Source organism: Pinus tabuliformis, chromosome 1_1 (genome assembly GCF_031772625.1).
Source record: "Pinus tabuliformis cultivar Carrire ecotype Pingquan chromosome 1_1, CPIR1, whole genome shotgun sequence".
In the NCBI taxonomy this organism is placed as follows: Eukaryota; Viridiplantae; Streptophyta; class Pinopsida; order Pinales; family Pinaceae; genus Pinus; species Pinus tabuliformis.
In genome coordinates, this window is record NC_142297.1 from 574,189,954 (window position 1) to 574,334,132 (window position 144,179).

General features: G+C 36.2%; 1 protein-coding gene and 2 pseudogenes across 1 annotated transcript; all 3 read right to left on the reverse strand.

Moving 5' to 3' along the window:
- Positions 1-17,498: 17,498 nt before the first annotated feature.
- On the reverse strand, positions 17,499-93,825 carry LOC149214499 (cytochrome P450 71A1-like). The gene is made up of 6 exons (XM_089389411.1): positions 93,767-93,825; positions 93,419-93,632; positions 26,188-26,579; positions 25,957-26,045; positions 25,739-25,863; positions 17,499-17,930 (listed from the first exon to the last, which is right to left on the reverse strand). The coding sequence occupies exons 1-6, from the start codon at positions 93,823-93,825 to the stop codon at positions 17,499-17,501; spliced, it is 1,311 nt and encodes a 436-aa protein (XP_089245537.1).
- A 37,107-nt stretch (positions 93,826-130,932) lies between these two features.
- On the reverse strand, positions 130,933-133,189 carry LOC149214500 (cytochrome P450 71AU50 pseudogene; annotated as a pseudogene).
- A 163-nt stretch (positions 133,190-133,352) lies between these two features.
- LOC149214501 (cytochrome P450 71A6 pseudogene) lies at positions 133,353-133,853 on the reverse strand (annotated as a pseudogene).
- Between the last annotated feature and the right edge of the window lie 10,326 nt (positions 133,854-144,179).

Here is a 144,179-nt window from a genome sequence, read left to right on the forward strand (position 1 = left end):
GCTATAAAATATTACAATGAAATATCATTAAAATGTCACATAACTAGCTAAGAGCTATTACATTTTCCATGAAATCCTTTCCCTACATATCACCACTCTCTACATCCTTGTGGCATGATTGTTCTATCAATGTACGATCCCACAACTCTTACTCATGAGCATGGACCATTAGTTCTTTACCTATCACATTGTTAAACATCATTTTTCTTTGGCACAAACTACCATCGTTTCCTGTCATTGTTGTCGTCAGCAAGCTTTGGAAACAAGATTAGATATAATATTAATCAATCAATAATCAGTCTTTAAAAGTGATCTTTTAACATCTACTCATGTGCATGAGTTGTAAATATAATATCACAACATGCTTCTTCTAACAACATTGTGCACAATAATTATCAAGCATGTCATAATAATTAACTAGTACATATATTCAAGTAAATACTTGTTTTACTTTCCACAATTCTTATCCACACTAATGCATATTTCTCTTTAAAAGATCTAACCCAATAATTCTACAAATCCTTGTTTCTCTTTAAAATATATAACATGGTAGTTATATCTTCATACATGTAATAAACTATTGTTTCTATGCTTTTGCATATGTGTTCTTTTATTTTACAAGAACCCAACATAGTTATCTATCATTTATGTACAAAGTTAGTATGCATTTGTTTCCATGAAATTATCATAAAAAGGTTCTCGTGCATTTGTTTTCAAGAAAGTATCATATTCAACCTTTTCCTAGGGCATAAGAACTAACATAACAGCAATGGTAACACTTTATGCATTAACCATGCAATTAAATCAAACTATCCAATATGCCACACACAAATCCTTTACCTTTTTACTCACCAAACCATGTAACTTTTGCAAACTCTTGCAAAGGGATTAACACCATTAACTTATCTTTCATGCACAAAAAGATATATTCTTTCCAAAGAAGTTTCCTATGACTTATCTCTGTGCATTTTATCTATGCATAGGTTATTATATTTTCTCATAGCTAAGTATTTTTTTCTCAAAAGAACTCTCTACCCATGAGAATATTTCACAAATTACCCTCTTTAATCTATATTCATTTCTAGGAAAAAGATTACGAAATCCCTTTTTAAGAAAAGAGAATTCATCCTATCTTTTCTTACATAAACACATATGCATGTTATATAAAGACAATAAATGTTACTTATTTTTTAATGTTGCAAATATATATAATAACCATATTTTCCTATATATAGTAATAACAATCTTTAACTACATGTAATATATTTTCTCTACCAATATATATATATATATATATATATATATATATCTATATATATATATATATATATATATATATATATATATATATATATATATATAATCAGTATTTATCTACATGCAGTAATATATTTTCTTTACAAGAGGAATATATAACCTTAATCTACATGTAGTAATATATTAAGTTACCCATACTATGGTTATTTAAGTAAAAACCGTCTTTTCTTTACCAAGAGGAATATATGATCTTTATTTACATGTACTAATATATTTTCTTTGGCAAGAAAATATAAAACAACATTCTCCTCAAGAACTTTAGATGTCTCATACATCTCTTCCCAAGAGGATATCTTGGGTACTTAGCAAAAATCTTGTGTAATTTATCCCAAAGAAATAATAAAGCCACTTAGCTTTTAATACTTTCAAGAATATCACAAAAACTACTTAGCTTTTACTGTGCATAAACTAAGCAACAAATATTTTAAAGAGGACTTATATCTCTGCTATATTTTAAGAGGACTTATATCTCTGCTATATTTTAATGCATAAGAACGTTGCAATACCTTGCAATACTTTGTGCAGAAAAATAAGGAATTTACTTTAAGGAACATGAACACTATTGGCCATATCTTTCTATGCAAAAGATTAACTTATCTTTTTCAGTTGTACCAACAACAAGCTATCCAAAATGTGGACAAACCAACGAGAAATCCAAAGGCATTATGAATGGAAACACTATGAAGAATACCTGGTATCTTTGCTATCAAAACAAAAATGGTGCTTCTCTGGGTCGCTCCTTCTTGAACCTATTTCCCGTTCATTTGGAACCCTTGTTCTTGGTAGCATTACTTAAAAAAGAGCCACCGACACTATCTGCATCAACACCCTTGATCTTCGTCATGTTATCATCATTACTCTTTGCCCTTGAAGACGTTGAGAGTCCCTCGCACATAATCGATCCCTCAACCTCTAAACTAGCAGAGCACGGGGATAAGCAGCATGCACTCAGAAGGTTGAGTCGGCCACATAGGCATGCAAAAATATGACAGAGAAATAATAACCGGTTAACGCTTCATAATTAAAACCACTGTAACGAGAAGACATGCATAAGATGACCCCCAAGCGCCCTTAGATTGCCTTCCTTTCTTGATTTCATCCTCATTAAGTTTTCACGAATATCAAGAATTAGTTGTTGTAACTGATTCATAACTTTTAAAATTACTATTTCATAACTATTCAATTTTAAATCGAGTATTTACGATAGGGATATTACAATGGAGTCACTAGACAAAATAATTTTTGGTAAAAGTGATTTGGGTCCATTTAATTTATCTAGATCAACACATTAATATTTTTTTTACCCATGATAACGTTTTTATTTTCATATTTTCTATATACAAAAAGACATATATCTATATATATATATATATATATTTAATGTTATGAAACCAGCTCACAAAAAGATAGAAAAGAGAGATCCACGCCTTAGAATTCAGCCTCTTCGAGGGGGCAACCTCCTTTACATTACATAAATGAACAATTCTTGGATGATACAAATGACAAAACCTCCTTTCTATATATAGGAGTCTAAGGAGTCACAATATAATCCAGCCGACCTAACAATAATAATATAAAGCCACAAAAATAACAATAGAGGGATTCTATGGGGCACAGAAATAACAATATGGGGGTAATAGGGGCACAACAATATAAATAAGGGGTATAACTACAATAGTAATGGGGTAATCACTAGTATTATAGGGACCCAACATGCCCCTCTCCTTCAAAAAAGTGTTGTCCTCAACGCTTGAGTAGTTCTGGATACTTCTGCATAAAATTCTCATCCTCCCATGTGGAATCTTCAGCGGATAAGTTCTTCCACTTGATAAGATACTCTGAAATTGATCGATTTCGTAGCTGTCGAGTTCTTGTTTCTGTGACTGCTTTCGGTTCCAATATAATTTTTCCTTCCTCGTCAAGTTCTGGCAATATTGTTTGAATTGGGAGCTTGTCACCTATAACCTTCTTTAAACATGAAACATGGAAAACTGGGTGCAATCGAGAAGCTGCAGGAAGCTCCAATTTGTATGCCATAGTACCAATCTTTTGCAACACCTTGTACGGACCATAATACTTTGGTGATAATTTATTATCCTTCTTAGCTTGCTTTAGGGACATTTGCTTATATGGTTGTAGCCGTAGGAATACCCAATCACCTACATCAAAACTTCTTTCACTGCGATGTTGATCTGCCTGTTGTTTCATTCTATTTTGTGCCAACACGAGGTTATCCTTTAAGAGTTGGAGGACTTGTTGTTGATGTTCGATGTGATGTTCCACTGCCTGAACCTTAGAATTTTCTCTTAAATATGATGTGATGGATGGTGGTTGATACCCATAAAGTGCCATAAATGGGGTCATTTTTGTTGCTGTATGGAAGGAAGTGTTATACCACCATTCAGCCAGAGGCAACCATTTGACCCATTGTGTCTGTTTATCAGATACAAAGCAACGAAGATATCCTTCCAAACATTTGTTTACTATCTCAGTTTGCCCATCAGATTGAGGATGATAAGATGAGCTATGAGCTAACTGAGTACCAAGACAAGAAAATAATTCTGTCCAAAAATTTCCAGTGAAAATGGGATCTCTGTCACTTACAATAATCTTTGGGTTTCCATGTAGCTTTTGAACTGTTTCCATAAATGCAGTAGAAACTGTACTGGCTTTAAATGGATGTGATAATGCACAAAAGTGTGCATACTTGGTAAGTCTGTCAACTACCACCATGATGACACTCTTTCCCTCAGACTTGGGTAAACCTGTGATAAAATCCATTGAAACCTCCTCCCAACGTTGGCTTGGAATGGATAAAGGTTGTAATAGACCCGGTGTCTTAATTGTTTCAACTTTATTTTGTTGGCAAACCAAACATTCCGCCACAAACTTTTGAATATCTGATTTAAGGCCATCCCAAAAAAATTCCTTCTTAACCCTGTGGTAAGTTTTTAAAAATCCTGAGTGCCCTCCTAAGGGAGAAGTGTGCAATTCCATAAGAATCTTTTGTTTTAGCTGGGAATTCTTACAGAGGTATAAGCGATCTTTGTACCATAACGAATCATTTTGCCAGCTAAATGTATCAGAAGTACTGGAATCTTGTTGTAGCTTTCGAATAAGTGCCCACACTTCTTCGTCATTCTTCCATTCCTCCCTTGCTTCGTTTATCCAATCTGGTTGGATAATAGAAATGGCACACAACAATGCTTCCACATCCTCATCCTTTCTTGAGAGTGCATCTGCCACCACATTTTGCTTCCCTTTTTTGTAGATGATTTCAAAGTCATAACCCAACATCTTTGTGACCCACTTTTGTTGCTCTTCAGAGGATAATCTTTGTTCTAAAAAGTATTTAAGGCTATCATGATCCGTTTTTACCTTGAAGTGTCTTCCCATTAGGTAGGGTCGCCATTTCTTAAGTGCATGGAGTATTGCCAACATTTCCTTCTCATAAATAGCTTTGCTTAAAAACTTTCCCTTGATTGGACGACTTTCAAAAGCAATGGGTCTTTCATCTTGCATTAGAACAGCACCAATTCCATTTCCTGAAGCATCACATTCCACAATAAAGGTTTTTGTGAAGTCCGGTGTAGCTAAGACCGGTGCTTGGCACATTGCCTCTTTAAGATGTTCAAAGGCCTTTGTTGCTTCCGGAGTCCATGAAAATGAATCTTTCTTCAATAATGTTGTTAGAGGTGCTGCTATTCTCCCATAATTCTTAACAAACTTGCGATAATACCCTGTCAACCCAAGAAATCCTCGCAGATGCTTTATGGATGTGGGGATTTTCCATTCCTTAATGGCTTTAATTTTGCTAGGGTCTACCTTAACTCCTTCATGAGATACAATATGACCCAAATATTCCACCTCCTGGACTCCAAAGAAACATTTGGATCTTTTTGCATATAATTGTTTCTCCTCCAATAGTTGTAGCACCCTGTCAACATGTTCAACATGATCCTTCCAAGACTTGCTGTAGATTAGTATATCATCAAAAAATACTAACACAAATTTTCTAAGGAATGGTTTGAAAATTGAATTCATCAAACCTTGAAATGTTGAAGGTGCATTGGTAAGGCCAAAAGGCATGACCAAAAATTCATAATGACCCTCATGAGTTCTAAATGCCGTTTTCGGAATGTCTTCAATCTTCATTCTGATTTGATGATATCCCGAACGAAGATCCAACTTGGTGAAGTAAATTGATCCATGCAATTCATCCAGTAATTCATCAATGACAGGAATGGGGAACTTATCTTTAATAGTGAGCTTGTTGAGCTCCCTATAATCTGGACACATGCGCCATGATCCATCCTTCTTGTGCACCAATACTACTGGAGCTGAGAAAGAACTTTGACTCGGTTGAATTATACCAGCCTCTAGCATTTCTGCAACCATACGTTCAATTTCACTTTTTTGGACATAGGGATATCTGTACGGCCTGATGTTTGGAGGAACACTTCCTGGAATCAGATGAATAGCATGATCATGATCACGCATAGGTGGGAGACCTTTGGGAGTCTCAAATACCTTGGAATGATTGTCCAAGACTTTTTGGAGATCTGGAGAAATAGATGATTCCAATGTGGAAACATCTAGCGAACATAATTGTGCAATTACACCTCTTTGCTCCTTTTTTAGAAGCTTTGTCATACCATTAGAGCTGATTATCTTTCCTGGTTTCCCTGCAATACCCCTTAATTCAACTTCCTTTCCTTCCAAGAAAATTTGATGAAAAGTTCTTGAAAATTAAAAGCTATTGTACCCAAGGATTGTAGCCATTGGACTCCTAGTACAACATCAGCACCTCCCATTGGAATGGAAAGCATTGGGCTAGTCAATACATATTCTCCCATGGATAGCTTGATATTATGGCACTTTCCAGAGCAATTTATTGTTCCTCCATTTGCAATCATCACTTGACACTCTGGTGCTGGATATAGGAAGCAATTCAATTCTTTTGCTACCCTACAATGAATAAAATTGTGGGTGCTTCCTGAATCAATCAACACTATTACCTTTTTCTTCTTGATTTGTCCTTCTATCTTGATGGTTTGAGGAGTGGTAATTCCCGCCAATGCATTACAAGATATGGTCGGATTTATTTGTTCTTCATCTAGGCTTTGTTCCTGGAGTATATCTTCTTCTTTTGACCTTTCTTGCTCCTTTTCTTCTTCCTCTTCACAATCTATGTAGAATAATTTCTTCTCAGCACACTTATGACCTTTAGTGTATTTGCTATCACAACTGTAACAAAGCCCTTTTGCTCTTTTTTCTTCCAATTGTTGTGGTGTCAACCTTATAGGTTGTGGAAGACTAGGGCAACAACACTTCCGTCTTTATAGTTGTGAGTGGTATGCTTCCTGGTTGCCATAATTTTGCTTTCCATTTTTCTTGCTAACCTGAATGCCTTCTCTAATGAATCAGGTTCCCAAAGGCGAACATCATGTTGGATATTATCCTTTAAAGACCCTATGAACACATCAATCCTATGCTCCTCTGGAATATCTTTTACCCTTATGTTCAATTTTTGGAACTCCTCAATGTGCTCCATTACTGAACCCTTTTGTTTGAGACTTATCAATTGGCTAAAAAAAGTGTTGCTTTTTGTATCTTCATAATGTGCTATCAATTCTTCCGTAAAAATTGCCCAAGTGATAAATTGTTTACGAGAGCAAAGCCATTGATACCATACAAACTGATTTGGTTCCAAATATACAGTTGCCATACGTACCTTTTGTGTGTTTTGCACATTATTGAGATCGAAGAATTGCTCCATCTGTAATATCCATGTGGCGGGATCCTTGCCATCAAACTTCCTCATATCGATTTTTGGAATATGGTGATTCTTCGATCCAACATTAGCGTCTATGGTATCATGATTAACATTTCTTTTGTTCTCATCATGAGTTTCCTTTACTACCTTTTCACCATTAGTGACCCTTTCTTGTAGCAACTTCTTCAATTCTTCCATATCTGTCTTCAAATCTGCCATGTCTCTCTTCAAATCTGTCTTCGAATCATCCATCTTAGCTTCCATGCCCTTTATCTTAGATTCCACGCCACTTATCTTAGCTTCTGTTAGCTTTTGTGAGCGTGACATTTGTTGCACTTGTTCTTGTAATTTTGATATATCATGTAGCATTTCTTCCTCTTCTTCATGAGTCATGCTAGAGCTTTCAGGTTCCTTACTAGGTGTTTGCATTTTCTTTCCTCGGGGCATCAGTTACCGATAATAATGCTTTACTATGCCCTTTGAATTCCGTTAAACCAAGCTTACACAAAAATTTAAAAAAAACTACACACCTTTTTTCACTTTATAGAAGCCTGATATTGAATCTGATGTATCTCTGTAATTTCGGATCATCCAGTTCTGAAATTGCTACCTGTAGTAGCCTTCTGTGTCCTCTTTCCAATGCCACAAGTCTGAGCCAAATTGGATTCTCCAAGGAAGAGTTATGTGAAATCTCCCACAGTGACTTGCTTTAGACTGTTCAGTAGAGCGAAATTGTACGACGTGCCACGAGTCACTGTTTCAACCTTTGAATCTGAAACACACACACAAGAAACTACAGTCCGTCCTCTTTCTGTACCTTTTTACGAAATTTCAATCCGATCCTCAGAGAGAGAGTTATGACGATTTTCCCCAGGTCACCTGTTTTGAATGTAATTCAGGAGTCTGCAAAAAGACCAACTTCCTCAGATCATATCTCCGAAAATATTGCGCGAAAAGCTCTGAAATTCGGACCCAAGGTTCAGCGCCAATTCTTCTCAAATGGGTTTTTTTTGCGACTTCTGAAACGTCACAGAAAAAAAGTTATAGCGAAAATGCCACGATGACCTGTTTGGAGCAGCGAAACCCTAGAATCCAAAGCTCTGATACCAAATGTTATGAAACCAGCTCACAAAAAGATAGAAAAGAGAGATCAACGCCTTAGAATTCAGCCTCTTCGAGGGGGCAACCTCCTTTACATTACATAAATGAACAATTCTTGGATGATACAAATGACAAAACCTCCTTTCTATATATAGGAGTCTAAGGAGTCACAATATAATCCAGCCGACCTAACAATAATAATATAAAGCCACAAAAATAACAATAGAGGGATTCTATGGGGCACATAAATAACAATATGGGGGTAATAGGGGCACAAAAATATAAATAAGGGGTATAACTACAATAGTAATGGGGTAATCACTAGTATTATAGGGACCCAACATAGTTGTTGTAACTGATTCAGAACTTTTAAAATTACTATTTCATAACTATTCGATTTTAAATCGAGTATTTACGATAGGGATATTACAATGGAGTCACTAGACGAAATAATTTTTGGTAAAAGTGATTTGGGTCCATTTAATTTATCCAGATCAACACATTAATAATTTTTTTACCCATGATAACGTTTTTATTTTCATATTTTCTATATACAAAAAGACACACACACACACACAGATATATATATATATATATATATATATATATATATATTTTTAATGTTGAGCAAGATATTAATTAAATATTTTAATCATCAGTATAACCAATTATGGGCCCAAGAAGAACTTCGAGGGATCAAATCTTTTGAGGTGCAAATTATATATCTAGGAACTTGATAGATGGGGTTAAGATGAATGCCTCTCTTTATTGATATATATTACATTTTTGAATGCATAATTTCTTTGAATAGATGGAATAAAATAGCTTAAGCATTCAATTCTAACCAATATTTACTCTATTCAAAATTAACTTTTAATAAAAAGGCCAAAATGTAAAGTAATGATACTTGAAATGCTATAACAATAATAATTAATTTTTTTCAATTACTTTATATATTATTATTATTATTGTCATAAATCATATTTGATATGTAAATTGTTGACATTGAAAATAATTTAGTTAATATGAGTATTGAGATATTTTATTTAGGAATTATATTGTCCATATTAAAGCTACGTTGTTCTTTTTATTTTTAATGTATTTCACTATTACTTCAAATTTAATTACTTTTAATAACTTTTTCTCTTTGCACATTGAAATATTTTATTGATTTTTTTATTATTATAAAGATAAATTGGCTAACATGGATATTAAATAGTTTATTTAAGTATCCAATTGAAATATGAAAATATATATGATATCAATTTTATTTGTTTTTTATTTTCAGTGCTTTAAAATAATTCTAAAAGTGGATATAAATTTGTCTTACAGGAAATATTTTATTTAGATCTAAGAGTGAGAGTGAAATATTTTTACCATATCTTCTTTGTATTGAGTTGTAATTATAGCTCATATTGTTTTTCAATTTTAAAAAAATGTTTTATTTTCATTTTAAAAGAGACACGTGTCAACTCCACATTCAATAGGGATGAAATTACACATCACCCTCATACCCATCTATAGAAAGATCCTCTCAGCTACATAATATTTCATTATTATTATGTTTATTTGTTTTATATAATATATACATAGTATCTCTCCAGATAAATATTTATATTGAGTTTATTATTATTATTATTATTATTATTATTATTAAATATGTTATAGGTCAACTTCGTATTGAACATGGAAGGAATTACAAATTTCCCCCTATCATCTAATAAAACTCTCTCTAATGTTTTTTAATTTTAATTACTTTATATCACTACATGTAAAATCGTTGATATCAATAATGTTACTTAATATATAATAATGTTATTTAATACAAAAATAAAATATTTTATTTATAACCATACTTATATATATATATATATATATATATATATATATATATATATATATATATATATATATATATATATATATATAATGAATTATACTTATTATTAGTTTTATTAATATTTTGCCTCCTGATGCATTGTAATATTAATATTATTTTTAGATGCTTAGTTAATAATCAAAGAATTGCACATCACTTTTGTCTTGAAAAGTAGAAAGTAGTTATAGAGCTAAATTAGAAAATTTGGGCCTAGAGGCTCATACTACAATTTAGTATAAATGTGATGTATAATTTTATTAGTGTTGACCTTTTAAAATAAAAATAAAATATTATTTTAATTAAAAAATATGTGAACTATAATCAAAATAGAAAACAAAAATAAATATTTAATTTCTTTTAAGTAAAAAAGTATTATAAAACCCCTAGATGCGGGTGACAGCTTGGATGGGACGCGCGTTTAATTGCGGCCACATGCCAGCCATGCGCCGTTGCAAGAGAAACAAATGGGCGCAGGCCTGTCTTTGGCCACGCGGGAATGAAATGTTTGTTATTCTCCAGAAACTCTTAAATGCTTTGTCCAGCACTTCAGCGCGCATGGAGGTCGCAGTAATGGCGGACGGGTTTCGAGGTGGAGGCAGCTATGTCAAAAGCAATGGGGGGTTGGATCTCACTGCGCTGGTTCAGGGTATGTTCATGGTTCTTCCCCAGTGTATGTTTATGCAACCCCTGGAGCTGCGAGCAGCTCCAAGAGGCTATCTTTCCGTCTGGGTCAATTCACCGTCGGTTTGTGGTATCCCCTGGTCTAGTTTGTTCCTCAATTACGCGCTGTGTATTTTCCATTCGGACCCTGCAATTATGGTCAGGCCTAGACAACGTATGCTCAGCCGTCGCGGCACCTCCCGTGGGGGGTCTTCTCGCCCTCCTGCAGAAGCTTCCTATCCCCATTGCTGCCGTTGCAATTGTCATCGTTCCCTTGATGCCAACCCCCTTCAGTCCAGTCAATTCCTGGACTCAAGTGCTCCTGATTCTGCTTCCACGCCCGCCTTCGGCTCTGCCATTTTCAACTTCAATAGTTCTATGAACTGCCCCCGGATCAGTGCCCATGTCTCGGTTCTCTTCATCGAAGCCTCCCAGGATGGCAGCGACTCTCAAGATGATCGCGGGAAGCAGCCTGCTGATGGTTCAGAGACAGTCATGGAAACGCCTGCGGCTACACCAGAGGATGTCTCAAATCACCCTCTGGCTCAGAAGGAGATGATCAGCAAAGGCGAAGACGTCAACATGGAAACTGCTCCCACTGCAGCGGAGGTGGAGGAATACGGGTGGTGCCGGGTGGTTGAGGAGGAACCGGATGAATAGCGGCGCCATCGTTCCAGGTCTCTGCGGCACTTCTGTTTAGCCTTTCGGCCTCTCCAGCTGCTCTGATTATTTTTTTGGTCTCAAGTTTTTGTTATGTCGGCAAACTGTCTTTGTGTGGGTCTTGGGTACCGGGTTCTTGTTCTATGGTTGGGATGTGTCTGTTTTCCCCTGCGCGGGATTATCCTGATATTTTGCTGGCGCCCCTGCGAGGGCTGGTTTATTTTTGGTCTGGTTAAGTCCTCGGACACTGCAGTCTCAGTTGTTCCAAGCTGCCATTACAGGCAACTGGTTCTTTCTGTCTTGAAATGATGTAACTGAATTCTGTTTATGTATATAATAGATTAGTTTTAACTAGAAAAAAAAAAAGTATTATAAAACGTAGTCCAACTATAATTGTGCTTGATTGATTTAAAATAGAAAACAAAAATACATATTTAATTACTTTTAAGTAAAAAAGTATTATAAAACTTAGTCCCACTATAATTGTGCTTGCTTTATTTATTGTTGGTAGTACAATCCAATACAAAGGAGATATGGTAAAAGTATTTCACTCTAAGTTATAAATAAAATATTTCCATATCCATCTAAAATAACATAATTTTATATCTTTTATTTTTTTCTAAATTAATTAAAACAAAAAATAAACAAAGTTGATACTATTTATGTTTTCATATTTCAGTTGGATTAGTAAATATTTTAATATTTATATTAATTAATTAATTTTAATATCAATTTTACGAAAAATCATAAATATATATGAACCCCAATAAAATATTTTAATGTACAAATAGAAATAATTGAAAGAAAAAAATTGAAAGTAATATTGAAACATAAAATATGGAAATAAAATATCTCAATAGTAGTGTTGAGTAAATTATTTCAATATCAACAGTTTACATATAAGGTTTATAATAATAATAATAATAATAATAATAATATCTATATATTATAAGTTAATTTTATTATTATTATTATAGTTATAACATTTCAGGTAATCAATGAAAATTGAGAAGGTTGAATCTATTTATGCATTCTTAAATATAATTTAAATATATATATATAGATATATATATATATATATATATATATATATATATATATATATATATATATATATCTATATATATATATATATATATATATATATATATATATATATATATATATATATATATATATATATATTCCCATAGGAAAATTCGTAATTTTATTAAAAATAACAAAATTACATTTGTAGATGCTGAAGTGCATATCCAGAAAGCAAGTCAGGGACTGCTGTTCACAAGACACAAAAAAACAAAAAGAAGATATTGTACAATTGGGGAGAAATTAAACTTTTCTCCCCTTTTTCTTCTCGACTTTTCGCCACTCCCCTTGAGTTGGCAAGGACGAAACAAGTGCTAGAGAAGAGTCCTCCACAGGGTGAGGATTTTCCTTATCTGAATCTGAGTGTTCTGAGGTATGATGTCTTTGGGCACCGCTAGTATCTATTGTATCTGGGATCTTCCCCCGCAAAGAGTCCATCAGATCTTGTAATACTGATTCTTCTATTTCTGGTTCCTTGAATGTCGGATTGTTCTCATTGGGAATGGGGTATTCCTTTTCCTCTTCTTCCTCCACATCAGGGTCCTCAGGGTCTGGTGGGGGGAATTGCCATCCCTTGGGCTGTTTGCTTGCTTTCTTCTTTCTGTGCATATCTTTTTTTGCTTCTAGGCACATGTTTTGTAGATGTCCTGTTTGGCAGAAAATCCTGCATCTGAATGCAGTATTTTTGTAATTTAGTATTTGAGTCCAACACCCCTGTTTATACTTGAGTTGTATTTGGTCTGACAATCCTTTGCTGAGATCTACTTCCACATAAATGCGTGCAAATGTGTAAATTTTTTCCTCCGTTCTTTTTGTGTCCATTTTAATGAAACGTCCAATGGTGTTTCCTATACCAGCTAGGGCTTGATGGCTCTAGAAATGTAGAGGTAGGTTGTGTAGGCGAACCCAAACTGACATCTGGATACAATCATTGTATTTGGATCAAAATCTGGAAACCATGGAGTAATGAAGAGACCAGTGGATCCCATGAACCATGGTCCTTCCCTCATGATGATGTCCCTTTCCTCTGATGTACGAAATTTAACATTGAAGAAACCTTTGGAACAAAGATAAATTTCACATGTATTAGTCCAGGTTTTGAAGACCCAATGGAAAAGGTCCATAGGTTTAGGCCAAAAATAGTTGAATCTACATATTATCGCTTGTTTTTCCATTGTAGAACAATACTCATATGTTTCTGGAGTATCCATATTCAATTCTACGGTGTAACTTAGTTGATCCACAATGTATGGAGCAGGTTCTGTGCCAGCTTGCTTTGCTAATGTTGTTGTTGTTTTCTTTCCTTCAAGAATGATCTTGAAAGATAAACCTTCACTTTTTTGCTGTTGATGCATTTTTGGGGTTTTTGTTGTGTTGCATCCCATGCCACTACTTGGAGGGTTTGTTTTGCGGTGGTCTACCGTGCCTCCCCTCAACCTCAGATTGAGAGTAATGGTAGACTCAGATAAAATTTTGTAGACCATAAGAGGTTTGTGTTCTTGTAGTACCCTGCCTCCAAAGATAAAAACCTGTGATCCGATAGGATAACCAGTATGTTGGAAGATGTTGTGCTTCAGGTTCTGTACAATTTTGGTAACCTGCACCTAAGCCAGATGTGTCCTCCCAGAAGGGGTTTTGATAAAAAATTGAAAGGGAGAAGGGTTTACCAATGATTCAGATTTTTATTTTATTTGAGTGAAAATTTGCCCGTTCCCCTCAGTTTTGCTGCACAACTTTGTATTCTCGGTGCTTACCTTCAGGGACTAGAAGCGCCAAGTATGGGCGAGATCTGGTTCTGTCTGAGTTGCATCGATTGCTTTGTTGGGTCTGTTCAGCTCCTCCAGGTCCACGCGGTGTTGTCAACAGTCCTTCCTCTCCCTTGTCTGAACCACCCCTTACCTTTGTCTCTGTGCTTGATCTGAGCTATCATACCCTCTCCTTCTATCCCCGTAGCCAAAACCCTATCCCTCGCAAAAACCCTCTCGTGCCCCGGATTGTTCAATCCATGATTGGCAATGGGAGGCTATGTTTCAGTTATGGAAATCCAGTGTAATCTGGCCAAACTTATTTGCAGGTCTGAGTCGAGCTTGGCACCATGGAAGAAACGCAAAGGCACGAGCCAACTGGCAGTAAATAGGGTGTCAGATTTGAGAACTTCAATGCGTTCTTTGTCTCTGGGCCTATTCTGTGCCACCGCGTCCTCTTTTGCTTCTGCTGTAGTCGAAACCCTAGCTCTTGCAAAGGCCCTCTCGAGCCCCTGGTCATTCTTTTCATATTTTGCATTGGGAGGCTGCGTTGCGGTCATGTAAACCCAGTGCGGCCTGGCCATAACTATATGCAGGGTCAAGCCTAGCTTGGCACCATTGGAGAGAGGCAAAGACACAGGGCAGGCGGAAATTTCAATGTGCTCAGCAACATAAACATTGGACGCCATTTTTCTTTTCTCTTCCCTATCACCATGCATTGAATTATCTATATATATATATATATAGATATATATATATCGGTAAAAAACTTCTATTAAGTTGTCAAAAAAATACATCTTGCAGTTTAGATTACCCTTGCTCTCTGGCTTCACTTCGACCAAATTTGTTAGCTAAGAGAACAATACAAAAACTAAGAAGATATTGCCATGTTTCATATGAGCTCCACAGGCAAAAGGACCTTGCATTCCAAAAAACTAACAACACCAGAAAAGAACCAACATATGGCTTTCACAAAGGAGGATTTGGTACATGAGAAACACCTTGGCATGGAGGGTGGCCATGACCTTCGTGCACATAGAAGTCAATATGGATAGCCAAGCTTCTATTTCGTCAAGCCTCTTATTGGTTCTATGGTGGTTCTAATGCACTAACATAAAGACATTTCAAATTTTCCTCTTGGCTGAACTGAATATCATTAATGTACACACTGATTTCATTGCAGTCTTCATACCCTTGTTCATGCAATACGTCTAACCTAGCCACCAAGTTCCACAATTTCTCAACAATCGAGGCAAGCGAAAGTGCCTACACCCCTACCCAATGAATAGGCCTGGTTGTGGGAACTCCGCCCTCCTCATCGAATCTTTCCCCGTCCAAGCCCCTGCTGCCACCATCCCACCAGGCATGACCCATCTGGCATTTCATCACTATAATGTGCATGTTGCACGAGATGTACTATGAATCCAAGATGCTTGAGCCGCACCCACTCAGCCAACAAACAGAGTTCCACCACTTGGGATGCTGCTCAGCCACCCGCCTCCCATAATGGCCACAACTATATTCACCCACAAACTGAATACTTGGACAAAAGGGCTGAAAAAACATCCCCAACAACACTATTTCTCCAAGCGAAATACTCAGCAAGCCCAAAGACACCTACTACGGTCTAAATTACTGTCACCCTCTAAAAGGACAATATTGACAAAGTCGTGAATGAAAGAGGTATGCACAGAACAACCTTTCCTAATGCCCACAATGAACCAATGACTATGAAAGTACCGACTCAGAATGAGAAAATGACGAAACAAAAACAAAGCCACTACCATTGAACACTGGACATAAGAAAAGAATGAGAAGTAATTAAGGCTTGGGTGGGAACTTTCACTTACCAAAATTATGACGAGAATTTGAGACTTTCAGCTTTGAATGAGCATTGCAATTCGAATTGGCTCAAAAAGTATTACATTTGACATCACAGGCCTGGTCTACAGGCAACCCTGGCTCCTTTCTACTAGATCCGACACTATCCTGCATGTCACCAACCAATGTGCCCACTGCACACATACCTTGCTTCACTAGCACTGAGTAAACTCAAACCACTCAGGGCAAAAGGCATGCATAGGTAATGGGCATGTGCATACTTAGTCTCATTAAAACCGCTCACCCTTCCTCCCATACCAAGACAACAAAAATGCCGATAATTCATGCATGTTTCCATATATAATAATCCTGCTCCTTCTTGATGGTTCCATCCTTCCCTACCACACATCTTGGCTGCTGCTAGAAATTTGAGCACACGTTTGTTCACCCACCCCATCAGGGTATATATAGAGAGAGTCTTAACCATCATCTATCAAATTCTCCATCGGGGTTTGATGTATATATATAGAGAGAGTCTTAACCATCATCTATCAAATTCTTAGAAAGATGCAATTTTTTAAAATTTTGCACTAAAAAAGATTTGCAGCTCAAGACATTTGATCAAAGCAGCTCAAGAAATTTGATCCCATTTGCTCCCTTTGAGCTTATTAAGATGGATCTATATTGGCTTACTCTCAATTACTTCATCTCTATATAAATAGATCTTTAAATTTTAGATGTAAAATTAAGATGGAAATTGAAATATTTTTTTTGTTATTATTATTTTTTTAATTTGTTATATATATATATGTTTATTATTTTTAAATATAATATTAAATAAAGCATATATATCTATGATATTGCAATGTAACACTTCAACTCAATTATGGAAAATACTTTCCAAAAATGTATTTATCTCAAATATCATGAACTTTTTATGTTTTAATTTTTTTTCCTTATTACGGTCAATAGATAATTTGCAGAAATGCCCACAGCACTAGAGTGGAATTCCATTCAAAGTATTAGATAATTTGCTAAAATGCCCACACCATTAGAGTGGAATTTTTTCGGAAGCCATTCAATCTTTTAAAATTAATGACAATGAGACAAATATATCAATTTGTTCGGAGGCCATTCAATCTTTTAAACTTAAGCAAAGGAATTGAAAAACAATACCCTACCACTCAAGCTACAAGGTCAAGACTTCATGCTTTAAACAAAAAAAGGGCAGGTAAAGATTTACAAGTTGCTATGTAGAGATAAAAGTAACCAATGGAAGGTGAGAAGTTGGGACGGCCAGGAGTTCATCAGCTCTAGGGACAGTGAGTCCAGTAAACTTTTCAGATATATCCAATTCCTCACCAATCTCATCAGGAAGCCTCCAGTTGAAGCGGTGCACTAGCTGTGCCACTACAAACTCTACAAGAAGCGTTCCCAGTAGCTCTCCAGGACATCATCTCCTGCCTGCTCCAAATGGGATCCACTCGAAGTTCTTAATTTTTTCATCCAGGCAGCCATCCTGCATGAATCTCTCCAGCACGAACTGCTCTGGTTCCTCCCATGACTTAGGGTTCCTTCCTATAGCCCACAGGTTCACCAGAACACAAGTGTTTCTGGGGATTTCATAGCCTAACACATTGCAGCCTTCTTCAGAAAAGTGGGGAATGGCAAGCGACACTGGTGGATGGAGTCTAAGCGTTTCTCTCACCACAGCTTGTAAATAAGGGAGGCTAGGAAGATCAGATTCACGCACCATGCGCCCCATTCCAACAACACGTTGCAGCTCGTCCTGAAGCTTCTGGAGCACTGGTGGGTTCCTCAACAATTCATACATTGCCCACTCTATTCCTACAGCCGATGTGTCTGTGCCAGCAGCCAACATGGCCTGCCCTTTCATCATAATCAATATAATTCATATCATTATAATCAGTTTTAGAAATTTGGATTCATTTACCCACAATCAAATTAGCAAAGCCTAATTTCAAAGGTGTCTCTAAGCAGTTACCTCCTAATCATAAAAGTGATCTTTGATTAACGAACTAGAACAACTCCCTTGGTGCTTTAATTTTACAAAACTTTATATAATAAAATATATGAACATTTATCAAGCAATTTCTATGACAAATAATTCATTTGAAAGTAAAAATAAAAATGATACTCCATTTTTTACATACATAGAGGACGGCCTTTATATTGTCTCTGGTAATTTGTAACTCCATTGTTGAAACTGTAATTTCAACTGCGCATTTATTGTAGCGTTGTTTAGCAAAACCACCAGTTTTATATCACACCACCTTTTTCCGATTGTGGTACTTGTCAGGAGGGCTCCGATCACCCCGACTTCCTGCCACATGTCTAGTGTACGATTTCAAAACCGCCCATCCCCGGCATGTAATGTTCGTTTGGTTTGGGAAAGCGATATACGTCCGATTGCGTGGATGACTGTCTACCATCGATCAAGTCAAAGCTGCGTACAGGTCTGCAGGGCATGGAGATTGCGTGGAGTAAAATTTTTCTTTTGACTGCCGACTTTGACAGGGAAACAATTAATGTAATTTATTTTGGTTCGTGGAATATAGGTAAAGGCCTTTAATTTTAATGTTTTTTTTACGGGTGTAATTTTTTTTGGGTATATGTAAAATAAAAATGCGAACCCCTGTTTTGTATTGCATAACAATGAAAAAAAAAATGCATCAGCGTGAAAACAAGGCGAGAAAGAAAATTTACACACAGTAGTGTAAATGTAATTTTTCGTTGGTGAAGATATGCAAGTAATATGAAGCAGAGTGAAGTTTTTGTGTTAAAAGCAAATTGAAAACGTACAGCAGTGCGAAACAGGAACTGTGTATGTAATCTTTTTTTTTTTTTTTTTTTTTTTATGCTGGAGGTTTTTGTAATACGCATGAGCGTATGATGAAATTTTTACAGCAGTAAATCTATGTAAGAATTTATTATTTTATAGGAGTGAATGTAAAAGTTTTTCACATAGCAGTGAATGAGAATTTTACACAGCAGTGTAAAATTATTTGCAAAAGAGGCAGAGTAATTTTTTTAAGTTTTTGGTGAATCCCTCTGAGAGAGAGGAAGAAATATGTAATAGGCAGTATTATCAATGAATATAAAGTTTTTAATGGGTGTGAAAAATCTCTGTTCTCAGAAAACAATTTAGCTTCCCTGTGTAAAAGATCCTGTGGCAAAAACAGAGCATTTTCTCTGTTCTTTTGTGTTTGAAATTACGAGAAAATTTCCAACATGGTATCAAAGCAGATCCAGGCTCTTTGAAGGTGTCAAAGAAGCTGAAGGAAAGATTTTTACTGCAACAGCTTCTCCAGCAAAGTGAAGACAAAGTCAAGAAAGGATTCAGGTATTTCTGAAAGTTTTTGTGTAGCTGTTGAAGATAGTCGGTGTTTTTTTAAATATACAGTCAAGGATTTAGAAGCATAGCTGAGAATGCAAGGAATGGCCAGCACCAGCACAAGCACTAGCATGGGTATTTTTAATACTCAGCTCCCACAGTTTAATGGGAAAAACTATGACTATTGGGCAATAACCATGAGAGCCCTGTTTGCCTCACAAGATTTATGGGAACTTATTGAATATGGGTTTGAAGAACCGGGAGATGAAGATGAGTTTAACAGTTTGACACATGCAGAGAAAGATTTCTTGAATAGTAATAGGAAGAAGGATTCAAAATCCCTTGTATTTTTGTATCAAGCAGTGCATGAGAGTGTGTTTACAAGGATAACAACAGCCAAGACATCCAAAGAAGCATGGAAAACTCTCAAGACAGCCTATCAAGGCATGTAGAAAGTGAAGACAACAAAACTACAATTGCTGAGGAGAGATTTTGAGAATCTGTGCATGAAGGAGTCAGACAATATTGACTCATTCTTCACACATGTGATTGGATTGGTCACACAGATGAGGTCTCATGGAGAAGTTCTTGAAGAAAGGAGGATTGTGGAGAAACTGTTGAGGGTCCTACCCTCAAAGTTTGATGTGATTGTCACCACCATAGAAGAGACAAAGGATCTCTCAAACTTTTCAGTTGATGAACTTCATGCATCACTGATAACACATGAGCAGAGGTTGAGTAGAAATGAAAACTCATCTCTAGAGCAAGCCTTTAAGACCCAGATGTCCTTTGGAAGAGGAAGAGGTCAAGGCAGAGGAAACAAGAGAGGAAGAGGCAAAAGCCAAAACAGAGGTGGAAGAAACAGTCCAGCAAACGCTCAAGGAAGAGGCAGCAATCCAAATCAGAACCAAGGCCAAGGCAGCAGCAAACAAAGTGGACAACATCATGCTCAAGGACAAAGGTATGAAAAATCCAATGTCCAATGTTATTACTGTAAAAAATATGGGCATTATGCCAATGAATGTAGGAAGAAGCAGCATGATATGACTAATAGATCAAGTGCAAATATCACTAGAGAAAATATCAGCCAAGATAATGTGTTGTTAGCTTGTAATATGGCTGAAACAAACAGTGATGATATATGGTTTCTAGACTCCGGTTGCAGCAACCATATGATAGGAAACATAGCCTTGTTTTCTGCTTTAGATCAGAATGTGAAATCACAAGTCACACTTGGGACTGATAGTAAAATTTGTGTTATGGGAAAAGGAGAAGTAAAAATATTTACAAATAAAGGTGAAAAGAAAACCATAGCAGATGACTATTATGTTCCAGGAATGAAGTGTAAACTCTTGAGTATTGGACATCTTGTTCAAAAGAGGTACAATGTTTTCTTTGTGAATGATGTATGCACCATTATGGATAGAGCACCCAGCAAACGATGTACTGCTGAAGTAAAGATGACAAGGAACAGGATGTTCCCTCTCAGAATAAGGGCAGATTTGAAAAACAAAGAAGTAATTGCAGTAGTTACCCAAGAGGCTTTCCAAAGCATACCAAAGGATGAAAATTGTTTGTGGCACTTGAGATTTGGACATCTCAACTTTGGAGGTCTTAATTTGTTGAGTACAAAATGAATGGTAAGAGGATTACCATTGATAGAGAAACCGAACATCCTTTGTGAAGGTTGTATCTTTGGGAAACAACACAGAGAAAGTTTTCCATCAGGGAAAAGCATCAGGGCAAAGGCACCCTTAGAGATTGTCCACTTAGACTTATGTGGACCGATGCAAACTCCATCACTAGCAGGCAGCCAATATTTTCTAACATTCATTGATGATTTTACAAGAAAAACTTGGGTTTATTTCTTGAAGAACAAAAGTGAATTGTTTGAAAAATTTCGAAATTTCAAAGCACTTGTAGAAAATCAAAGCGGGCTGCATATCAAAGTTCTAAGAACTGACATAGGAGGTGAGTATATCTCCAAGGAATTCCTACGGTTTTTTAGAGAAAATGGGATTCATAAGCAATTTACAGCTAGGTACACCCCATAGCAAAATGGAGTTGCCGAAAGGAAGAATAGGACCATCATGGATATGGCGAGGAGTATGTTGAAGGCAAAGCATTTGCCAAATGATTATTGGGCTGAAGCTGTACATTGTGCAGTGTACATTTTGAACAGGTGTCCTACAAAAGTAGTGATGAACATGTCAATGAAATTGACAAGTGGTTGTCAGACTGAAAGTAGCGACAACATCAGCGAAGCAGCCAGTGGGCATCTTCATCAGCCAATGGGCATTTGTCATCAGCAGTGAGCATCAACAAATTCGCCAGTGGGCGATCGACAGCCAAAGCAGCAATGAGCAAGCTTTCATCATAGCAAAAGCAACATTGAGTTATTTTTCGACATCTTCAGCCAATGGGCGATCATCATCAGCAAATACGCCAGTGGGCATTCATCAAATTGTGTCAGTGGACACCGGATGCTGTTTTCAAGCAAAGGACAGTTGGATCCTTTTGTGGCTTGGCACATGATGGAGTTGTCAAGCGTCCTTCTGAGATGAATCAGTCATGCAGCTGACTCAGTCTCTTCATATTGCAGTTTCTTCAGCATCCAGATTTGGTAGTTTTTTCAGGCAATTTGTTCGAAGATCAACATGAGAACTTGGAAGATGGTTCCTCGTTCTTATTTTGGATTTATCATTGAAGGGGGGAATGTTAGCCTCTCTCATAAAACAATAATAAATCCAAAAATAAATAAATAAATTAAATATTCCAAGTTAGGAATTTGTGCCTAACTCTTGGGTTGTTCCTCTAAGATAGGAGTTAGTTTAGGTAACTCCTATATTGGTGTATGTCTGGTGAGAAATTATCTCAACCAAAAGTGTCTAAGATAGCATGCACTATTTTGAGAACACTGTCTCTCATCTATTTATTTGTAACACTATATTCAATTATTTTAATGGAATGAAAATGTGAGACAAAATACCTGAGGCGGAAAAGGCTTCAGCCTCAGGTATTTTGTCTCACATTTTCATTCCATTAAAATAATTGAATATAGTGTTACAAATAAATAGATGAGAGATAGTGTTCTCAAAATAGTGCATGCTATCTTAGACACTTTTGGTTGAGATAATTTCTCTTTTGGTTGAGATAATTTCTCACCAGACATACACCAATATAGGAGTTACCTAAACTAACTCCTATCTTAGAGGAACAACCCAAGAGTTAGGCACAAATTCCTAACTTGGAATATTTAATTTATTTATTTATTTTTGGATTTATTATTGTTTTATGAGAGAGGCTAACAGAACAAAGTACCGGAAGAAGCATGGAGTGGGAGAAAGCAAGGAGTCAACCACATGAAAGTTTTTGGATGTGTGGCTTATGCACACATTCCAGATCAGCTAAGGAAGAAGTTGGATAGCAAAGGGGAGAAATGTATTTTCATTGGATACAGTGAGGAATCCAAAGATTACAGGTTGTATATCCCATCTACCAAGAAGTTTTTTGTGAGTAGAGATGTTCAGTTCATTGAGGAGGAAGCTTGGGACGGAAACATAGAGAAAACAGTGAATGTTAAAAACTGTTTGTCTCATGATGAAGATGATGAGGAGATGGCTGAAACACATCCCCAAACAGCAGCGCCAACACAAGGATAGCAAGGGACACCCTTGAGGAGAACTGAAAGTGCTTCTCCAAGCACACCACAAGGAGGAAATTCAAGTGCGTCTTCAAGCACTTGTACACCAAATGAAAGAGGTAAGAAGTTCAGAAATTTAAGTGACTTTTATGATGAAGGTATGAATTCTCCGTTTACTTTATATTGTCATGTTGATGACCCTATTCATTTCGAAGATGCGATTAAGGATAAGAAATGGATAGAAGCTATGGATGAGGAGATTAATGCCATAGAAATAAACAAGACATGGGATTTGGTTGAACTACTAAAAGGTAAAAAAGTCATTGGAGTTAAATGGGTTTATAAGACCAAAAGTAATGCTGAAGGCAAAATAGAAAGACACAAGGCAAGGCTGGTTGTCAAAGGATACAAGCAGCAGTATGGGAGAGACTATGAGGAAACTTTCGCACCAGTTGCTAGAATGGAAACCGTGAGAGCAATGCTATCCATAGTAGCACAAAACAAGTGGAAAGTTTACCAAATGGACATGAAGTCAGCATTCCTAAATGGAGTGTTAAAGGAAGAGGTTTATATTGAGCAACCTCTAGGCTATGAGAAGAAAGGCCAAGAGCACAAAGTGTGCAGATTGAAGAAAGCTCTTTATGGGCTGAAGCAAGCACCAAGAGCATGGTACAGTAGGATAGATTCCTATCTACTGAAAAATGGATTTGAGAAGTGTGAGGGAGAACCCACCCTCCACATCAAAGAGAAGGATGGTAAATTACTAATTGTTTTGTTGTATGTTGATGATGTTATTTTTACAGGTAATGATGACTACCTCATTGAAAATTTCAAATCAGTCATGAAAGAAGAATTTGAGATGACTGACATGGGTTTGTTGAGATACTTCTTAGGAATAGAAGTAGATCAAAATGAAAATGGGATTTTTATCTCACAGGCAAAATATGTTAATGAAGTGTTGGAAAGATTTAACATGCAAGACAACAATCACTCCCACAGTGATGGGATTAAAACTCAAGAAAGAGGACAGCAGCAAGGATTTTGATCCTAGCTTGTATAAGAGCATAGTTGGCAGCCTTATGTATTTAACTGCAACTAGGCCTGATATAATGTTTGCTGTTAGTTTAATTTCCAGATTCATGGGGAGGCCAAAGGAAGCACATTGGCAGGTAGCAAAAAGGATTCTGAGGTATGTTAAAGGTACTAAAAGGTTTGGCATTTTATATACTGTCTCAGAATGTTCAGATTTAATTAGATACACTGATAGTGATTGGGCTGGAATTGTAGATGATCGGAAAAGCACATCCGGTTATGTCTTTCACATGGGTTCAGGAGCCATTTCATGGGCTTCTAAGAAACAGCCTATTGTGGCGTTGTCCACAGCAGAGGCAGAATATGTGGCAGCTACAGCAGCAGCATGTCAAGCAGTTTGGATGAGCAGAATGTTAAGGAGCTTATGCCAAGAGCAGGTAAATCAATGGTGATTTTTTGTGACAATGGCTCAGCTATTGCATTATCCAAGAATTCAATGTTTCATAAGAGAACGAAACACATCGACACAAGGTTTCACTACATCAGGGAATTGGTGAACAATGGAGAAATTGTTTTACAACATTGCAGGACTCAGGAACATGTTGCAGACATTCTGACCAAACCATTGGACCAAAAACGTTTTGAGTTTCTGAGGAAATGTCTGGGTATGACTGATAACACAGCAGTTGAAATTAAAGGGGAGTGTTGAAACTGTAATTTCAACTGCACATTTATTGCATCGCTGTTTAGCAAAACCACCAGTTTTATATCGCACCACCTTTTGCCAATTGTGGTACTTGTCAGGAGGGCTCTGATCACCTCGACTTGCTGCCACGTGTCCACTGTACGATTTCAAAACCGCCCATCCCCCAGAACGTAATGTTCGTTTGGTTTGGGCAAGCGATATACGTCCGATTGCGTGGAGTAAAAATTTTCTTTTGACCGCCGACTTTGACAGGGAAACAATTAATGTAATTTATTTTGGTTCGTAGAATATAGGTAAAGGCCTTTAATTTTAATGTTTTTTTTTACGGGTGTAATTTTTTTTGGGTAGATGTAAAACAAAAATGTGAACCCCTGTTTTGTATTGCATAACAATGAAAAAAAAAACGCAGCAGCGTGAAAACAAGGGGAGAAACAAAATTTACACACAGTAGTGTAAATGTAATTTTTCGTTGGTGAAGATATGCAAGTAATATGAAGTAGAGTGAAGTTTTTGTGTTAAAAGCAAATTGAAAATGCACAGCAGTGTGAAATAGGAACTGTGTATGTAATCTTTTTTTTTTTTTTTTTTTTTTTTTATGCTGGAGGTTTTTGTAACACGCATGAGCGTATGATGAAATTTTTACAGCAGTAAATCTATGTAAGAATTTTTTATTTTATAGCAGTGAATGTAAAATTTTTTCACATAGCAATGAATGAGAATTTTACAAAGCAGTGTAAAATTATTTGCAAAAGAGACAGAGTAATTTTTTTTTAATTTTTTTGTGAATCTCTCCGAGAGAGAGGAAGAAATATGTAACAGGCAGTATTTATCAATGAATATAAAGTTTTTTATGGGTGTGAAAAATCTTTGTTCTCAGAAAACAATTTAGCTTCCCTGTGTAAAAGATCCTGTGGCAGAAACAGAGCATTTTCTATGTTCTTTTGTGTTTGAAATTACCAGAAAATTTCCAACATCCATGTCTTTATCCGCAGAAGCTGCAAGCAAAACATCTACTAGATCTCGTGTCACATTGGGGTCATTCTGGGCAACGTGTTCGTCTACTATTTTCTCGAGGAACTTGTCTTGTATGCGATGTATTTCCTTGACGCCTCAGTTGATACATTGCAAATCCATCCATGCCAAGTATGGTATATAATCTCCAATATTAAAATCACAAAGCAGCAGAAAATTTTCCTTGATCATTGCTATGACACCTTTATTGCCAATGAAGTCGTGGTCAGAATACTTTCTACCGAAAGTCATCCTGCAGATTATATCTTTAGTAAGGATCGACACAGTTTGGCCAATGTTTATTGGATGGTCTGAATCATAACAGAGACTTCCTCTTTTCTGATAAAGTGGAAGTAATCCAACCATTCGGAGCTGAGCATTTGTAAAACACAGACCTTAGCATTTGCCTCCAATAAGGGCCATATGGAGCAGACGCGACGTCCAAATAATTATACAATATGTAATTACCTACAGTTGTTAGAGGTCTGCTGAAAAAAAGCAGATCACGACTCTTCATAAACTCCCTTGCCATCTCAGGAGAAGAGATGACCAAGACAAGCTTGGAGCCGGAGTAGAGAGACATGAGAGGCCCGGATTTCAGAGACAATGCTGCCAGTGCTTGGTGTGGAAGCCCTCCTAGTATGTAAAGCATATTTCCAACGATGGGCAACGAGAAAGGCCCAGGGGGCAGCTTCCTGTTTCTTATCCTGACGAAGAAGCTCCATCCCACCACCAAAGCAACCAGTGCCGCTGCGAGTTTCAGACAAAACTCAAAGTAGTAGGTAGACTTTCATGCTATCAAACACCTAAGAATGTTGAACCATTAAGATTAATTCTTAATCAAACATTGACAATTCTAAAGTATACTCCAAAACTTAATTTAGTAGTGCGGATAGTTATGATTGACCACTATTAAGAGTGAACACTATTATTTAAGACTAGCCATTTTATCTTGGAATGACTTGTGGTTTGTGGGAGGTAGAATTTCACTCCTATCAAGTATTTAAGAATATTGAACCATTACAATAAATTCTTAATCAAGCTTAAACAATTTTCAATTATACTCCAAAACATAAGTTAGTAGTATGGACAATTATGATTGGCCACTACTAAAAGTCAATATTATTATTTAAGAAAAAATATGTGATCTTGGAATGACTTGTTGGTGGTTTGTAAAGGGTAGACTTTTATTTTTTTGTATGTAAATGGGTTACACTAAAAGTTTGCCACCACTCTGTCCAGAAGTGTGTGTATATATATAGATATATATATATATATATATATATATATATATATATATATATATATATATATATATATATATATGAAAATTTATTATAATTTACTGGAAATTTTGATAGTGTGGATAATTATGATTGAATATCATTAAAATAATATTTTTGTTATTTAAGATTAATCCTTAATCAAACATTGACAAGTTTAAATTATACTCCAGAACTCAATTTAGTAGTGTGGATAGTTATAATTGACCACTATTAAGAGTCAACACTCTTATTTAAGAAAATCCATCTTATCTTGGAATAACTTGTTGGTGGTTTGGAAGGGGTAGAATTTCACTCATACCAAAATACTTAAGAATGTTGAACCATTAAGATAAATTCTTAATCAAGCATAAAAATTTTTAAATTATAGTCCAAAATGTGAATGAGTGGTATGGACAATTATGATTGACTACTAGTAAGAGTCAATACTATTATTTAAGAAAAACCATGTTACCTTGAAATATGGTGACGATTGTACTTATTTTATTTATTCAAAAACAAGGAGAAATTATTTCCACGTGGTTTGAGAAAAGTAGATAGAGAAGTTATATATATATATATATATATATATATAATATTAAGATTTAATATTATGGTTTAATATTAGGTTTAAAATATTAGATTTTATAATATTAGGTTTAAAATATCCTGTTATATAATATTAGGATTTATAATAGTAGGCTTATTAATATTGATATGTGCTTCATATACTTCTATCAACATATTAAATGTGTTTAATAATGTGGTTGTGCTAATTTGATACTTCTCAATTATGGTGATGTGTAAGATTAGAATCAATTTCTCTTTTAAGTGTAAAAATACATCATTATATCGTAAACAATGCAAATAAAGTTGAATTTATTATTATGCCTGTAATCCAATAAGTTTGGAGACTTTTTCATAAGCAATGTGAATAAGTTGAATTTATTATTTTGTTTGTAATTGAATAAGTTTCCAGAATTTTTTTATCATTATTTTGTACAAATAAAAACTATTTTATACAAACAAGAAGTGCTAATATCTGACAAAATTTATTAGGTTTTAAATAACATAAATTCTCATGAGGTGTAGACCAATTGGCTTGCCTGTGGTTTAGTTCCACCTAGGTAACAGGTTAAGTTAAGATGAAAGTAGGATAGAAGAAAAGAGGAACAACTTGTTAGATAAGTTGTAGTTCAACTTGAAAATTATAATGAAGTAAGAAAGTAAGAAGAAAATGAGGAATACCTTGTTAGATAAGTTGTAGTTTAACTTGAAAATGATAATGAAGTAAGAAAATAAGAAGTAGTTTGGATATAAAAGGTTAAGAATTTATACAAATGATTTTCCTTATTCATTATTTTTTTTTAAATTTTTTTTTTTTTTTTTTTTTTGTTAATAAAGGATTATTCCTTAGAGATGAGAGGAGTGGGTGGGTTAATCTTAGGCCTTAAAGGAAAAAATTAAAATTCCTTTGCATGGGCATGATTGATGATTCAAATTGCCATAAAATCATCATCATTAGGGACTCAAAAAGTACAATAAGAGCACGATTAAAAACCAAAGTCATGCGAATAAGGCAAAGAACCAAAAGTGCATCAAAATTCTATAAGAACTTGCCAAATTTAACTAAATTCAAATGGAAGGGAAAAATGTACACCAATGTGTGTTTGAATATAAACATAAACAATCCTTAATTTAGGTCTCATAACCTTGTAATTGTGATTGACGAATTGGACAAGAAACACACAGTGTTAAGTGTTGTGGAGGACAATATATCCACCCTCTTCCATGATTACAATTAAGATGGGTGGGATAATGTAGGGCTCAAGTGGTGTAACAAAATGAATTAGAAAGGAAAAAGGATTTATGGGTTTGAGTTTTAGTTTGAGCTACATAAATTAGAAGGGCCAACACATTAAGCTTAAAATTTGTAATGGAATTGGGAAGGAAGATTAGTTTAGAAGATTAATTGATTCCATTACTCAATTAGATATAAGCTCAATGAGAATGGAAAAGGAAGAAATAACAAGAAGGTAGCGACAAAGAGGGTTTGGATAAATAAGAAGGTAGTGACAAAGCGAGATTGGATAAATTTGAGTGATGTTGTATATGTAGTCATGGTGCATAAGTACTCATGATAATGTGTTTTTTGAAGCTCATAAAAATGAAGAGAAACTATAGTTAGGCTCACTAAAAAAATTATACTCAAAAAACCTTGAGAGTAAAAGATGAGGCTACCAATGCAAATAACAAATACATTATGGAATTAAAAAATAAATGTGCTTCACTTAGAACCATGTTTTTCTCTCTATTTTGCCTTTAGAATTTAGACTCTACTAGGATGCTTCTCTGAGTTGGCTCCGAAGTGTTAAAGAGGAATAACTTGTTGAGCAAAAGCTGCTTGCTCTTCCAAGTTCAAGATATGGAACAAATCAAGATATAGAAAATAACACAATGGTAACTTTGACATTTATAATCATGGAAAAGGAAAGAATTAGAAAACAACTCTTTTGTTGAAAAATTTGATTTTGGCATTTTGATAATATAAACTATTTGTTTTTTTTTTTTTTTAAATAGAGAAATATTTTTACATATTTTTTAAATTGCCAAGAAAGTAAATAAATTAACTAGATAGAATGTTAGAGAAGATTAAGATAAAATTGAAAAGCTTTAGAGAAGAGAGTGTTTTGAAAACCAATGGTGGGAAAGTGTGTTATTGGGAACTAGAGGCTCTAATATTTTAGTAAGACTAGGTTAAGAGGCGTCAGGAGTTACAACATAAAGAATATTAAAAAAAATTAATGTTTTAGGGAATTACATATATTGTCTAGAACAATCTAGATAGTTTACTTCATGGTAATTTCACTTTATAGAAACTCATTCAAGGATAATTTTTAAGGATGATTTTTTTTTTTTTTTTTAATTTTTTTTTTTTTTTTTAATTTTTAATTATTTATTTTTTAAATCTAAAAATATTAGCGAATATTTCTAGTTTGTAATATGCAAACTATAAAACGTGTGGAGATATTTTTGTAAAAATATTTAAATTTATAATAATTTTATATAGTATATATAAAACTTTTGCTTAGGCTAATCATATTTAGAAAAAAAAGAAATTAATTCTTTTTTAGAAAAAACATAAAAAATCAATCAATCTTTAAATATAATACACCATTTTTACAACACTACTTACTCACCCCTTATAATATTGTGAGTTGTGGAAGGCATTACTATCATCTTAAATTCTACTTTTGATTTTTGACATGAAAAATGAATCACAGAGAATGAGAAAATACTAATATGGACATTGTATCCAGATCAATACTAGTTTTCTGACGATGTAATTACTCCAAATTATAGGTTAAGGTTATGTTAATAAAAAAGGTTATCTCATTAATATTGGCCATGTTGACCCCCAACATGGCAAGTGCCAATGGAACTTGAGGTTTTGTAGTTATTCCATATGGCGAAACCACTGGTGATTAGCGATACATAGGTACATGCATGTACATAACTATATATACACGTTCAAAGGACAAAACTGGTTAGAAGGAAAGTTTTTCTATTATATCTATCATTGGTGTATAATTGGTTAGAAATTAGAATATTTAACCTTAGTCGAGATTCTTAATATTATATGTTTGTGTTTGTGAGTATATATTTAAACTAAGATGAAATTTAACAAAAATGCATAACATGAAATAGAATTTTAGTGATGAGAAAAGACAAATTCCAAAGATGGTTGAGATCATTTATGTTTGAGATATTATTTTTGGGATTATTTGGGTAGAGTAAGTTAGTGATCTATGATTCATATCCATGAGCATTAGTTTCTATTGACTATTTTTCTCATGATTTTGAATAGTTCATTTAGCACATTGCACTCAGTGCATCAGGTGATGCTCATAGGTGTGAATAAGTCGGCCGGATTGAAATTAGTAGAAAGAAGCACATAGCCTTAATCATCACCTCCAAACTTTCTCCTGATATCTAAGACTTATAGAAAGTCACCCATATTAAGATTCCTCTAACTCAAATATACTTAACCATAGATTTTTCCACAATCAAACCCACTTAACTTGCAGAGTCCCTATGTGAAACCATTCTCTTGATAAATTTAATGTATATTTAATAAAAAAAAATCCGTTAGATATGAAAATCTATATAAATACTCTTTTTGTATGTTATGTATGTTATGGTGAACACAAGACTAAGAAAACTGTGGCCCGCTTTCCATCCATCGATGGAGATTATTGGCCGGGTGCTGTTGAGGATATTTTAAATGCCGGGTGCTGTTGAGGATATTTTAATGCAATTTAAATAAGAGGAAGAAGATGAAAGAAAACACCACAAAAACAAAAAGGCTAGTACAAAGAGGTCCTCAAAAGCTACTACACACAGAGCTTGCTAGCAACGGCTCGAAGAATGCTATGCTAATGCAGAAAGTAAAATTTTTGTGATTGGCTTTCTCTTTTAATATTTAATTAATGGCTTGGTTAATAGGAATATATTATTCCATTTTCATGTCCTTGTAAGTTGAATCGTGATGTCTTTTTTGCTGCTTATTTTTTGTTTGATGTACATTTTCAGCTTGGGTATATAACTATGAATGAAAGAAAAATTTGTCATGGTTTATTTGCAACATTGCATGCACACATTGTTGTTTATTTGAGTATTTTTGTTTTGATTGTTGTTTCGTTGAATATTTCACAATTAGATTAATATAGGCACAGTCTTTTTAATTATCAAATATTTAATGAATCATCAATTGAGATAAGCTCAAAGTGGTTGTTGCTAAGTTTCCAGCCAATGCAAGAATTTCCAGTTTTTGACATTAGTTTGACTATTATCACACTGTAAAAGTGGTAATTAGGTGGAAGCTATATGTGTTTTCAATCTCGTCAATAAGCAATATTTGTTTTGAAGTCCAACATTCGTGATATGGGTTGAATTTAAGTAAAGTAAGTTGAAGATGGATTTTATTGATTGATTTTAATTTTGATTATAAAATTATTTTGATGTGATTAATTGGAAAGAGAATCTCATAAATAAGTAACAATTTCATCCTACAATATTTTGATTTATTTGTCTATGTCCGCTTAGTTCACGCAAATTATTTAATCTAATTTTCTCTATGAAATTGTGTTATGTCTCCCTCGGTGCTGCTCCTTACACTCTACAATTACACTTGATGATTGTTTGCAGACCATGGACTTTGATCCCTGGCTATGGCCACCATTCAATTAATGAAACTCACGCTCATAGAATTGGTTTTAAGTTTTTCACTGTTATTTGATCAATATGGCTACTAAAACAAATTCATTAAACCTCCTAAATGGAATCGTCGGTTTGTTGTGTTTATTTGACCCACCCGCGATGACAGTGTATGAATTATTCTCTGGGATCTCGACCTTGATATATATATTGGGAAACTTTTTCATGCTTTAAAAACATTTATATAGACACTTTTTTCTGTATATCAAAATTGTTTTTATTTAATTCAATTATATTAAAATAATGTTAGATTATAGCTTTCATTATGATATAAAATGTATTAATTTTTTTTAATTAAAAATTAAATTTTAAACTTATATATAGTAGTGGACAAAGGCCAAAAGCTATGGAGTTTTGGTTTTTGGAATTGATTTACAAGTAATCCCATAAGTATTTTCTCATAGAATTTTTTTCTTTTTCTTTTTATATATAATTATAATTATAATTGGTCAAATACCCACTTTTCATTCTTTAAAAACCCAAGCAAAGATTTCTCAATAAAAAGTAAGAAAGAACCAACCATTACCATTTGACTACGAGAACGCAGAAAGAACAGGCCAACTGAAAATTTAACAGAAAGAGATGACGTTGTAGGTTGACGTGAAATTTGTCTTGATTGTTGGAATTTGGATTTTGTTTCAAAAAATATAAAAGTAAGAGTGTTTTATAGTGGAAATGGATTAGTACCATTTAAAATTTTGAAGCTTGACTTTTGCAATCTAGAATTCCAAAATATTGATAGCTATAATTTAGATTTTCAAAAAATTCCAATTTTCATTATTTTCTAGACAAATCTATAGCCCCGACAGAGGAAAAAGATTTTAGAAAAAATATTTTAATTCAACAACTCTATGCACTATGTTTAGATTAAAATACCAATGGAATATGAGAAATTGGAACAACCAAGAGTTCTTCTGCCCTGGGGATGGTGAGTCTAGTAAACTTTTCAGACATATCCATTTCCTCCCCAATCATCAAGCGTTCCGAGCAGTTCTCTATTTTTACAGACTACGTGTGTATGTTTATCGGCCACCAATTTATCATGTCATCTCATCATAATTAATGTACATTAGCAATTGTCCCAAAAGGTGCAAAGCAAGGTAGATAAGATTGTTAAATTGAAAATATTGTACTTTGGTTTCTATAATGAAGCAAATAATAAGTGAACTTTGGTTTGGAAGACTGAATTTTGGATGATACAATTGTCCTTGAGCTTCACATTGGAGGTTGTGTATCACAGATTTTTTAATAAAATGGGAATCATAAATCTGCGAGGACTGTACTTAATGAAAATGGTGAAGACAACAAAGCATATTTGCAGGTTTTCATAGTACATCATAGATCACTTTACTCAAAATGATAATGCAAAATAACACATAAAACATTCTATCTACGAGTCTGACAATATTTTGTATATATAAACAAGTTTTGCCAACCTAAATTTACTTCTCTTGTTTTTCTCTTTTGGCCGTGTCACACACCCATGTGTCAATGATATTCATAATAAAAAAAATAAATTGAAATTAAACAGAGTAATTACATCAGTAAACATTTACCTTAGTAATGTAAATCTTACCATTCCAACTTTTACATCTCATAATATGTAATATGGAATGGGCGTTGATGTACTATCCAATCGAGTCATATCTATATAATCTTGGCAAACATAATATATACCATGATTCGACATTGGTGTTGTGTTTCAACTAAGTCAACTAGATCATATTTACAAACATTCAGACCATGATTAGTTTATATTGATGGATGTCAAACTGTAACTTAAGCTATTGTATTTTAATCCTATCATATCACTGAACTAGGGCATTAATATTCCATCCGTCATTATTTAACGCTGTATTAACTCTATTGGCTAATGCGTCGGCCCTAGGTTTGGCAGTAATGCACCTCTGGAGTCTTTGACTATTGTACAACTGTGCCATCGACCTCGGGAGCAGCTCCTCATTCCATGGTCTTTATTTGTCAAGTCAGATCCAACGGTGGTGGAGATTCTTGGGGTTCTATGCCACTAGTGTTGTTCCATCGCCCTCGCATTTCATCCTTTCAGGATTAGGCATTTCGCATTCTGTAGAGTGTTTTCCCTATGCACAGGTAGCTATAGATCTAACCTTCGATGTTTGATGGAATTTGCTTCCATTTTGGTTCACCCTTGTCATGCTATATTTTCTAGCTGACAATGGTTAATTTTGATAGGCACATTTGGGTTTTGGTTCAACTCCTTGCTGTGAAGAGGGTTTTTACATGTAGCTCCATTCCAGGATATAATATTTTTGCAGTCATTTTATAGTGTTCATATGTTTCCCTTCTTTTTATTTATATGCACAGTGATTAACTTTGCGTTGCTCCGCCTAGGTGATCTGGAGGGTGTCATAGTTGATCGTGTTTTGGGCAAGGTCCTGGAGCTAAAAACCCCTGCTCGGCTAGCTAGTTACGACAGTGGTTGTTCAAGCCCATCCACCGGGTATTTGATTTTTTCCCACTAATATTTTTTAAGGGTTTTGAATTTGTGGTTTTGGGTTCTATGGAAAGTGATTCCTGTGTAGCATAACTGTTAACTCCGCCTGCATACATCTGTCTATATTTATTTTCATTATCTGCAAAATTCTGTGTTATTAAGAGTTCACCTTTTTTTAAGGGTGACTTAAGTTCTGTAATAACTCTTATTGGCGGCTAAAACAGTGACCTAGTTCTGTTTTCTGCCTTTCTGGTTAATGGTTTTGTACTAGTTATCAACTCTGTTAAGAGGGCTCTTTTTCATTTTATGTGGCTGACTTATTGAACATTAACAGTTCTTATTTGAAATTTTAATGTAATTGTTCAATTTATATCTTCTATGTAATGTATTGGTTGGTAGAAATGTGGTTCAACCACTTCTCAGATATTAAAGTCAAATCTACATTTTTAACTTGCATTGCCTACAAAGCTATGAGTTTGGTCATGCATGAAATAATAAAGGAAATATTTACATGTCGCAAGTCTTGATTTCCATTCCATTTCGTTCTGCTTGTTGTTTATAGTGTTTCTATTTTAAAATGGTTTGAGTTCCTAAATTTCCCTCTTTTACTCAGTTCGAGTGTCAATATGATGTTTCAACCACATTCTATTTTTCCTTCTCGTATTCTGGGTTTTCCTTTATGTTTATAAAAATCTAGGTGCATACTAATTTCCTTTATATTTTGTGGAAAATCTCGACATATCTAGATTTCATATTCTGTTCTGTTGAAAATTGTCAGCATATCTAGACTTTTGTATGACCTGTGGACTTTAATGGAATATTAACTTTGTTTCTTTCTTGGTTTGAGTAATTCTCTTCTTATAAAGTAGTTCTTCTGCTCCCTACCCAAATACTGTTTTGTTCTTATTTTTAACTTAGGTACATAAAATTGCATATTGACTGTTCTACATAGAACACGTAGAACTACCCATTCTATTTCTAGTACATCTGTTAGCAAACAATCATTCATTTAATCTCTAGTTTCATATAACATACCTTTACTTATATAGTATGAGATTTCACTTCTCTAGGTTGCACTAGATTCCAGTTTTGATCTGTAACCAGACCTTGATCTGCTTGCCTCTTTTCCTCCCAACCTTTAGACTATTGTACCAGCTAGTCTCCTCCCATGCTATTCTTGGGTGCCGGAACTATCTTTTAGTTTCAGACCACTGCCTCACTTTTTACAACTATCTGGTCCAAACCAAACTTAGCTGTAGAAAATTGCCTAACATCTCAGTGCATGATTCCTCCATTTATTTTCTCTTGTTTCACTCTTTTTTTTCTCTTGATCTCAAATACCCTATCCTCTTGATTTTTCTTGAAGAAATCTTCAAGAAATTAGTTAGGGATAGGTAACTGTCAGCTTAACTACTTTAACATTTGAAAACAATATTTACATGTAACTGATATTTCATTTTTGCATAATTTAATTCAATAAAATAGTTTTGTAACTTAAAATAATAATCAGTTTGTTTTATTTGCAATAAATTAAATATTTACATTAGCTGGGGATATCACATCTTCCCCACCAATATTAAACATCATCCCGATGTTTTTCCTCTGAAAATAAATTTAGAAAGGTCTCCATCATAACCTGTTCATCTTCCTAGGTAGCATCCTCTGACCCATAGTGCTTCCATTACACTTTAACCTCGGTGATAACTCGTTTCCACAGCGTTACTTCTCTCCAATCGAGTATACCCTAAGGTTCAACCAAGAATTTGCCTTCCGGTTCGACCTATACAGAGAAAGACAAAATTAATTCAGTCATTTTCATTATTAATCATCCTGTTCTAATATGTCCTAATTATTATGTTTTTTTTTTTCTAATTTACCTAAATGTCTTGCCAATTGATTATATGGTTAGGATTATTTCTGTATTTCTTAAGTACAAAAATTTGAAAGATGTGGTATACCTAAGGGGGATAGTATGGGGTATAGAGAGAGGCACCCAAGAGAATAATGTAATAATGTGATGGGTCATAATTAATAAATAATGTGGTTAACCCACATCATGTAAGAGACCACAAGTAGTTAGGAATAATGTGATAAGCCCATTGTATTAGATATATGGTATTAAGAGAATCATGGTAATGACCCATGGTATTGTATGTATGAATCATATATAGAGACTAGAGACTCCCCTTAGAGAGATGTCAAGGAATGTTGTATGGACAAGCATATGACTTGTGGAGTGTTCACCTTCCTTAAGGAGTAAGTGTGTGGTGTTACCCTACCTTAATGGTTTGATCAATAAATAAGAATTTCTATATTTTGTGTTTGTTTACAGTTATTGGGTATATTGGCATCATTTCATATATTTATGGGTCAGATCTATTACAAGTGGTATCAGAGCATTTTCTTGGGCAAAGCAGAGAAATTGTTTTTATTGTTTTTGCAGGAATTTTTTGGGGTGACGATTTTGCAGATCATATCTGTAACTTCTGGTGCAAAATTTGAAGAAAAAAATTACAAATCTCATTTTATTGTGAAATAATACTCAATTAAAAAAAAAAAATCGGCCAAGTCAGAGTCTGGATGAGGGAGACATCACTGATTTAAACATTAGCTGTGTTGCAGAATTGTTTTGACAAAAATTCGTGGACGACAGATATCAAGTTAATTTTTTTTCATTTTTGTGGGGAATTTTGAGAAAATAATTACAGATATGAGATCCTCTTAAAATTTACCCAATTTCAAAAAAAAATTCGGCTGAATCGGAGTCTAGATGAGGGAGATATTGTTGATTTAAAATCAACTATCTTTTCAAAAAAATTTGTGACAACGGGACAGTTGCAGCGCAAATCAGAAATTCCAGTGTCTAGATTGGGATATCTATCACATGTGAAGATGCATAATGATCATTCCATGTCCGAAAACAAGTCATAATAAATATTATGAGCAATATTGCCCGAACTGTGGCAACTTTAAATTTTTGTCAAGTAAGTGATTTTTTTTTCAAAACCCTCTTCGTGGCTTCTAGCAAGATGTTTTTTCAAGAAAATATGATGGCCTTACTATTGAAGAATTCATAAGTAGTGAAAAGTTCTTATATAGTAGAAAGTGGAAAGATTTAGTATGGATTGGTTTGCAGGATGAGGCTACCAAATGGTTTAGATCACTTGATAGCAAGAAGTTGTACAAACTTTCAGATGAAGAGTCTGAAAAAGTATTTTTAGACAAATGATCTCATGCTAAAAAATAGGAGAATGAGACATGTAAGGGGTTATTTTCTAATGGTATCTCCTTATTACAGGTTCATGGATGTATTCAGCAAGATAAGATAATTCTGTATAGCAATCCTAGTTGCAAGTATATTTTTATTAATATTCATTTGGCTAAAAGATTGCAAGTCCCAGCCAAACAAATGGAGTACACACATGTTAATAATGAGCGGGTGCAAGTTTATAAAGATTTGAAGATTTCTATAGATAAATATGTATTAAATTTTTATTTTTTTGCTTCAGATATGGCTAATGTGGATGTTGTTTTTGGATACCCTTGGATGGAATCTATTGGTACTATCAATATTAATGTGCAGAAGAAATTCCTGAAGCTCTGGTATAAAAAGAAGAAAATTACATTGCATTATCTTTCCATTAAAACCGAAGAAGAGATTATGGAGGTAGAAGCACAAAGCTCTAATGACACTGACACATCAGATGATGAGCCTTTGATGGTCGACAACCAAACACAAACATCAAACCAGGTACCAGAAAAACAGGTAAAATCCAAGGAGGCTGAAGCAAAAAATGTTACAGGTACTGATAGATTAGATGAGGAATCTGTGGTTGAAGTAATATTGTAAGATAAGAAACACTAGCAGTTGCCACAACATGTACTAGATACCAATCAGGCTCCATTAGGTGGTGAATTAAAGAAAGATACACTGTTGGTTAAAATGTCAACATATCACCATCCACATCACCCTGCAAGAAAACAACCAAACCGATGGCAACAAATTAGCCACAAGGACAACAACCCCCGCATGATAGATAGATATGGGCGACGATCCACCCACAACACATCAACACAGAAGAGCTGCCAGGTTGAACTTTCATCTCAAGCGAGCGAGGCACTAGCTAGATTGAGGGTTCACCTTTCTCCTGGATGGTTAGATGCACGTGCATGGTACCAGTGGACTACTCTTTTGAATAAATCTTATTATTTGTGTTCTTCTTATGTTTCGGGGATGAAAAATATTTAAGGGGGGTGGAATGTAGTATACCTAGGGGGGATAGTATGGATTACAGAGGGAGGTACCCAAGGGAATAAGGTAATAATGTGATGGGTCATAGTTAATAAATAATGTGGTTAACCCGCATCATGTAAGGGACCAAAAGTAGTTAGGAATAATGTGATAAACTCATTGTATTAGATATATGGTATTGAGAGAATCATGGTAATGACCCATGGTATTGTATGTACGAATCATATATAGAGGCTAAAGACTCCCCATGGAGAGATGTCAAGGAATATTGTATGGACAAGCATATGGCTTGTGGAGTGTTCTCCTTCCTTAAGGAGTAATTTTATGGTGTTAGCCTACCTTAAGGGTTTGATCAATAAAAAAGTATTTCTATATTTTGTGTTTGTTTAGAGTTATTGGGTATATTGGCATCATTTCATATATTTTTGGGTCAGATCTATTAAAAAGACATTATGCACACGAATATGGTTGGGTAGGGCAAGCTGGTAAGCCACTGGCTTGATTCGAGCAAAAATTTGAAAAGGGCCGCAGAATCGGGGTGTTAATTTAGCACATATGGTCCATTGCAATGTACTTTTCTTGGCTTGTACCTGAACATATACATGACCTCCCACTTGATATTCTTGGAAACTTCTCTTCCAATCAACAAAATTCTTTTGCCAGTCGTGAGTGGCTTTTAAATTGGAACATACATTTTTAACCATTTCCTCCATTTCTTTTAATATATCCGATCCTAGCATCAATCTGTCCTCTGGACCACCTTATCTCAAGGGTGTCCTGCACTTACGTCTGTATAATACTTCAAATGGACTCATTTGTAAAGATGTATGGTACCCATTGTTATAAGCAAACTCTACCAAATGCAAGTAGTCCTCCCATTTAGATGGCTGATGCATTACATAAGTCCGCAACATATCTTCTACTATTTGATTTAATTGCCCATTTTGTCCATCCATCTGAGGGTGATAAGCAGTGCTAAAGTGCAATTGTGTGCCTAAACCTTCAAATAAAACTTTCTAGAAAGCTGAGGTAAATTTCGCATCATGGCCGGAAATGATAATCTTGGGTATTCCATGTAATCTAAAAATGTTTTGAATAAAGATGTTAGCAATTTGCACTACCTTGTAGGTTGAATATACCGATATAAAATGAGAAGATTTACTCAACTTGTCCACTACCACCATTATTGAGTCGTTATTCTTTTTAGACTTGGGCAGTCCCGTAATAAAGTCAATGGATATGGTCTCCCATTTCCATTCTAGAATATGCAATGGGTGGAGTAATCCCGTTGCATGACAATGCTCTTCATTCACTTGTTGGAATTCTAGACAATGGGCTAAATATTCTGCTACCTCCTTCTTCATACCGGGCCAAAAAAATTCCTTTCTAAGAGCTGTAATCAACTTCTCTTACCTGGGGTGGCCTTCATACAAAATCTTATGATAGTAATCTAAGATTATATTTTTAAGATTTTTCTGATTCAACACATATACTCTTTTCCAATAAATCAATAAATCTTCTGAATTTACCTCATATCCTAGTTGCTTTTCATGGCTATTCATAATTTTAGCTTGCTACCATAAATTTTTATATTCTGAATCCTGCATTGTTGCTTCTCTAATTTGCTCATAAAAAGTAGTTTGTGACTCGCTGAAATAGACCTCATATAAACAGTTTACCTTTCGACTTAAGGCATCCACGACTCAGTTCTCCTTTCCTTTCATGTGTTTGATTTCAAAATCAAATTCGATTAGGAGGTCAACCCAATGAGCTTGCCTAGCATTCAAGGTGGGCTATTTGAAATAGTTTGTTAGACTATGATGATCAGTCATTAACAAAAATTTCTTACCCATCAAGTAGTGTCCCCACATCTTCAACGCATGGATGACTGTTGTCAGTTCTAAGTCACAAGCTGAATATTTTTTCTCGTACTCCTTAAGCTTCCTAGACTCATAGGCAACAACCTTGCCTTCTTGCATTAATACACCACCTACACCTTCCTTGCTAGCATCTGTACAAATCACATAATCTTTATTGGGATCAACAATGCTCAAAATGGGTGCGGTGGTAAGTAAATGTTTGAGCTAATAAAAAATTCTCTGACAATCCGTGGTCCACCTAAACTTTTTCCCTTTCTTTTGTAGAGAGGTAATGGGGTATGCCACCCTAGAAAAACCTTGAACAAATTGCCTATAGTATCTGGCTAGACCCATGAATGATCTTATATCAGCGACGACTTTTGGTACTGACCACTCCATGATAGTCTTTATTTTCTCTTGGTATACAAAAATTCCATCCTTGGTAATGACATGTCCTAAGTACTGATATTTTTTTCACTTGAGCATTTACCACCACGGTCAGGACGGACGGCTTGCCGCCTCCCCACCCGGGTTCAAATCCCTCGTTGCATGTATCCTGCTGCTTCGACAACTTATATGTTGATCAATGTTGCTCCGCTACTCCTGTAGCATATATATTGTGCAAATCATGCTTCTGTAAATATGTTTTAAGTACTGGATTTGTTATTTAAAGAAATCACAATGACTGTACTTTACGTACTGTTGATGTTCTCTTAAAACTTGCAGAACAATACAAAGATGCTCCTTATGTTCTTCTATGTTCTGAGAGTAAATCAGTATGTCATCGATAAAACTTAACACAAATTTATCAAAATACTAATTAAATACACTGTTCATGAGGGACATGAAGGTTGTGGGAGAATTAGTCAGACCATAGGGAAGGACAACGAACTCATAATGTCCATAACGTGTCCTAAAAGCAATTTTTGTTATATCTTCTTCCTTTATCCTAATCTGATGGTAAGCCGAGCGAAGGTCGATTTTTGAAAGTATAGTCACACCCTTCACTTATGATGGTGTACTTTCATCCTTATTCTCACAATAGGTTTCCCACAATTCATTGAAGTGGGGGATGACTTTGAGAAGTGCAAAAGTAATCTTTTTCTAGCTAGAAAAATCATGAATAGAAAAATATCATTCTAGCAGATTTAACCATTTGTCTATGGTTTCCACGTCTATCTGACCCTCAAATAGGGGTATTTCAAAGTTAACTTGTACCTTAAAGGGTGTGTGTTAGGCCCCTATACTACTAGTGTAACCCCTTATTGTTATTAGTACAACCCACTTATTATATTTATGTACCCATGTAGTGCCCATATTGTTACTCTTGTGCCCCATAGAAGCCCACTATTGTTATTATTGTGCCCTTACATTATTATTGTTATGTCGGCTCTGATTATGTTATGACCCCTTAGACTCCTATATATAGAAAGGAGGTATTTTCCTTTGTATCATCGAAGAATTGTTCATTTATGTAATGTAAAGGAGGTTGCCCCCTCAAAGAGGTTCAATTTTAAGGCGTGGATTTATGTTTTCTATCTTTTCTTGAGCTGGTTTCATAACATTTGGTATTAGAGCTTTGGATTCTAGGGTTTTGCTGCTCCAAATAGGTCATCGTGGCATTTTTGCTATAACTTTTTTTCTGCGACATTTCAAAAGTTGCAAAAAAAACCCATTTGAGAAGAAATCGCGCTAAATCGCGGGTCCAAATTTCAGAGCTTTTCGCACTATATTTGCGGAGATATGATTTGAGGAAGTTGGTCTTTTTATAGACTCCTGAATTACATTCCAAACAGGTGACCTGGGGAAAATCGTCATAACTTTCTCTCTGAGCATCGGATTGAAATTTCGTAAGAAGGTACAGAAAGAGGACAGACTGTAGTTTCTTGTATATATTTTTCAGAGCCAAAGGTCGAAAAATTGACACGTGGCACTTCATACAAGTTCGCTCTTCTAGAAAGGTCTATAATCAGGTCATCTTGGGAGATTGTGCATAACTCTTTCTTGGAGAATCCAATTTGGATCAGACTGGTGGCATTGGAAAGAGGACATAGAGGGCTACTACAGGTAGCAATTTTAGAACTTAAATATCCGAAAGTACAACGTTATAGTGGTTTCAAGATCGAGGTCCTAAAATCAAGAAAAAGCAAGATGAGGAAGTTTGATGGCAAGGATCCGGTAAATTGGATACTTCAGATGGAGCAATATTTTGATCTACATGGTGTACCACTGTTACAAAAGGTATGTATTGCATATTAATATTTAGAACCGAATCATTTTTTATGGTATAAAGGGCTTTGTTCTCGTAAACAACTTGTTACGTGGTCAATTCTCATGGAGGAAATGATAGCACATTATGAGGATACAAAGAGCAACACCTTCTTTACAGCAACACCACAACAATTGGAAAGAGTAAAAGGGCTTTGTGACATATTGGAAAGTAAAATTATGGCAACAAGGAAGTCTACCCCTCACAACTATAAATATGGAAGTGTTATTTCTCCTAGCCTTCCACAACCTACAAAGGTTACACCACAACAAGTGGAAGAAAAAAGAGAAAAAGGGCTTTGTTACAATTGTGATAGCAAATGCACTAAAGGTCATAAGTGTGCTGAGAAGAAATTATTTTACATAGAGTATGAAGAGGAGGAAGAGAAGGATCAAGAAACATCAAAACAAGAGGATATATGCCAGGACCCAACCCCAGAGAAAGAAGAAATGAATCAGACCATATCTTGTAAACTATTGGCAAGAATGACCACTTCTCAAACTCTCAAGATAGAAGGACATATCAAGAAGAAAAAGGTGGAAGAAGTGAAAGATCACATCAAGAAAGAAGAAATGAATCCAACCATATCTTGTAATTCATTGGTCGGAATTACCACTCCTCAAACTATCAAGATAGAAGGACATATCAAGAAGAAAAATGTTCAAGAAGTGAAAGATCACATCGAGCGTCAAGAAATGAATCTGACCATATCTTGTAAAGGATTGGAAGAAATTACCACTCCTCAAAATCTAAAGATAGAAGGACAATTCAAGAAGAAAAAGGTTGAAGCAGTGAAAGATTACATTGAGCATCAACAACAAGTTCTCCAACTTTTAAAGGATAACGCCACTTTGGTGCAAAATCAAATGAAACAACAGGTAGATCAACATCATAGTGAAAAATGTTTTGATGTAGGTGATTGGGTATTTTTACTACTACATCTAAAGCAAGCTATTTATGAGAAGGAAATGTTGGCAATACTACATGCACTTAAAAAATGGCGACCTTACCGAATGGGAAGACTCTTCAAGGATGAGGATGTGGAAGCATTGTTTTGTGCTATTTCTATTATCCAACCAGATTGGATAAACAAAGAAAGGGATGAATGGAAGAAGGACAAAGAAGTATGGCCACTTATTCAAAAGTTGCAAAAGATCCCAATTCAAACAATATTGCCAGAAATTGAAGAGGAAGGAAAAATCATATTGGAACCTGGAGTAGTCACAGAAACAAGAACCCGACAGCTACGAAATCGATCAATTTCAGAGTATCTCATCAAGTGGAAGAACTTACCTACTGAATATTCCACATGGGAGGACAAGAATTTTATACAGAAGCATAAAGAACTACTCAAGCGTTGAGGACAACGCTTTTTGAAGGAGAGGGGCATGTTAGGCCCCTATACTACTAGTGTAACCCCTTATTGTTATTAGTACAACCCACTTATTATATTGATGTACCCATGTAGTGCCCATATTGTTACTCTTGTGCCCCATAGAAGCCCACTATTGTTATTATTGTGCCCTTACATTATTATTGTTATGTTGGCTCTGATTATGTTATGACCCCTTAGACTCCTATATATAGAAAGGAGGTATTTTCATTTGTATCATCGAAGAATTGTTCATTTATGTAATGTAAAGGAGGTTGCCCCCTCGAAGAGGCTGAATTCTAAGGCGTGGATTTATCTTTTCTATCTTTTCTTGAGCTGGTTTCATAACAGTGTGGCACTATCATCACATTCCTATGTTGCTCGAGGGATTCTTCAAGCAAGATTTTGAAAAATCTCCTGCCCCCTCATCTTTCTTCTCTTCCGCCATGAGAGGTTGTCAGGATTTTTGAGACTAGTCTTGGAAAGGTTTGACCAATTCAAGCCCTAACTCCTTATATCTAGACCTCATTAGGGACATGCAAATAAGAACATAGAAAGAACAGACCACTCTGGTACCACTGATATGAACTTAAATAGGAATACAACAAATTACATATATAACCATAAATATAGAGATGTAGTAGAAATAACACTTTATTTGATTAATATCAAATACTGAAATATGCTTACAAATAGAATGGAAATAAGGCTAGCTTGGAGGATGGTATCTTATCTCTGAGAAGAGATGTGGCGGCTACATGTCTCTTAACTATGTTATAATGAAGCACGAAGGATATTTATTATTGAGAAACAATGGAAAACCTCAAAGGTTCAAAAACCTAACCCTAGGAGATGAAGCTCCAAAACTATGGGCCCCGTTTGGGTAAATTGGTACATAAACTTCCTGGGATCGTAACTTTGGCACATGATCTTTGTTTGACGCACACAATACCTTGTTAGAAATATCTATCGAAGGAATACAAATTTCGAGTGGCACACATTAGACTATTCTCAATATTTGCCCTAGTTTTCCTAAAAAATGTTGTTTAGGGCCTCAAAACGGCTTTCGAAGTTGAGGACCCGAAAAAATTCCAAAAATAGTAAATTGTGCTATAATTAAGGAAACTAAAATATTGAAAGAGACAGTAGTGGGGGTCTAAGTGGAATAGGTGTGTGGCTACCAACATCCACTTGGATCATCATCAGAGTTGAAGGTTTTCTCCCCAATGTCAAAAACGGTGGAATTTTTCAGTGATTCCTCTTCTCATGATTTTATAGAAGAAATTTTTTCATCTGAAGGGAAAATCTCTCTAGGGTTTCATAATTATCGGGGGTTTGGAGCAACAACTTTGGGATTATGTGCAACTTATCCTAGATGAGAACACAATACCCTCCTCGATGACACACTGCTTCCTTGAATAATGTTTAAACCCTAGTTTATCGTTTGGACTAGTAGCAAAGGACCCTAAGCATTTTGAAGCAGTGGAGTAACCAAGAATATTTTAGGTCTTGACTTATATACAGATAGAAATTTTCAAGATAGGAGTCATAATTTGAGGTGCGGTGTAGAACAAAATGGTAGAAATCTGGAGGAGTTTGAGAAAACCCATGGGGGTATAGCTTCAGCTCCGCCCTCTAGATTTTTTGTTGGAATCTCTGCAGGTGTTAGTTCGACCTTCTGGGAGGATATTAGGGTTAGTGAATTTGAAGGAAACCCTAACCCTCCCCTAAATTCGGTGGATGAGGGTTTTCATAATAAAAAGGAGAAAAAATGAGAGTATAATAAGGTAAAAGCGTGAGGGTGCCTATTCTTTATTGAAGAATGTATTAAGATGGATGAAGTAATGGATACGACAGATCAAGTATTGGTGGGGACAATCTAGGGGTGGAATTATACATTAGCTCACCTAAAAGGGTGGGTTATGGAAGTCTAGGGCCAGGTTTTAGATGCTCTATCATGTCTGGTTACAATGACCAGGGGTTGGTTTCCCTTCATTTCAACAAGGATGAACGCACATCTTGGATCTTGTCCAAATTCTAGCACATTGAATTGGCACCCATAATGTTGGAAAGATGGTATCCTCTCCTCGATCATGAGAAAGAGAAATTAGGAGCAAGTTTAATATGGGTTAGGCTGCCTGGTTTACCTCTTCATTTTTTGACAGAAGATGTATTCAAAAGGATTGGGGTTGATTTGGGGGTTTTATGGATTATGATGACTTTTCAGGAGACCAGAAAATGGATTTCACCCGAATTCTGGTTCATCTTGACACAAAGGAGGATTTAGTGGAAAGCCTGATGCTTCAATGTCAGGGTCACACCAGATTGTAGAAATTGGATTATGAGGGAGTGTCATTTAGGTGTAGGTGGTGTCATGAAGTGGGATACATTTATAAGGAGTGTCCCATGATTGCCAAAGAAAAACCTGGCAGAGCAGAGCTTGTGGAAGATGATGATGTACAAGGGTTCAAAGAAGATAATGGTGCATCGACACCTACACCTAAAAAAAACTTGGTTTAGAGGAATAAGGTGGTTGGAAGGCTTGATGGACAATGTGGAATTGATCATCATATTTATGCTCCAATGGGCACTTGTGCAAGGGCGTCCCAATCTGTGCCCCTCCCTACTACCGCTATCTCTCTCCCACTACTAATCTAATAAATTTAGTGAATCCTTCTATTTTCTCTATACTATCTGGTCCCACTATTAGTCATGGGGTGGTTCGACCGTCATGCAATTTTAATTTTATTACTTTCCTTATTTCATATTTCCTTGTATGTTTCCTGACACCTTTCCCTATCATACCCTTTATGGCCCCTGATGTGGGTGCTCTTTTATTCGAAGATTCTTCAGAATCCTATGCAAGTCACAAATATATTTTGAGATCATTATCAAAAATATTGTTGTGTTGGGGGGTGTGAGGTGGGGAATGGGTCCTTCATCACCTCCTAGATGTACTAAATTTCCTAGAGGTCAATAATCCTATATCTTGAAAGATATTCATAAAGCGAGTATGAATATCACAGAGGGAAGACAATTATCTATAAATGGGGTTCTTGGAGAAAAATGCGCCCCCGACAGCATCTCTCGATGGAGTGGCTATCTTGTAATTGTAGGGGATGGTTAGCCCCACAAAAAAAATAGCCCTTGGGCATCTTATTGTTTCTGAAAGGTTGGATGTCATATTTTTACAAGAAACATTTGGGAATAATTTGGATGTAGTTTCTCTTTTGGAGTCTATAGTGAAGGGATGGTCCTTTTATGCACTTTACGCTACATGAATATCTAGGGGTATCACCATAAGAATCAAATGTAGAAAAATTAATATCTTAAATGTGTGGGGAAGAGAAGGATTGATTGAGGTTGATATGGTCTCTGAAGAATTAGGTATGGAAGTTAGGTTGGTAAATGTTTATGGACCATGTCAGAATTGAATGACTTTCTGGGAAGAAATCATGAGGCTGTCGGTCATGCCGCCCAATAACATAATATTGGGTGGAGATTTAAAATTTTCTCTAGGTAGTGTAGAGTCTTGGGGGAGTCATGCCGAATTGGACTCGCTCACTAGTTTTTTAGAGCATTTGTTGTAAGCCAATAGATTTATTGATATTGAAGTTGTGTGCCTCAATCCCACCTACAGGAATCAGAGGACTGACGATGCTATGTTAGCCATGATACTTGACATGATTTTAATTAGATAAGAAATGATGGATAAAGTTACATCAATCATTTAATGGGTTGGATTGGGTAGTATATGTTATCATTCACCTATATTCTTAGAAGTAACTGGTATCCGTCTGAAACCTCGAGCACCCTTTAAATTTAATGCTACGTGGATGAAAGATATGGAGTTTTAGGGGATTGTAAAGGAAGTTTGGCAGCCATGCACACTCAATGAGGATTCATTAGCAACAAAAAATTTGGCCATCAATTTATCAAGGTTGAAACATAAGACTATTGAGTGGGTTAAAAATAAAAGAAGAAAGGAGGATGAAGCCCTCTAGAAAATTAAGGAAGAATTGACTTGATTAGAAGATCCCAACAATAGTAGATACATAAATCTAGAATTCAAATTACACATTACACAATCGGAGGTTAAAAAGAGAATATTGATAGAGGAAAGAGAGGAGACATGGCGACTAAGAAGTAGGGCTATATGGTTACAGGTAGGAGCTGATAACACAAAATTTTGCCAACAATTTTCAAGGGGCCGAAAAGAAATTAACACTATTTGGTCTTTCGATGATAAAACAGGTTCACATGTTCACACTTTTAGGGATTTGGAAAATTTGGGACTTAATCATTTTGGTTCTTTGTTTAAATCTCCAAGGGAAGCATCCCTGCTTGAAATCATTATTATTTCCAGTTTATTTCCTTGATTCGTAGAAGATGAAGTAAATGAAGAATTCAATATGTTGGTTACTATGGGTGAGCTGGAGTCTATTCTGAAGTGGTTCCAAAAGGACAAGATCCTAGGTCCAAATGGGTGGCCAGTTCCTCGGCTAGAAAATCCTTAAAATGGTTGAATAATGCATATCAACCAGAAGAATGTATGAAGCTTTCAATGACACCTTTATTGCATTAATCCCAAAATATGATAATCTAAAGAATTTTAATGATTTCTAGCTGTTCCGAATTGGATCCATGAAGATTATTAGAGTTATATGACTGTATCAAATCCATGACTGTTAAAACTTAAGAGTGAATGACAGACTTCAAAAACTTGTGAACAATGAGCTATTAGGAAGACCTCTGGAAAGTGGCAGTTTGTAGCCAGCAAGGAACGACGAGGACCTCGGTCAAAGCACGCTGACCGAGGCCCATGGAGACCGTACAGTGCGCAAACTAGCAATTGGGAAGTCCGGATCGGAAAACAGATGTCGTTTCTGATGCATGCATCGCTGGCCAAAACCCCTCGAGAAGGAATAGCCCCGAGCGCTTGGTCACAAGGGAAGCCGAAAACCATGGGAAAAGCGCTGAGATGAAAGTTGGGTCTCGCGCTCCAAAACCGGTGGAATATCGGAGGCATTTTAGGCAGTAAGCAGATTTGGTAGGGGGACAAGCGATTCCATACGTTGATTGATGTGTGTCCGACGGATGAGAGAGAAAACCGCTCTCATCGCGGGCTAACGTTCGAGTAATTCAACCATGCGATAAGATCGATAACCGTAGGATCTAGAGGCCCCAGATATAACGACAGAGATTGTGCCCGATGGTAAACCAGATTCGGAGGGAGAAATAAACTACGACATATGACGATTTTGAAGTTTGAGTTGACCGCTGAGCTGGAGGATGAATCATTACACAGAGTAACCGAAATACCAAACCGTTTGAGGAAGAGCTAATGCAGTTCATGAGAGGACCAGTGGCCACTTCCTTGTGAGACGTTACGCAGTGGCGATGATGCAGAGGCAGGGAATTCCAAGTGAACAATAGCAAGCGATCCAAGGAGGTGGAAGAGGAAGCAAAGAGTCATGAGATAGACTGGCTTTAAGCAACGAATGGACAAAGACAGAAGACGAGTGAGAAAAGAAGAAGGAGACAGAAGACAAGACAAGAGACAGTGAGATAGTGAAGTAAAGAACAGAGAGCCGAGCTAACCTGCAGAGCTAAGGCAACATCGAGCAGACAGAACCAGGCTTGAGAGGTTCAAGCAATCCCTATGAGGATATCTGTCGGGAACTGAGTACCAAATTGGACTCATCCCATTCAGACCAGTTGAGGTCGAGACTTAGTAAGGGGGAGTTTGTGTACTCTAGTGGCTTGGGGAATCTAAGAACCACCCTACTAAGAATCATTTGTTTCAAGAGACTCAAATTGAGCTCCTCATTGTAAAAACTCTGTTTAAAGACACAATAAAAAGAAGGCCACCACTAAAAGCTAGACCGGAGACGTAGCCCAGAAGGATTGGGTGAACTCCTTATTAAATTTTGTTGTGTTCTGCTTTGCTTTCTATGTTTCTCTTACTGTTTTCCATTTTCCAGTGTTTGTGTATTTTACAATCTAATCGATCCGTTGCCTAAGATAACATAGACACACACTAGCACATGAGTCTGTAATACCTTCATTCATTAATTAATTATCTGAGATCACTCACGAGTGATTTTCAAATCAAGTGGTATCAGAGCTTTAGGCTGTTAAGGTTAGACAAGCTTGTGTTGGATTTAGCTGTTGAATGCTAACTAGATCAAAGCTCAAGTTAGGAGAAGGAGAGTTGGTCAAAACTAATCCTGAAATTGGGAGAGTCTATCCTCAGAAGACAATGTCAGAAGAAGGTTCTATGGGGCTAGACCCTCAATTCATAGATAGTTTCCTAGCCATAAGGTCCATGGTAGAGGAAATGTATAGGGACTTTAGAAAACACAAGGATGAAGATTCATCAGGCTCCAAATGAGACAAAGGGGAAGATGAGTCTCTCCTCCATGACCACTGTTGGATAGGTAAATCCCCTCTGCGGACAGAGGTGATCCCACTAGCCTAAGACAGAACTAGCCACAATCAAATCACGCTGCTACGCAAGTTCCTAGTTGTACACTAAGGGTGAATTAAGAGGACCAACCTGGAGTCCAACGCTAAAGTCGATGCAGAGTTGATATCCTCGCTCCCTCGCTCCAGCAGGTCACAATCCTTGCGATCCTTGCAAACGGACACCTGCACATGCAAAGGAAGAAACAGATACAAGCATAAAATCCACCAATAGTACAACTATATTTCGGTCAGAAAGGAAATAAATCAAACCTCATTATAGTAGACAATGAGATTGGAACCATAACAGCAGTCGTTCATTAATAAATAATAGACGGGAAAAGTTACAACCAAGGTTCTGACGTTGAACCTTTCCTCTGGTTGGGCGAGCAGCTATGTGTGTCTTGCAGTACCCCTCTTCTCCGGTAGCATAACCTCTGTATGCTTCACTATCACTCATGACAAGCGTAACCACAACTAGCAATACTCAAAAAATTAAGAGCTCCCTTGTCAAATGCATGAGGACAAGCTTATATAGATGAAGAAGGGAGGAGGATACAATGAACCAAGAAATGAACCGGGACACCCATTGTGGATTAACATTATCCCCAAAAGCCATTAAGGATGGAGATAGGATAGAACTCGACATAAGACTGATCTTTATCCTCAAAAAGCTCCATGTAATGAAGGAAACAACAGTCGGGCGTGCGTTAAGGCAAAAAGCATGACCAAACTTGGTTGGCGCGACTTTTGCTCTAGGACAGAGCGCCAATGGTCGCGCCCTCTTTTGAGGATCTCCATGATTGGCGCGGGTGAGACACTGTGGACCCACGCCAATGGAGAAAGAGCACTTCTCAGGGATAATTTGCAGAAGGTGTCTTCAAGGAACATGAAATACATACTCAGGGGAACATAATGCAAGTGTTTTTGGATTATGTCACTGCTCACAGGTCCCGGAATGCGTCCTCCAATGTACGGAAATGGGGCGATAGGGACGGTGACCAATGGTGACAAATTACTGTGTAACAACCACTCAAAAGGCAAAGGGAAATAGGAAAGCTTTCTCACACCTCCTAATAGCCTGAACATAAAAAGAAGGCATCTTTGATTAAACTAGATGTTAAATTTGATTTACCTATATATGATGGAGAGTTGAATGCAGAAAAGCTGGACAATTGGATTAGAAAAATTGATGTTTATTGCAGAGTGCAGAGTATTGATTCAGACAAGAGCAAGATTCAGCTGGCAAGCCTACGCCTTGGAGGCACTGCCTTGGTTTGGTGGGAAGGCAAGACCCAAGCTGACATGAAGAGACATGGTAAGACTATCTCTCTCTGGAGTGAATTTGTTTCTGCAATAAAAAAATAGTTCTATCCATTGGCCTACATGCAACAAGCCATGATGAGTTGGCAAAATCTTCGACAGTTTAAAGGGCAAAGTGTACAAGGATACACCCAAGAATTTAGGAAGAGAGATTCTAAGAATCTCATTAGACTCACTTGAGACTCTGCTGAAGTACATCGGTGGTCTACACAACTACATGAGGCACACTATCCTCATGTTTAATCCCACTAGTATAGATGAGGTATTTGTACAAGCTACTCATCTAGAAGTTAGAGGAAAGAATGGAAATCTAGAAGTTTGGGGATCATCCCAACCCACTGCAAGCAAGAATAAGGAGAAAAGAAAGCAGAAATGGAAAGCAAGGAAGGCTAACATTGCACAGAAGAGAAAGTCTTCATGCACTCACTGTAAGAAGGATGGGCATGATGATGAGCACTGTTGGATTCTGCATCTGGAGCTGAGACCTAAGGAGTTCGAGGGCAAGAAGAAGAAGACTGTTGCAGCTATTCAGAAAGATTTGGGGTCAAACTCAGGAGATGAAACAACTATTGCAGCCATAGGTATAAAAGGTAAGAATTCTGAAGCATCTACTAATAATTCTGCACAATCTACTATTGATGAAGAAAATGAGAGAAAAAGACATGAGCCTTTCCATATTCGAGGTATTTACAAACATCAAAAGATTGATACTTTGTTTGATAGTGGCTCACAAGTAAATTTAATTTCTGAAGCAAAGAAGTTGGGATTATTGACTACACCTCACAAGAAACCATACCCATTAGGATGGTTAAATGATAAAGCACAACTACAAGTGACTAGACAATGCAAACTCAAGTTTTCTTTTGGGTCAGCATTTGTAGATGAGGTTGAGTTAGACATAATTCCTTTGGATATATGTGGAATTGTTTTAGGAAGTCCCTACTTGTATGACAGAAAGGTTATTTTCTATAGAGCTGAGAACAAGTATCTACTCGTTAAAGAGGGAATCAAATACTTTGTGTTGGCATTATGACTAAAGTATTGTCCTTGATGGCAACCCATTCAGGTGGTAGTTCACTATTCTCTAAGAAGCTTTGCCATCAAGTCCAAAGGGGGAGATTGTTGGCATTATGACTAAAGTATTGTCCTTGATGGCAACCCATTCAGGTGGTAGTTCACTATTCTTCAAAGTCAGCAGCAGAAGTTGATGATCAGGCTCTCAGTTTGTTGAAAATTAAGAAGGACGCAGGAATCGAGTTTAGAAAGTGCGTCCCCGCAGGTATACCATGCATAACCCGCGTCTAAAGACGCTGGCCAGCCGTTCAGGGGGTGCGTCCACCCAGTGCACACATTTCAAGGCAGAGAAAAGCACGTGGGGGTTTCTTGTGTGGTATCTAGCCGACGGTTTTGTGTTTCTATGGTGTCGGCTCGTGGTATTGTTCCATGTTTTGAGGAGGAGCTTGCCTATATAAAGCAAAGGAGATCATTTGGATTTGGCAAGTCTTGGGTTGAATATCTTATGAGGGCTAGATCTGGTCTAGATCTAAACAAGGCGAATCTACTGATGGACCGAGATCTCTTCGGCGCATGTTCAGATCTGTGGATCTGATTGTCTGGGTTACTTCTAAAGTCTTGAAATCATCCATGCCCGGAGGGACGCAGGTGCAGTAAGGGTTAAGGTGCGTCCGGGACGCAGGAGCTAAGAGTTTCAGGTGCGCCGGACGCAGGCTCAGAAGGGTTCAGGTGCGCCGGGATGCAGGCAGTTCAGTAGACTCAGTGCGAGGGACGCAGGCTAGCAGTTGAGCAGGGTGCGTCCAGGGACTCAGGCTAGCAGTTGAGCAGGGTGCTTCCTTCTCTTAAAATCTTTGTTTATCATTGTTGTGTTCTGGGTTTGGTCCTATTATTGTTGATCTGGTTACTTCAGTTGATTGGGTGTTTCAGAAGATTGTTTGAGCTTCAATGTTGTTGTTGGGTCCAGTATGAAAATTGGATGAAATGTGGCCTTTCAGTTTATGGGTTGTGCTTCAGTGTATCCAGTATGAAAATTGATGAAACGTGGTACTTGAAGGAGAGAAGATTGTAGGCCGGCACCTACGTACTAGTATCTAAGCTAGTACAAGAGCTAAAGGAAATCTTTGGAGCATTGTAGCAGGTAGTAGCCTGCGTACTAGTAAATGGATCGGCTAGTACAAGAGCAAAGGGGGTTGTAGCTCCCGTACTGGTATAAGGCTGCACCAGTACAAATATTGTAAAAGAATTTTCTTATTAAGAAGAAGATTGAGATGACTTGCAGCAGGTGGTTTTTCTCCCGCATTGGGTTTCCACCTTACATCATTGTGTTCATGTGTGTGCCTTATGTGTGATGATCTACTTTATGTTACTGCATCTGTTAACTGATAATATGGTTGATAATGTTCTAATGCACTCATTGAAGATCGATTAACTTAATCATAAGAAGTTGTGGAAGTAGCATATATGAATCTGATTATGGAAATGAAAAAGTTTTATTAATATGATAATACTGATTCACCCCCCCCTCTCAGTATTATTTCCAACAATTGGTATCAGAGCAGGTCCTTTGATAGAAGCTTGATCGCTTGAAGGAGATCCGTGGAACAATGGGAAAGAAGCTTAAGAAGAAAGCTAATAAGAAAAAGAAGTCATCTCAGAAGAACTATGACAGTGGAAGAATCGATTGGGGATTAGGCATAAGAAGCTCTTCAGATTCAGAATCAGATTCAGAGTCATTATCAGGTATGAATGTGTTATCCTCTGATGTTCCAGCTATATTTCCTTGTGAAAGAGATGAAAGTGATAGCGAAACTACTGAATTTGCTCTTATGGGTGAACAAGAAAGATATCAAATAGAGGCAGAATTTAAAAGGCTGACAGACAAAATTAGAGATCAACAAGATCTATTAAACAAAAAGGAATGTGATTTCAAAGAAGAAGCTACCAAACTAAGGGCACAACTAGAAGAAGGAAACAAGGTAAGAAAGCTACTCAAGGACAAGGAAGACCAATGTCAAAAATTGCAGCATGAAGTGACATCATTAAGAAAAGAAGTCAACGAAAGAAGCACAACCATCAAGAAACTCAAAGATAGATCCAGCTACTATGAAAATCTTGAAGCTACAATCCTCTCACTAAAAGGAGATCTTGAAGAATCAAAGAAGCAGAATACAGATCTACTCCAAGCTATTGCAAAACAAGAAAACGAAGTCACCAACTTAAAATCTCAACTGGAATGTGCCTTCCGAGTTCGTCAAATGCAGCAGGATCTGTATGAAGAACAAGAAAAAGAAATTCTCAAACTAAGGGAACAAATGGAAGAAGGAAGGAAAGCTGAAGAAGTTTTGAAAAAGAAATCTCTTGAAAAGGAAGAATAGCTTCAGGTTGAGGTAAATATCTTGAAAGGTAAACTAGAAGAAAAGGATAAGCTTTTACGATTTCAAGATAGCTCTAAAGTATTGGATGATATTCTTAGTAGTCAAAGGTCCCCTGCTATAAAGACTGGTCTTGGTTTCCATGAATCTGTTGAAGGTGAATCTAGTTCACAAGGTGAGGCAAGAAACTCTAAAAGGAAATCTAAAGTGATCAACGAAGAAGTGAAAGATCAATCTCATCATCAACCAAGGAAAGAGATTCCTCAAAGAAAATCCTTTACTCCTCCTATGAATAATGTTGAATGTTATGTATGTCGTAATCTTGGACATGTTGCAGCTAGATGTAGAAGAAGAAGAGTTCAAGACCATTATGCAGAAAGGTCATCTCAATCAAGGTACTTTTATGGATATTGCTTTACTTGTAATATGTTTGGTCACAAAGCTACTGATTGTTACAGGAGGAATATGAAACATGTAAGATGTTATGCATGTAACAAGCTTGGACATATAGCCAAGGAATGCAGGAACAAAGTTTGGGCACCATATCAAAAGGAGAAAATGCCATCATCACGCTTGAAGATATGGAGGAAAAAGGAAGTACAATCAGAAAAGGATGGCACAGTACAATGTACAGACATAACAGAATCAGAGGAAGCTGAAAGTACAGGACGCAGTGCAGTAACAGGAGACCTGCGTGCGGACGCAGGCCAGACCAAGTCCAGGTGCGTCCAGGACGCAGTTCAGTAACTGAAGATCTGCGTGGGGACGCAGAGCGACTGAGGATCAGGTGCGTCCCTGAAGCAAAAGGACGCGGTGAGATAGTAATTTTGGGTGCGTCCCTGAGTAAAAGTACGCGGCGCGATAGTGTTTTTGGGTGCGTCCCTGCAGCAACAGGACGCAGCGCAGCAGAAGATAAAGTGCGTTCCTGTCTCAGAAGCATTTATTGGCTGTTTCTTCTTGATATGCATGATCAGATTTAACAGATGGCACTGGTTCAGGGGGAGCATATGTCCTAAATTCATTGTTGGCATTATGGTCCTTGGTGACAATGCTTATGATTCATCTTGCTATTATGAGTTGGTCACATGATCAGATGTATGGTTGATTCTCTAATGATGCTTGCATGAAGTCTTTATTATCCTTGGCACATATATGGATGAGGTTGGCTGATTTCGTGGATGATTATTCAAAGTCGCATTGTTGGAGACATGATGATGATGAGTTACTCATATGCATTTCATGATGATGTTGACATGGGCAAGATGCATGATTTCTTTCTTGGCACAAATGGATGAGGATTGTTGGCTGGATACAGGGATGATTATTCATACATATGTTGATTGATGCTGATGCTTTCATTTGATGGCTCTTGATTCATGTAGATCTGGATGGTTATGAGTTGATGTTGACAGATACTATGGAGCAGATTATACAGTGTTGTTGTTTGTCATGATCTTTAGATGTTTGGAAGGTCGTAGCAAGACTCATGTTGTAATGATCTATCTATTATAGTCATCTCTTCAGGTCATGTAACGGCCTATGTCCCCCCACTATGCATGGGATGAAGATGTAATGTATCTGGTTCTCATATTTATGATGTATTCCCACTTGGTTGGATGGATGATCCTTATTGTGATAGGTGATGGATGTATGTATTGAGTCTTTTGGTGATAGGAAGGTCATTTATGATATATATAGAGTCATGTTCTTCTTGTAGAACATCTTTTTGCAAACATTGCTTACAGTCAGGGGGAGCTTGAGCATGAACAGCACTATATAGCAGAGCAGACATCTCAGCTTGTTCTCAGAAAGACCATTATCAGATTGGAGCACCATGACATATACAAAGGGGGAGCTCATTCAGAGACTTCAGCAGATCTGGTTCATAGTCAAAGGGAGCATGTTCTTAGGGGGAGCATACCCCTTTTCCCTTGATGTCAAAGGGGGAGAGTGATCTGGTGTTGTTGCCATCAAGTCCAAAGGGGGAGATTGTTGGCATTATGATGCATGTGTTGTACTTGATGGCAACCCCCCTCATAGAAGACCATCTCACTTATATACATTCAGAAGAGATATCAGATGTAACATAATACATAGATGCAGGACAGCTCAAAGGAATCAAATGGCAAGTTCTTAGTAAGCTTTGCCATCAAGTCCAAAGGGGGAGATTGTTGGCATTATGACTAAAGTATTGTCCTTGATGGCAACCCATTCAGGTGGTAGTTCACTATTCTCTAAGAAGCTTTGCCATCAAGTCCAAAGGGGGAGATTGTTGGCATTATGACTAAAGTATTGTCCTTGATGGCAACCCATTCAGGTGGTAGTTCATTATTCTTCAAAGTCAGCAGCAGAAGTTGATGATCAGGCTCTCAGTTTGTTGAAAATTAAGAAGGACGCAGGAATCGAGTTCAGAAAGTGCGTCCCCGCAGGTATACCATGCATAACCCGCGTCTAAAGACGCTGGCCAGCCGTTCAGGGGGTGCGTCCACCCAGTGCACACATTTCAAGGCAGAGAAAAGCACGTGGGGGTTTCTTGTGTGGTATCTAGCCGACGGTTTTGTGTTTCTATGGTGTCGGCTCGTGGTATTGTTCCATGTTTTGAGGAGGAGCTTGCCTATATAAAGCAAAGGAGATCATTTGGATTTGGCAAGTCTTGGGTTGAATATCTTATGAGGGCTAGATCTGGTCTAGATCTAAACAAGGCGAATCTACTGATGGACCGAGATCTCTTCGGCGCATGTTCAGATCTGTGGATCTGATTGTCTGGGTTACTTCTAAAGTCTTGAAATCATCTATGCCCGGAGGGACGCAGGTGCAGTAAGGGTTCAGGTGCGTCCGGGACGCAGGAGCGAAGAGTTTCAGGTGCGCCGGACGCAGGCTCAGAAGGGTTCAGGTGCGCCGGGACGCAGGCAGTTCAGTAGACTCAGTGCGAGGGACGCAGGCTAGCAGTTGAGCAGGGTGCGTCCAGGGACTCAGGCTAGCAGTTGAGCAGGGTGCTTCCTTCTCTTAAAATCTTTGTTTATCATTGTTGTGTTCTGGGTTTGGTCCTATTATTGTTGATCTGGTTACTTCAGTTGATTGGGTGTTTCAGAAGATTGTTTGAGCTTCAATGTTGTTGTTGGGTCCAGTATGAAAATTGGATGAAATGTGGCCTTTCAGTTTATGGGTTGTGCTTCAGTGTATCCAGTATGAAAATTGATGAAACGTGGTACTTGAAGGAGAGAAGATTGTAGGCCGGCACCTACGTACTAGTATCTAAGCTAGTACAAGAGCTAAAGGAAATCTTTGGAGCATTGTAGCAGGTAGTAGCCTGCGTACTAGTAAATGGATCGGCTAGTACAAGAGCAAAGGGGGTTGTAGCTCCCGTACTGGTATAAGGCTGCACCAGTACAAATATTGTAAAAGAATTTTCTTATTAAGAAGAAGATTGAGATGACTTGCAGCAGGTGGTTTTTCTCCCGCATTGGGTTTCCACCTTACATCATTGTGTTCATGTGTGTGCCTTATGTGTGATGATCTACTTTATGTTACTGCATCTGTTAACTGATAATATGGTTGATAATGTTCTAATGCACTCATTGAAGATCGATTAACTTAATCATAAGAAGTTGTGGAAGTAGCATATATGAATCTGATTATGGAAATGAAAAAGTTTTATTAATATGATAATACTGATTCACCCCCCCCTCTCAGTATTATTTCCAACACTTTGTAAGAGCTCATAAGCTCAAAAATAGTTATACTCTCATAAACTCAGGGCAAATGTAACGAATGATAAATTCATGCAAACAATTCTTACTGATGGTTGTAAAGGAAAAGAAACCTGATAAAACCAATGTATTTGAGGGCTGTGATGCTAAACAGCAAGCCGATTTAGAAAGAGTTGTTTCAGAGTATGATATCTTGTTTCAAGAACCTAAAGGTCTGCTGCCCAATCGTTTTGGTGAGAAAGAAACATGGCTCGTGGATAATGTGCATTGATTACCGAGCACTGAATAAGATAACAATAAAAAATCGTTATCCCCTTCCTCGCATAGATGATCTATTAGATCAATTGAAGGAAGCTGTTTATTTTTCCAAGTTAGACTTGCATAGTGGATATCATCAGGTCAGAATTGCAGAACAAGATGCATGGAAGACTGCTTTTAAAAAAAACTAGGGATTGTATGAGTGGTTGGTTATGCCTTTTGGCCTAACTAATGCTCCTGCTACTTTCATGAGATTAATGAATGACGTACTTAGACCTTTTTCCTGATGATTTTGTTATTGTGTATCTGGATGACATTCTGATATTTAGCAAAACATGGGAAGAACATTTGAAGCATGTTAAGCAGACACTAGATGTTTTGAAAAGAAAAAAACTTTATGTTAAAATCTCAAAATGTGAATTTGGAAAAACATATTTGAATTATTTGGGACATATAGTAGGGGGTGGTGAATTGAAGATAGATCCCTCTAAGGTGGCAGTCATTGTAAACTGGCCTAAACCCAAATCTGCTATAGAAGTTAGAAGCTTCTTAGCAGCAGCACAATATTGGAGAAAGTTCATTTCTAACTTTTCCTTAATTGCAGCTCCTTTACATGCTTTAACAGGATTGAACAAGATGTTTTAGTCGGGAGGCAAACAGTAGAAAGCCTTCGATACCTTGAGAGAAAAGATTAGTACAACACCTGTACTAGCACTGCCTGATCTTCAAAGATCATTTGAGATCCAAACGGATGCCAGTGACTATGCCATGGGATAAGTGTTGACATAGCACGATAAACGCATATGTTATCATTCTGAGACATTTAATTCTACAGTAGTTAACTATCCGACATATGATAAAGAATTGTATGCATTAGTACAAAGTGTGAAAAAGTGGAAACATTACTTAATGGGCAAAGAGACAGTAATACATACTGATCATCAACCACTTCAATATCTACACTCCCAAACTAAGTTGCAGCAATCAAGACACTATAGATGGATGGGTTTTCTACAACAGTTTCATTTAGTCATTAGATATAAAAAGGGCATACATAATAAAGTTGCAGATATGTTATCTAGACCCATTATAAATGCATCTACTATACTTAAGCATAATTCTGTGTTACATGAGAGCTACATTGAACAATATGCTCAAGATATAGACTTCAAAGATGTATATGCAACTTTAAGTCAAGGCAAACGAATAGAAGAATTGGATTATCATGTAAAGGACCGACTCTTATATCATTGTGGGAAGCTATGCATTCCACAAACTGAAAGAGTAAAGATAATTCGAGAAGCACACACTTCTCTAATATCAGGTCACTTTGGGGTAAGTAAAATAGTTGCACAACTGCAAAGATTTTGTTATTGGCCAAAAATGAATGAGACAGTTTCTAGATATGTAAGAGGGTGTACTATGTGTGCTAAAAGCAAGCCCAACAATAGAAAACTAGACTTGTACACTCCATTACCAGTTCCTTCTCATCCTTGGGAAAGTGTTTCCATGGATTTTGTTGGAGGACTGCCTAAATCTAGGAAAGGTCATGATTATATGTATGTTGTTGTGGATAGGTTCAACAAAATGTGTATTTTGATACCTTGTAATAAACAAATTATAGCTAAACAAACTACAAAATTGTTCTTTCAACATGTAATTGAGACACCCGATTTGTGGGAAAGTTTTGGTTGAGTCTGTGGGAACTGATGGACACCAAACTAAAGAAAAGCACAGTTTTCCATCCACAAACCAATGGCCAGACACAGGATGGTGATCCAGTTACTCAGAGGTTATTGTAGTGAGCATCCTAAGCTTTGGGATGAACATTTGTGTTATGTGCAACATGCTTACAACCGAGAAAAACATTATTCTACACAGAGATCTCCTTTAGAGACCTGTTTTGGGTTCACACCAAGGTATCCTTTAGATTTTGTCTTTGGTAAAGACACCACAGTCGAGGGACACAGTGATGTGGACAGGGAAATTAGGTTCATTGAACAAATCCAAGAGATCCACCAAGCAGTACAGGAACAGCCGGAAAAGAGCCAAGCCAAATACAAGGCAAGGCATGACAAGCATCGGATGGAGCACAGGTTCCAAGTTGGTGACCAAGTCTGGCTATATATCAACAAGGACAGAATGCAAGGTGAAGATAAAAAGCTAATGCCTATCAGGTATGGACCTTTCAAGATACTTGAGAAAATTGGTGAGAATGCTTTTTACCTTGATCTACCAGCTTACATGCACATCTACTTAGTCGTGAATGCAGATTGCTTGAGATTGTTTGAACCTTCACTAATTGAGGATCCTGAAGAGTAGAGTCAATTGCCTTCTATTGATGACCTGTTACCTGAATATCTTAATGAATTGGAGGAAGACACAGTTCTAGATAGGAATGTGAGAACGATGCGCAGGGGAGATGTTGAGTACCTCAGAGTTGGGCTCAAGGGTTCAAAGCCGAGCAGTGCAAAATGGATAGAGATTAGACAAGTGAGACAAATGTACCCTCACTTAGTCGATGCTTGAAAACCAACTTTTGGTGGTCCAAAAGCTTTTTGCAGTGGGAAGACCGTGATCCAAATTGGATCCATGAAGATTATCAGAGTTCTATGACTGTATCAAATCCATGACTGTTAAAACTGAAGAGTGAATGACAGACTTCAAAAACTTGTGAACAATGAGCTATTAGGAAGACCTCTAGACAGTGGCAGTTTGTAGCCAGCAAGGAACGACGAGGACCTCGTCAAAACGCGTTGACTGAGGCCCATGGAGACCGTGCAGGATGTAAACTAGCAATTGGGAAGTCCGGCTCGGAAAACAGAGGCCATTTCTGATGCGCGATTAGCGCAAAGCTGGGAAAAACCCCTCGAGAAGGAATAGCCCTGAGCACTCTGTCACAAGGGAAGCCGAAAACCATGGGAAAAGAGGTAAACTGAAAGGCAGGTCCCACGCTCCAAAACCAACGGAATATCGAAGGCATTTTAGGTGGTAAGCGGATTTGGCAGGGGAACGAGCGATTCCATACTTTGATTGACGCGTGTCCGGCGGATGAGAGAGAAAACTGCTCTCATCATGGGCTAACGTTCGAGCAATTCAACCATGCAATAAGAGCGATAACCATAGGATCTGGAGGCCCCAAATCTAACGATGGATATTGCGCCCGATGGTAAACTAGATTCAGAGGGAGAAATAAGCTACGACATATGACGATTTGAAGTCCGAGTTGACTGCTGAGCTGGCAGATGAATCATTACACAGAGTAACCGAAATACCGAACCATTTGAGGAAGAGCTAGTGTAGTTTGTGAGAGGACAAGTGGCCACTTCCCTGTGAGACGTTACACAATGGTGATGATGCAGAGGCAGGGAATTTCAAGCGAACAACAGCAGGCGATCCGAGGAGGCAGAAGAGGAAGAAAACAGTCATGAGACAAATTGGCTTTAAGCCACAAATAGACAAAGACAGAAGACGAGTGAGAAAATAAGAAGGAGACAGATGACAGGACAAGAGACAGATAGTGAAGCAGAGAATAGAGAGTCGAGCTGACCTGCAGAGATAAGGCAACATCGAGCAGGCAGAACTAGGCTTGAGAGGTTCAAGCAATCCCTGTGAGGATATCTGTCGGGAACTGAGTACCAAATTGGACTCATCCCATTTAGACCAGTTGAGGTTGAGACTTAGTAAGGGGGAGTCTGCGTACTCTAGTGGCTTGGGGAATCCAAGAACCACCCTACTAAGCATCATCTATTTTAGGAGACTCAAATTGAGCTCCTCATTGTAAAAACTCTGTTTAAAGACACAATAAAAAGAAGGCCACCACTAAAAGCCAGATCGGAGACGTAGCCCTTGAGGATTGGGTGAACTCCTTATTAAATTTTGTTGTGTTCTGCTTTGCTTGCTGTGTTTCTCTTACTATTTTCCATTTTCCAATGTTTGTGTATTTTGCAATCTGATCGATCCGTTGCCTAAGATAACATAGACACACACCAGCACATGAGTCTGTAATACCTTCATTCATTAATTAATTAATTGAGATCATTCACGAGTGATTTTCAGATCACTAGCCTATCTCTCTTTGTAATTGCATATACAAGATTATTGCCAAAATTATTGCAAATCTTATCAAGCCTATCCTATCTCAGCATATCTCCAAAGAAAAAAATAGTTTTTTGGAGAATCATCAAATTCATGAAGCCATAGGCATTGCATAGGGGGACCTCCACTCCTTAAAAGTAAAAAAGTTTAAAGGCATGATCCTTAAGCTAGACTTATCAAAGGCCTACGACAGGACCAGCTGGTTGTATATTCGAATGTTACTAACACATTTAGGATTCTAAAATGTTTTCATTAACTGGATTATATGTTGTATATTAGTTGTTTCTTTCAACATTCTCATTAATTGATTGACCAAATATTTCTTTAATGTTGAACTTGGTTTAGGGAAAGGTTTCCCTTTATCTCCGCCCTTATTTTGTTAGTTATGGAAGGCCTCAATAGATTGAGTATTGATGCGAGGATTCAAGGGAGATTAAAAGGTGTAAAAATTACGGATAATATTATTTTGACTCATTTGTTATTTGTAGATGATGTTCTTATATTTTTGAATGGAGCTATCAATGAATATTCCCTAAATATCATCTGTCAAATATTCTATAAAGCCATGGGTATGCAGACAAATCAGGACAAATATACGCTATCTGCAACAGGATGCTCTCATAATGAATTGGTATATTCTTATAATCATTTTCCTTTTAGGCTTTTGGAGATCTAGGAAGGCCTAAAATATTTTGGATTCGGGCTTAACCCTAACCATTATAAATCAACTATCTGGATGTGGCTCGTGGCATAAATAGAAGTCGGATAAATGTATTGTATCAAAGATGGTTATCAAGAGCGGGATGATTGGTGCTTGTCAAACTGGTTTTGGAGGCCATCCCGGTTTATTGGATGTCTTCATCTTGGATCGTGAAAGGAATTCTTCATAAAATACAACAAGTATACTATTGATTCCTATGGATAGGGAGGAAGGAGGGTCAACTATTTTCATGGGTCAAACAGGATCACATTGTACTACACAAAAAATGGGGGGGATGGGGGTTGAAAAATCTCTTTTGTTTCTCTAAAGCATTGGCACCCAAGCTGGGGTGGTAGTTGATTACCTTAGCTAGTCTATGAACAGAAGTAGTGACCAAGAAATATATTATCTCTCTATCTATTAAGGAACGGATCCTCTTACTAGCATGGAGCAGTGCTATTTCTTTGTTGATTTGGAGGGGAAACTTAAATTCTTTTGATTACATTAGAGTTGGTTTGGACTGGAGAGTAGGATCTGAAGTAAAGGTTCATATTGGAGTAGATGCATGGTATGGAAATGGCAATGCACATATTCTTTCTCCAGAATCAGTACAATTATTGGTGAATGAGGGGAAAGGACTGTTGATTAGATTGCAGATCAAGACAACTCAACATATTTGGGAAAAAATGGTTATCTGCACAAGAGCTTCGAATTCCAGATCACTAGCATCGGGTTTGGGTTCAATTTATGAATGCTCTATAGGGAACGCATGTTCAAATACATGATTGAAATGATGATCTCATCTGGTCATTGTGTCCCCATGGTAGATACATCCCAAAATTGGGCTATCCATTTATATATGCAGATCATGAGCCTGAAAACTTCTCATGGTGGTGGTGCCCATTGTGGAAGCTCAAATCCTCTGCAAAATAAAATATTTTCATGTGGTGCCTTTTGAAAAATAAAATCCCAGTAGGAGACAATTTGAGGCATGGAGCTTTCCAGGGTCCATCATGGTGTGTGATGTGCCAGAGTAACGAAGAATTGGTAGATCACTTATTTCTTTAATGTTCTTTCTCTGCACAAGTTTGGAACGTGGTATATCAAACTTTGGCTATTAGTATTAGATGGAAAGGAACTTTCTCAATGAAGCATGGAAATCATGGTGGGATGTGGCTCAACCTATAAAACTCAGGAATCTCCCTCTTCCAATCTGCTCAAGAATATGGTTAACTAGGAATCAAATATTTTTTCAAGAGATTCACAAGCCCCAGGCCATTGTTGGTTCTCAATCGAAGGCCATCCATAATATGATCCCTGAGGATGAATATTATAGAAGGATCAAAATATCCACTCAAAATATATAGATAAAGTAATCCCATGGGAATTTTTTGATGGTTCTGCACAACAAGATGGTTTTGGTGCAGTGGTTGTTCTATTCCTTAGTGAGGATCATTCCTTCAAAATGAAAATGGGACTTAGTAGGGTTACAAACAATTATGCAGAGCTAAACATTATTAGTCTTTTTCTCCTTTTTTCTCTTGAGAAAGGTTGTCGGAAACTTGAAATATTTGGTGATTCCAAAATAATTATAAATTGGTTCAACTCGCTGTAAAATTTTCACATGCAGACAATTAGAAATCTACTAGAAGAGGATTTAACATTAAAATCACAATTTGACTTAGTGATCTGTCATCATATTTATAGGGATAGAAATCAAGTTTCTGACAGTTTATCCAAAGAAACAACGGAATAAGTGTTTGGTACTTGGATGATCTTTGAACATAATGGAGATGATTTCTATCAATATTATCATAGATCATTTATTGAAAGTAAATATGAGGAGGAAGAATATACTTAAGGAATGAAAACATAATATGTACACTTTTTTGTATATTTTTAATTCTACAAATGATACTATCATAATGTTTCAGTTATTTATTTTTCTCTATGTCTCCGTTTATGGACTGATACTAGTTCCATCATATATATATATTTTTTTGGGTATGTTTATAGTGGTGTGATCATCCATGGTCTCGATTTTTGATATATGCTCCTTTGAAGCATAAACAAAATGTAATTTTCAGTATTATCTATGGCGTCTACATCTATCTGAACATCAAATAGGGGTATTTCAAAGTTAACTTGTACCTTAAAGGGTGTGGCGCTTTCAGAGTAGCTACTGGAAGGGGAGGCGTTGCCCTTACGTAGTCGCTGAAAGATTTGGGCAAAGTTGTCTATCATCACATTCCTATGTCGCTCGAGGGCTTCTTCAAGCAAGATTTTGAAAGGATCTCCTGCCCCCTCATCTTTCTTCTCTTCCACCATGAGAGGTTGTCAGAATTTTCGAGACTAGTCTACGAAAGGTTTGACCAGTCCGAGCCCTAACTCCTTATATCTCGACCTCGTTGGGGACATGCAAAGAAAAACATAGAAAGAGAAGACCACTCTGGTACCACTGATACGAACTTAAACAGGAATGCAACAAATTACATATATAACCATAAATATAGAGATGTAGTAGAGATAACACTTCATTTCATTAATATCAAATACTGAAATATGCTTACAAACAGAATGGAAATAAGGCTAGATTAGACGATGGTATCTTATCTCTAAGAAGAGATGTGGCGGCTACATGTCTCTTAACTATGTTATAATGAGGCTCGAAGGATATTTATTATTGAGAAACAATGGAAAACCCCAAAGATTCAAAAACCTAACCCTAGGAGATGAAGCTTGAAAAATATGGGCCCCGTTTGGGTAAATTGGTACATCAACTTCCTGGGGTCGTAACTTTGGCACACGATCTCCATTTGACGCACACAATACCTCGTTAGAAATATCTATCGGAGGAATACAAATTTCGAGTGGCACACATTAGACTATTTTAAATATTTGCCCCAGTTTTCCTAAAAACCATCATTTAGGGCCTCAAAACAACTCTCGAAGTTGAGGACCCGAAAAACTTCCAAAAATAGTAAATTGTGCTATAATTAAGGAAATTGAAATATTGAAAGAGACAGTAGCGGGGGTCCAAGTGGAATAGGTGTGTGGCCACCAACATCCACCTGGATCATCATCAAAGTTGAAGGTTTTCTCCCCAATGTCAAAAACGGTGGAATTTTTCAGTGATTCCTCTTCTCATGATTTTATAGAAGAAATTGTGTCATTCGAACGAAAAATCTCTCTAGGGTTTCATAATTATGGGGGTTTGGAGCAATAAATTTAGGATTATGTGCAACTGCTCCGAGATGAGAACACGATATCCTCCTCGACAACACACTACTTCCTTGAACAATGTTTAAACCCTAGTTTATCATTTGGATTAGTAGCAGAGGACCCTAAGCGGATTGAAGAAGTGGAGATAACCAAGGATATTTTAGGTCTCGACTTATATATAGATAGAAATTTGAAATATAGGAGTCATAATTCAAGGTGAGGTGTAGAACAGAATGGTAAAAATCTGGAGGAGTCTGAGAAAACCCATGGGGGTATAGCTTCGGCTCCGCCCTCTAGATTTTTTGTTGGAATCTCTGAGGGTGTTCCTTTGACCTTTTGGAAGGAGATTAGGGTTAGTGAATTTGAAGGAAACCCTAACCCTCCCCTAGAGTCGGTGGATGAGGGTTTTCATAATTAAAAGGAGAAAAAATCAAAGTATAATAAGGTAAAAACGTGAAGGCGCTTGTTCTTTACTAGAGAAGGTATTAAGAAGGATGAAGTAATGGATACGACAGATCAAGTATTGGTGCGGACAGTCTAGGGGTGGAATTATACATTAGCTCGCCTAAAGAAGTGGCTTATGGAAGTTTGGGGCTAGGTTTTAGATGCTGTATCGTGTTTGGTTACGATGACCAGGGGTTGGTTTTCCCTTCATTTCAACAGGGACGAACACGCATCTTGGGTCTTGTCCAAATGCTAGCACATTGAATTGGCACCCATCATGTTGGAAAGATGTTATCCTCTCTTCGATCATGAGAAAGAGAAATTAGGGGCGGGTCCAATATCGGTTAGGCTACCTGGTTTACCTCTTCATTTTTTGACAGAAGATGTATTCAAAAGGATTGGGGATGATTTGGGGGTTTTTATGGATTATAATGACTTTTCAGGAGACCAGAAAAATGTATTTCACCCGAATTCTGGTTCATCTTGACGCGAAGGAGGGTTTAGTGGAAATCCTGATGCTTCAGTGTCGGGGTCATACTAGATTGCAAAAATTGGATTATGAGGGAGTGTCGTTTAGGTGTATGTAGTGTCATGAAGTGGGACACACTTATAAGGAGTGTCCCATGGTTTCCAAAGAAAAACCTGGCAGAGCAGAGCCCGTGGAAGATGATGATGAATAATTGGTCAAAGAAGATAATGGTGCATCGACACCTACATCTAAAAAAGGATTGGTTTAGAGGAATAAGGTGGTTGGCAGGACTGATGGACAATGTGGAATGGATCATCATATTTCCGCTCCAATGGTCACTTGTGCAAGGGCGTCTCAATCTGTGCCCCTCCCTAATACCGCTATGTCTCTCCCATCTACTAATCTAATAAATTTAGTGAATCCTTGTATTTTCTCTGTAATATCTGGTCCTGCTATTAGTCATGGGGTGGTTCGATCATCGTGCAATTTTAATTTTGTTACTTTCCTTATTTCGATATTTCCCTGTATGTTTCCTGACACCTTTCCCTGTCATACCCTTTGTGGCCCCTGATGTGGGTGCTCCTTTATCGGAAGATTCGTCAAAATCCTATGCGAGTCACAAATATAATCTAAGATCGTTATCCAAAAATATTGTTGTGTCGGGGGGTGTGAGGGGGGGAATAGGTCCTTCATCACCTCCTAAATGTACTAAATTTCCTAGAGGTCAATAATCCTATATCTTGAAAGATATTCATAAAGTGAGTATGAATATCGTAGAGGGAAGACAATTATCTATACATGGGGTTCTTAGAGAAAAACGCGCCCCTAACATCATCTTTCGATGAAGTGGCTATCTTCTAATTGTAGGGGATGGCTAGCCCCACCAAAAAAATAGCCCTCAGGCATCTTATTGTTTTTGAAAGGTTGGATGTCATATTTTTACAAGAAACATTTGGGAATAATTTGGATGTAGTTTCTTTTTTGGAGTCTGTAGTGAAGGGATGGTCCTTTTATGCACTTTACGCTACATGACGATTTGGGGGAATCGCCATAAGCATCAAATGTAGAATGATTAATATCTTAAATGTGTGGGGAAGAGAAGGATTGATTGAGGCTGATGTGGTCTTTGAAGAATTGGGTATGGAAGTTAGGTTGGTAAATGTTTATGGACCATGTCAGAATTGAATGACTTTCTGGGAAGAAATCATCAGGTTGTCGGTCATGCCGCCCAATAACATAATATGGGGTGGAGATTTAAAATTTTCTCTAGCTAGTGTAGAATCTTGGGGGAGTCATGCCCAAATGGACTCGCTCACTAATTTTTTAGAGCATTTATTGTAAGCCAACATATTTATTGATATTGAAGTCGTGTGCCTCAATCCCACCTAGAGGAATCAAAGCACTAGCGATGCCATGTTAGCCATGAGACTTGACATGATTTTAATTAGATAAGAAATGATGGATAAGGTTACATCAATCATATAATGGGTTGGATTGGGTAGTATATCATACCATTCACCTATATTCTTAGAAGTAACTGGTATCCCTCTGAAACCTTGAGAACCCTTTAAATTTAATGCTAAGTGGATGAAAGATATAGAGTTTCAGGGGATTGTAAAGGAAGTTTGGCAGCCATGCACACTCAATGACGAGTCATTAGAAACAAAAAATTTGGCCATGAATTTATCGACGTTGAAACATAAGACTATTGAGTGGGTTAAAACTAAAAGAAGAAAGGAGGATGAAGCCCTCTGGACAGTTAAGGAAGAATTGACTTGATTAGAAGATCCCAACAATAGTAGATACATCAATCTAGAATCCAAATTACACATTACCCAATTGGAGGCTAAAAAGAGAAGATTGCTAGAGTAAAGAGAGGAGACATGGTGACTAAGAAGTAGGGATATATGGTTACAAGAAGGAGATGATAACACAAATTTTGCCAACAATTTTTAAGTGGCCGAAAAGAAATTAACATTATTTGGTCTTTCGATGATAAAACATGTTCACATGTTCACACTTTTAGGGATTTGGAAAAATTGGGACTTAATCATTTTGGTTCCATGTTTCAATCTCCAAGGGGAGCATCCCTGGCTAAAATCATCATTGTTTCCATTTTATTTTGTTGATTCGTAGAAGATGAAGTAAACGAAGAATTCAATATCTTGGTTACTATGGGTGAGATAGAGTCTATTATAAAGTGGTTCAAAAAGGACAAGGTCCTAGGCCCATATGGGTGGCCGGTAGAATTCTTTCTTGCATTCTTTTATCTCATCGGCTAGAAAATCCTTAAAATGGTTGAATAATGCATATCAACCAGAAGAATGTATGAAGCTTTCAATGACACCTTTATTGCATTAATCCCAAAATATGACAATCCAAATAATTTTAATGATTTCTAGCCTGTCTCCCTTTGTAATTGCATATACAAGATTATTGCCAAAATTATTGCAAATCGTATCAAGCCTATCCTATATCCGCATATCTCCAAAGTTTTTTTTTTTTTTTTGGAGAATAATCAAATTCATGAAGCCATAGGCATTGCACAGGAGGACCTACACTCCTTAAAAGTAAAAAAGTTGAAAGGCATGATCCTTAAGATAGACTTATCAAAGACCTACGACAGGACCAACTGGTTGTATATTCAAATGTTACTAACACATTTAGGATTCTAAAATGTTTTCATCAACTAGATTATGTGTTGTATATCAGTTGTTTCTTTCAACATTCTCATTAACTTATCGACCAAATATTTATTTCATGTTGAACATGGTTTAGGGAAAGGTTTCCTTTTATCTCCACCCTTATTTTGTTAGTTATGGAAGGTCTTAACAAATTGAGTATTGATGCGAGGATTCAAGGGAGATTAAAAGGTGTAAAAATTATGGATAGTATTATTTTGACTCATTTGTTATTTGTAGATGATGTTCTTATATTTCTGAATGGAGCTATCAATGAATATTCCCTTAATATCATCATTCAAATATTTTGTAAGGCCATGGGTATGCAGACAAATCAGGACAAATATAGGCTATCTGCAACAGGATGCTCTCATAATGAATTGGTATATGCTTAGAATCATTTTCCTTTTCAACTTTTGGAGATCGAGGAAGGCCTAAAATATTTTGGATTTGGGCTTAACCCTAACAATTATAAATCAACTAACTGGATGTGGCTCGTGGCATAAATAGAAGTTGGATAAATGTATGGTATCACAAATGGCTGTCAAGAGCAGTTTGATTGGTGCTTGTAAAATCAGTTTTGGAGGCCATCCCAGTTTATTGGAGGTCTTTAGCTTGGATCGTGAAAGGAATTCTTCATAAAATACAACAAGTATATTGTTGATTCATATGGATAGGGAGGAAGGAGGGTCAACTATTTTCATGGGTCAAATGGGATCACATTGTACTACCAAAAAAATGGGGGGGGTGGGGGATGAAAAATCTCTTTTGTTTCTCTAAAGAATTGGCAGCCAAGTTAGTGCGACAGCTGATTACCTTAGACAGTCTATGGACAAAAGTAGTGACCAGGAAATATCTTATCTCTCTATCTATTAAGGAATGGATCCTCTTACTAGCATGGAGAACTTCTATTTCTTTGTTGATTTGGAGGGGAAACTTAAATTCTTTTGGTTACATTAGAGTTGCTTTGGCCTAGAGAGTAGGATTTGGAGTAAAGGTTCGCATTAGAGTAGATGCATGGTATGGAAGTGGCAATGCACATATTCTTTCTCCATAATTGGTATAATTATTGGCGAATGAGGGGAAAAGGATTGTTGATTAGATTGCAGATCAAGACAACTCAACAATATTTGGGAAAAAATGGTTATTTGGACAAGAGCTTCAAATTCCAGATGACTGGAATCAGTTTTGGGTTCAATTTATGAATGCTATACAGGGAATGCATGTTAAAATTATACATGATTGCAATGATGATCTCATCTGGTCATTGTGTCCCCATGGTAGGTACGTCCCAAAATTGGGCTATCCATTTATATATGCAGATCATGAGCCTGGAAACTTCTCATGGTGGTGGTGCCCATTATGGAAGCTCAAATCCTCTGCAAAATAAAATATTTTCATGTGGTGCATTTTGAAAAATAAAATCCTTAGGAGACAATTTGAGGCATGGAGCTTTCCAGGGTCTGTCATGGTGTGTGATGTGCTAGAGTAATGAAGAATTCGTAGATCACTTATTTCTTCAATGTTCTTTCTCTGCACAAGTTTGGAACATGGTATATCAAACTTTGGCTATTAATATTAGATGGAAAGGAACTCTCTCAATGAAGCATGGAAATCATGGTGGGATGTGGCTCAACCTATAAAACTCAAGAATCTCCCTCTTCTAATCTTCCCAGGAATATGGTTAACTAGGAATCAAATATTTTTTCAGGAGATTCTCAAGTCCCAGGCCATTATCGGTTCTCAATCGAAGGCCATCCATAATATGATCCCTGAGGATGAATATTACAGAAGAATCGAAATATCCACTCAAAATATATCGACAAAGCAATCCCATGGGAATTTTTTTATGGTTTTGCACAACAAGATGGTTTTGGTGGAGGGGTTGTTCTATTCCTTAGTGAGGATCATTTCTTCAAAATGAAAATGGGACTTAGTAGGGGTACAAACAATTATGCAGAGCTAAACATTCTTAGACTTTTGCTCCTTTTTCTCTTGAGAAAGGTTGTCAGAAACTTGAAATCTTTGGTGATTCCAAAATCATTATAAATTGGTTCAACCCACTGTCAAATTTCACGTGCACACACTTAGAAATCTACTGGAAGAGGATTTAACATTAAAATCACAATTTGACTTAGTGATCTGTCATCATATTTATAGGGAGAGAAATCAAGTTTCTAACGGTTTATCCAAAGAAGCAGTGCAATAAGTATTTGGTACTTGGATGATCTTTGAACATAATGGAGATGATTTCTACCAATATTATCACAGATCATTTATTGAAAGTAAATATGAGGAGGCAGAATATACTTAAGGCATAAAAACATAATATGTACACTTTTTTGTATATTTTTAATTCTACAGATGATACTATGACGATGTTTTGGTTATTTATTTTTCTCTATGTCTCCGTTTATGGACTGATACTAGTTCCATCATATTTATATTTTTTTGGGTATGTTTATAGTGGTGTGATCATCCATGGTCTCCATTTTTGATATATGCTCCTTTGAAGCATAAACAACATGTAATTTTCAATATTATATATAATGAAAGTTGCGATTTCTAATTGGGAAAAAGAAATTTTCAATTCTTACCTTTTTTTTTGTAAGCTTAGTGGTACCTTTCTATTAAATTTTGGAAATAAAGCTGGTTACATCCATCTGTTCAAGAGTTAGGTGGCCTCAACCTTCCCAAAGGGAAACTAGGTCTATTGGCCACCTAAACGTAAAATATGCCATCCATAAGAAAAATATAATAAGTCAGTCCAGTCATGCTATATAAACCTAAGAGTCTTTATACTTTCTATTCTCTAAATAACCATAAAAATAAATAATAATAAGTCTAATAAGTCTAAAACTGTGGGACTGAAGCATTCAAAATGTAAAAATATGAATCCCCTGTTACTACTCATCATTAGCTAAATCCACGGAAGTAGAGTCCTTCACTGTGGAACCTGACAACTCTGTGTGGGGTATGCAAGGGATGTGTTGCTCAATTCAACTCAACTAACCACTTTGTTGTTGCAGTTGGAACTGAATTTTTTGCAATTCTTTAGTGTAATATGATTTCCCGAGGGGGCTACATGCATGTTAGGAGGAAATTGTTCTATATATTTTGCGAGAATGCTTTTCATCATCCAAAACATGTGTATTGTCGGCTTGTATTGGGTTACTCTTCGACAAGTATGGTATGGATCTGGGGCCACTGCTTTCCACTCATCCATGTCCAAATCACAGTCTTCCACGGTCTAACGGATTTAATCTTCCCATTATGCAATCAGCTACCTAACTGGGTTAGGTATGTTGGCATGGTAAGCTTGGGTCACTTCTTCAATTATATGCGAGGTTAGCTTGTGCCCTCGACCTGCCTCAGCCACACCACTAGAAGAGCTGGGTTGACTTCTCTGCGACGAGGCTTCCTTTCTCTGTTTTCTCCATCCTTAGCTTCCACCACCATTTTTCTTGGAACCCTTTGCTCGAGCCCTTTTATTGTCATTTCCTGTTAAATATTGATCTTTTCCCACCACCAGATTCCCACCAGCTTAGGGCCACAGTTTGGGTGCTCAACGCTGCTAGAGGTTGCACCCACATTGCAGACCTGCTTCAAATTCAAATGAAACCAGCTACGTAAGGAACCCACTCTACTTATTGCAACTAATTGTATGCCAACACAAGATTATAGTGACACTGTTTATAATTTCCTTCCTCTGCACAGTGCAGAGCCTGGGCGAACTGATCACGCCAACCATTTCCAGGGCCTTAGTATTACAACAACAATTTCCACTGGTAATTAATTTCATCAACCAAACATAATACCAAAAATTGAAAGGGGATTCAATCTAGCTGCGAAACTGAGCCCATATCCCATCAAACCCATTCCTACATGACCCCCTACAAAATTCCTAGGTTGTGGGAATCGACACCCTATACACAATGACCGGCTTCAATTTAAGTTATACCCAACAATGAAACCAGACTTGATTTCTGTCCAAAAAAAGGTTCCCAACCTGAGATATTCGAGTCCATAGGACTGGACTGACCCATAAATTAGCCAAGATGGCTTCTCCACCTTCGCCCCTCTGCCACTAGAGGGTGTATCTAGGGTTCCCTGAACTCCTGGTTCTCTTTATGTCAAGGTTCTTTGGATCCACCCCTAATTCGTGGCAAACCCAACCCCCTTTCAGGTCTTCCAAACCCTTGTGAAGAGAACTTCCACATTCACCACTCTCTACCACTCCATCCTTGCATGCACCCATGCGAGACAGACATATCCCAAACTCTACTGACACTTGGACGAGCACATCAATGGACACAAACCCAACCTGGAACCCAGTGAGGCTCAGCTTCTGGCACTTTCAGTGCCCGTCACCCGATAGCCCAGACACATCCACTTTCTGGACCCAAGGTTGAAGAAATTGCTCCATTCTAACAAATTTTGCAGGGTTAAGGTCGATAACATATGAGAAATCGTTGCCAATAACTGAAGATGTTGGTGATATCCATCTGCCTAGTATTCCCCTTGCACACAAGTTCCATAGATTGTGAGTGCCTGAACTACCTTCCTCAACAAGCTGAACATAATGTTTCCGACTCCAGATGTCCTTAAAACTATGCCACCTTCAAGCATTAAACATCGCATGCTTGCCGCCACAGCTCCAAACGTTGGCTGCATGTGGAGGGTGGTCATGACAATCTTTAAGATCCGCATTAATCTCTGAGCCCAACCAAACCAACTAAAACCAACTTACACTGTGATCATGTTCAATTCTTACCTTAATTTTCCATCAAATTTATTTAAAATACACAAATCAACCCTTTCGTTACCACAAATCATTATATATATATATATATGAATCCTAATCTTAATAATTTATAATAATATTATAATATAATAAAAAAGTGAACACTAACGTTTGTTTTTAAATAATGTTAATATTAATTTTAATAACAATGTTAAAGCACTTATTTCCTTTCGGATTTGATTTATGAACAGCAGAATCAAAAGATTCTTCAAATAATGGTATTATAATATTAATACTAGCTGCCTTTTTAGAAAAATAAACGCAATTATTTCAATTTCCTTGCCCCGACCGAAGAAAAAGCCACATTTGCAATTGTCAGCAAACACTTTACAACAAACTATGCCCATTATATAGATTAGCCTACGAATATGCTGTAACGAAACCAAAAGCAACGAAACCAAAAGCAATAGGGGAATAAGGTATCTCTAATATATTTCTTCTGCATAATTAAATAGGTGTCAAATGGATGGTAGGTTTAGCAAATAATTTATTTATTTTCATAATTAAATAGATGTCACATGTCAGTTTGTTGAAGTCTTCATGCATATAAATGGTTGGGATTAAATATTAAATACCATTAATTTACTCTCTTCGCATCTAGTTTTTGAATATAGCTTCATTGTTATATAACAAATTCGATATAAGAATAATAAATTAATCATTAACTTAGGGATAATACACTCTTTTGGTTACCATTTAATTTTTTTTTTAAATATTAATATTTATCTAATAATGATAAATATCATATTACTATATTTATTTATTTAATAATAAAAATATTTTATTAACACAACTACGTAACAAATATGTGGTTGATAAAGGTTGATAAACATATATCAACCATATTTATTTATAAAATAATATTAATTAAAAAATATTAATTAATAATTTATATTTAGTAATTATTAATTATAAATTTTTTATTTGTGTAATAATATTATCAATTAATAAAAATAAATTAATAATAATATTATTTCATTTTTTATTTAAAAATAATTAAACAATAAATTAAGTATGATTATAGGTTATTAAGAAATAATATTAAACTCAAGGAACCAGGGTTAATCATTGTTGATTTTCATATTGAGGCAATCCTTGAGACAATGCGACATTTGACCAACGTTGATGATGGTTGACCAGGGTTGGTTGTGATTGACCATGATTGATATTATAAACCCAAGGGAATAACTAACCCAATGGATTGATATTATAAACCCTAGAGAATAATAAACCCAAAGGATTAACACTAAAACCCCAAGGGAATAATATAACCAAGGGATTAATACTAAAACCCCAAGGGAATAAGATTAAACCCAAGGGACTAATATTATAAACCCAAGGTATATAAACCCTAAGATAAAAAATTTAAATGCTAAAATAAACATGATTGAGCATGGATGATTTCCATATCGAGACAATATTTTTCATAATGTGACGTTTGACCATGGTTGACAAAGATTGACCATAGTTGACAATGTTTGACATGTTTGATTTTATAAAACATGGTTGACCATGATTGACCATGTTTGACCATGGTTGTCCATGGTTCACCATCATCATTGATCATGATCAAAGAGACTTTAACAAATGTTAATCATGGATAATGAAATTCAATCATGGTTAATCATGGTTGACCATTGTTGACCATGGCTAATGGTTTACCATGGTTGATTGTGGTTGACCATAAATACATTGACCATGGTTGACCAAATTCAAGCATAATTAGTTGTCACTGATCATGGTTCACCGTAGAGACATTGACTAACCATTATGACCATGGTTGATGATGGTTTATAAACACTAAAATAAACATGGTTGACTATGGTTAAATTTCATATTGAGACAATCTTGTCACAATGTGACATTGGACGATGTTTGACCATGGCTGATTTGCTGTTAGGTCCCTATAATACTAGTGATTACGCAATTACTATTGTAGTTGTATCCCTTATTAATATTGTTGTGCCCCTATTGTCCCCATATTGTTATTACTGTGTGCCATAGAATCCCTCTATTATTATTTTTGTGGCTTTATATTATTATTGTTAGGTCGGCTGGGTTATATTGTGACTCCTTAGACTCCTATATACAGAAAGGAGGTTTTGTCATTTAAATCATCCAAGAATTGTTCATTTGTGTAATGTAAAGGAGGTTGCCCCTCGAAGAGGCTGAATTCTAAGGCGTTCAACTATCTTTTCTATATTTTTGTGAGCTGGTTTCATAACATTTGGTATCAGAGCTTTGGATTCTAGTGTTTCGCTGCTCCAAATAGGTGATCGTGGCATTTTTGCTATAACTTTTTTTCTGCGACTTTTCAGAAGCTAAAACATTTGAGAAGAAATTGCACTGAACCTTGTTTCCAATTTTCATAGCTTTTCAAGTTATATTTGCGGAGATATGATCTGAGGAAGTTGGTCTTTTTGCAGACTCCTGAATTGAATTCCAAACAGGTGACCTGGGGAAAATCGTCATAACTTTCTCTCTAAGCATCAGATTGAAATTTCGTAAGAAGGTATAGAAAGAGGACAGACTGTAGTTTCTTTTATATATTTTCAGAGAAAAAGGTCAAAACAGTGACTCGTGGAACGTCGTACAACTTCGCACTACTGAACTAGTATATAATCAGGTCACTGTGGGAGATTTGGAATAACTCTTCCTTGGAGAATCCAATTTGGATTAGAGTGGTGGCATTAGAAAGAGGACACAGAGGAATACTGCAGGTCACAATTTCAGAACTGGATGATCCAAAATTACAGAGATACATTAGAGGCAATATCGAGCTCCTACAAAGTGAAAAAAGGTGTGTAGATTTTTTAAAATTTTTTCTTAAGCTTGGTTTGAAAAATTATTTTGAAGAATTCAAAGGCAATAGTAGAGCATTATTATCGGTAACTAATGCCCCGAGGAAAGAAAATGAAAACCCCTAGTAAGCAAGCTGAAAGCCCTAGCATGACTCATGAATAAGAGGAAGAAATGCTACAAGATATATCAAAATTACAAGACCAAGTGCAACAAATGTCACTCTCACAAAAGCTAACAGAATCTAAGATAAATGGCATGGAATCTATGATAAAGGGCGTGGAAGCTAAGATGAATGGCATGGAAGCTAAGATGGATGATTTGAAGATAGATTTGAAGAAAGACATGGAAGATTTGAAGACAGATTTGACAAAGTTTCTACAAGAAATGCTTACTAATGGTGAAAGGGTAGTAAAGGAAACTCATGATGAGAACAAAATAAATGTTAATCAAGATTTCATAGACTCTAAAGTTGGACCGAAGACCCACCATATTCCAAAAATCAATATGAGGAAGTTTTATGGCAAGGATCCCGCAACATGGATATTACAAATGGAGCAATTTTTCGATCTCAATAATGTGCAAAACACACAAAAGGTACATATTGCAACTTTATATTTGGAACCAAATCAGTTTGTATGGTATCAATGGCTTTGCTCTCGTAAAAAAATTATCACTTGGGCAATTTTTACGGAAGAATTGACAGCACATTATGAGGATACAAAAAGCAACACTTTTTTTTAGCCAATTGATAAGTCTCAAACAAAAGGGTTCAATAATGGAGCACAATGAGGAGTTCTAAAAATTGAACATAAAGGTAAAAAATATTCTAGAGGAGCATAGGATTGATGTGTTCATAGGGACTTTAAAGAATAATATCCACCATGATGTTCGCCTTTGGGAACTTGATTCATTAGAGAAGGCATTCAGGTTAGCAAGAAAAATGGAAAGCAAAATTATGGCAACGAGGAAGCATACCATTCACAACTATAAAGATGGAAGTGTTGTTGCCCCTAGTCTCCACAACCTATAAGGTTGACACCACAACAATTGGAAGAAAAAAGAGCAAAAGGGCTTTGTTACAGTTGTGATAGCAAATACACTAAAGGTCATAAGTGTGCTGAGAAGAAATTATTCTACATCGATTGTGAAGAGGAAGAAGAAAAGGAGCAAGAAAGGTCAAAAGAAGAGGATATACTCCAGGAACAAAGCCTAGATAAAGAAGAAATGAATCTGACCATATCTTGTAATGCATTGGCTGGAATTACCACTCCTCAAACCATCAAGATAGAAGGACAAATCAAGAAGAAAAAGGTAATAGTGTTGATTGATTCAGGAAGTACCCATAATTTTATTCATTGTAAGATAGCAAAAGAATTGAATTGCTTCCTATATCCAGCACCAGAGTGTCAAGTGATGGTTGCAAATGGAGGAACGATAAATTGCTCTGGAAAGTGCCATAATATCAAGCTATCCATGGGAGAATATGTATTGAATAGCCCAATGCTTTCCATTCCAATGGGAGGTGTTGATGTTGTACTAGGAGTCCAATGGCTACAATCCTTGGGTACAATAGCTTTTAATTTTCAAGAAATTTTCATGAAATTTTCTGTGGAAGGAAAGGAAGTTGAATTAAGGGGTATTGCATGGAAACCGGGAAAGATGATCAGCTCTAACGGTATGACAAAGCTTCTAAAAAAGGAACAAAGAGGTGTAATTTCACAATTATGTTTGCTAGATGTTTCCACATTGGAATCATCTATTTCTCCAGATCTCCAAAAAGTCTTGGACAATCATTCCAAAGAATTTGAGACTCCCAAAGTTCCCCCACCTATTCGTGATCATGATCATGCTATTCATCTGATTCCAGGAAGTGTTCCTCCAAACATCAGGCCGTACAGATATCCCTATGCCCAAAAGAATGAAATTGAACGTATGGTTGCAGAAATGCTAGAGGCGGGTATAATTCAACCTAGTCAAAGTTCTTTCTTTGCTCCAGTAGTATTGTTGCACAAGAAGGATGGATCATGGCGCATGTGTCCGGATTATAGGGAGCTCAACAAGCTCACTATTAAAGATAAGTTTCCCATTCCTGTCATTGATGAATTACTAGATGAATTTCATGGATCAATTTACTTCACCAAGTTGGATCTTCGTTCATGATATCATCAAATCAGAATGAAGACTGAAGACATTCCGAAAACAACATTTAGAACTCATGAGGGTCATTATGAATTTTTGGTCATGCCTTTTGGCCTTACCAATGCACCTTCTACATTTCAAGGTTTGATGAATTCCATTTTTAAACCCTTCCTTTGAAAATTTGTGTTAGTATTTTTTGATGATATACTAATCTACAGCAAGTCTTGGAAGGATCATGTTGAACATGTTGACAGGGTGCTACAACTATTGGAGGAGAAACAATTATATGCAAAAAGATCCAAATGCTTCTTTGGAGTACAAGAAGTGGAATATCTGGGTCATATTGTATCTCATGAAGGAGTTAAGGTAGACCCTAGCAAAATTAAAGCCATTAAGGAATGGAAAATCCCCACATCCATAAAGCATCTGCGAGGATTTCTCGGGTTCACAGGGTATTATCGGAAGTTTGTTAAGAATTATGGGAGAATAGCAGCACCTCTAACAACATTATTGAAGAAAGATGCATCTTCATGGACTCTAGAAGAAACAAAGGCCTTCGAACATCTTAAAGAGGCAATGTGCCAAGCACCGGTCTTAGCTACACTGGACTTCACAAAAACCTTTATTGTGGAATGTGATGCTTCAGGAAATGGAATTGGTGCTGTTTTAATGCAAGATGAAAGACCCATTGCTTTTGAAAGTCGTCCAATCAAGGGAAAGTTTTTACACAAAGCTATTTATGAGAAGGAAATGTTGGCAATACTCCATGCACTTAAGAAATGATGACCCTACCTAATGGGAAGACACTTCAAGGTAAAAACGGATCATGATAGCCTTAAATACTTTTTAGAACAAAGATTATCTTCTGAAGAGCAACAAAAGTGGGTCACAAAGATGTTGGGTTATGACTTTGAAATCATCTACAAAAAAGGGAAGCAAAATGTGGTGGTAGATGCACTCTCAAGAAAGGATGAGGATGTGGAAGCATTGTTGTTCGCCATTTATATTATCCAACCAGATTGGATAAACGAAGCAAGGGAGGAATGGAAGAATGATGAAGAAGTGTGGGCACTTATTCGAAAGTTACAACAAGATTCCAGTACGTCTGATACATTTAGCTGGCAAAATGATTCGTTATGGTACAAAGATCGCTTATACCTCTGTAAGAATTCCCAACTAAAACAAAAGATTCTTATGGAATTGCACACTTCTCCCTTAGGAGGGCACTCAGGATTTTTAAAAACTTACCACAGGGTTAAGAAGGATTTTTTTGGGATGGCCTTAAATCGGATATTCAAAAGTTTGTGGCGGAATGTTTGGTTTGCCAACAAAATAAAGTTGAAACAATTAAGACACCGGGTCTATTACAACCTTTATCCATTCCAAGCCAATGTTGGGAGGAGGTTTCAATGGATTTTATCACAGGTTTACCCAAGTCTGAGGGAAAGAGTGTCATCATGGTGGTAGTTGACAAACTTACCAAGTATGCACACTTTTGTGCATTATCACATCCATTTAAAGCCAGTACAGTTTCTACTGCATTTATGGAAACAATTCAAAATCTACATGGAAACCCAAAGATTATTGTAAGTGACAGAGATACCATTTTCACTGGAAATTTTTGGACATAATTATTTTCTTGTCTTGGTACTCAGTTAGCTCATAGCTCATCTTATCATCCTCAATTTGATGGGAAAACTGAGATAGTAAACAAATGTTTGGAAGGATATCTTCGTTGCTTTGTATCTGATAAACAGACACAATGGGTCAAATGGTTGCCTCTGGCTGAATGGTGGTATAACAGTTCCTTCCATACAGCAACAAAAATGACCCCATTTATGGCACTTTATGGATATCAGCCACCATCCATCACATCATATTTAAGAGAAAATTCTAAGGTTCAAGCAGTGGAACATCACATCGAACATCAACAACAAGTCCTCCAACTCTTAAAGGATAACCTCATGTTGGCACATAATAGAATGAAACAACAAGCAGATCAACATCGCAGCGAAAGAAGTTTTGATGTAGGTGATTGGGTATTCCTACGGCTACAACCATATAAGCAAATGTCCCTCAAGCACGCTAAGAAGGATAATAAATTATCACCAAATTATTATGGTCCGTACAAGGTGTTGCAAAAGATTGGTACTATCGCTTACAAATTGGAGCTTCCTCTAACTTCTCGATTGCACCCAGTTTTCCACGTTTCATGTTTAAAGAAGGTTATAGGTGACAAGCTCCCAGTTCAAACAACATTGCCAGAAATTGACGAGGAAGGAAAAATTATATTGGAACCGAAAGCAGTCACAGAAAAAAGAACTCGACAACTATGAAATCGATCAATTTCGGAGTATCTTATCAAGTGGAAGAACTTATCCACTGAAGATTCCACATGGGAGGATGAAAATTTTATACAGAAGCATCCAGAACTACTCAAGCGTTGAGGACAACACTTTTTTAAAGGAGAGGGGCATGTTAGGTCCCTATAATACTAGTGATTACCCCATTACTATTGTAATTGTATCCCTTATTAATATTGTTGTGCCCCTATTGTCCCCATATTGTTATTATTGAGCCCCATAGAATCCCTCTATTGTTATTTTTGTGGCTTTATATTATTATTGTTAGGTCGGCTGGGTTATATTATGACTCCTTAGACTCCTATATATAGAAAGGAGGTTTTGTCATTTGAATCATCCAAGAACTATTCATTTGTGTAATGTAAAGGAGGTTTCCCCCTTGAAGAGGCTGAATTGTAAGGTGTTCAACTATCTTTTCTATCTTTTTGTGAGCTGGTTTCATAACAATTTCTTATCAAGACAAACTTTGTTACAATGCAACTTTGGACCATGGTTGGCCATGCTTAACCATGGTTGATTTTCATATCAAGACAATCTTTGTCACAATGTGATGTTCGAGCATGGTTAACCATGATTGACCATGGATGACCATGTTTGATTTTATAAAACATGGTTGACCAAGGTTGACCATGATTTTCCATGGTTGACCATGGTTAACCATGATTAACATATTGAGAAAATCTTTTTCATTATGCGATGTTGGATAATGGTTGACCATGATTGGTTTAAAAATATTAATATTTACCTAATAATGAAAAATATCATATTACTATATTTATTTACTTAACAATGACAAATATCGTATTAGTATGGTTGAACAAAGGGTGAGAAATGTTAATATGTTTGAAGAGACAATGCATTGTGATGAATGCTAGGTATAGAGTTCCAAAGTCTTATGTTTTCCACAATTATATGTACTTTCATGACCAGAGACGAGGCCAAAAGTTCATTTACTTGATTGTATTGTGGATACCTAATAATGGTGAATACTTTAAGATCCAAGATAACCATTTAGGAACTTATAAAAGTGATAGAGGACCGTGAGACACGTTGGCTATGATTGATAGGATTAGTAGTAGAGGAATCATGAGAGTAGAAATTCGCAACATGTTAGAAATTTTTAAAACTAATATATTGAACACATTGGGCTCCCAACTAGACACTTTGTAGCAAAGAAAAAGAAGGAAGAGGAAAAATTAGCATTAGTGATTTTCCCAAAATGTAGAAAAAAAATCCATAGAAGGAATGCCCATTGGATGAAGTTGAAAGTTTCTTAGTGGAGATGCCATGGGAGATTGTCATGTTCTTAGATTTATGACATCTATATTCATATGCAAGTGCTAGTGGAACTTGGTTTTGTAGTTATTCCATATGGCAAAACCACTAGTTATTAGCGATTCATAGGTACATGCATGTATACAAATATATATATACACTTTCAAAGGACAAAACTGGTTAGAAGAAAATATTTTGTATTATATTTATCATTGGTGTATAATTGGTTATAAATTAGAATATTTAACCTTAGTCAAGATTTTTAATATTATATGTTTGTGTTTGTGTGTATATATTTAAATTAAGATGAAATTCAACAAAAATGTATAATATGAAATAACATTTCAGTGATGAGAAAAGACAAATTCCAAAGATGGTTGAGATCATTTATGTTTGAGATATTAATTTTGGGATTATTTGGGTAGAGTAAGTTAGTGATCTATGATTTATATCCATGAGCATTAGTTTCTATTGACTATTTTTCTCATGATTTTGAATAGTTCACTTAGCACTTAGCAGTCATTACATTAGGTGATGCTCATAGGTGTGAATAAGTGGAATTGAAACTAGTAGAAAGAAGCACATAGCCTTAATAATCACCTCCAAACTTTCTCTTAATATCTAGGACTTACAGAAAGTCACCCATATTAAGATTCCTCTAACTCAAGTATACTTAACCATAGATTTTTTCACAATCAAACCCACTTAACTTGCAGACTCCATTTGTGAAACCATTCTTTTTAGAAATTTGATATTTAGAAATTTGATATATATCTAGTTAGATGTATATTTAATAAAAACATTGTAGTTGATATGAAAAATATATATAACTAATCTTTTTGTATGTAATGGTAAATGCAAGACTAAGGAAACTACGACCCGCTTTCCATACATCGATGGAGTTTATTGGTCGGGTGCTGTTGAGGATATTTTAATGCAATTTAAACAAGGCCGCATCGCTGATGATATTTTAATGCAATTTAAACAATGCCACATAGCTAAGGATATTTTAATGCAATTTAAACAAGGCTGCATAGCTAGAGTTTCCTTGTAGCTTAGTTCAATTATTGGATTTTGAAATGTATAAACTAACTATAGTATTTGAAGAAGGGCTACTTTGTAGATATTCTTGCTTATTTTAGGTATCCTAAATTAGAAACCCATATAATAAATGTTATCAAATGTATTAATATAATAAACTTACATAAACACATGTTATAAACCTTGACTAGGGTCAACCTAATTTTAAATATTAAATTAGTTTGTTTATACGTAGCGCCCTAATTCGAAAAAGTTACCTTCCTAATTCGACATTGTAAATCTCGATCACATGTAGCTACAATATAGCATTTATGCTTTTGTGAAAGACACTACTCACATTTTTAAATGGGAGCGATGGCATAATCCATTATATAAATATACATTCCTGCTACGGCGGTGGCACAAGTAGCACGCTCATAGTACTTTTAATTAGGACAATTTTTTTTAAATATATTATTATTCCTCACATTAAATTGTACAAAATTAATTAATAGTGAAGTATATTTGCCATCATTACATAATAAGAGGGGAACCAATAATATTTTAGATAAATAAATTTAAATATAGTTTAAAAATAATAAATTTTAATTTATAATGTTAGACTTTAATAATTTTTTTATAAAGTTTTGGACAACTTAGATTTAATATCAACATCAATTTTTTTTTATTAAATTATTACTTTACTACTGGGGGAATAATAAATAAGGATACAATTTTGATATCTTGTTAACTTTTAGATTTTTATTTTTATGATATATATTAATAATAATAAAAATATCTTATAAATTAATCACATCATTAAAATTAAATTAATGATATGATTCTTCATTACCTTAATACCTTGTTAGATTCCAAGCGAAAAAGCACATCAAAGTTATAGCGCAAGGCAGGCGGTTATAAAAATACGTTTGGTGCTTAACGTTTGCTTGTGGGCCAAGAGTAGACGCTCTCTAAAGTAAATAGAAAACCATGGTGAGTGAAAACCACTTATTTAGTCCATGCTCTTTTCGACTAACGACAGATAGACGGCTTTCCGCCGACGGTAATATTAACTTAATTATTAATATTTTCTCATAATTTATTTTTAATCTATTTCAAAAGTTTACAAATAAAATTAAATTTATCAAATTGTTATTTCACTCCATTTTAAAACGTGCATTGATGGTGTGTTATAAAGCTGAATATATATGTGGACCTTGCTAATTCTATAGAGTCGTTTGACGCGTTGAAACCGTGGGGCTATGACAGATTCATGTAACTGGACAATTAGAACTTACACTTATTAATAGATTCATGTGACTAGACAATTAGACCTTACACTTATTAATAGATTCATGTGACTGGACAATAAGACGTTACGCTTATTAATGCCTTGTTTCACTGGGATTTTACTAGACAATTAGACTTTACACTTATTAATGGCTTGTTTATTAATGACTTGTTTCACTAGGATTTTACTAGACAATTAGACTTTACACTTACTTATTAATGGCTTGTTTATTAATGACTTGTCTTACTCGGAATTTATTTGGAGTTGTATTTTTTGGATTTTTTATTGTCGTTTTTGGGAAAAATTTGAGGTAAAATCTTGATTTGTATTATTTAAATTAGTATTTTGAGTATATATATGGATTCAACACGTTGAAAAACCATAGGGCACTTTGATTGTGCAGAGATTACCCATAAAGCTTCCAATTTCAATAAATTCCTACCCGAATTTTAAAGAAATTAAACTTTACCCATCAAACTTGTGATTTCAATAAATTCTTGCCCCAATTTTAAAGAAATTAAACCTAAAAACCTCTTAGAAAAACTTCCAAAAAATTCTCGCTAAAAAACAAGATTTTATTTACCTTAAAACAAATATACCAAAAAAACATTTGAAAAAAACATGTTGGAATGAGGAATTTTATGGAATTCCCAGCAAAGCACTAAAATGTAATCAATAGTTAGAGTTAGAGATGAGCGATGGTTTTGAGTAAATATTAAGTATTACTGAATAATAAGTTAATGATTGATCTATTATTTTTACATTCAGTTAATTAAATAGTATATTATCTCTATACAACTAATTTAATAAAATAGAGTAAATCAATCATTAATTGACTACGATTGAATATAATATTATTTCCACCTAACAAAAGAGTAAACGAATCATTAAATTACTATGACAGGAACCATTTGTTCCTTATTTTATTTTTATTTTGATTGTTGATTTTCTGAATATTTTATAATCAAATTAACATGAGCACGATCTGTTTTATTACAAAATATTTAGCGAATGTCAATCAAAATAAGCTTAAGGGGCAGTTGTTGAATTTGCAGCCAGTGCAAGAATTTCTAGTTTTCTAGGTTGCGTATTTTATTTTTTTCCGATTGTTGATTTTCTGAATATTTTATAATCAAATTAACATGGTCACGATCTGTTTTATTACAGAATATTTAGCGAATCATCAATCAAAGATAAGCTCAAGGTGCAGTTGCTAAGTTTGCAGTCAATGCAAGAATTTGCAGTTTTCCGGTTTTTGACATTAGTTTGAGTATTATCACACTGTAAAGGTGGTAATTAGGTGAAGCTATATGTGTTTTCATTTTCGTCGATAAGCAATATTTGTTTTGATGTCCGGACTTCGTGATATGGGTTGAATTTAAGTAAAGTAAGTTGAAGATGGATTTTATTGATTGATTTTAAATGTTGATTATAAAATTATTTTGATGTGAGTAATTGGAAAGAGAATCTCATATATAAGTAACAATTTCATCCTACAATATTTAGATTTATTTGTCTATGTCCGCTTAATTCAAGCAAATTATTTTTGCAATCTGATTTTCTCTATGAAATTGTTTTATGTCTCCCCTGCTGCTGCTTCTTGCACTCTACAATTACACTCGATGATTGTTTGCAACCCATGGACTTTGATCCCTGGCTATGGCCACCATTCAATTAATGAAACTCGCGCTCTTAGAATTGGTTTTAAGTTTTTCACTGTTATCTGATCAATATGACTACTAAAACAAAATCATTAAACCTCCTAATCAGACTTGTTGGTTTGTTGTGTTTATTTGACCCACCTGCCATGACAGTTTATAAATTATTCTCTCGGATCTCGACCTTGACATACATATTGGGACACTTTTTCATGCTTTAAAAACATTTATATAGACACTTTTTTTTTTTTTTTTATCAAAATAGTTTTTATTTAATTAAATTATATTAAAATAATGTTAGATTATGGCTTTCCTGACGTGTTATGATATAAAATGTATCACACAATTTTATTTTAATTAAAAATTAAATTTTAAACTTATATCTAGTAGTGGACAAAGGTCAAAAGCTATGGATTTTTGGTGTTTGGAATCGATTTACAAGTAATCTCACAAGTGTTTTTTCATAATTTTTTTTTCTTTTTATATATAATTATATTGTAATTGGTCAAATACCCATTTTTCATTCTTTAAAAACCTAGGCAAAGATTTCTCAATAAAAAGTAAGAAAATATTAATTTTTGCAACTAGAATCACAGTTCCAGTGAGATGAGCTTCATTAGATTTGTCATTCTAAATTGGTTTCTGATTAAAACAATCCTCTGTTCAAGGTTAAAATAAACACCCATCAACAACCAACAAGTGATGAAATCAGTAAGGTTGAAGTTGATTCACATTCCATGCCTAATGGAAGAGCAAATTTACATGCAAAAGTAGAAATTCAACCTTCACTTCCCAAGACAATCATCAAACCTTGGGAAGAGATTATCAACAACAAGTGAAACATAGTTCTTGGATATGATAATTATGCGACCTTTCATATTCCAGATTACTTAAAGCCCATGACAGTTTACCTTCAGCTGCTCCAGAATATGCTCCTCTTCCACAATAAATTGTTAAATGTCAACATTGTGAGAGAGTTGGCCATATGAAATATCAATTTTTTGATCTTCATCCATGTGAGCTTTGTCATAAAACCACTCATTCTTTAAACAAATTCTTCAAAAGCAAGCCTCCTGCAAGAACAAAGATCCACATTGGATGGACCATTTCTTAGCAATGGGTTTCAACAACTAAGAAGATATTTCCGTCGTATGTTAGAATTTGTTCTAAAGTATTGAAAAGTCTTTCAATTGATTTTTATCCATCATCTCAACTTGTATCTAACATGGGAGGAATTGATAGTCATTTACAAGCTTCATCAAGCGAGCTTGAGCCACAACTTGAACCTGCTACCTAATTGAGAGTTGTAGATAGGGACAAAAAAGTCGAAGCAAGCCTGAGACACAACCTTCCATACCAGATTAATAGTTGTAGCCAGAGATAAGGATACCCTTGAGCATGCCTTTGGTTGATGATCTATGCGGGGTTAAGACCTCGCTTTTTAGGTTGAGATTCTTAATGAGCACCAGTATTGCAACGAGAATGCTACAACTCTTGGGGCTACCAACTTTACTTTATCAACACGGGGTTCGTACAAACTTGGAGGTGATAGTGTTGTATACACAAGTAGATGCAATGGGTCCTCTTTGTCACTGCTCAGCTGATGACAGACCACTAGGTTTTCTCAAACCAGCTTTCTATTGATTTAGAAGAAGTTTGATTTCCAATGGAGAAATAAGAATTTTACCCTAATTGAGAGAATTTAAATATTGTCTACTGCAGTATTGAAATACTGAAATAAATTCTTTAAACACGCCACTCATTATATAACTGATGTTTGCATTGTATCTTGAAATAAAAATTTTGATTTCCATATGGTGTTAAATGAGAAGTTATGAGTCATTTTTACGTTGTTGGATTATATGTCTTAATTATGATAATTTTTATTGTTTAGAATATCTACAATGCAACATTAAATTAGAGATATAATGTATGTTTCATTCAATATACAACTAATGACATTTGAATTCATTTAGTCATGTAATTTGTTCATAATGTCATTGTCTTTTAATTTTATGGTTGAAAAAATTCCAATTTCTTTTGTATCTAGCATGTTATGGTTGAAAACATGTTGAATTTATACTTAGGAAAGAAAAATGTTATTCTACCAAAAACATTAGTGTGTTTTTTTCCTCATAAAAAACTTTTTTTGGCCCATAAAAATTCGGTTTTACTAGCATTTTTTAAAAATGTTGAAAATTGACCCTAAAAAATCATCGTTCCAGTATCATCATTTTTTTGTTTTCAAGGTGTTTTTTGCATGAAAATTTCGTTTTCACTGCCATTTTTAAAAAATGTTCAAAATTGACCCTAAAAGAAAACCATCGTTCCAGTATATACACTTTTCGTTTTTAGCACTGTTTTTGATGTTTTTTGGGGGTTTTTTGGCCAGAGTTCCCATTTTGAGTTTATAGTTCCCATTTCAAAGCTTACATTGTTGAGAGAAGAAACACAACAAGACTGATTAAACTGATCAAAGATCTTTTTTTAGCAAAACCCTAGTTTATATACGAGCTTTTCTCAAAAAATTTCTGCGTGTATACGTGATTTTAGGAAACAAACCCGCGTATAGATATGAATATATACAAGACTTACCAGTGTTAAACTCACGTGTGCACACACCTTTCAGGTTATCAAAGCCACATACAGATCTAAAATTAATGGCATAAACCTTTGCTGCATCACATAACTTTAGACATACCTAGATCTCAGCATACACATAAAATATCACACATCAAGACACTATCATTACTAATAAAATCAACCCATAATCAAAATTGTTATTTCAGATCTATTGGATGCGATCCGTCATCAAATTCCCAGGTGCATACTTAGTTTTAGATCAAGAAAATCATTAGCATCCCATTACATGCATATTTTCCTCAGATCTAACTATTCATAAGATATTCATCACTTGTACACCTTAACCAATTTGACCTTCATCTCCTTATATAGCGTAGCCCTTATCCAATACCATAGGTCAAAACCATACTAGTGCTGATGGTATTCTTAGATGTGATCAAATATCTGTTGTTGGGCTCAATACCACAGGTCAATATCATGGTAAAGACCCTTGGTATTTAGAATACCATGGTGCAGAAATTGTACGTGCCTTTCCTTCTTCATACCCGCGTGTGTATGTGGCTTTTCTTTACAGAACATGGGAATACTCTACTTTTCTTCACCAAACTTGAGTGTGTACATGCTTTTGTTTCATAGAATTACGTATTCTCGACTTTGCTTCACCAAACCTACATATACTTCTTCAAACTTCATATTTGTCATTATTCTATCTCTGAACTGATAATCCTTTTCTATCACATCTGTATTGGCCTAAATACTCATCCTGTTACCATCATGTTGACATGTTCATCAAGTATATTTCCACCAAAAGACAAATCATCAAGTAGGTTTACATTAAGGACAACATATTAGTCACAATGGCAACACACAAGACTTATTCTCTAGATTTTTGGATATTCTTAGACAGACTCAGAGAATGCAAAATGATGCATAAACAAAATGTAATTTTTCCTAAGTTAATGAGAAGTTATGGTCTTTTTTCTACGGGAAAAAAGTATAATGGATCTTTTCATGCTTTAAAATCCTTGCAAAGATTCCTCACTAAAAAGTAAGAAGGAATAATATTTTTATTTAATTTAAATTATTATAAAATTACGCTATTAAATTATATATTTCATTTTTTTTTTATCATGCTAATAAAATGAATTATAAGACTATATCCAAATAAAAATCAAATTTGAAAATTTTAAAGTTCTTGTACAAATTAACAAATACAAAACTACATATAATTATTTTATACATAGCACGTCTAGATTTGGTATCATAATATTTTTTATTGTCACGGTAGTTCAGGTAAACTTGACTTAGTTAAGTTATTAGTGGTTTTCGAGCTCTGGGTTTAGGAGGACCCATGGTGTTGACTTATGTTATTCATATGGAATAGATTATTTAAATGATTTGAAAATGGGGCACTAAAGGCTTTTTGTCAAGCTTACAAGAACCTCTCCCACTCCAAAGCTTATATATTTCCAAGACCTTATGATTAACTAATTGGAGAATTAAAAAGTGCTTGAAAATAGGTGTATTCTTGTGTTTGTTTTTAAACTGTTTATGTGCTTTTAGTTGATTTGCTTAAACTCATATAAAAACATATAATAGTGAAACAATGTAGCAAATAAGCATCACAGATAACAACAATATAATATGGAGTTCACCCAAACCTCTTGGGCTACATCTCCTTGAGCTCTAGTCAACTCTACTAGGCTCTTTGGGATTATGGAATAAATTCTTTTATAAGCTCCACACTCAACTCCATTGGCTTACAACTGAACCTATGGGTTTAGAATACCATCTTGTCCCGCTGGCTGTCCATACTCTGCAGACAAATCTAGGATTCTCTGGACTAGACTCCTTCAATCAGCGCTCTGAGTTATCTTGAGCTCTAGCTTGCACCAACTCCCTCAGAATTCTTTCACTGTCTCTGGAACTCCTTATTCTGTCCTCAACACATCTCAAACACCAACAACAACTGGATCATTTGATCACTTTTCTGTTCTGAACTTCATTACAGCCCATGGCTCTTAGAAGTCTGCTTTGAGCTCTTTGGATCTGTGGCTCTGCCTCCAACCTCTGGTGGCTCTGCCTCTAATCTCGGCTCTAAAGCTCTCAGGCTTTCTGGATCTCGACACTCAATTTCTCGGGCTCTCTATCCCTTTCATGTTTCGCTCGACCTCCAAGTGACTCTTGGCAACTTTCAGCAACCCTGTCAATTGAGCTCTCGGTGTATTTGTGAGGCATCCCTCTGGCTCTACGTCTTCCTGCCTATTTCTCTGTGTGTAATCATTCCTCGGTTCCTTCAACTGGCCCTTTGGCTCTCTGGCTCTATGGCTCTGCGACTGGCCATCTAGCTTTGTGGCTCTGTGGCTCTCTGTGTACAACACATTCCTGCATAATTGTTACAAATTCCCGCTTACAGCATGGTAAGGGGAATGGGCGCCGTTACAAAGAAAATACATAGGCAGCCTTTCTTCAGGAAAATTCCCGAAAACAGAAGCATAATGGAATTACACAGGAAACACGTTGAAAACACCTCATGGGCTTTAAGCCAGGACTTCAAATCGCCTTCAATCGCATCCATATCTCTCTTGGGCCCGTCTTGTCATCGTAAATTGCGATCACACAGGCGTATGACCGAAAGACCCAATTACACAGGAATACATTGAAAATCTGAAAATCTGGACTTCAAATAATATGCAGCCGCATTTATAAACCCTTTCAGGTCTGTCATTCTATCGCAAATCACAATCGCATAGGTGGGAGGTCAAAACCTCAATATACGGGAAATACAAAGAAAATTCGAATAAACCAGATTTCAAAATTTATGAAATTGCATCCATAATTCCCATCGGGTCCGCCTTTTATTGGCATATCGCAAGTTGTAATCGCAATGTGCATTGGCCTTGGTATCTGGGGTTCGCCGATCGCCGATCGGCCCATTGGAACATTGGCGTATCACTATCGGCCCCCTCGCATCGGTGCTATCGCTGATTGCATATCGGCATATCGCAGTGCTATGGCCTGGGGGTCTTCCCTTTGACTGTGCTGATCGCCTATATATATATATCGTCGATCACATTGCCGCTTGCCGCTTCATCACAATTGCAAATCGGCTCACCCGGGGTTCCGATATCGCATGCAGGCCTACCTTTGATGTGATATATTGAAGATCGCTAATCGGGGGTTCGTCTAGCCTTTGGTCTAAGTCTGCCCTTTACATTTCTCTGATGCGATTTCCTTAAGGAACGCATATAAAGCCTTAAGCCCATTTTTATAAGAATTTGCCTCCTTTTCAAAGGACCATGGCAAACTTCTTTCTGCGATAACTTCTTCACCCGAAGTCCATTTTAGCCCATTCAAATTGTAGTAGATTCAGAATGAAAAGATCTATGCAATGAGACTATTCCCAAGAGTAGCCCTTGAATTTCATTTTCCTCTGTGAGGAACACTTTAGACTTAGGAGTCTATTCTAAATCCATTTTGGATCACACCTTCCCACAAAAAGAACTTCTGGTCTCCAAAAGACTGACATATTGATCTGAATAGTAAATGAGAGTAACAACACCCTCTTCTTTCAGCCTCCATACACTTGCCTTGCATAGTGCCTCTGAACTAAAGCCTTTGACCATTTTCTTTCCTGGATGTGCTGGTCCTCCTGGGAAGAACTGTTTTCCTCCTTGACTTCATGCAGAACTCCTGCTGAGATGGTCATAGAAGGTAGTTTGAACTTCTCTTCCTTGATCATTGATCCAAGGTGGCCCAAACCAATGTGAAGTTACATCTGCTTCACAAAAAATTTTATTTGTATCTGTTTGACATGTTGTCAACAACAACTGTTAACAACAACAGAATCAGACAACAACTAGATGGCCTAAACTCTCGCCTTAACAAAAGAAATAGATTTTCAAATCTTGTGAACACCTCCATGTCTTACATCTGCATACAAATGATGGACTAGATAACAAGCCCACAAAACATGCCTTTAAGGAAATGACCCTTCAAGCCAAGCATGTAGAAAAGACCTCAAGGATTATTTTCAAAAGATGAAACACTTCATCATTATCTCCATCTTGGAGACCAAATCAACTTTTCCCCAGTTAATATTACATGCATGTTTACAACAAAGCAATCAACCCTTCAAGTTAATGACACATACATGTTCAAATACAAGGAAATCATCAACATCCCTGTGTTCATGCGCATCATTCTCATGCATGCATTTTATCCTTCAACTTTCGCTTAAGCACATTGTTCTTTTGAAGCTGAAATGAACATAATGTTGCAGCAAAAAAGTGAGTCTCCTACTCAACTTTTCCATTCACCTTCTTGGTAAAATCCTGCAAATTGTATTCCATTAACAAAGAAATGCAAATAGATACATCAAATCAAAAGACATGCAATCTTTAAATGGATAAGAACTCTAACCATTTCTTACCAATCCATTTCAAAGGTAGGACCTTTGTCTGCACATCAGCATCAACATGTGAATCATCTTGAAACACATCATTCATGGAAACTTCCTTTCCATTCCTGCCATTTTCTCTTTCCACCTTTGTCAAGTTTTGTGGAAACATTACTGGATTCAGAGTCCAAGAATTTTCAGCAATGTGTCCTTGCTTATGGCAGTAAGTGAAACACATGTGCATCCTCTTGACAGCATGATATGCCTTGTCCAATGGACCTTTGGCTTCTTGCTTCCTTTCCTTCAAAAGTTTCCTGTATGTGGCCATTCTCTTCCAACATCTAGAAACATGATGGTTATCCAAACCACAAAAGGAACATGCAATTCTTTTGCCATACTTATATGGAAATTTACCATGATGAACAGAATCAAAAGGAATATGGTTAGAACCAGATTTATACCTTTCTCTCTCACCTTTATTTCCTTCATGAGGAGGTGAATTGAATGAAGAAGTGGCTCCCTTTCGAACATCATCAATCTCTTCAAGGCTTTCAGAGTTTCCACAACTCTCTGGTTCAAGTGCATGCTTATGAACATCTGCATCCTGCAAATGATGTTTCAAGCTATTGCATTCCTCCTGAATGCAATCTTTACACTCTTGAGGTAGAAGACCTAAAATGAAACTCCTTTTTGGAACTGTTTAAATGGCCTTCATGGCAGCTATGGAACTTTCTCCATAACATTATCCATAGCCAAGAATGAAATAGTTAGGCCTTTCCTCAACCATTATTGGATCAAAAATACCCTATGCATGTTTGCCCAAGCCTTTTCCTTCATAGCTCATATTCGACATTAACTTGGAACCTATGCCTCTGGTATGTTTTTCAAAAGAACCAACATAATCATTTTTAGAGGAATTCGAAGACAAACAGGAATTTTTTACCTCTTCTTCAAGCTGATCCTTGACTAAGGCTTCTTTGGCAACAAAAAGCTGTGTCTCCAACTCATGCATCCCTTTCAGGTTCATATTTGCAATATGAAGTTGCCTCTCCATTTCCTGTAATTTGTTAGAAAGCAACTGCTTCTCTTCCTCCGTGGAATTCTACTGCTCTCTAAGTATGCTACTATTCCTTCCATCCTCATACATTTCTCTCACCATATCCATCATGATGAACAAGTCTTGTTTCATATCTTCATCAAAGACTCTTGTGAAGAAAGAAGAATTTGAGGACTCACTTGTAGAAGTTGTCATTATGCCAATGAACAAAAGAACTTCAAACAAGATTAACAAAGAGCTTTATTCAAGCAACCTTTTGCAACAAACCTCTTGTGCTTCAAGGATTACCTTGAGGTCCTTTGGGATAAGAAGAATGCCTTCAACCCTTCTTCCTTTTTGTCCTTTCCTTGACTGAGCTATCAATAACTTTCTCTTCACCTTTGCAAATTCAAACAATATTCAGTCGACAAACAAGCATACAATTAACCTCTGATTGTTTAAACACCTTTCAGACAAGCAACCTTTGTTCTGTCAATCAAGCATTTTGATCTGATACCACTTGCTCTGGTATAACCAACTTTGATATCACCTTATTTGAAGGTGGGGCTAATCAAAATTAAGCTCCGATACCACCTGATCTGAAAATGGGGCACGAAAGGATTCTTTTCAAGCTTACAAGAATCTCTCCAACTCCAAAGCTTATATATTTCCAAGACTTTATAATTAACCAATTTCAGAATTAAAAAGTGCTTGAAAATAGGTGTATGATTGTGTTTGTTTTTAAACTGTTTATGTGCTTTAAGTTGATTTACTTAAACTGATATAAAAACATATAATAGTGAAACAATGCAACAAATAAGCATCACACATAACAAAAATATAGTATGGAGTTCACCCAAACCTCTTGGGCTATGTCTCCTTGAGCTCTAGTCAACTCAACTAGGCTCTCTGGGATTATGGCATAAATTCTTTTACAAACTCCACGCTCAACTCCATTGGTTTAAAACTGAACCTATGGGTTTAGAATACCATCTTGTCTCGCTGGTTGTCCATACTCTGCAGACAGATCTAGGCTTCTCTGGACTAAACTCCTTCAATCAATGCTCTGAGCTATCTCAAGCTCGAGCTTGCACAAACTCCCTCAGAATTCTTTCACTATCTTTGCAACTCCTTCTTCTATCCTCAGCATATCTCAGACACCAGCAACATCTAGATCATTTGATCTCTTTGTTGTTCTAAACTTCATTAAAGCCCATGGATCTTAGAAGTCTGCTTTGAGCTCTCTCGCTCTGCGGCTTTGCCTCCAACCTCTGGTGGTTCTGCCTCTTCTCTCGGCTCTGAAGCTCTTAGGATTTCTGGCTCTCGACGCTCAATTTCTCGGGCTCTCTATCCCTTTCGTGTTTCGCTCGACCTCCAAGCGACTCTTGGAAACCTTAAGTAGCCCTGTCAATTGAGCTCTTGGTGTATTTGTGAGGCAGCCCTCTGGCTTTGTGGCTTCCTATCCATTTCTCTATGTGTAATCATTCCTTAGTTCCTTCGACTGGTCCTCTGGCTCTCTAGCTCTGTGGCTCTGTGACTGGCCATCTGGTTCTGTGGCTCTTTGCATATAACACATTCCTGCATCATTGTTACAAACGGCCGCTTATAGCGTGGCAAGGAGAATTGGAGCCGTTACAAAGAAAATACTCAAGCGGTCTTTCTTTGGGTAAATTCTCGAAAACTGAAGCATAACGAAAATACACAAGAAACACATTAAAAACACATCATGGGCTTTAAGCCCGGACTTCAAATGGCCTTCAACCTCATCTATATGCCTCTCGGGTCCGTCCTGTCACAGCAAATTGCGATCGCACAGGCGTATGGCCAAAAGAACCAATTACACAGGAATACATTAAAAATCCGAAAATCCAAACTTCAAATAATATGGAGCCGCATTTATAAACCCTTTCGGGTCCGCCATTCTATTGCAAATCGCAATTGCATAGGCGGGAGGTCAAAACCTCAATATACGGGAAATACAAGGAAAAGCCGAATAAACCGGATTTCAAAGTTTATGAAATCGTATCCATAATTCCCATCGGGTCAACCTTTTATTAGAATATCGCAAGTTGCAATCGCAATGTGCATTAACCTTGGTACCAGGGATTCGCCGATCGCCGATCGACCCATCGGAACATCGGCGTATCGCTATCGGCCCCCTCACAATGGTGCTATCATTGATCGCATATGGGCATATCACAGTGCTATGGCCTGGGGGTCTTCCCTTTGATTGTGTTGATCGCCGATATATATATATATCACCAATCGCATCGCCTCTTGCCGCTTCATCGCAATTGCAAATCGACTCACCCAGGGTTCCGATATCGCATGCAGGCCTACCTCCAATGTGATATATCGGAGATCGCTGATCAGGGGTCCATCTGGCCTTTGGTCTAAGTCCACCCTTTGCCTTTCTCTGAAGCGATTTCCTTAAGGAACACATATAAATCCTTAAGCCCATTTTTATAAGAATTTGCCTCTGTTTCAAAGGACCATGGCAACTTCTTTCTGCGATAACTTCTTCACCCGAAGTCCATTTTAGCCCATTCAAATTGTAGTAGATTCAGAATGAAAAGATCTATGCAATGGGACTATTCCCAATAGCAACACTTGACTTTCATTTTCCTCTGTGAGGAACACTTTAGACTTAGGAGTGTTGACTTATGTTATTCATATGGAATAGTCTATTTAATGGAAGAAAAAACCTAGGTAATTTTTTCTTGGTGGTCATTGTGATCCCAAGCAATAATGTCTTTAAACAACACCACTTCTCTCAATTTTGTGATTCTAACAATTGGTATCAGATCCATGGTCAAAGTTTCTATCTGTTGATCAAGTGCCCGGATGTTCATATCTTCAAAGAAATACATGGATTTTTTACTTGTCAACAATACTTACAAGAAATGGAGTGATATTCTTGTGAGGAGATTGTGTGGAGCTCAGGCATAAGAGATCTAGACATGTAGATTGGGAATTCACCCATGATTCAAGTGAAATGGAGAGAGATGGATTTGGTTCCCTTCAATATGAGATTAACAAAGGCAGAGTTGATGAATGTAGAAGCTTTCATGGAGATGATAAAGTCAGGAATGAACATAACACTACTGTAGCTAGTGACTACTATAAATACCACTTCATAGGACTATGAGTGATAAGGCCAAGAATATAATAGAGAAGTTAAATGCTTGAAGTCTAATTTCCAATGCAAGGGAACCGAGGCTATGAAATATACATACCAATGTAGAGGTCAAGGGATAGTATTGACACAGTTCCATGTTTCTTTTGTTACGAAAATTGGTATAGCTATGGCAAGGAACAATGGGAGATTTAGAAATATGGGTCGAGGAACTAAAAATTAATAAACAAGAGAATCCCAAGGAAGTTTGAGAAATCATGTAAGCTACAGTAATAAGTTGAGCCCTTATCTCAATAGGTGACCATCTTGCAGGTGCACATGTAGCATGACAACAAGTGGAGAATGATTGAATGACTACTGGTAGGTTACATCAAAAACACAATCAAATATTTAAAAATATGGTTAGCAAAGGGCACAAATTATTTTTGAATGAAAGCATGCTTCCATTGAGGAATTCCTTAGAGGAGAAAGTGAAGGCCATATAGGATGTATCTATTTCTAGTTTTAAAGCCATGCTATGGGATAAAGGTTACATTAACTCAAGTAGTCAAGGATAACTTGCATAGTGAATCAAGATAAAAAGTAGTAAAAGGGTAAGATACTGAAGCTTTATTCAACGAATATGTGGATGAAATAACAAAAGAAATAAATCGAAGCCAAGGAAATTATGGAGAGTGGTAGCTTGACAATAATTATAGGTGGAAAATAGAGAGTTTTCGAAGCCTTTGAGAAACTACAGAAGCAATAGTTCCTCTTTGATGAGGAGGAGATCAAAGTCCTCCTCATATCAAAATAATAGGTAAACTTGATGTAAATCACACAAGCTATGAATTTGTGAATTTGGCCTAAGAAAATGAAATCCGAATGGAGGTAAAGTCCATGGAGGAAGAACAATGAGTGAAAAGCATTACCAATGTGAGGGTTTGTGACCCAAAAATCATCATTTGCAGTAGTGACAATGGAGAAAGATGACTATGAAATATCACATGGATTTAGCAAGTGAAAATAATGCTAAAAGGCTAGGCTAAGTTATGGATCAACAAAGCTAGAGATTTAGTGAGAGAGTGTTCCTTTGGACAAGAAAATGGAGATGGAGTCAATGGTGTTTGAGGACAGTGAAGGAGCTAGTGTGTGATTCAAGCTGCAATGGTTGGTGAATACCTTAAGGATTTTGGTCCATGGCAAGTGTATTTCCCAGGAATTTCTAAGACACGTTGTTCAAGCATACATGAACATGAGCATAGATTGTTGTAATGCCTTAAAAATTTGATGTGCAGTGTAGTGGGGCACAGAGTAAACAAGTTCTAGAATGGACCACTTGGGTAGGTACTAGGGTGGTAGGTGTACTGCTATCATGGATTGAGGGGATAATGTGAGATCTCAGATGAGATGGTTGATGAATGATTGGGACTAGGTTAATCTCCTCGAGTCAAGTTGAAGAGGGGCACTGTTAAGGTAGTTTGAGTAAACTTGATTTGGTCAAGTTAAAAACGGTTTTTGAGCTCTAGGTTTATGAGAACCCATGGTATTTGTATGGAATATATTCTATTTAAAGGTGGAAGGAATCCAAGTAAATTTGTCTTGGTGGCTATTAGGATCCCAAGCAACAATCTATTTAGACACCACCACTCCTCTCAGTTTCATGATCCTAGCAACTGGTATCAAACTTCTGGTCAAAGTTGTTGTGTATTGATGAAGTTTTTGCATGTCCATGTTTACATTCTAGTAACAATTCTAATAATTTCCCATGTTTTTTCCCGAATGAATTTTCCATGTAATTTATGTGTCTAGTTTATGAGTTAAATCGTTTTCAATTTTCTTTTGTATATATATTTTTAATTAAGAACTAGTATGAGAGTTCCATGTTCTTATTGTATGCCAATTTCTAATTAAAAAAATAGAAAATAGAGAAAAATAAACTACAAATAAATTAACTCATAAACTAAAGATAAAATTTATGTGGAAAACCCATTTGGGAAAAACTAGGAGGATAAAATTTACGTGAAAATCCCATTCGGGAAAAACTAGGAAGAAATTATTAGAATAACAATAAATCTATCACTTTCACACACTTCTTTCTCATGACTCACATGGCTCCTTCCTTAATATTTTGGAAGCATAAAGAAGTATGATTTGGTCTCACACCTAACATTTATTTAATTAAATTATTTAAAAATAAGGTTAGAATACATATGTCATTCTTTATGATGTTATAAATTGAATTACACCAGCCTAGATCCATCTTAAAGCCAGATCTACAAGGGGCGGAGAGTCTAGTGTTAAGATGGATCTAAGCTAGTGCTCTTTCATTCCATAAGAGATTTCCTCAAACATTTAAAAGACTTCGTCATAACAAATACTATGGGATATGTAATACCATAGGTTTGTAAACCACCATTGGTAAACCATCAAATGAATCAAACTTATATTAATAATTGTTATTATCTTAATTTTAATTTTACTTTAAATATTTTGACCTATTCAACATATCATTACATTGCATTACATAACGTTTTGTTTTACAGCATCGCTACCATACTAGACTGTAGAGCACCTATCAACGCAAAAACTATATTCAAATCAAAAAATCATTTTAAAATTATAAAAAAATTGACAAACAAAACTATATATATATATAATATATATATATATGGTTAATTTTTAGCACAAGTGATACTGCTCCAAGGATTTTACGGAGGAGTGATGGAAACGATTAGGGTTTGCTCCTGTAGAGTTATGGTCGCTGCCGTTTCGGCCCTAAAGCCCGCCGCAGGGGCCGAAGGCGATTCAGGGCCTGGGAAAACAGAGAACGCTGCTGGTAGACTGCTTTTACCGCGATCGCCTACAGTGGAATGGTCTGTCATTCGCAGTCAAATGCCTCAAATCTACCCAGATTTGCACGGATACGTATCTGTGGGAGCTGCAGTCAAAAGGAATCAAGCGATTCCGGATCGGGGACGAGATAAAAGCGTTCAGCGAGACCGTGAGGAGAGGGAATCGAAAGCCCTTTTCTCTGCGTGGATATATGAGGAGGATCTTCTCTCGCGAAAGAACGAGATCATGAAATGCGCATTCGAACAAAGAAGATCTTGGGGCGTATGGTGTTTGGAGGAAAGGCCCTGTCAAAGCAAGAATGCTCAGAGAAACAGCAGAGGGGGACGACTCGATGCAGATCCGTTCTCTCTTTCATCGCATGGACCCAGACACTGCAGTATTGGGTTAGATCTACTCGATCAAGCCTTTACCCGAGTACAGATTGTCCCCAGGCCTCAGATCGAGGGCAAGAATCATAGATCGTGCAGAGTCTCTGCAGATCTGGGCATGCACAAGGAGGAACGAACAAAAACAGGGCCAGATCTGGAGGATAACACGCATCCAGAGCAGGTAAAAACAAGTTGTTTTCAGATTCTGATAAAACCCCCTCAGGGGAAATCTCGTCTAGTGTGGGTTCATGCAGGAATTACCGCTATGCAGTTGAAATATCAAATATGGGCAGAAATGGGATACCCTGTTCAGATCCAACATCTGGTCAGTGGTAGGCGGTCTCTCCAGGACTGCAGATCGATGGAAAGCTATGAGATCGGACCAGGATCGAACATTATCTTAAATCTCAGACTAAGAGGAGGGGCTCTGCCTCAGGGACAGACAAGCTCCGCAGGGGGAGACAAAGGGAAAAAAGCTGCAGACCAGCACCAACCAAAGGGATCATACAAAAACATCTTACAGGGCAGCAGGAATTCAGGTTTCTCTCCAGATCAAGGCGGCCACATGCCCAGGCCGTACATAGTAGATCAGTCAGAGCAAACCCCAACATTAAACCTAGATTCTTCATGGGCTTGATGATTACGTCAAGTCCTATGAAACGAAAGCCCTAATCTGTCGTTTCAACAGCTTTTGGCCTAAACCTATGGATCTGTTCCATTGGATCTTCAACAACTGGACCATGGAATGTGACATTCACTTATGTGCAAAGGGTTTCTTCATAGTAAGATTTACGTCCAAGGAGGTCAGAGATACAGTCATCAGTGTCGGACCATGGTTTTGGGGAACATCGGGGCTGTTTGTGACCCCATGGTTCCCAGATTTCGACCCAAACAAAATGACTGTATCCAAAATGCCAGTATGGGTTAGACTACACAATCTTCCTCTGCACTTTTGGGATGAACGAGTGCTGGAAGGCATTGGGAACAGCATACGGAAATACATCAAAACAGACCTGGAAAGGATCGATGAAAGGATCTACACATTCGCACGAATCTGTGTGGAAGTAGATTTAAGTAAGGGGCTGCCTGAAAGTATAAGGTTGATCTACAAACAACAGAACTGGTTGCAGGTACTAGATTATGAAAACACGGCTTTCAGATGTAGGATCTGTAGGCAGACATGACACTTACAAAGTTCATGCCCAGAAGCCAAGAATAAAAAGGAGCAACAAGGGAAGCAGAGGAAAGGATGGCACTTTCCTCCTCCAGATTCAGATGACGAAGAATCAGAAGCAGCAGAGGAAGAACTCCTAGCAGAGAAAACTGAGGTAGCTCAAGAAATGGACAATCAGAAAGAAATCTCATCAGACAACAAGGCAGTGGAGACAAGCATGCAACCTAGTACGGGCGGCATAAAACGGCACCACCACTCAGATACTTCAGATTCAGACAAAGAACCTGGCCCACAGAATACAGAAACACAGCTAGTCATTGCTTCGATCGAGCCCTCACAAGGAGTGTGGCGTAAGGTCGAAAAGAAAAAGGGGCGAAAAACTTGATGCGTGAGTTCAACTCACTGCCGGATTTCAGTTTTTGCCTCACATTCTCTCTCCTCTTCTCTCTTTTCTTATTCTTTGTGCACGTTAGATTTCTAACATTGCGTGGGGTGCGAAAGCACTCGGGCCCTTGCGGCAGCGTACGGAATGCTTCAATGCATCTGCTAGTGTAACTTTTCATTATCTTTTTAATAAAAAGTTACCGTTTTTTTCCTTGGAAAAAATATCTATATATATATATATATATATATATATATATATATATATATATATATATATATATATATATATATATATATATATATATATATAATAAAATAACCAATTTTTTTGTTTTTACATTGAATTTTTTTCATATATATATATATATATATATATATATATATATAATAAAATAACCAATTTTTTTGTTTTACATTGAATTTTTTTCATGAATTCCAAATCATTTTAACTTATACCCTAAATTAACAATCACTTATCAATGAAAAAAATCATACATCTCCGTGTTAAAGAAGTAAAATATCAATTGTTTTATTTTTATTTTTTCTACATTGGTATGAGAGGTGCCACTCTTGATTGTGTAAGTTAAAATCCAATACTCTCGATGCTCCATTGTAAGTTCTAAGTTCTAATTTCAAGCTATTGCATTCCTCCTTAATGCAATCTTTACACTCTTGAGGTAGAAGACCTAAAATGAAACTCCTTTTTGGAACTGTTTCAATGGCCTTCATGGCAGCTTTGGAACTTTCTCCATAACACTGTCCATAGCCAAGAATGAAATAGTTAGGCCTTTCCTCAACCATTATTGGCTCAAAAATACCCTATGCATGTTTGCCCAAGCCTTTTCCTTCATAGCCCATATTCGACATTAACTTGGAACCTATGCCTCTGGTATGTTTTTCAAAAGAACCAACATAATCATTTTTAGAGGAATTCGAAGACAAACAGGAATTGTTTACCTCTTCTTCAAGCTGATCCTTGACTAAGGCTTCTTTGGCAACAAAAAGCTGTGTCTCCAACTCATGCATCCCTTTCAGGTTCATATTTGCAATATGAAGTTGCCTTTCCATTTCTTGCAATTTGTTAGAAAGCAACTGCTTCTCTTCCTCCACGGAATTCCACTGCTCTCTATGTATGCTACTCTTCCTTCCATCCTCATACATTTCTCTCACCATATCCATCATGATGAACAAGTCTTGTTTCATATCTTCATCAAAGACTCTTGTGAAGAAAGAAGAATTTGAGGACTCACTTGTAGAAGTTGTCATTATGCCAATGAACAAAAGAACTTCAAACAAGATTAACAAAGAGCTTTATTCAAGCAACCTTTTGCAACAAACCTCTTGTGCTTCAAGGATTACCTTGAGGTCCTTTGGGATAAGAAGAATGCCTTCAACCCTTCTTCCTTTTTGTCCTTTCCTTGACTGAGCTATCAATAACTTTCTCTTCACCTTTGCAAACTCAAACAATATTCAGTCGACAAACAAGCATACAATTAACCTCTGATTGTTTAAACACCTTTCAGACAAGAAACCTTTGTTCTGTCAATCAAGCATTTTGATCTGATACCACTTGCTCTGGTATAACCAACTTTGGTATCACCTTATTTGAAGGTGGGGTTAATCAAACTTAAGCTCCGATACCACCTGATCTGAAAATGGGGCACGAAAGGATTCTTTTCAAGCTTACAAGAATCTCTCCAACTCCAAATCTTATATATTTCCAAGACCTTATAATTAACCAATTGCAGAATTAAAAAGTGCTTGAAAATAGGTGTATGATCGTGTTTGTTTTTAAACTGTTTATGTGCTTTAAGTTGATTTACTTAAACTGATATAAAAACATATAATAGTGAAACAATGCAACAAATAAGCATCACACATAACAAAAATATAGTATGGAGTTCACCCAAACCTCTTGGGCTATGTCTCCTTGAGCTCTAGTCAACTCAACTAGGCTCTCTGGGATTATGGAATAAATTCTTTTACAAACTCCACGCTCAACTCCATTGGTTTAAAACTGAACCTATGGGTTTAGAATACCATCTTGTCTCGCTGGTTGTCCATACTCTGCAGACAGATCTAGGCTTCTATGGACTAGACTCCTTCAATCAGCGCTCTGAGCTATCTCGAGCTCTAGCTTGCACAAACTCCCTCAGAATTATTTCACTATCTTTGCAACTCCTTCTTCTATCCTCAGCATATCTCAGACACCAGCAACATCTGGATCATTTGATCTCTTTGTTGTTCTAAACTTCATTACAACCCATGGATCTTAGAAGCTTGCTTTGAGCTCTCTCGCTCTGCGGCTTTGCCTCCAACCTCTGGTGGTTCTGCCTCTTCTCTCGGCTCTGAAGCTCTTAGGATTTCTGGCTCTCGGCGCTCAATTTCTCGGGCTCTCTATCCCTTTTGTGTTTCGTTCGACCTCCAAGCAACTCTTGGCAACCTTAAGTAGCCCTGTCAATTGAGCTCTCGGTGTATTTGTGAGGCAGCCCTCCGGCTTTGTGGCTTCCTATCCATTTCTCTATGTGTAATCATTACTTAGTTCCTTCGACTCTCCCTCTGGCTCTCTAGCTCTGTGGCTCTGCGACTGGCCATCTGGTTCTGTGGCTCTGTGGCTCTTTGCATATAACACATTCCTGCATCATTGTTACAAATGCCCGCTTATAGTGTGGCAAGGAGAATTGGAGCCGTTACAAAGAAAATACTCAGGCGGTCTTTCTTTGGGTAAATTCTCGAAAACGGAAGCATAACGAAAATACACAACAAACACATTAATAACACATCATGGGCTTTAAGCCTGGACTTCAAATGGCCTTCAACCGCATCCATATCCCTCTCGGGTCCGTCCTGTCACAGCAAATTGCGATCGCACAGGCGTATGGCCAAAAGACCTAATTACACAGGAATACATTGAAAATCCAAAAATCCAAACTTCAAATAATATGCAACTGCATTTATAAACCCTTTCGGGTCCGCCATTCTATTGCAAATCGCAATTGCATAGGCGGGAGGTCAAAACCTCAATATACGGGAAATACAAGGAAAAGCCGAATAAGCCGGATTTCAAAATTTATGAAATTGTGTCCATAATTCCCATCGGGTCAGCCTTTTATTAGCATATCGCAAGTTCCAATCGCAATGTGCATTAACCCTGGTATCAGGGATTCTGATCGCCAATCGACCCATCGGAACATCGGCGTATCGCTATCGGCCCCCTCACAATGGTGCTATCATTGATCACATATGGGCATATCACAGTGCTACGGCCTGGGGGTCTTCCCTTTGATTGTGCTGATCGCCGATATATATATATTACCAATCGCATCGCCTCTTGCCACTTCATCGCAATTGCAAATCGACTCACCCGAGGTTCCGATATCGCATGCAGGCCTACCTCCAATGTGATATATCGGAGATCGCTGATCAGGGGTCCATCTAGCCTTTGGTCTAAGTCCACCCTTTGCCTTTCTCTGAAGCGATTTCCTTAAGGAACACATATAAATCCTTAAGCCCATTTTTATAAGAATTTGCCTCTGTTTCAAAGGACCATGGCAACTTCTTTCTGCGATAACTTCTTCACCCGAAGTCTATTTTAGCCCATTCAAATTGCAGTAGATTCAGAATGAAAAGATCTATGCAATGGGACTATTCCCAATAGCAACACTTGACTTTCATTTTCCTCTGTGAGGAACACTTTAGACTTAGGAGTGTTGACTTATGTTATTCATATGGAATAGTCTATTTAATGGAAGAAAAATGCTAGGTAATTTTTTCTTGGTGGCCGTTGTGATCCCAAGCAATAATGTCTTTAAACACCACCACTTCTCTCAATTTTGTGATTCTAACAATTGGTATCAGATCCATGGTCAAAGTTTCTATCTGTTGATCAAGTGCCCGGATGTTCATATCTTCAAAGAAATACATGGATTTTTTACTTGTCAACAATACTTACAAAAAATGGAGTGATATTCTTGTGAGGAGATTGTGTGGAGCTCAGGCATAAGAGATCTAGACATGTAGATTGGGAATTCACCCATGATTCAAGTGAAATGGAGAGAGATGGATTTGGTTCCCTTCAATATGAGATTAACAAAGGCAGAGTTGATGAATGTAGAAGGTTGCATGGAGATGAGAAAGTCAGGAATGAACATAACACTACTGTAGCTAGTGACTACTATAAATACCACTTCATAGGACTATGAGTGATAAGGCCAAGAATATAATAGAGAAGTTAAAGGCTTGAAGTCTAATTTCCAATGCAAGGGAACCGAGGCTATGAAATATACATACCAATGTAGAGGTCAATGGATAGTATTGACACAGTTCCATGTTTCTTTTGTTATGAAAATTGGTATAGCTATGGCAAGGAACAATGGAAGATTTAGAAATATGGGTCGAGGAACTAAAAATTAATAAACAAGAGAATCCCAAAGAAGTTTGAGAAATTGTGTAAGCTACAGTAATAAGTTGAGCCCTTATCTCAATATGTGACCATCTTGCAGGTGCACATGTAGCATGACAACAAGTGGAGAATGATTGAATGACTACTGGTAGGTTACATCAAAAACACAATCAAATATTTAAAAATATGGTGAGCAAAGGGCACAAATTATTTTTGAATGAAAGCGTGCTTCCATTGAGGAATGCCTTAGAGGAGAAAGTGAAGGCCATATAGGATGTATCTATTTCTAGTTTTAAAGCCATGCTATGGGATAAACGTTACATTAACTCAAGTAGTCAAGGATAACTTGCATAGTGAATCAAGATAAAAAGTAGTAAAAGGGTAAGATACTGAAGCTTTATTCAACGAATATGTGGATGAAATAACAAAAGAAATAAACCGAAGCCAAGGAAATTATGGAGAGTGGTAGCTTGACAATAATTATAGGTGGAAAATAGAGAGTTTTTGAAGCCTTTGAGAAACTACAGAAGCAATAGTTCCTCTTTGATGAGGAGGAGATCAAAGTCCTCCTCATATCAAAATAATAGGTAAACTTGATGTAAATCACACAAGCTATGAATTTGTGAATTTGGCCTAAGAAAATGAAATCCGGATGGAGGTAAAGTCCATGGAGGAAGAACAATGAGTGAAAAGAATTACCAATGTGAGGGTTTGTGACCCAAAAATCATCATTTGCAGTAGTGACAATGGAGAAAGATTCCTATGAAATATCACATGGATTTAGCAAGTGAAAATAATGCTAAAAGGCTAGGCTAAGTTATGGATCAACAAAGCTAGAGATTTAGTGAGAGAGTGTTCCTTTGGACAAGAAAATGGAGATGGAGTCAATGGTGTTTGAGGACAGTGAAGGAGCTAGTGTGTGATTCAAGCTGCAATGGTTGGTGAATACCTTAAGGATTTTGGTCCATGGCAGGTGTATTTCCCAGGAATTTCTAAGACACGTTGTTCAAGCATACATGAACATGAGCATAGATTGTTGTAATGCCTTAAAAATTTGATGTGCAGTGTAGTGGGGCACAGAGTAAACAAGTTCTAGAATGGACCACTTGGGTAGGTACTAGGGTGGTAGGTGTACTGGTATCATGGATTGAGGGGAGAATGTGAGATCTCAAATGAGATGGTTGATGAATGATTGGGACTAGGTTAATCTCCTCGAGTCAAGTTGAAGAGGGGCACTGTTAAGGTAGTTTGAGTAAACTTGATTTGGTCAAGTTAAAAACGGTTTTTTAGCTCTAGGTTTATGAGAACCATTGGTATTTGTATGGAATATATTCTATTTAAAGGTGGAAGGACTCCAAGTAAATTTGTCTTGGTGGCTATTAGGATCCCAAGCAACAATCTATTTAGACACCACCACTCCTCTCAGTTTCATGATTCTAGCAACTGGTATCAAACTTCTGGTCAAAGTTGTTGTGTATTGATGAAGTTCTTGCATGTCCATGTTTACATTCTAGTAACAATTCTAATAATTTCCCATTTTTTTTCCCGAATAAATTTTCCGCGTAAATTATGTGTCTAGTTTATGAGTTAAATTGTTTTCAATTTTCTTTTGTATATATATTTTTAATTAACAACTAGTATGAGAGTTCCATGTTCTTATTGTATGCCAATTTCTAATTAAAAAAATAGAAAATAGAGAAAAATAAACTAAAAATAAATTAACTCATAAACTGAAGATAAAATTTATGTGGAAAACCCATTTGGGAAAAACTAGGAGGATAAAATTTACGTGAAAAACCCATTCGGGAAAAACTAGGAAGAAATTATTAGAATAACAATAAATCTATCACTTTCACACACTTATTTCTCATGACTCACATGGCTCCTTCCTTAATATTTTGGAAGCATAAAGAAGTATGATTTGGTCTCACACCTAGCATTTATTTAATTAAATTATTTAAAAATAAGGTTAGAATACATATGTCATTCTTTATGATGTTATAAATTGAATTACACCAGCCTAGATCCATCTTAAAGCCAGATCTACAAGGGGCGGAGAGTCTAGTGTTAAGATGGATCTAAGCTAGTGCTCTTTCATTCCATAAGAGATTTCCTCAAACATTTAAAAGACTTCGTCATAACAAATACTATGGGATATGTAATACCATAGGTTTGTAAACCACCATTGGTAAACCATCAAATGAATCAAACTTATATTAATAATTGTTATTATCTTAATTTTAATTTTACTTTAAATATTTTGACCTAGTCAACATATCATTACATTGCATTGCATAACATTTTCTTTACATCATCGCTACCATACTAGACTGTAGAGCACCTATCAACGCAAAAACTATATTCAAATCAAAAAATCATTTTAAAATTATAAAAAAATTGACAAACAAAACTATATATATATATCTATATATATATATAGATATATATATAGATATATATATATATATATAGATATATATATATATAAAATAAAATAACCAATTTTTTTGTTTTAAATTGATTTTTTTTCATGAATTCCAAATCATTTTAACTTATACCCTAAATTAACAATCACTTATCAATGAAAAAAAAGCATACATCTCCGTGTTAAAGAAGTAAAATATCAATTGTTTTATTTTTATTTTTTCTACATTGGTATGAGAGGTGCCACTCTTGATTGGAAGTAAAATATCAATTGTTTTATTTTTATTTTTTCTACATTGGTATGAGAGGTGCCACTCTTGATTGTGTAAGTTAAAATCCAATACTCTCGATGCTCCATTGTAAGTTCTATGTTCTGTGTAAAAATTAATCTCATCTGTGAGTGCAAAGCTTTGCTGAGGGAACCTGTGCAATGAATGTAACGTACCCCAGTAACCTCACATGTAAAAGCAGGGAGTTAGAATTTTTTTACACAAATTACCCACAAGCAATTATCCAAAACCACTACTCCACATCAATAAGTTTCATAACCATTGACAACCACTGTTGTAGTATATTAAGATAAATTGTCTCATGAACCGTGCATCCATTCCATGCTTCCCTTAACCATATTAATTAATCACATACTTGACATTATGTTTATCACATCAAATAAGGAATCAACATCATCAAGGATTCAACACCATCAATCTGACACAATAAGCAATCACATCATTGAACACTGATATACCCTGGAAACCCCGTAGGGTGAAAACCAACAAACGTTTAATTTTATTATTAAATGCTCATGAGGGTTTTCACCTCTCACTCAATGGCTTATAAGGGATTCCATCCCTTATCCATTGCTATAAAATATTACTATGAAATATCATTAAAATGTGACATAACTAGCTAAGAGCTATTACATTTTCCATGAAACCTTTACCTACATATCACCACTCTCTACATCCTTGTGGCATGATTGTTCTATCAATGTACGATCCTACAACTCGTACTCATGGGCATGGACCGTTAGTTCTTTACCTACCACATTGTTAAACATCATTTTTCTTTGGCACAAACCACCACCGTTTCCTGTCATTGTTGTCGTCTGGCAACAAGATTAGATACAATATTAATCAATCAATAATCAGTCTCTAAAAGTGATCTTTTAACATCTACTCATGTGCATGAGTTGTAAATATAATATCACAACATGCTTCTTCTAACAACGTTGTGCACAATAATTATCTAGCATGTCAGAATAATTAACTAGTACATATGTTCAAGTAAATACTTGTTTTACTTTCCACAATTCATATTCACACTAATGCATATTTCTCTTTAAAAGATCTAACCCAATAGTTCTACAAATCCTTGTTTCTCTTTAAAATATATAACACAATAGTTATATCTTCATACATGTAATAAACTATTGTTTCTATGCTTTTGCATATGTGTTCTTTTATTTTTCAAGAACCCAACATAGTTCTCTATCATTTATGTACAAAGTTATTATGCATTTGTTTCCATGAAAGTATCATAAAAAGGTTCTCGTGCATTTGTTTTCAAAAAAGTATCATATTCAACCTTTTCTTAGGGCATAAGAACTAAGATAACAATAATGGTAACCCTTTATGCATTAACCATGCAATTAAATCAAACTATCCAATATGCAACACACAAATCCTTTACCTTTTTACTCATCAAAACATGTAACTTTTGCAAACTCTTGCAAAGGGATTAAGGCCATTAACTTATCTTTCATGCATAAAAAGATATATTCTTTCCAAAGAAGGTTCCTATGACTTATCTCTGTGCATTTTATCTATGCATAGGTTATTATATTTTCTCATAACTAAGTATTATTTTTCTCAAGAGAACTGTCTACCCATGAGAATATTTCACAAATTACCCTCTTTAATCTATATTCATTTCCAATAAAATGACTACAAAATCCCTTTTTAGGAAAAGAGAATTCATCCTATCTTTTCTTACATAAACACATACGCATGTTATATAAAGACAGTAAATGTTACTTATCTTTTAATGTTGCAAGTATATATAATAACCATCTTTTCCTATATATAGTAATAACAATCTTTAACTACATGTAATATATTTTCTCTACCAAGAAAATATACATATATAATAATCAATATTTATCTACATGCAGTAATATATTAAATTACCCATACTAAGGTTATTTAAGTAAAAACCCTCTTTTCTTTACCAATAGGAATATATAATTTTTATTTACATGTACTAATATATTTTCTTTGCCAAGAAAATATAAAACAACAATCTCCTCAAGAACTTTAGATGTCTACATATCTTCTCAAGAGGATCTTGGTTACTTAGCAAGAATCTTGTGTAATTTATCCCAAAGAAATAATAAAGCTACTTAGCTTTTAACACTTTCAAGAAAATCACAAAAACTACTTAGCTTTTATTGTGCCTAAACTAAGCAACAAATATTTTAAAGAGGACTTATATCTATGCTATATTTTAATGCATAAGAACATTGCAATACCTTGCAATACTTTGTGCACAAAAATAAGAAATTTACTTTAAGGAACATGAACACTATTGGCCATATCTTTCTATGCAAAATATTAACTTATCTTTTTCAGTTGTACCAACAACAAGCTATCCAAAATGTGGACATACCAATGAGAAATCCAAAGGTATTGTGAACAGAAACACTATGAAGAATACCTGGTATCTTTGCTATCAAAACAAAAATGGTGCTTTTCTGGGTCGCTCCTTCTTGACCCTATTTCTCGTTTGTCTGGAACCCTTGTTCTTGGCAGCATTATTTAAAGAAGAGCCACCGCTGCTATCTGCATCAGTGCCCTCGATTTTTGTCATGTTGTCATTGTTACTCTTCGCCCTTGAAGACATTGAGAGTCCCTTGCACAGGATCGATCCCTCAACATCTAAACCAGCATAGCAGGGGGATAAGCAGCATGCACTCAGAAGGTTGAGGCGGCCACATAAGCAAGAGAAAAGATGGCAGAGAAATAATAACAGGTTAACACTTCATAATTAAAACCACCATAACCTCTCGAGAGAAGACATGCATAAGATGACCCCCGAGCGCCCTCAGATTGCCTTCCTTTCTTGATTTCATCCCCATTTAGTTTTCACAAATATCAAGAATTAGTTTTTGTAACTGATTCATAACTTTTAAAATTACTATTTCATAACTGTTTGATTTTACATTGAGTATTTACGATAGGGATATTACATACTCCCCCGCTTAACAAGAACACTGTCCTCAGTGTTCATCTCTCATTGGAACTTTAGATTTTACTCATGATATAACCATCTAAACCACACAAAAAGTGATCATTCCTCTTTAAAATCAAAGAATTCACTCCAAGAAATGACAATAACAAAAATTGTAATGTTATAACATAAGAAAAATCAATAGTCATAAGCATTTATAACTTCAAAAATATGCAAGTTCTAATTTCCATCACTTGGCCCTTATTCAAATTCATAGTATAAAAAAACAAATCTCTATATCAACTTACCATTACTTAACAATTACTCTTGGAAATCATGAGCACTTTCACATAAGCATTTTAATAGTGTTTGGACAACCCATCAACACTCCATGGTAAGTAACATGTAATGTATAACTAACAAATTCAATCACATTAGTCACAATATTTTGAGTCAAATGAAATACTTTTAACTATCAATCAATTGTGCAATGTTAGATAATATTTAAATCACAGTACTTTTACAAGTACTTAAAGAGAACTAACACTAATCATCAACATGATAAATCACTGCACCACATACACACTATATTAACTCTTAGTAAAGACATCCACACAGTACTTCTGAAAGTATTCAAAGAGCACCTAACTCTCTAATCATCAAAACAGTCAATAACTGCACCAAGTAAAAATTGTCTTAGCCCCTACTAAGACGTTCACAAGATTAGTAATACAATAAAGGAATTAAAATTTCCAATAAATCCTTATTGAGCACTAAGCTCATTTCCTGTTAAATGTGCATAACATATTTTACACAACTATATGTAAAATTCATTTTTAACACAACACATAACTATTTAATTAATGTGTTCTCCCACGAGAACCATAATGGCAAAGGAATGCTCTTCCCAACCCATGGGAATTGGTTTCCACAACCAGGTGGAGTCATTTTCACATCCAGACAGTTTCTTTGATAGAGACCTTACCAGGTCTAACATGGAATTCCACTGGCCAACCAGTTCAAGAATTCCAATGACCACATAGGGTCCAATATAGGATTCCTCTTGGCAGCGTCCTACCTATTCCTCTGATAACGTCCCATTTATGAGGAATTTTGGGCCTCCTCCAATAGGCTCCAAATCAACAGAGTTGCCTCAGGCATTTTACCCTCTTCACCATCTTGGGCAACTCTTTTCCCTTGCTGAGATCATTTATCTGTAGGGAGAGGAAATCCGGGCAGGCAAGTACCATCAACCCCTCCAGGCAGGTAATTTCCATCAACCCCTCCGGGTAAGTAAAGGCATTATAGTCTTTCACATCTATCCATGACTGTCTGACATGTTAAATTTCTCTTTAAGCACTCTTTCCACAACAATTTAAATAATGAACCGTCTGCACATTATCATTAACAACATAAACATGCATGTACACCATTCATTTACACTTAACCTTCGACATGGGTCCACAATATCTAGATTAACAGGAAACATATCTAACATACATGTTGTAGACATTCTGATTTTCCAAGTAACACAATCATGCATATCATATAACATTATACTTTCTCATTTATGATTGCAATTCACATTGCAACATTTTACGTGGCGAGTTTCTTGTTGCCATTAAGCTACCACTACTTAATCCCATTAGCAATGTTAGTTATAAATATGCATCATTTAACAAGTATTCACTTTCCAAATCATTTTAGTTTCATGCATACAATATTGTCATGCATAAAATTATATGAAAATATTCATTACTGTGTAAATGCCAATAATACTTGAATTAACAATCTAAACATTTCCAATTTCCCATAGTGTATTGTCATCAACAGACCGATACATGAAGTAACTACCATAATCACTTGTTTACGAATTGTAATAATCTTAAATCAAATTCAATTAATGCATATAAGTTCTATTAGTTAGTCATACAACACTAACCAATCACAACTACCAACCATCTTCATGCATCCATGACAAGACTTAATCAAAAATTAGTTACTATAGTCAAGTCTCATTACTCGACTCATTGTTTATTTTAAATATCTAAAGGGGTTCTTACAATGTCTTTTTAAAACACTATATCATCATATTCAAGGACATTCCCATATTTTACATTCATGCATTGACTCATTAAAATTAGTTCATTGTAACTTCAATCATGTTCATTAAATGTATCATTATTATTGCCATATTTGCAAAGCAAAAGTTGGTAGTTGATTGTCACTTTCCTTAATGAGTGTTCAATATTGTTCATAAGTGTGACAAAAGTTTTATTGTCTTTTATCCTCATCAAGAATCCAATGTCATGAACATAGTTATGTAACAAACTTTATTACTTACTACTCAAAGCAGTTATAAACATGAATCACACATATCATGTCAAAAGTAGTGTACTACATAAATCAATATGTAGATTGTTAAACTCATACCTGAGTTAATGCCCACTGGTGGCATACCTCAATTTCTTTTCCGCTTACCAATTCCCAAAGGCGCCAGTGCTGCAACCTTTAGCTCTGATACCACTTGTAACATACCCTGGTAACCTCACATGTAAAAGCAGGGAGTTAGAATTTTTTTACACAAATTACCCACAAGTAATTATCCAAAACCACTACTCCACATTCGTCATTAACCATTAGATATAATGTTATAATGTAAATTGCGATAGAGGACAGTAAGTTGCATAACTATTGACAACCACTGTTGTAGTATATTAAGATAAATTGTCTCATGAACCTTGCATCCATTTCATGCTTCCCTTAACCATATTAATTAATCACATACTTGACATTATGTTTATCACATCAAATAAGGAATCAACATCATCAAGGATTCAACACCACCAATTTGACACAATAAGGAATCACATCATTGAACACCAATATACCCTGGAAACCTCGTAAGGTGAAAACCAACAAACATTTAATTTTATTATTAAACACTCATGAGGGTTTTCACCCCTCACTCAACGGCTTATAAGGGATTCCATCCCTTATCCATTACTATAAAATATTACAATGAAATATCATTAAAATGTCACATAACTAGCTAAGAGCTATTACATTTTCCATAAAACCCTTTTCCTACATATCACCACTCTCTACATCCTTGTGGCATGATTGTTATATCAATGTACGATCTCGCAACTTGTACTCATGAGCATGGACCGTTAGTTCTTTACCTACCACATTGTTAAACATCATTTTTATTTGGCACAAACCAACATCATTTCCTTTCATTATTGTCGACAACAAGCTTTGGCAACAAGATTAGATACAATATTAATCAATCAATAATCAGTCTCTGAAATTGATCTTTTAACATCTACTCATGTGCATGAGTTGTAAATATAATATCACAACATGCTTTTTCTAACAACGTTGTGCACAATAATTATCAAGCATGTCATAATAATTAATTAGTACATATATTCAAGTAAATACTTGTTTTACTTTCCACAATTCTTATTCACACTAATGCATATTTCTCTTTAAAATATCTAACCTAATAGTTCTACAAATCGTTGTTTCTCTTTAAAATATATAACACAATACTTATATCTTCATACATGTAATAAAATATTGTTTCTATGCTTTTGCATATGTGTTCTTTTATTTTTCAAGAACCCGACATAGTTCTCTATCATTTATGTACAAAGTTATTGTGCATTTTTTTCCATGAAAGTATCATAAAAAGGTTCTCGTGCATTTGTTTTCAAGAAAGTATCATATTCAACCTTTTCTTAGAGCATAAGAACTAAGATAACAACAATGGTAACCCTTTATGCATTAACCATGCAATTAAATCAAACTATCCAATATGCAACACACAAATCCTTTACCTTTTTACTCACCAAAACATGTAACTTTTGCAAACTCTTGCAAAGGGATTAACACCATTAACTTATCTTTCATGCATAAAAAGATATATTCTTTCCAAAGAAGGTTCCTATGACTTATCTCTGTGCATTTTATCTATGCATAGGTTATTATATTTTCTCATATTTAAATATTGTTTTTCTCAAGAGAACTCTCTACCCATGAGAATATTTCACAAATTACCCTCTTTAATCTATATTCACTTCCAGGAAAATGACTATGAAATCCCTTTTTAAGAAAAGAGAATTCATCCTATCTTTTCTTACATAAACACATATGCATGTTATATAAAGACAATAAATGTTACTTATCTTTTAATGTTGCAAATATATATAATAACCATCTTTTCCTATATATAATAATAACAATATTTAAGTACATGTAATATATTTTCTCTACCAAGAAAATATATATGTAATAATCAATATTTATCTACATGCAGTAATATATTTTCTTTACAAGAGGAATATATAACCTTAATATACATGTCGTAATATATTAAATTACCCATAATAAGGTTATTTAAGTAAAAATCCTCTTTTTTTTACCAAGAGGAATATATAATCTTTATTTACATGTACTAATATATTTTCTTTGCCAAGAAAATATAAAACAACATTCTCCTCAAGAACTTTAAATGTCTCATACATCTCTTCTCAAGAGGATATCTTGGGTACTTAGCAAGAATCTTGTATAATTTATCCCAAAGAAATAATAAAGCTACTTAGCTTTTAACACTTTCAAGAAAATCACAAAAATCTACTTAGCTTTTACTATGCATAAACTAAGCAACAAATATTTTAAAGAGGACTTATACCTCTACTATATTTTAATGCATAAGAATGTTGCAATACCTTATAATACTTTGTGCACAAAAATAAGGAATTTACTTTAAGGAACATGAACACTATTGGTCATATCTTTCTATGCAAAAGATTAACTTATCTTTTTTAGTTGTACCAACAACAAGCTATCCAAAATGTGGACAGACCAACGAGAAATCCAAAGGCATTATGAACGGAAACACTATGAAGAATACCTGGTATCTTTGCTATCAAAACAAAAACAATGCTTCTCTGGGTCACTCCTTCTTGACCCTATTTCTCGTTCGTCTGGAACCCTTGTTCTTGGCAGCGTTACTTAAAGAAGAGCTGCGAGCTGCCACCGCTATCTGCATCAGAGCCCTCGATCTTCATCATGTTATCATTGTTACTGTTCGCCCTTGAAGACATTGAGAATCGCTCGCACAGGATCAATCCCTCAACCTCTAAACCAGCAGATTAGGGGGATAAGCAGCATGCACTCAGAAGGTTGAGGCAGCCACATAGGCATGCAAAAAGATGGTAGAGAAATAATAATTGGTTAACGCTTCATAATTAAAACCACCGTAACCTCTCGAGAGAAGATGTGCATAAGATGACCCCCGAGCACCCTCAGATTGCCTTCCTTTCTTGATTTCATCCTAATTTAGTTTTCACGAATATCAAGAATTAGTTTTTGTAATTGATTCGTAACTTTTAAAATTACTATTTCATAACTGTTTGATTTTACATTGAGTATTTAAGATAGGGAAATTACAATGAAGGAGTTGCTAGATGAAATAATTATTTGTAAAAGTGATTTGGGTCCATCTAATTCATCTGGACCAACACATTAAGAAATGTTTTACCCATGATAAAGTTTTTATTTTCATATTTTTTATATACAAAAATACATATATATATATATATATAATCTTGAGCAAGATATTAATTAAATATTTTAATCATCAATATAACCAATTATGGATCCAAAAAGAACTTAGAGGGATCAAATCTTTTGAGGTGAAAATTATATCTCTAAGAACTTGATAGATGGAGTTAAGATGAATGGCTCTCTTTATTTATATATATTACATTTTTGAATGTATAATTTCTTTGAATAGATGGAATAAAATAGCTTAAGCATTCAATTCTAACCAATTTATTTACTCTATTCAAAATCAACTCTTAATAAAAAAGCCAAAATATAAAGTAATGATACTTGAAATGCTATAACCATAATGATTAATTTTTTTAAATTACTTTATATATATTATTATTATTATTATTATTATTATTATTGATATGTAAATTGTTGACATTGAAAATAATTTAGTTAATATGAGTATTGAGATATTTTATTTAGGAATTATATTGTCCATATTAAAGTTACGTTGCTCTTTTTATTTTTTAATGTATTTCACCATTAATTCAAATTTAATTACTTTTACTAACTTCTTCTCTATTGAATTAATTTTTTTTTTTTAAGATAAATTGGCTAACATGGATATTAAAATAGTTTATTTAAGTATCCAATTGAAATATGAAAATATAAATGATATCAATCTTATTTGTTTTTTATTTTCAGTGCTTTAAAAGAATTTTAAAAGTTGATATAAATTTGTCTTACACAGAAATATTTTATTTAGATCTAAGAGTGAGAGTGAAATATTTTTACCATATCTTCTTTGTATTGATTTGTAATTATAACTCACATTGTTTTTTAATTTTTTTTTTTTTTTTTTTTTTCATTTTAAAAGAGAGATGTGTCAACTCCACATTCAACAGGGATGAAATTACACATCACCCTCATACCCATCTATAGAAAGAGTCTCTCAACTACATAATATTTTATTATTATTATTTTTATTTGTTTTATATAATATATACATAGTATCTCTCTAGATAAATATTTATATTGAGTTTATTATTATTATTATTATTATTATGAAATATGTTATAGGTCAACTTCATATTGAACATGGAAGGAATTACAAATTTCCCCATCATCTAATAAAACTCTCTCTAATATTTTTTAATTTTAATTACTTTATATCACTACATGTAAAATCGTTGATATCATTAATGTTACTTAATATATAATAATGTTATTTAATACAAAAATAAAATATTTTATTTATAACAATACTTTTATATATATATATATATATATATATATAATGAATTATACTTATTATTAGTTTTATTAATATTTTGCCTCTTGATGCATTGCAATATTAATATTATTTTTAGATGCTTACTTAATAATTAAAGAATTGCACATCACTTTTGTCTTAAAAAGTAGAAAGTAGTTATAGAACTAAATTAGAAAATTTGGGCGTAGAGGCTCATTCTACAATTTAGTATAAATGTGATGTATAATTTTTGTTAGTGTTGACCTTTTAAAATAAAAATAAAAAATTATTTTAATTAAAAAATTATTTCAACTATAATCAAAATAGAAAACAAAAATAAATATTTAATTACTTTTAAGTAAAAAAGTATTATGGAGACTGGAGAATGGCGAGTGCTAGGGTTTGCTATCGCAGAGATCTGATGGTGGCCGCAGCCGGTCCAAAGACTGACGCAAAGGCTGAAGGCGATACAGGGTTTGGAGATACGGCGAGCATCATTCTTCACGGTGCTGAAAGGGTCCTCTCCGTGGAATGGTGCAGACAAGGATCCCAAACCCTTCCAGATCAATATGGCAACATATCTGTGGGGTTCTACGCCTCAAGGAATCATGCTTTTATGAACCGGAAACGACAGGAAATGCTCAGGACAGATGCAAATAGAGACATGCTCAAAAAACCCGGTACGATCCATGGTTTGGTTTCTTTTCCGAATCAATTGTTAACTGAATACGCCGAGGGTAGTGATCTGCGTGATCGATCCTTACGGCAAGGTATACAACGGGATCAAGCAGAGAGGTCCTCAATGGTAGACCACCTCGGTGCATGGTCAAATGCGGAAGTTCCCGGGGTGATGAGCAGTGTGGGGCCAAAACAAAGCCGCCACCATGACGTAATGCATTCTGAGAGCAAGACGCGCCAGAACGCAAAAAGAAATGGCAGGGGAGGTCTGCATGCTGCAGATCTGTTCCCTCTTTCAATGCAGCGGCCAAAACTTTTCAGATCTAGCCCAGATCTACCTGATCCAGCCAATATTCGAGACCCCAGGCAGCAGATCGTTCGCACCAAGCACAGATCGAGCAGAGGGGAGGCAGATCTGGACATGCACAAAGGAAGACAACTCAAAATGAGACCAGATCTGGAAGTTTGGTTACAGCCAGAGCAGGTAAGATCAACTCGTTTCCAGATTTTTATTAACCCCCCTAAGGGGGAAACCCGATTAGTGTGGGTTCATGCAGAAGGCACCATCTTGCAGCTGAAACAGCAGATATGGACAGAGATGGGGTATCCAGTTCAAATCCAACATCTGGTGAGTGGTAGGTGGTCCCTCCAGGACTATAGAACGATGAAAAGCTATGAGATCAACCCAGGAACAACCATTGTCTTAAACCTGAGGTTGAGAGGAGGGGCTCTGCCTCAGGGATAGCCAAGTTATTTAGGGGGAGTCAAGGGGAAAGCAGCACCCCAGCACCAACCCAAAGGATCCTACAAAAACATTTTACAAGGCAACAGAGACTCAGGGCCCTCTCCAGACCAAGGTGGAAATAAGCCCAAGCCATACTTTGTAGATCAATTGGGACAAACCCCAGCTCTGAACTTTGACTCTTCAGGGCTTGATGATTTCGTCAAGTCCTATGAAATGCAGGCCCTTATATGCCGTTTTAACAATTTTTGGCCAAAACCAATGGATCTATTCCACTGGATCTTTACCAATTGGACCATGGAATGTGACATACATCTATGTTCCAAGGGGTTTTTTATAGTAAGATTCACATCCAAGGAAGTCAGAGATACAATCATCAGCGCTGGGCCGTGGTTTTGGGGAACAGCAGGGCTGTTTATGACCCCATGGTTTCCAGATTTTGATCCAAACACAATGACTGTATCCATAGTACCGGTTTGGGTGCGCCTATACAACCTTCCTCTTCACTTCTGGAGTGAACAAGTCCTGGAAGGTATTGGGAACAGCATAGGGAAATATATCAAAACAGATCTGGAAAGGATTGATGAAAGGATCTACACCTTCGCACGCATTTGTGTGGAAGCAGATCTAAGCAAAGGGCTGCCAGACAACATAAGGCTGATCTACAAACAACAGAATTGGTTACAGGCACTAGACTATGAAAACACAGCTTTCAGATGTAGGCTCTGTAGGCAGACAGGACACCTGCAAAGCTCATGCCTAGAAGCCAAAAAAGTAAACAGTAAGAAGAAGCAGAAAGGGAAGCATAGGAAAGGATGGAAATTCACCACCCCAGACTCAGAGGACGAAGAATCAGAAGTAGAGGAGGAAGAGCCTACTGCAGAGAATGCAGAGGCTACTCAAGAAACAGAGACTCAGAAGGGTACCACATCAGCCACAAAGGACTCACAGATTCACTCAAATCAGGCAGAGAAGAATCAGGCAGAGATGACAAGTGCGGACCAAAGCATGGGAGGCATTAAACGACATCACCAGTCAGATACTTCAGACTCAGACAAAGATCCAGGTCCACAGAATGTAGAAACACAGTTAGTAATTGCTTCGATTGAGCCCACTCAAGGAGAGTGGCGCAAGGTCGAAAAGAAAAAGGGGAGAAAAACTTGAAGCGTGAGTTTTACTCACTGCCGGGATTCAGTTTTTCTTTCTCTCTTCTCTCTTTCTCTTTTCTTATTCTTTGTGCACGTTAGTCTGCTAACGCTGCGGGGGGTGCGTCAGCACTCGAGCCCTTGGAAATGCCCAGCATATGCAATGTAACTTTTTATTTTTCTTAATAAAAAGTTCGCTTTTTCTTCGGAAAAAAAGTAAAAAAGTATTATAAAACGTAGTCTAATTATAATTGTGCTTGCTTTAATTAAAATAGAAAACAAAAATACATATTTAATTACTTTTAAGTAAAAAAGTATTATAAAACTTAGTCCCACTATAATTGTGCTTGATTTATTTATTGTTGGTAGTACAATCCAATACAAAGGAGATATGGTAAAAGTATTTCACTCTAAGTTATAAATAAAATATTTCCATATCCATTTAAAATAACATAATTTTTTATATTTTATTTTTTCTAAATTAATTAAAACAAAAAATAAACAAAGTTGATACTATTTATGTTTTCATATTTCAGTTGGATCAGTAAATATTTTAATATTCATGTTAATTAATTAATTTTAATATCAATTTTACAAAAAAACATAAATATATATGAACCCCAAAAAATATTTTAATTTACAAATTGAAATAATTGAAGGAAAAAAATTGAAAATAATATTGAATTATAAAATATGGAAATAAAATATCTCAATAGTAGTGTTAAGTAAATTATTTCAATATCAATAGTTTACATATAAGGTTTATCATAATAATAATAATAATAATAATAATAATAAAATATCTATATATTATAAGTTAATTTTATTATTATTATTATAGTTATAGCATTTCAAGTAAAGGAAAATTCAGAAGGTTGAATCTATTTATGCATTCTTAAATATAATTTAAAAATGGAAAAAAAAAAAAAAAATATATATATATATATATATATATATATATATATATATATATATATATATATATACTTTATTTTTTGGTAAAAAACTTCTATTAAGTTGTCAAAAAAATACATCTTGCAGTTTAGATTACCCTTGCTCTTTGGGTTCACTCCAACCAAATTTGTTAGCCAAGAGAACAATACAAAAACCAAGAAGATATTGCCATGTTTCATATGAGCTCCACTGGCAAAAGGACCTTCATTCCAAAAAACCAACAACACCAGAAAACAACCAACATATGGATTTTACAAAGGAGGAGTTGGTAAATGAGAAACACCTTGGCCTGGAGGGTGGCCATGACCTTCGTGCACATAGAAGTCAATATGGACAGCCAAGCTCTTATATCGTCAAGTCGCTTATTAGTTCTGTGGTGGTTCCGATGCACTAAGATAAAGATTCTCCAAATTTTCCTCTTGGCTGAACTGAATATGATTAATGTACACACTAATTTCATTGTAGTCTTCATACCATTGTTCATGCAATACATCCAACCTAGCCACCAGGTCCCACAATTGCTCAATAATTGAGTCAAGCGAAAGTACCTGCACCCCTACCCAATGAATAGGTCTGGTTGTGGGCAACTCCACCCTCCTCATCGAATCTTTCCCCGTCCAAGCCCCTGCTGCCACCATCCCACCAGGCATGACCCATCTGGCGTTTCATCACTATAATGTGCACGTTGCACGAGATGTACTATGAATCCAGGATGCTTGACCACACCCACTCAGCCAAAAAACAAAATTCCACCACTTCGGATGGTTCTCAACCAACCGCCTCTCCCAATGGGCACAACTATATTCACCCGCAAATTGAATACTCAGACAAGAGGGCTGAAAAAACACCCCCAACAACACTATTTTTCCAAGTGAAATACTCAGCAAGCCCAAATACACCTACTACGGTCTAAATTACTGTCACCCTCTAAAAGGACAATATTGACAAAATCGTGAATGAAAGAGGTCTGCATAGAACGACCTCTCCCAATGCCCACATCGAACCAATGACTATGAAAGTACTGACTCAGAATGAGAAAATGATGAAACAAAAACAAAGCCACTACCATCGAACACTGGCCATAAGAAAAAAATGAGAAGTAATTGAGGCTTGGGTGGGAACTTTCACTTACCAAAATTATGACGAGAATTTGAGACTTTCGGGTTCGAATGAGCATTGCAATTTGAATTGGCCCAAAATGTATTACATTTGACATCACAGGCCTGGTCTGCAAGCAACCCTGGCTCCTTTCTACTGGATCCGACATTATCTTGCATGTTGCCAACCAATGTGCCCACTGCACACATACCTTGCTTCACCAGCATTGAGTAAACTCCAACCACTCAGACCAAAAGGCATGCATAGGTAATGGGCATGTGCATACTTAGTCTCATTAAAACCGCTCACCCTTCCTCCCATACCAAGACAACAAAAATGCCGATAATGCCTGCTTGTTGCCATATATAATAATCATGCTCCTTCTTGATGGTTCCATCCTTCCCTGCCACACATCTTGGCTGCCACTAGAAATTTGAGCACACGTCCGTTCACCCACCTCCATCAGGGTATATATAGAGAGAGTCTTAACCATCATCTATCAAATTCCCCATTAGGGTCTGATGTATATATATAGAGAGAGTTTTAACCATCATCTATCAAATTCTTAGAAGGATGCAATTTTTTAAAATTTCGCACTAGAAAAGGTTTGCAGATCAAGACATTTGATCCCATTTGCTCCCTTTGAGCTTATTAAGATGGATCTATATTGGCTTACTCTCAATTACTTCATCTCTATATAAATAGATCTCAATTACTTCATCTCTATATAAATAAATCTTTAGATTTTAGATGTAAAATTAAGATGGAAATTGAAATATTTTTTTTGTTATTATTATTTTTTAATTTGTTATATATATCTGTTTATTATTTTTAAATATAATATTAAATAAAACATATATCTATGATATTGCAGTGTAACACTTTAACTCAATTATGGAAAATACCTACCAAAAATGTATGTATCTCAAGTATCATGAACTTTTTATGTTTTAAATATTTCCTTAGTACAGATAATTTGCAGAAATGCACACACCACTAGAGTGGAATTCCATTCAAAGTATTGGATAATTTGCTGAAATGCCCACACCATTAGAGTGGAATTCCATTCAAAGTATTGGATAATTTGCTGAAATGCCCACACCATTAGAGTGGAATTTGTTCGGAAGCCATTCAATCTTTTAAAATTAATGACAATGAGCCAAATATATCAATCTGTTCGGAGGCCATTCAATCTTTTAAACTTAAGCATAGGAATTGAAAAACAATACCCTAACACTCAAGCTACAGGGAAAAAACTTCATGCTTTAAACAAAAAAAAGGCATGTAAAGATTTACAAGTTGCTATGTAGAGATTAAAGTAACCAATGAATGGCAAGAAGTTGGAACGGCCAAGAGTTCATCAGCTCTGGGGACGGTGAGTCCAATAAACTTTTCAGACATATCCAATTCCTCCCCAATCATCTCATCAGGAAGCCTCCTGTCACGCCCCTACACCTGCGGTGATCTTTCAACCGCTTGTAGCGAGGTGCGGCACCACCGAACGCTTTCTTTTTAACAATACTAACGTTTATGGGCTACGCCTATTCCAACATGAACATACTTAACTTGTGTTCTTATAACCGAATAAAGTGTTATCCTTTATACTTTAGCAAAGAACATTCTCAAGCATTAACCATGTACAATAAACCGAGAACATCAACAATAAGCAACAAGTATAAAGGGAGGGGCAACTCCCGAAAAGTCTGCCCAACCATATATTATAACAGCTTCTTCAATTTTACAATACAAGTGTGCTTGACAAACTTCAAGCCAACAATTAGAATAATTTTACAACAGACATAGAACAGCCTTATACATCATCATATGCACTCTTGCACAAATAAGAATGCCCACCCGGGCCACCTATCTCACTTTGTCAAGTCCTGCACACAATCTGCACCTCGGCACACTTGCCTCACCCAAACCGGCACTTAGAAACCCAAACTGCACTTACAACTGAACTCCAACACCTCAAACCGCAAGAATACACCTACCTCGCACTTGGGCTGAACCACGCATGAGATATGTGTTTTCCCTTCCAAAACTGCGCAGGTATTTACCCCTTTTGCACAAGAGATATGAGCGAAGTTGCTTGATTGAAATGAGGTGCAGCCCTCCTCATTTATACGCATCTCATCTTGTGTTTAACCTTTGGGCCGACCTCCTAAAGTATATCATGAAAGCCCCTTAAGCTTGTTTTAGCATGTCGATTTGGTTATAGGTTTATGTCCAATGTTCAACGCATATAAGTCTCTTGTATGCACACATAACTTATGCTCAAGCGTGATAACACTTAGCCATTTCCGCGTGCTGCTCCATATCGTTGCATACTTCATCACGTTTCTGTCGTAAACTTGTCGCAAAACCGCAACCCCGTTGCACTCTACCCGCTCGCGCGCCCATGTGCCCGACTCGCCTTCGTGCACGATGCGCCAGACGCTCCGTAGCTCGGAGGCCTTATATTCTCCTCCACCTGAAATCGTTGTCGTCCTCGACAACATATCATCAACCATGATATGGTCTCCTCCACATAAGGCAAACATCACTGCAACATATGTAGAACCACTGTCATCTGCAATATGTTGTCCATGTGTGTGTCTCCTCCAAAGTGAAGAGATCATCCCATCAAACCGACTCTTGATGTGCCCCATCCAGGTCCATGAAGCTCTCTCCTTCATCTGCAATGTGCCATCCTCAAGTCTTCATTCTTATAAACTCTTGATGTGCCCCATTCAGGTCCATGAAGTCCTCTTCATCATCTGCAATGTGCCATCCTCAAGTCTCCAATCTTATCAACTCTCGATGTGCCCCATTCAGGTCCATGAAGTCCTCTTCATCATCTGCAATGTGCCACCCTCAAGTCTCCATGTCACACTAGCAAGTCCTCCTGCATAACATTCCTGCCCTAGCACCTTGTTTGGATGTCCCTTGACATCTCTACAAGTGCTTCCACACAATGTCCTTGCATAGGTCTCTACCATGCTCCATGTCTTCAAGTCTCCAACCTGATGTCCATGACTAAGCTGCCCATGTAGTCCAACCAAGTAGACACATCACAACATCTGGTCATCTCATCCAAGTCTTCAAACTTCGGTTTAGTGAACTCGGTCACTCAACCATCTCACCATCATGTCATGAGTCCCTTCATCATAGCTCCTCCACCAAAGTGTCCATCAAGACTTGCTCTTGGTCGCGGCCATGACAAGTCCACCCAAAACATCACAAGTGTGTGCCCTCCTTAACTTGTCCATGAGTCATGCCGGGCACTTAGCCAATTCTCCATGTGGCTAAAGCATGACCCAATCTTCCATAACGATCATCAAGTTCCACCCTTGTCAAGGGCCTTTGCACCTTCAACCATAAGGTCACAAGTAGCCCCAACAAGCCCTGCAATAGTTGACAATCCTTGCTTCTCCATACAAGGTCCCATCATAGTCATCCATGGTAAGATGTCCTCTTGCCTTGGCAAACTGACTTTGCCCTTCCCTGCACACGGTCCATCTCCCAAATGCTCAAATGAAACACAAGTATCATCACTTACTTCATCATCATGAGGCTCCTCCATGTGAGTGACCTCATCCATACATGTTGACAAACTACACGATCCTGGTTCAACTTGATCATCCTCAAGTTCATCCTTCATCGTAGTCATGTATTCAACATCTTTGATCATCACGGCTTCCTCTTCCTTGATGGCACAATCTGCAACTTCACCTTGCTCCATTGTCCAACCGGGTTGAAGAAGTTCTTTTTCAGCTTCCCTCTTCAAGGCTATGAGATGCTTCAATTCCTTTTGTCTCATCTCGAGCTCTTTGAATTCAGCTTCAATCAAGTCTCCTTCCTTCGCAAGTCAAAGAGCTTCCCCCATATCAGTAACTTCTTCCTTAACCAAGGCACGGAGAGCATCCCTTGTTTCAAACATCCTTTTGCCACATTCTACAAATCTTTGTGTTACTCTTTCTGACTCTTCAAGTAGACTCCTTCCGAATTCTTTAAAGGATGTATAACCCAATTTCTGCAAGATAGACATCTTCACCTGCAAGTATCCTTGTCACTGTCATGAGCAACCTTTGCTCACCAGCTCCAATCGAGCTCTGATACCAACTGTCACGCCCCTACACCTGTGGTGATCTTCCAACTTCTTGTAGCGAGGTGCAGCACCACCGAACGCTTTCTTTTTAACAATACTAACGTTTATGGGCTACGCCTATTCCAACATGAACATACTTAACTTGTGTTCTTATAACCGAATAAAGTGTTATCCTTTATACTTTAACAAAGAACATTCTCAATCATTAACCATGTACAATAAACCGAGAACATCAACAATAAGCAACAAGTATAAAGGGAGGGGCAACTCCCGAAAAGTCTGCCCAACCATATATTATAACAGCTTCTTCAATTTTACAATACAAGTGTGCTTGACAAACTTCAAGCCAACACTTAGAATAATTTTACAACAAGCATAGAACAGCCTTATACATCATCATATGCACTCTTGCACAAAGAAGAATGCCCACCCGGGCCACCTATCTCACTTTGTCAAGTCCTGCACACAATCTGCACCTCGACACACTTGCCTCACCCAAACCGGCACTTGGAAACCCAAACTGCACTTACAACTGAACTCCAACATCTCAAACCACAAGAATACACCTACCTCACACTTGGGTTGAACAACGCATGAGATATGCGTTTTCCCCTTCCAAAACTGCGCAGGTATTTACCCCTTTTGCACAAGAGATATGAGCGAAGTTGCTTGATTGAAATGAGGTGCAGCCCTCCTCATTTATACGCATCTCATCTTGTGTTTAACCTTTGGGCCGACCTCCTAAAGTATATTATGAAAGCCCCTTAAGCTTGTTTTAGCATGTCGGCTTGGTTATAGGTTTATGTCCAACGTTCAACGCATATAAGTCTCTTGTACGCACACATAACTTATGCTCAAGCGTGATAACACTTAGCCATTTCCGCTTGCTGCTCCATATCGTTGCATACTTCGTCACGTTTCTATCGTAAACGTGTCGCACAACCGCAGCCCCGTCGCACTCTGCCTGCCCGCGCGCCCACGCGCCCATCCGCGCGCCCGACTTGCCTTCGTACACGATGCGCCTGGCGCTCCGCAGCTCGGAGGCCTTACACCTCCAGTCGAAGCAGTGCACTAGCTGCGCCACTGCAAACTCTACAAGAAGCGTTCCCAGTAGCTCTCCAGGACATCGTCTCCTGCCTGCTCCAAATGGGATCCACTCGAAGTTCTTAATTTTTTCATCCACACAACCATCCTGCATGAATCTCTCTGGCACGAACTGCTCCGGTTCTTCCCATGACTTAGGGTTCCTTCCTATAGCCCACAGGTTCACCAGAACGCGAGTGTTTCTGGGGATTTCATAGCCTAACACATTGCAAGCTTCTTTAGAAAAGTGGGGAATGGCAAGCGGCGCTGGAGGATGGAGTCCAAGTGTTTCTCTCACCACAGCTTGTAAACAAGGGAGGCCAGGAAGATCAGATTCACGCACCATGCGCCCCATTCCAACAACACGTTGCAGCTCGTCCTGAAGCTTCTGGAGCACTGGTGGGTTCCTCAACAATTCGGACATTGCCCACTCTATTCTTACAGCCGACCTGTCCGTGCCAGTAGGCAATATATCCTGCCCTGTCATCATAATCAATGTAATTCATATCATTATAACTAGTTTTAGAAATTTGGATTTATTTACCCACAATCAAATTAGCTTAATTTCAAAGGTGTCTCTAAGATTTGAGCAGTTACCTCATAATCATAAAAGTGATGTTTGATTAAGGAACTAGACCAACTCCCTTGGCGCTTTAATTTTACAACTTTTTATATAATAAAATATATCAACATTTATCAAGCAATTTCTATGACAAATAATTCATTTAAAAGTAAAGATAAAAATGATACTCCTTTTTTTACATGTTGAAATATTAATTTACAAATGCCGTGCGCATTAACTCAGCTGAAAACCACCAAGCTCATCGGACCACTTTTGCTGTGAAAGTGGTATTCCGTAAATCTCACCCGATGCAATCATTTTTTGACGCGCATCCACTGTACTTTTTACAAAACCAAAACCATCTTTCTATCGGGACGTAACATTTGTTTTGTTTGGGTGAGTGATGATCGTTGGATTAGTGTGAATATTGTCCATCGTTGATTGCATCCAAAGCTGCATACAAGCCTGCAACATGACATTGCGTAAAAATTTTGGTTAAGCGCCGGTAAAATATAAATGAAATTAAATGTGTTCATAGAGTATTGGCAAAAGGTTTTTAATTTTAATGTTTGTTTATTCCTTACGGAGGTATGGGCATAGTAAAACGTATTTACATGTTATGTTTTTTTATGTATCGCATATGTATTGTATATGTTATGTTTTTTGTGGTGTTGACCATTCTGTAATGAAACGGTGGAACGCACAGCAGTGCGAAAAGGAAGATGAAGACGAAGATAGAAACGAGAACAGAGCACCGTGGATGTTTTGATGTCTTGTTTGGGAATGAAATGAAGTAGCAGAAGCAGCGTGTGAGTAAGGAGAAAGGAAATGCTAGGCAGAGCCTGAATGTAATTTTTATTTTTATTTTGAATATGAATTTAAAAGTGCAGTACCATATGTAAGAATCCCTTTTTATTTTACAGCAGTAAATGTAAACAAAAATTTACACACAGCTGTGTAAATTATTTTGAGACAGAGTAATTTAGTTGAAATGTTTTTGGTGAATTCCTCTGAGAGAAAGATGATGAATTTTGTATCAGGCATTTTATTTTAATGAATACAAAGATTTTGTGGGTTTATGTAATACTCTGTTCTCAGAAATCAGTTATAGCTTCCCTGTGTTAAGATTCTGGAGAAAAAGAAAACATTGTTTCTGTGTTCAGTTAATTTGTTTTTGGAATTTTACCAGAAAAATTCCCAACATTGAAGACCGTAACTCCATGTCTTTATCTGCAGAAGCTGCAAGCAAAACATCTACCAGATCTCGTGTGACATTGGGGTCATTCTGGGTAACGTGTTCTTCTACTATTTTCTCGAGGAACTCGTCTTTTATGTGATGTATTTCCTTGACGCCTCGGTTGATACCTTGCAGATCCATCCAGGCCATGGTATATAATATCCAATTTTAAAATCACCAAGCAGCAGAAAAGTTTCCTTGATCATTGCTATGACTCCTTTATTGTCAATGAAGTCGTGGTCAAAATACTTTCTACCGAAAGTCATCCTGCAGATTATATCTTTGGTAAGGGTCGACACAGTTTGGCCAATGTTTATTGGATGGTCTGAATCATAACAGAGACTTCCTCTTCTCTTATAAAGCGGAAGTAATCCAACCGTTTGGAGCTTAGCATTTGTAAAACACAGACCTTATGCATTTGCCTCCAGTAAGGGCCATATGGAGCAGAGCTGACGTCCGAATAATTATACAAGTAATTACCTGCAATTGATGGAGGTCTGCTGGCAAAACGCAGATCACGAGTCTTCATAAACTCACTTGCCATCTTGGGAGAAGAGATGACCAAGACGAGCTTGGAGCTGAAGTAGAGAGACATGAGAGGCCCGAATTTCAGCGACAGTGCTGCCAGTGCTTGGTGCGGAAGCCCTCCCAGTATGTAAAGCATATTTCCGAGGATGGGCAACGGGAAAGGCCCGGGGGGCGGCTTCCTGTTTCTTACCCTGATGAAGAAGCTCCATCCCAGTGCCGCAGCGAGTTTCAGACAAAACTCAAAGTAGTTAGGAAGTGGGCTCGCATATCCCAACCCATTCCCCATTATTACTTACAATATCGAAGGCTCCACCCTCTCACACAACAGAAATACATATAAGGGGTGTCGTAATTGATGATCAGTTGGTTAACACAATTATTTTTCCGACAAGTGAAGGCCAATGAACGTTCATTCCGTCGTATTGACTTACACGGCAAGTCTGCCACCACTTTGTCGAGGAGAATATATGTATGAAAATTTATTATAATTTACAGAAAATTTGGATAGCGTGGACAATTATGATTGATATTGTGGATAATTAAAATAATATTTTTGTTATTTAAGAAAAATTATGTTATTTTAGAATGATTTGTGGGTGGTTTGTAAAGAATAGACTTTCATTCTTATTAAATATTTTGATAGTGTGGATAATTATGATTGATAGTGTGGATAATTAAAATAATATTTTTGTTATTTAAGGAAAAATATGTTATTTTAGAATGATTTGTTGGTGGTTTGTCAAGAATAGAATTTCATTCCCATTAAATATTTAAGAATTTTGAATCGATTCTCAAGTAAACATATACAATTTTAAATTATGCTCCAAAACTTATTTTAAATTAGTAGTGTGGACAATTATGATTGGCTACTACTAAGAGTCAACACCATTATTTAAGAAATGTTTTGTAAAAGGTAGACTTTTATTTCTATCAAATGAACCATTAAAATAAATTCTTAATCAAGCATAAACAAGTTTAAATTATACCATGTGATCTTGAAATGATTTGGTGAGGTAGAATTTCACTGCTATCAAATACCTAAGAACGTTGAACCATTAAGATTAGTTCTTAATCAAACATTGACAATTTTAAAGTATACTCCAAAACTTAATTTAGTAGTGTGGATAGTTATGATTTACCACTATTAAGAGTCAACACTATTATTTAAGAAAATCCATTTTATCTTGGAATGACTTGGTGGTTTGTAAGAGGTAGAATTTCACTCATATCAAATACTTAAGAATATTGAACCATTAAGATAAATTTTTAATCAAGCATAAACAATTTTAAATTATACTCCAAAACATAAATTAGTAGTATGGACAATTATGATTCGCCACTACTAAAAGTCAATACTATTATTTAAGAAAAACCATGTGATCTTGGAATGACTTGTTGGTGGTTTGTAAGGGGTAGACTTTCATTCCGTTGTATGTAGATGGCTTACACCGCAAATTTGCCACAACTTTGTGGTGAGCTCCAGTATTGTAGCAATAATGCTACAACTCCTGGGGCTTCCTATCTCTAATTTTATCAACCCGGTAGTTCGTACAAACTTGGAAGCGACGGTGCTGTATGCACAAGTACTAGCTCTTGTCGCAGCTGTCACTTGGTCAGCTGGCACAAGTCCGCTAGGGCTCAAGCCAACTTCTATATGCTCTCAGAAGAAGCTTTATGAGTGATGGACGAAAGCTATCTCGAAGAAAGTTAACCTATTTTGCAAAAAGGAAACTGAAAGCCAACAAAGCATAGAAACCCTAGTAAACCCTAATCTGACTAGTCTAACCTCTATGATGCAAAAATGTAAATGAAACTTCTACCAATGATGCCATTACTTCTAGTAAGTGGAAATGCATGAATCTAAGCTACTTGCATCTGAAAAGACATGTTTTTGTATTTCTTCTTTAAGTGGATGGAGTGATTGTGATTTTGTTCTTATTAGGGTTTGGTTGTGCAGAGGTGGTGCAGAGGGAAGGAAAGCTTGGGAAAGGTCAGGGAGGCTAGGAGAGGTCCCAAGGGATCCTTAGCATCAGTCCACAGAGGTTCCTCACGTTCAGATGCTCAGCAACCGAGTGTGTGGGCTCCTACAGGATGTCTGCAGGGGATCCTACAGGAAACTCAGGAATTTCTACAGGAAGTCTATTAATTCCTACAGGATGTCCTACCGTGGGTGTTTTGGGTGATGGTGAAGTGATGGAATGGTATGGGGGAGTATGTAGGATGGAGATGGAGTTTGTGAGGGCTCAAGGGTAGAGAAATAGGGTGGAGAAAGAGTGTATGAAGTTGGTTGGTGGATGGAAGGCTAGAACAACGAAAGGTCAAGAAAATGAAGCTACGTGGGGAATGGAGGTGTTGGGAGATAACCGAGCTAAACAGAGGTCAAGGATGTGGCTTTGGGCGTGGTCAAGATGAAGAAGACGGAGATAGAATGATGTGGAGCAGTGTAAATAAAACAAATTGCTTATGACTGTCACCAAAAACGAGAATTCATTAACCTATGCTACCTGTGCTATGAACTCAATGAACAGCAATGTAAATCGTGAAGAGAAGTGTGCATGAAGCTATGATGAAGGCGTATGGTTCAAGATTGAAGTGCATGGAAAGATCTATCATGACAGTGACTGTGTTGCAGCGTTCATAAAGGTAAAAGACTGCGTTTTTTTGGTGGTTGGTGGAGACTGCACCCCAATCTCCAAACAGAGATGGCAGTGGGATCTCTCTCAACCTTTTTCTTGGAGCTCCAATGAATTATCAACCTCCTATTCTAACTAAACAACCGAAAGCAATTTAACCATAAGCTAAACTCTCTCAATCTCATAAAAACTAAATCAGCAGACTGTAATTTCGAATTGCATGTTAAAGCAAGGAAACAAAGTGCTGGAACAAAAGGAAAATAACATTACAAAACAGAGGAGATCTATTGCTCTCAGGTTGGGCCCTAACCTGAGAGCTATAGCTCCCTTAAAAGCTCAGAACTAGATCCAAATCTGCTTGCCTTTATTCATATTCAAAAGTCTAATGTCATGCCAAAACTGGCTTACACAAAAACAAACACCGAGCTTGTAACTCGTGCACAGCAATTACAATAGTAATCCAGAGGTTCAAAAAGCTCCTACAAAAGGCTACGGCCTGCATATTTATACACAATGATGATTAGGCTGGCTTCCTTCATTCGTGGGGCTTGGCTGTCCAACTGAAGTCAAACTGTTGTAAAACTGCTGATCCTGTAGAACATGTTGGCTGCCTTTGAGCTCGGTGGGGAGAGCTGTTGGAGCTCGGAGTTAAGGTGATAATTATGAGGGAAGTCATTTAAGGTTGTAGACAACCTCCCTATAAACCTGCAATGTCACCTTTGTTGTCTCCTTGTCTCCATTTATGTGGTCTTTTGCTCTCTTTAATGCCAAAAACCTGAAATCACCATGTATTAGCCACATAGATATAATGCCTGCCCTTCTTCCTACAAACAACACGAATATACTAAGAAATGAATGCATAAGTAATAAAAGATGAATGGTTGAGCAAGTAAAGTAGGCCAAAATGAGCCCAAATTGTACCAAAAATTGGGGCTCATCACTTTGTCTAGGAGTGTGTATATATATATGAAAATTTATTATAATTTACTGTAAATTTTGATAGTGTGGATAATTATGATCGAATATCATTAAAATAATATTTTTGTTATTTAAGATTAATCCTTAATCAAACGTTGACAAGTTTAAATTATACTCCAAAACTTAATTTAGTAGTGTGGATAGTTATAATTGACCACTATTAAGAGTCAACACTTTTATTTAAGAAAATCCGTCTTATCTTAGAATAACTTGTTGGTGGTTTGGAAAGGGTAGAATTTCACGCATACCAAAATACTTAAGAATGTTGAACTATTAAGATAAATTCTTAATCAAGCATAAACAATTTTAAATTATAGTCCAAAATCTAAATGAGTAGGAAAAAACCATGTTATCTTGAAATATGGTGACGATTGTATTTATTTAAGAACAAAGATAAATTATTTCCAAGTAGTTTGAGAAAAGTAGATAGAGAAGGTATATATATATATATATATATATATATATATATATATAATATTAAGATTTAATATTATGGTTTAACATTAGGTTTAAAATATTAGATTTTATAATATTAGGTTTAAAATATCAGGTTATATAATATTAGGCTTATTAATATTGATATAGGCTTATATCAACCACATTTACATATTTACTAATGTGATAATGCATGTGCTTGATATACTTCTATCAACATATCAGTTGCATTTAATAATGTGGTTGTGCTAATTTGATGCTTCTAAACTATGGTGATGCAACTATGTTGATGTGTAAGATTATAATCAACTTCTCTTTTAAGTGTAAAAATACATCATTATATTGTAAAAAATGCAAATAAAGTTGAATTTATTATTATGCTTGTAATTCAATAAGTTTGGAGGCCTTTTCATAAGCAATGTGAAAAAGTTGAATTTTTTATTTTGTTTGTAATTGAATAAGTTTTCAGACTTTTTGATCATTATTTTGTACAAATAAGAACTGTTTTGTATAAACAAGAAGCATTAATATCTTGAAAAATTTATGAGGTTTTAAATAACATGAATTTTCATGAGGTGTAGACCAATTGGTTTGCTTATGGTTTAGTTCCAGCTAGGTAACAAGTTAAGTTCAGTTGAAAGTAGAATAGAAGAAAGGAGGAATCACTTGTTAGATAAGTTGTAGTTCAAGTTGAAAATGAGAACGAAGTAAGAAAGTAGGAAGAAAAGGAGGAATAACTTGTTAGATAAGTTGCAATTTAACTTGAACATGATAATGAAGTAAGAAAGTAGGAAGTTGTTTGGATAGAAAGGGTTTAAAATTTCTAGAAATGGTTTTCTTCATGCATTATTTTTTTCTTTCAATTTGTATTTTTTTAATAAAGGATTATTCCTTAGAGATGAGAGGAGTCGGTGGGTTTATTTTTGACCTTAGAGGAACAAATGAAAATGCCTTTTCATGGGATGATTGATGATTCAAAATGTCATAAAATCATCATCATTAGGGACTCAAAAAGTACAATAAGAGCCTTGATTAAAAACTAAATTCATGCTAGTAAGGCAAAGAATCAAAGGTACTTCAAAATTATAAAAGAACTTTCCATGTTCAAGGAAATGAATTCTATCGCATTTTTAGAGTATGGAATTTAACTAAATTCAAATGAAAAGGAAAAATGTGCACCAATGTGTGTATAGGAATCCATTGTAACTTATGAAAAATCATAATGTCACACAATAGCTTTCAACTAAAACCTTCATTACTCACTGAACTAAAATTTATTGCTAGAGGTTGTTGCAAGGCATGGAAATCAATCAGGGAAAACAAGTGGTTTCTGTAGAGATTTTTACTTGGTGAACTCTTTGGAACTCTATAGGGAGCTAGTAAGAATAGTGAACATAGAGTTTGTTTGAGTTGCAACAAAGTGAAAAAGTGTTAATTGTAAGGAAGGAGAAGATTATGGGCTGGTGAATATCTCTTGATGAGAGAGCTATTTAATGGCAGGGTAAGATGTTGTTATGGACTGGGGAATATCTCTACATAAGAAGTGTATGTTTGGTCATTTTAGTGGAAGAATTATTTCAACAAACCCTATTTCAATAGGTAATGAAAGAATGGAGTCAACACATAGGTTATATTTTGACTTTTCATATATTTAGAAAATGGGTGGCTTGCATCTTTTTTTCAATATGATGAGGTTGTTTCTTGTATTAAGCAAGGAAGGCAACATTAGGGTTCAACTTTGTTGGTGTTGAAGTAATCGTTTCCTTGTTTTGATTAGCACATGCAAAAAGCGTATCAACAGATTTTGGTAAAATTCATGTGCTCCTAGTAGAGTTATGGAATGAAACTATTTCCATAATAATTGAAAACAACTTAAGAAGGGTTATCTTATATTTATGAAAGGATAGGACAATAAGTAAGCATGGACATAATTTTTGTTGATGGAGATTTAAGTGAGGGTCTACTTGAGAATGTGTAAATAGAAGTTGGAAGGTGGAAATTTGTCTAGTGGTTGGATTATTTTAGAATTCAATTTTGATATGTTCAATGTTATGTAAGGGAATCTAAAGGAGTGTCATATGAAGAACTCTAGGGTTGAATGGAGAAAAGTTGATAGATATGGTTCTGTGAAGATGGATTCATGAAAAGGAGGTGGTACTTCTACCTTTGAGAATGAGGACAATATTGTTGACTTTGAAACTATAGTGTAGAACACAATTTTGGAGGAAATTCTTGTGTGAGGTAAGGAGGGTGTAGGGGGTCAAGGAAGATGAAATCAATACATGAGGGATTGGTGTTGAAGGAGGGTTATGTTTATATTTTGGGCAGGTAGTCAATGAATTTACTATATGAGCAAAATTGCACATTAATATTGGAGAAGTAAACAGAAAAGTGGGAATTTCAGTGTGTGGGAAATAACAAACCATTAAGGAGCCCTTATCATTAGGGGAATTTTGAGGTCAAAAATCGGCCTCCTAAGAAAAATTTACAACCAAAATAAACTTTTTAAGAACCAATAGGATTGAAGATGATGATGTCAACCATGGGGGATGATTCAACATTTTTGGAGTAAAAAAGTAAAAAGATTAAAAAATAATAAAATAATAAAATAATAAAACTACTTTTTCAACTTGTATTTTCAACTTATCTCCCTAAGTTTTTACTCAAATTTTGCTGGGAGTACTCGTTGGATGCAAAATTTAATTTCTCATCCAAGGAGTACCCATGTTGCATACTTTCAATGGACCCTGCTACCTGAAAAATGAAAAATACATGAAACAAAGTGATTGCAACCACATTTTTCATGTATTTCTCATTTTTCATGTAATAGGGTCCATCAAAATTATGCAACATGGGTACTCCTTGAATAAGGAATCAAATTCTACATCCAATGAGTGTTTCCACTCAAAATTTGATTAAACCCATAGGGAGATAAGTTCAAAATACAAGTTGAAAAAATAGTTTTTTCTTTTTTCCCTCTAAATTTTGATGCTGTAATATAACCTTATTTTATTATTTCTACTATTATTTTATAATTTCCTTTGGAGGCCCATTTTAGACCTCAAAACTCCCCTAATGAACATGGATTTTCTCAAGGAGTGAAAGATGTGAGCTCTACCCCTAAACATTAGGGGGTTAGATAACTTCCATATGAATATGGCCTTAAAATTTTAGTTATGATTCATAACCCCTAATATTTTACTTATTCAATATCTTATAGGGATGGTTTCAAGATGAAATGGATTTTGGTTTTGTTTCTCAAATATAGGGATTTATTGACATTCGATGCAATTGGGAAATCTTGAGGTTTAGTGACATGGTGGAATAGTTCTTATCAACATCTAAATTCATTTTTTTATCGATATGGACACGACTTTGTTCATTAGAGACAATGATTTCCTACTCTAGATAATTTACATAAGGCATATGATCCTTGCAAAATATGTTGGCATGCACTTTTAGCTAAGATTTTCTTAGCCATATGGATTTTGTGTTTGGGGATGAGTAAATTTTGTTCTTGAGAGAGTTGATGTATGGGGATTTGCTACTAGGATTCACCCCTTGGCCAAGTACTTCTTACACATACAGAAGGGAAGTAGGTTTATGTGATGTACAACCCACTATGTTTATTCGTATATGTAGACATATCAACATTGGTGAGGTCGATATCAACTAAATGAATTGGTTTGTATTTTTTGAGTCTCAAGGGGTGTTCACACAAGGCTACTGAGTCGAGAATCAAGACGAGTTCATTAGTATGATGGCTCTAGAAAGAACAATTGCTAAGGATGTTATGGAGATCATTTTCCAACATGTAGGGTCTCCTTCCATTAATGGACAATAACTCTAACCAATAGTTTTGGAAACTCCTAAGGTGTGAAGGGAAATAGAAAGATAAATAATAAGTTAATGGTTGATCATTCTTCCTATAGTGCTAAAAAACACCTAGATTTAGCTCCATATCTACAATTTGATGAGTATGGAAGCACAAGAGTACATGAAGAGGATGTAGAGAAAAGAAGAAAATTAAGGGAAGTAGGCTAACATGTCTAGCGAACACAATAAATTTTTTCTACCTTTGTATTAGAGATGTATAACCCATCTAATAATTTGTGAAGTTGTTGAATTTAAGGATTGTTATAATAAATCTTCTAGAAATTCCATACCATGTTGTTATAATAGATGGAGGGAGATGATTATGAAAACTACATTTTTTCTCAATACTTATGCTTGAAATCCAAATGTATGGCACTATTATTGATGAATTAGTTTGCGTTCATTTACATTTATAATTTTTTAAATGATGGCAGATTCATATTAAACCCTTTTCTATCATTGTTTTTCTTTAATATTAAATAATAAAAACATTTAAATCCATATTTAAAAGTTAATTCTTTTTTAATGTCAATATTCAAGATTAATATTAATAACTAGTCCTCTTGTATATAGGAACAATGGCATCAAACCAACCCGCCCCCCAATGACCCCTTGCAAGGCGTCTCCATGCGAGGAGTCATGTTAGGCTCCAACAAACATATTATATGCCATTACAAGGGGTCTCTTGGGCATACTACAAGCACACATTTGATTGCTAGTAAACATGTTCAATGTAAAGCTATAAATTTAATGTTTAACATGTGAATAATATTCTTTGATGCATATTTAATGTGAGAAAATAACCTGGTTGATAGGTGCAAGGTTTGAGCTTGAGGTTGGTTGTAATGATTTGAGTACTTTACCTTTGAGAACCAACCAACTATCTGATAGAGTTGGTTCAAGTAAAATCTGAATAGAAATATTGAAGTGATATGTTTAATGCATGAAAATTTATCACACGTGTCTCATACTTGTGATTGAATATCTGATGTAAATTGTATGGTCGTGCATATAGATATATTTAAAAGGCTTCACTCACGAGTAGATGTGTTTATGATGGGTCTAATATGCATGGTATAGGTGCACATTCAATTTCTAGTTAACATGTTCAATTTTAGACAATAGATACATTTAATGTTTAACATATGGCTACTTTCTTCTTCCACATGCATTCAATGTGAAAAAATATTGTCATCTGTAGCTGAATGGAATGAGTGTGAGGTTTTCTATGTTGATTCTCAACGAATTTTCTAGGAGCATTCAAGTGAAAGTTGAACATAAATCTTGTTCAAGATATGTTTCATGTTAAAAGTTATCCCATCTCTCATACTTATGTATGATTGGAAATTTGATGTTTTATAAAGGGCATAATAGATCTAAGCTTGTTTCCTCAGAAGGGGACAATCATCCTCCGAAGAAAAACCTAGAGAACGAGATACTTCATGGACCAAGTAATTTTAAATGCAAACTTTTTTTTAATATGAATTTTCCAAGTGAAATTATTTTATATTTAAATAGTATGTGAATATTTATTAGGGAAAATTTTAAGAACCAGCCTAAATTTATATGTATAATAAATGGGCAAATCCCCATGATACATAGGAAAAATGGGATGCTATTTTATCGATAATATAGTATGTATATATAATTTTTTTGGTGAATCTCTCACTAGATTATATTATCTTGTAAAGTCATGGCGAATCTTCCATTGAATTGTAAAATCTTGTAATATCTTGGAAAATATTTCACTGAATAATAAAACATTGTGAAGTCTCGGCGAATGTTTTGTTAAAGTATGAAACCATATATGATAATAGGAAAACATATTCATTAAATTGTAATATACTAACATACATGTTCGGAAAAAATAAACATAATTTTCTCTTCCTACAAACAATGTTGCAAGTCTCAGTGGCCATGTTTGTCAAGGTTCTTATTGTACACTCTTTCATATCCTTCTATTAGTTTTGATAATATTCCACAACAAAGTTGTTGTAGGTGTTGATCTTGACCACCAGTTCTGTCAAGGTAGGAGATATTAATCTTTTCTCTACCACTTTTTTCAAGCTATTAGAGATTAATGTTTGTACAAATTTTGTTTTATTTTTCCCCCAACTTTTGTTTCCTTGAGTGTTTCCATCGCTACCTTGTTGATTCCATATCAAACCAATTTCTCAAATGCCAGCCTAACTATGACAAAGGACTTTCTTGCTTCTACAAATTTGCAGCCTCATTGTAAGGAGAAGTTGTGAGCATGTCATATATCTAACTAAGATTTTCAGTGCCAACACCAGACAATGGAAATTGGCTAGCAAATGATTCAACCTGCTTTTTGAGATCAACAATGCTATTTCGTAGTTGGAAATTGTTTGACTTAATAAATTCTATAAAATCTTTTAATTTTGTACTTTTCACAGAGCTCTTAGCCTTAATGGCTATCTACACCCCCTCGTGGATAAAATCTGCAACCTTAATAAAGTCATCCTCAAGAAGCCCATGGGTGGTTAATGCAGGAGTCCCTATGCATATACCACCAGGAACCATAACACTTTTATCACCTGAAAATGTAAGGTATTAAAGTAAGCTATATCATCCCATGGAGAAAGGAAAATCAATGAATCCCTTACATCTAAATATACAAAGAAAAAATTCATGTAACCTGGTACAAAATTCTTGTTCAGTGTGATAGA

Excerpts from the sequence above, each read along its gene's own strand:
- LOC149214499 (XM_089389411.1), bottom strand. The coding sequence starts at position 93,825 with ATGGATGCGATTGAAGGCGATTTGAAGTCCTGGCTTAAAGCCCATGAG. Across the intron at positions 93,633-93,766 it reads GCCCATGAGGTGTTTTCAAC|GAATGTGTTGTACACAGAGA; the intron begins GTGTTTCCTGTG and ends ACAATTATGCAG. Across the intron at positions 26,580-93,418 it reads TTGCCAAGAGTCACTTGGAG|TCTACCTACTACTTTGAGTT; the intron begins GTCGAGCGAAAC and ends ATAGCATGAAAG.